The 104,797-nt window shown below is 38.6% G+C and overlaps 1 protein-coding gene, 2 non-coding genes and 2 pseudogenes across 3 annotated transcripts; all 5 read right to left on the bottom strand.

The window, feature by feature from the left end:
* Positions 1-10,664: 10,664 nt before the first annotated feature.
* IL23R (interleukin 23 receptor) lies at positions 10,665-70,947 on the bottom strand. The gene is made up of 10 exons (XM_045547792.1): positions 70,878-70,947; positions 67,446-67,742; positions 60,190-60,313; positions 45,427-45,587; positions 40,266-40,411; positions 32,008-32,164; positions 19,249-19,344; positions 16,299-16,401; positions 13,663-13,753; positions 10,665-11,318 (listed from the first exon to the last, which is right to left on the bottom strand). Exons 1-10 carry the CDS (start codon positions 70,945-70,947, stop codon positions 10,665-10,667), a joined length of 1,899 nt encoding a protein of 632 aa, XP_045403748.1.
* On the bottom strand, positions 46,306-46,398 carry LOC123636295 (annotated as a pseudogene).
* Positions 49,222-49,326, bottom strand: LOC123636214. Its single transcript, XR_006734412.1, has one exon. It is a non-coding gene; the product is annotated as a U6 spliceosomal RNA (small nuclear RNA).
* Positions 62,063-62,160, bottom strand: LOC123636321 (annotated as a pseudogene).
* LOC123636179 lies at positions 67,858-67,963 on the bottom strand. Its single transcript, XR_006734385.1, has one exon. It is a non-coding gene; the product is annotated as a U6 spliceosomal RNA (small nuclear RNA).
* Positions 70,948-104,797: the final 33,850 nt, after the last annotated feature.

The following is a 104,797-nucleotide window of genomic DNA, read 5'->3' on the forward strand; positions in this document are numbered from 1 at the left end:
TTCGAACATTCACTTTAACTTATGTAGAATATAGATTTCCGTGGCCTCACAAGAATGTAACCATTTGCCTCACTAGTCATACCCCTCCTCCTTTTCCTTCCTGTGTGCCCTCTCCCCTTTAAATACTGAGTTTCCAAATCTCTGCTGGGAAAAAACAGTTACAGATGCGTCTGCAGCTTGTGTTTTTTCCCAGGTACATCCCCAAACCTTGGATTAATAAACCTCCATTCACTGAGATCTTTGTCTCACTCACTTATTTTGGGTTGTCAGCCTCATAGGTCATTGTAGTGACTCAGATTCCTATTGTGTGTGGGATGGGGAGCCATTGGCAGGTGTGGAACAAACAAGTATTGTTTTAGCAGGATCATCTAGTTACTGTAGTGCAAATAGATCTGGGGAGGCTTTTGCAAAAGATGATGGTGGTTTGAGCTAGGGTGGCTGAGTTGAAGAGATACGAAGTTATTTAATTTCTGAATATATTTTGAAGGTAGGATTGATAGGATTTTCTGACAGAGTAGATGTGAGGAGTGAGAGAACAAGAAAAAGTCAAGGCTAGTTACAAGATTTTTGAGCACCTGGAGAAATGGCAATACTATTTACTGAGAGGCGGACATCTGTGAGAAGAGAAGGATGGGATCTTACATGTCTCAATGACGTACAGATGGAGATGTCAAGTACACAGATGAATACATGAGTCTGGAGGGTAGAGGTTGGGTTAACCTGTTTGCATAACATGTAGACAGTGTTTAAAGCCACAGGAAGGGACCAGATCACCAAGGGAGAAATTAAGACCTGCACTGTGGTGCCTCTAGCGTTTAGGTGACAAGGAGACTAGGAGAAGGAGGAACAGTAGACAGAATGAGTGGTCAGAGAAGGAGGTCACGGGCATGTGGTGTCCTTGGAGTGAAGTGAATAAAGTGTTTCAAGGAGGAGAGAGCCATCAACTTAGTCAAGGGTATCCCTGTCCCAGAAAGCAGGATAAGGAGAGGACTTAAAAAACTTTGGTGATGACCCAACATCATCACACACGTGGCATGTGGTAAAGTTGGAATTCAAAAGCTCTGATGGACCTTAATCTAAGCTCTTAAAAGGAAAAAGCGAAGTTTAGTCCACCTGTTTACAATGTTGGTTATGCTTGTAGTTCCATATGCTTTTCTGGGTTTCTTTTTTCCCTGAGCATTTCCACGTTTTGGTAGAACAAAAGAAACAAAATACAAAAGACAAGGTAAGAGTGCTTTTAAGAATTATCCTTTCGTTAAAGTGACGTGGATAGGTTGACTCTATCATTTATTGTGTTTGCAGAGTGTTTCTGGTTTTCTTTATTTGTATTTATTTTGTGTTAGAATTGCTTTTCTGCACTGCTCTGGGCTTCAGCAAGCTCCCTCCTGTCCCTCAGGGGGTTCTGCACAGGCTGCCTCTGTTCAGGCAAATAGTCTCCAAAGTAACAAACTGAATGGGATGTGTGATGAATACTAAAAAAAGAAAATGAAGCTTCAAATACTTGGCAGCTGGCAATTTCTTAAAATCCTAATCTCTTCACTGAATGAAATACAAATGATTTCCAAGTTCAACAACTAAGATAAAATAAATCTTGTACATTGAATCTCAGAGTAAAATGAATGTTGAACTTTGTATGAATCTAGATAAGAAGAGGTTTGGAATAAGTATCACATCAACCAATATTAAATGAATATCACATTTTGCATATTTACTATGAAATCCTGAACACTAAAACGTAAAATGAGGAGTATGATGGGAATTTAATGTTGGCGGTATTTCATAGATGGACAAGAGCAGCTCTGTCCTATCTGAAAGTGCATGCTTTTAGGATTTTCTAGTCCTGTTTCCTAAACTTCTCTTCACTCCACTAGTCTGCTGACAATTTCTGCCTTTGCTCTTGGGTACTTAGCATTCCTCTTCTGGCTGTATCAAAATTCCGCCAGTGCCTACTATGTGCCAAGCACTCTGCCAGTGCTTTCATATGTCATTTTATTTAATCCTCTCAACAAATAGCCAGAGGAAGGTATTAATGTGACCTTTTTTAAGAGAGAAGAGGATGATGGGAGGTTGCCTGGTAGGTACAATGTGTGTTGCTTCAGTGATGTGTGCACCAAAGGCCCTGATTTCACCACAGTGCAGTAAATTTGCACTTGTACCCCGTGAACATGTACAAACAAGAAGTAAATGAAAAAAATGTTTCTTTTGGTTTTTTTTTGGTGGGGAGGACAGAGTCTCACTCTGTTGCCCGGGCCAGAGTGCCGTGGCATCAGCCTTGCTCACAGCAACCTCAAACTCCTGGGCTCAAGCGATCTTACTGCCTCAGCCTCCCAAGTAGCTGGTACCACAGGCATGTGCCACCATGCCCGGCTAATTTTTTATATATATTTTTAGTCGTCCAGCTAATTTCTTTCTATTTTTAGTAGAGACAGGTCTCGCTCTTGCTCAGGCTGGTCTCAAACTCCTGAGCTCAAACGATCCGCCTGCCTCAGCCTCCCAGAGTGCTAGGATTACAGGCGTGAGCCATCACACCCGGTTGGAAAAAATGTTTTTTAAATAAAGGAAGAAGAAATTGAATCCTCAAGAGGTTAAGGGTTTGCTGGAAACCACATAGTCAAGATCTGAGAAAGAGGGATTCTAATTAGATCTGTGGTCTTCTTCTTCTTCTTTTTTTTTTTTTTTTTTGAGACAAAGTCTTGCTCTGTGGCCCAGGCTAGAGTGCAGTGGCATCATAGCTCACAGCAACCTCAAACTCCTTGGCCAAGTAATCCTGCCTCAGCCGCCCAAGTACCTGGGACTACAGACGCACACCACCAAGCCCAGCTAATTTTTCTATTTTTACTATAGACGAGGTCTTGCTCTTGCTCAGGCTGGTCTCGAACTCCTGAGCTCAAGCAACTCCCCCACCTCAGCCTCCCAGAGTGCTAGGATTACAGGCATCAGCCGCTGCGCCTGGCCAGATCTGCGGTCTTCTAATGCCCACTGTTGTCCCATTGCTTGATACCACCACTAAGTATTCTAGCTCAAAAATATATTTTGCTAATGTTAAATAAAATTTACAGGAGGCCATTGGGTTGGGCAGAGCTCCTGCCCTAGGCCCAAAAGATCAGACCAAAATGGAGTCTCTCATGCTGAAGTTCCACTGACACTAAGCTGAAACTAAGTTCTTTAGCTGACCTTCCAACAAATCAGGAGAGAGAGAGATAAAATAGACAAATCCCCAAACAGGCCAGGTTTAGCTGGCATGACAAGGAAGTTTAACCCTCCGCTTTAGTCTTTACAAGAAAAGTAACTTTGAAATAACCAATCTGCATTTTGTTTTCTGTTTCTACTTTGCTCAGCTCTTTTCTGTCTGTAAAACCAAAGTCCTCTGCTCAGCTCATTGGAACATTCATTCCATTTTATAGAACGAGGTGTTGCCTGATTCTAGAATTGCAAATAAAAGCCAATTAAGATCTTTCAATTTGTTGTAATTTTGTCTTTTGGCACTAAACATGATACCCAGTCCAGAAGTCATAAAGAAATAGCAACAGATTGACTACACACAACTTTAAAACTTTTGTTTAGCAAAAGAAAACATAAAGATGACAACAAACAATCTGGATGCGGTAAGTTGAGCTCCCAGTTCTAGCTACTTGGGAGGCTGAGGCAGGAGGATCACTTGAGTTCAAGAGTTCAAGCTTACAGTGAGCTATGATAGTGCTCCTGCACTCCAGCCTGGGCAACATATGAGACCCTGTCTCTAAAACTAAAAAAAAAAAAATTTAAATGAAGCCAACAAAAAACAGGCTAGGAAAAAGTATTCAAAACATATGTAATAAAACACTTTTGCAAATGTCTAAGACTATAGCCAACAACTCAATAGAAAAATGGCCAAAGAATATAATAAATGCAGGGCCGGTCGTGGTGGCTCATGCCTGTAATCCTAGCACTCTGGGTGGCTGAGGCAGGCGGATCGTTGGAGCTCAGGAGTTCAAGACCAGCCTGAGCAAGAGCAAGAACCCGTCTCTACTAAAAATAGAAAGAAATTATATGGACAACTAAAAAAATATATATAAAAAATTAGCCGGGCATGGTGGCACATGCCCGTGGTACCAGCAACTTGGGAGACTGAGGCAGGAGGATTACTTGAGCCCAGGAGTTTGAGGCTGCTGTGAGTTAGGCTGACGCCACGGCACTCACCCTAGCCCGGGCAACAGAGTGACACTCTGTTTCAAAAAAATATATATAACAAATGCAAACCAAAAAATAAGAAATACAAAAGAGCAATAAACATATAAGAAAATGTTCAATCTCATTTTCCAAAGAAATACAAACAAGACACTCACCAGATTGGCAAACATTTTAAATACTGATAATATTGGCAAAGTCTTTTTAGAGATATAATTGGTAATATTTACCAAAATGTAAATGAAGTTATCTCTTGATCCAACAATTCCATGTTTAGGCACCTGTCCTCTCCCCACCCCCAAATTCCCATACATGTGTAAAGATATATGTACAAGAGGATTTATTGCAGAAATAGGTATAATAGTGAAAAATAAGAAACAACCGAAATGTCCATGAATAAATTAGGTGAATATATTATAACACATTTATCATATGGACGATTATGCAATTGTTTAAAAAACAAGGTAAAGCTACATATAATGACATGTGAAGATTTCCAAGATATATTTTTAGGTGAAAAATTACAAGTCACAGAACAATATCATCTTTTAACCATTTAAATAAAAATACTGGAAAGAAAACACTGGCTTGAGAGTCACTACCTCTGGTGGGGGGTGGGCAGTGAGAAGCAGGGAAGTGAGCAGGAACTATTACTTTTCACTCCATTTGCGCTGGTATTACCTTGAATTTTTTAAAGTGTATTTTCATGAATTACTGTGTAGTTTAAAAATAAAATGCTTTCTCTTTATTTTACTAGGGTATTCTTTCTCTCCTGTTCCCTTCTAATGCAATTCTCAGGCAGGATGTGAACATAAAGAAGACAGTAACATTTATTGACTTCCGCATCTCACACTTGAGTTCTAGTGTTTGACTATTTATGATTTCCTTCCTGTGCTCTGACTAATTTTAGGTATACCTTGATGGTTAGAAACAGCATTTTATTTTGCTTGAATTTTTGAACCAATAGTCTCTTGGGAAAAGAACTATGCTTCTGCAACACTGATGCTTAGTTTAGTACTTTCTTTTTTTCCCTCTCATAAAACTAGCCCAGAATGCTCACTACCCCACAGAAAAATGGACCATTCAAGAATGAATAAGTTCTTAATTTGTTGCTAAATGCTAATATAAGAATTGGATAATAATGTGTATTCCTGAACATAAGCGTAATGGGAATGCATCTTCAGAAAATTAATAGAAATTCAGGATTTAAAAGATGCAGAATGTTTATCCTAAATTAAGTTTAAAAATGAAATTAGCAAAATGGCTAAGACAGCCCTAATATGACACATAAATTGGAATTTAATGGTATAATCTTAGCAGTGGGAAAGAGACATAATAACATTCTGTCAAACCTTTGTTAGAGTTCTTTGTAATTTTGCCTTAACTGTAGCATCCAAGAAAATTGTGCACAATTCAGTCTATGAATCAGAATCCAATTATCTTATATTGGTTTCATTCTTTTACCCAGGAGAGATCCATAAATTGTTTGTAATCACTTCTTTTTATTTTAAACCAATAATGTCTGCCAAGTGGGTAACATTTCCCATTAAAACATCACCTCCTTTAATTGGTATAATTACTTCATAAAGAGATAAACCACAGCACAATTCAACCATCTCTGGGTTTTTAAAATCTAATTATGTTCACAGCACAATATTTTATTCTTAGTGATCTTAAAAAGAGCATCAACTTGAACAAAGCCCAGACATTTATGATAAAGTAATTGGACAGAAGCAAGTTAGTTGGTACATATAGTACTGCCTCTGTTACCAGCCTCGGAGAGAAAGCTTCTTTATACAAAGTCACCAAGCTGCAGGAGTCCTGGCCCAGTAGCTGAGTTGGCAGCCTTGTGGCTTAGGTGGAAAGTGAAATTCAATTCTTAGCTCCAGGCTTCTCAAGCCTGGTCCAGGACCCAGGCCACCTAGGTAGAGAAGAGAGGATGCCCCAGCCTCAGATTTTCATGTTGCTTCAGAGGTAGGTGCAGAGAAGAGAGGGAGAGGCAGAGGCACAGGCAGAGGGCACAGATATAACCTCCAATATCTGTTTGAACAGGAGATTTTCTTTCATCCATTTTACAGTTTGGGATTCTGCAATGGATTGCATTTGGAAAAAAGGGAAATCAATTGCTAAAATTAGTTTTTGAAAACCTTTGCCCTATGCCACAGTCATGTGCTGTCTCTGTATCAAAGGGAGGATGACTAAGAAAGAATACAAGAGAAGCAGAAGCTGGAAACACACCGGGAGGGCCAGACAGCAACCCACATTACCTGAGAACCACATCCTCTCATGAACCTCTCTTCAATATTATTTCCAAATGTGGTTAAAAAAAGAAATACTTTAAAAAAGATAAAATACACATGCACACACACACACACACACACACACGAACATGCACCAAGAAAACACCCTCAGATTTTACTTTACTTGTGCTTCCTTCTATTGCTTCTATGTAAGAAACAGAGGTAGATAAAGCGCCAGAAAGATACTAGAACAGGAGGAAACTGGGTATTCTTTCATTTGCTTTAGTATGGTCCAGAACTGTGGCACTCCATTTTGTTTCAGCATTGCTAAGTAATAATCTGCCTTTTTCCCCTTTATATTTCTCTCCCCTGCCTCCCTGTGAATGGTACCTTGGGAGGACTTTTCTCTCTCTCTTCCTTCTTCCTCTTTACCCACACCAATAAGCAGGATGTGCCCATTTAGGAATCAGCAACTTACAAAGATTGTGAGACTCAGAGAAAGAAAGTTAATAATAGGCCCAAGAACTAGATGAAAAGATGAAAAGATACTTGTCCCCAGAATCTACAGAAAACTCTGGCTCAAGAAGGTGAAGGTGGGAGGCGGGGTGGGGTGGGGTTGGTGGTGGCTAACGGTGATTTGCACAGGAGAGAAAGAGGTAAAGGCATTAGCCACTCAAGAATTTTTCTATACGAGGGACTTGTCAGCGACCAGCTAATTTTTACATGCTGGCTCCTACCTGACATTCAGATGGCAATGTCCCTGTCACTTCCTTGGAAGAGATCTTTCCTGGCCACCCCATGTAAAATGGCCACGAGTGGCTCTCCATCTCAGGATCCCTTTTTACTTCTCTACACAGCACTTATTATTATCTGGCATTTTCCTTCTTTATTTTTTCCTGCCTCTCTCCATCCCCTACTTCTAGCCCCTTCCCCAGCACAATGTAAGTTCCTTAAGGGCATGACCTGTCCTCATTCACTGCCTGTATCTTGCCCCTAGATTCTAAGCCCCGGGGTTGCAGGGATCGACTGGTTTTGTTAACATCCACATCCCCCAAAGTGTCTTGCACATAGTAGAGGCACTCGGTAGTCCATTGAATCTTTGTTGAATAAAAGAATGGTAGAAAGAAAACGCTTGCCTCTTTATCATGGTTGCATTGCAATAAATCAGTTGAAATTTTTCCTGTGAGCTGGAGCAATGACAGGTACATTGCTCCCTCTGCAGGTATAGCCTCACTGTCTAGTCCATTGGGACCAGCAAGGGCTAATGGCAAAGACGGAAGCAGAAGCGTTTCCCATGTGCTAAATAGGGATGTGGTGTGGGGAAGACACCATAGAATGAGAAAGAAGCTCCCTGCCCACTCCAGGGAGCAAGAAGGAGGAGTTCTAAAGGAGGCACTCACTGTAGTGGAAGCATTTGCAGAAGATCAAATAATGCTATTATATAATCCTTTAAACTTGACAAAAGCTTCTTTGATGTGCGATAGATTACAATTATGGTGAAACCCACTGTGAAAATATACTTCACATGTTACCAGATGTCTTCATCAAGTTTGTAAACATCAAAGATTTATTGTAGTCTTTTGCTATTTCTATCTCAAATACTACCTGCCTCCTTGCATTATTCTCCCTTTGGAGAAGAATAAAGCAAAGGCATATGATAATTTATAAGTCAAGATATTTAAGATTAGCATTTCATTAGTGATTTAAAATATATCCCTTTCAGAATATGCAAAGTATAACACATATACATATTTTAGGATAAACAGAATAGGATTTCACACCTGGGGTAGGTTTTTTTACATCGTGAATAGTAATGTTCTATTTTGGAGTAAAATGGCCTTAGTAAATGACATACAGTAAAAGGGGGTTGTCAGTGCAAAAAAGATAAATACTGATGAATTTATGCTGGACATTAAATAGTCTTCATATAATCAATCTAGAACTTTAAAAAGTCAACAAGAAAAAATCAAACAACCCCATCGATAAGTGAGCAAAGGAAACGAAGAGAAACTTTTCAAAAGAAGACAGAATAATGGCCAGCAAACATATAAAAAAATGCTCAGCATCTCTAATCATTAGAGAAATGCAGATCAAAACCACAATGAGATATCATGTAACCCCAGTGAGATTGGTCTTTGTCAAAAAAATCCCAAACAACACATGCTGGCGAGGATGTGGAGAGACGGGAACACTCTTACACTGCTGGTGGGACTGCAAATTAATGCAACCTCTGTGGAAAAGAATTTGGAGATACCTCAAAGAGCTAAAAATAGAAATACCATTCTATCCAGTAACAGCACTATTAGGCATCTACCCAAAAGAGCAAAACACATTCTATAATAAAGACATCTGCACCCAAATGTTTATGGCAGCACAATTCACTATTGCAAGGATGTGGAAACAACCCAAGTGCCCATCAATTTATGAGTGGATTATTAAAATTTGGTATATGTATACAATGGAATATTACTCAATTATAAGAAACCACAGTGATCTAGCATGTCTTATATTTTCCTGGATAGAGCTTGAACCCATCCTTCAAAGTGAGGTATCACAAGAATGGAAGAATAGGCTTCACATGTATTCACCGTCAAATTGGCACTAACTGATCAACACTATGGTGCTCAACTGGTAGTAATATTCTCCAGGGATTAGGAGGTTGGGGTGGGTAAACTCAACTAATGGATGTGGTGAGAATGTAGAGGGGAAGGGCAAGCTTCTAATCCTTGTTTGGGTGAGGCAAAGTCATAAAATGTAACCAAAATGTTTGTACCCTCATAATATCCTGAAATAAAAATGAAAAAAAAAAAACACTCTTCATAGACAGAGTGACCCTGTGATTTATCATCCAAATGGGATGAACTCCTGGTCATAATTAACACTGGGACAGTGGACAAAAACCAGAGCAAACTAGCATGTACGGTCATCCTCATTTTGGGGACACTTAATGACAATGAAACTGCTTTTAAATTTTTTTTAATAAAAAATGCTTAAAACAAAATAGCTTGCTCATGTGTTAAATACATAGTAGACAATTGCTCACGTTTTGATTAACTGCTTAATTTGTTATAATAAAATTAAGTCTAAATTCTTATTGTTGATAATTGTTAGAGGAGGAAGAGGAATTCAATGGGTAAGCTACCCCATTTTAACCCATTCCAATCATTAGAAAAATTTTTCCTTGACCATAAATATTAATCAGAATAGAGAAGTCTGCTGGGTACCATTTCTCAGCTTAAGGTATACATTTTATGTTTTTAAGATCAACCACTTTGCAATATTGACCTTATTGGCAGATAGAGTTCATCTCCTGTCCCCGTCCTTATCGATCTAGCCATCAAGAGCACTGCTTGAGAGGATCCTGAGACCACTATAGAGTCAGCAGAACGGCACGTGGGGAGCAGCTACTGATAAGTGCAGGAGACTTGGGATTCCGGACAGTGGCAGGTGCAGCAAGTATTTGCCATCCCAGATTTGCACAAAGACCTGTTTTAACAATTTTCTGACATATATCTAATACATAGTTGATAACAAAAAAAAAGTTACATCTTGCTGATCCTGCATCTGCTGCCTCTCATGTATCCTACTATGGTGTAAATGATATGCCAACCGTGCCGCGGGGAACAAGGCCATCACTCGTAACTTCAGTGAAGACGGCAGCCTCATGATTTCCCCACATCACTGTTTCACAGCTCTCTTGTCCCAGAATCCCACTAAGGAAAGATCAAATCCCGTAATCTGCATGGAAAGTAGTGGACAAAATAATACAGCAAACATGCTAATTAATTGTCCTCTGATTCTGTCCTTTACTTACTTGTTTTGGGGGGTTATATTTTTATCTACTCAAGAGAATTTTAAGTGATAAAATGAAGAATTAAATTTGCTTCTCCCTTTGCAAGCAAATACTAGTGTTTAGACTTTAAAGAATTGTTTTCAGCATTTATTTTACTACTGCAAATTTTGTATGACTTATTCTTTTTTTATACAACAGAGAAAATTGTTCTATTTTTCAATGAGGGAAATTAAGAGGAAATAGTTGATACTTTGTAAAAGATATAGGTGATATCCCTAATAATGCTGTGTGTGTGTGTGTGTGTGCATGTGTGTGTGTGTGTGTGTGTGTGTGTAACTACAAAGCATGTTCCATCTTTGGATCTTAATTCTCTAATTTTAAAAAATGAGAAAGAATTTACTGAGGGGAAGATCCAACTTCCAATTGAAAGGTAACTTTCCCATATTAATTTTGACCACACAGCTCTACTTTTTCAAGATGGAAATCCTACTGAAGTGGCTTTCCAAAATATTTTGTGGAAAATAAGAATTAATAGATGGCAACTCCTCATTCATGAGCCCCAAACAGGAGACGAATTCATCGGGCAGCAGAGTCTGTTCTGTTACAGTTTCATCGGGTGAATCCTTTTCCAAAAGCATGGTGGTTTCTCCCTCTATTGAGTTTTGTATGTCAGGAGGACTGCATTCATCTGGATTTAAAATGAGGCTTAATCCTTCAAGAAAAAGTGTGTTGCTTAGTGAATTCATACTTGAGACAGAAAAAGCAAAATTAGGACATTTTCTTAACCTTGGATTCCTCCCCAGGTCGAAGGAATCAACTGTTGGTTTAAGAGTTGAGGAATCCATTTCATCATTACTGCAGAGATTGTTTTCCCCACGGAGAAAATTTGAAATCTGGGGTTTATATCCAGTGTTGAGATCAGGAAGATATACAACTGTAGTATTGGCGAACAGTGATTTTTCCAGGTAGTCTTTTGTGTCCAGGGATTCCGTATTCCTTTCCTTCTTGTACTCCGTGGGCTTGTTGTGTTCTGGGAGAAAGATTTCTATCTCTGTAATCACAGGATCAACATATAGGACCTGATCACTGGAATTATTATTCATAAATTCACTTTTTTCCTAAGGAAAACAAAAAGACGTTGTTTTATTTTAAAAAAGACATTTAAAGGGGCCAAACTGGGTAGCTGAATAAGGACTAGAATTTTGCTTTCTCTCAACTTCCCTTCCCCCTCCCTTGTCTCACACTGTTTGTCTTGCCCTGTGATTTCCTTCTTTTGTCTTTTATTATCCTTCCTGCTTCCAAATCTTTATGAAATTCTCCCATGAGAAACTGAAGGAAAGGAATAATAAAAATAATCCATTTCTTAAGCATATTTCTTGGCTCAAAAGATTTAAGGAGAAAGACAAACCTTGCATATTAACTTGTATATTATTTTAGGGCATTTTAAAAATTGGATTTTGGAATATGTTGGACTACTTCTTAATATTATGGAACCTAAGTACAAGAAAATATTTTGCGGTGTAAATAAGAGAAAGGAGGGGAGAACTCTATTTTGCATACATATTGAGAATGAGGTTGTGATAAATTCTTGGTGCTACATTCTAAAGGTGTACGGCTACTCACAATGTTCTTGCATCCCACTGGGACTAAAGAGTGAAGTAGCCACAGTTGTGGCTACTCACAATTCAGACATGTCAGTGATGATCGGGAGGGTGCATCAAAGTTTTAGCTTGATGACTTTTCTCGAAGAGACATGGACTCAAGGCCTTCCAGCTGACGGCTCACCACTCAGGGCAAGTAACTTCCACCCAACACAATAACAAAATTATAGCCCCCTCTTTGTGTGCATCCCCCTCCTCATATGTTGAAGCCAAGGCAGTGTTATTTGGAGGTGGGGCCTTTGGGAGGTAATTAGGTGACGAGGGTGGAGCCTTCATGAATGGGATTAGTGAAAAAGAGAAAGGAGAGAGCCGGTCTTTCTCTCTGCCGTGTGAATAGGTAGTCGTCCCTAAGAGAGCCCTCACCAGGAACTGAATTGTCTGGCTCCTTGATCTTGAACTTCCCAGCCTCCGGAACTGTGAGAAATAAATGTTTGCTGTTTCAACTACCCAGCCTATGATATTCTGTCAGAGCAGCCCAAGCCGCCTAAGCTCCCATTCCGTAGACTCCTGGGCAGAAAACAAAACCTTATTTGAAGGAAACCCTATGGTTCACCTCTAATTCCAGGAGCCCAGAATAGCAAGGGAGTTTGGCAAAGAGGAAGATCTTAAATAAAATAGCGTGAAGTGTCATTTGAATTTTCTTCAGACGCAGCTTCCCCAGGGTACTTGCCAGGTCTAGCAAGAGCAGCATGTTGGGAATTACTTTATTGAAAAGCTGGACACGAGGAGTGGCTGGAATAGTGCTGGAATGGTGAGTCGGATCAGATCACAGAAGGTCTTGTGTTATGGAACTCAGACTTCAACCAATGGTTTTCAAACTCTTCAAAACACTTTTACTTTAGCCTAAGAACCCTTTGTTCAAATGATATCAGGTTGGGGAAAGAGCTGATTCATAGGCTCGTCAGAGCTTCAAAGAGAGCCACTTTTATTTGTTTTTCAAATACTTCATCTTCCTTCCCAACATGCTGTTCTCACTCCTGAACTTTGCTCACGTTGCCCCCTTGACTTGGAATGTTCTCTTTCTCCTGAACAACTCCTTCTCATCTTTCAGTGTGTTTCCTCTCCACTCCCATCACATGTTTGGGCTCCTTTTTCTCATTGCACTTACATAACTGCTTTGCAATGCTTGGATGATGTGTTTGTTCCACTGACTGGGTTTTGAGCCCCTTGACGGCCAAGCCCCAAGGGCTAGAAAGTAGCAGGACAGCACACAGCAGACCCTTCCCCTACTTCACAACCTGCAAACTCACCCTATACCCTCAGGGTCTTTATGGTGCATGCCCTTCTCCTCTTTGCTAAAATGGAAACTTGGCCCACCCCTGGTGGCACCATCTTTCACAGTTCTCTCACATGAATTTTCTTGCATCCCACTGGGACTAAAGAGTGAAGTGATGTCCTCCTTGGGCTCCCCCTGCTTCTCCACCTCATGTAAAATTGAAGCACCTTTGAGTCTTTGAGGCTCATCCCCTTGAGCATTGCTTTCCTCCTCCCTTGGTCCCTGGAGACAGCTACCAATTGCTTGGGCACCAAGTGACTCTTGCACCTGGCCCACAATCTTCTACTTTACTTTTCTCTTTTGAATAGCACTGTTTCTTTCTTCTCTCATTTCTTCCCCTAACTCCATTCTCTCCTCTTTTTAAAATAGAGTTTGAAATGTACAGTCTTGTTTCTATATACATATATACAATTATGTTAATATATATACACATTTATTTATTTAAATGGAAATTCTACTCTAATTGTTAGACTGCACTCTTGGTCTCAACTGCTACTCAGTTTTCGTTTGATGGTGCTTGGTTACCTGTAGCATTTTTGCAACATTACTGTTTTCCATATTAGGAATATCTTCATGAAGCCATTTTGGCATTAGCAATAAGAGTCTTCTTTTAATTCTAAAAAACAAAAATGACACATTAGAAGAAGCATATGACTTTGGGATTGGTGCAGGCAATGATAGAGGAATTAGGAAGTCAACTGGAATGGGATGTGCAATAAAAATCAAATTTCCTGATGCAGGAGCTAAGGTTCCCATCTCTTACTTAAAGTTAAATGGGAAATTGATAACAACATCTTCTCAGATTTTCCTCTGGTCTCTATTGCTCTGCTTCTTTCTAATGAGCAGGAACATTTCAAAACACTCACACCAGATTCAAGATAAGTGGGAGAACCACCCGGGCAATGAAACTGCATACGTGTTAAGTAGAGCAAACCATTATAAAAGCAGAAGATGTCAGTGTGGAAAAGTTTGAAAAACTTAAGAGACATTTTGTAGAACTTTCCAAGGTGACCAAAACCACAGAATATTAAAGAACAGGATATTATATAATAAAACCTTATAACTCGAACTCTTCTGATTCTGAATTTTTAATTATTCCAAATAGGGTGGTGATGATAGTGGTGGCTCCAAACTTTCTTTCTATGGATGAAGTAGGAGGCTGGAGAACTTGTCTTGCCACTGCGTGGCACAGTGAGAACTGGTTTTTACTTAGATTGTGTGCTTATCAAGCATCACTGGAGTGGGATGATGGAAAGAAGAGGGAGAAGCTGTGAACATCCCACTTCCTCTGCCAAGCTACCCCTTAGCGCTGCCGTGTTGTTTAAAAACACTTTCTGCATTGACAGTGCAAACTGATTTGAGCAAACAGGTTGTACCAAGGATTTAAAAGAGAATAAACACATTCTTGCAGGTTAACAATGGACCTGTTAACAACAAATCAAATTTACGTGTTTAAACAGGTTCTCTAAGGACTTTTACTAAGGAACAACTGAAATGGCTGAGTGAATTTTGCTAGCTCAATTTGACCTTGGACTTGAAGGTAAAAATAATTTCTTTATGTATATTTATACAATATTTTATGATTCAGTTTTTTTCTAATTCACACTTTTTCTGTATTTAAAATTAGACCAAATTAGCAAGTTCATGCTATTGTAGTAAAGTTTTTACACAGCATGCTGATACAGTGAGAACATATTTATGGATATTTACCTACTCTTGGATTCACTGTATTTAAAATGAAATGCCCACTCTTTTCCAGTTCTGTTTCTGAAGTGAGGCTTTTATAACTAGTGTATGGTTATATTAAATAACAGTGTCTGTTCATATGTAAAATAAATATATAGAAATTACCTCTTGTTTCATCTTTTTTAAAAAGAGTAATTATTTAAATAATTATATTAGCCAAGAAGTATCTTATTTCCTTACTTGTTATTACCAACTAAAAGTTAGTTTTTAAGTTATTCTTAATTACAAACTTAATGTTATTTAACATTTCACACTGACTAGGACATCTTTGGATAATAACACAAGTATTAATATTTTTTATGGGTATTAGTTTGAACCTTAAGATATTTCAAGGGACTTTATGATCAAGTATATTTTAGAGCAACTTAAAATAAAATTTCATATTAATTTTCCCACCTCACAAGGGTATTAGAAATATGTTTATTAAGGTGTAATTTAAATTTTAAAATATTAAGTTCTAAGGAAAAAGCCTACATAGATAAGAAACCATTAGCATACTTTATTTAGAATAGCTCATTTAAAATCCTTCTACTGCATTTTGATTATAAATTTAAAAGAAAGATTATCTCATGAAGCAAGTGATGGCAAGCAAGAGAAACTCAGTGCCAATTTGGCAAAGAACATTCAAAAGTGTCCAAATTGTGAATAATTGGATAGACTGGGAGACTGCTACATCAAGCAACTCTAGTCTGATAACAGATTAGAAATATTCAATGCATCTAGTAAAATTTACAATCAAAGCCTTCGTTTTCCTCAAAATCTCATTTTCAATAAACAGGCATAAATCTTTGCTAATATCATGTTGATGGGGGGATAAAAAAAGAACTGATTGAAAGAGGCCAGGCAGAAGGGGCTTCAGGGCTGGATGCTAAAAGACCAACACAATTGGTAACAAAGTGACAAATTCAAACATTGCCACACTTCTCTTTCCATTGATTCAGCTGGTTTGTTTGGGTAGAATTCAAGGCAGATTATGATGTAATCACTTTAAAGAACCAGGCACTGTAGATAAATTGAGGCACAATGGAAAAGGCTCTGTAGTAAAGGAGAGAACGTGGGCTTGCACACCAGCTGTGTCCGGACTCCTGGCTTAGTGCTCAGTGACCGTGGGCTGGAAGACTTACTCTTTAAGCCTCATTTAAGTCATGCGTAAAATAGGCCATAGAGTTTTTCTGGCAGGGTCACTTTCAGGATTAAATGAATGATATTCGTAAAGAGTGTAGCATGGGTAGGTACTCATTAAACATTTATTCCTTTTATTTTCCTTTTTCCATATACAAAGGTTGATGGATTTTTCTAGTAAATAACTGAAATGACTACGTTTTGATGGGCTGCAAACACACACACAGGCACACATACACACACACAAATATATATGGTCTTAATCAAAAAACAGAAATTTTACAAAAACCTACCCAGTTCGGAGCGATCTATTAAATATCCCAACTAAAGAAAGAATTGACAACATAACAGCAAAGATGACCATTCCTGACAAAAGTCCAATGTCTTGCCCGTTGTCTAATAAAAGAAAAGAAAAATAATTTTAACTGAGCATTAGTGTTCATGTGATGCTACAGTGACCATTCTCTCTATTCTGCTCAAAGCAAAGGTCTCAAAGAAAATGGGAAGGGGGAAGCAAAATTAACCTCTACCCTGGGCTGTAAAGTGACTGCTCTTCCAAACTGCCTGATTAACCCATCAATTTTTTGTTTGAGAAAATTGTGCTACATGTATATGTCAATGGGTTCCTAGAAGTGCATCTCTGGCAAATGTGGTCAGCTTGTACATGCATATTTTTTAACCTTCTGTGTGAAACAGAATTTACATGTCATTTGTCATCATTCTTCAAAATTCATTATTCATGAATCCTTTTTTCTGCCAAAAAAGGACAGTCACTCTACTTAGAATAATATATGTTATAAGAAAGAAATCAAAATTGCCATATATCTTGCACTCATACTTATAACACCAATGCTTTTCTTGCATTTTGAAGTTGAATTAATCTCCTGAAATCTTCAAATAATTAACATAATTTACTGAATATGTATTACCCACCAGTCTTATCATGTTTTCTCCCTGGTACTTGAGAAACCCTATTTTCAAATATAGAAGATAATTGAGACATGACTTATCATATTGGAATTTGTTTTACAGCTGTGCTGGGTATTGGTTTCCTTCTATCCTCCTTCCTCAGTCCCTCCCTCCCTTTGGCGAGCATTTATTGGATACTCACCATGTGGCTGACACTGTCTTAGCCCCACCTTAGTTATTTCCCAGCTATGCCTAACCTACACTTGAGGGTGTCCAGGCTAAATTGGCAGACAGGGCCCTGTGTAGCTCTAGCTCACTCTGAAGTTAGATACAGAATTATGTTTTCCTAGGGCTACAGAGCTATTGCTGAAAATGTCAAGCAACTAATAGGGGGCACTGGCTGCCACACAGCCTTGGGCATTAATGCCTGGAAGAGGATAAGGAGCCCCCGAGTTATCATGGTGCCAGGCAAAGGGTTCTAAGCAGTAGAACAATGCAACCAAGAGCACAGCTTGAGATACTTGGGTCTGACTCGTACTCTGCCACATATCAGCTCTGTGATCTTGGGTCATAATTATGAACTTGGCAAGACTCAGATTTTCTCTTCTGTAAAATAGAGATAACACTACTTATCTAAGAGAGTTGTGGTGAGTTCCAGCCTCCACGCTTTTCACAGGAATATCAAGGTGCAGGTCTGTGCAGGCATCTGTAATTAGGATTTGTACTGAACCTAAGCCTTTGGCTCATAATTGATGTACAGCTACAAATTCAGAGTGCCCTTACCTTGCTTCATGTTTTTTATAATACTTAACCACTGCCTGACTTTCCTTGTTTTGTTTATTGCATTTCTCCCCTGTCTACCTAAAATGGAAGCTCCACGAAGATAGGATCTTTGCTCATTGGTTTCACTGCCGATGGCGCAGCACATAGAACAGTGCCTAGCACATCGGAGTTGCTTAATGAGTATGTGCTCAATAAATAAATGAAAGTGCAAAGAATATCAATAAAACCTGCAAAAGTTCTTTTACTATTCTTGCCAGATTTCTATGCAAGGTTTACCAGTTGTGTAAAGTTTCTCAATTTAAAATTTCTAGTTAGAGTTATAATTGCCCATTGTACAACCTGATCTAATATCTTTAGAAGGTCAGGCATGGTGGCTCACGCCTGTAATCCCAGCACTTTGGGAGGCCAAGGCAAGAGGATCACTTGAGGCCAAGAGTTTGAGATTAGCCTGGGCAATAGAGCAAGACCCCATCTCCATAAAAAAAATTACAAAATGAGCCAGACATGGCGGTGAACGACTGTAGTCTTAGCTACTCAGGAGGCTGAGGCAGGAGGATTGTTTGAGCCCAGGAGTTCAAGGTTATAGTGAGCTATGATGGTGCCACTATATTCTAGTCTAGATGACAGAGTGAGACTCTATCTCAAAAAAATTTTTTTTAATTAATATTTTTTAAGCTTAGAACATTTAGGTATGCTCATCAACAGAATAATACTCAGTCACACTAACAAATAAAATAGGTTTGTATAAGAAAAAGAACACAGCCTTCAGGATTTTGAAAGAAGAGGATTTGAATTTTACATTGTCACTTAGCAGCTGTGTGATCTCAAACAAGTTCCTCAACCTCTCTGAGCTTCAGTTTTCTCAGCTATAAAATAGATACACAACACTTATCTAACCAGGTTGTTTTGAAGATTGAGGAAGATGATGTATATAAAACTCCTAGCACGTGGTATTAGATAATAGATAATATTTTTTTAGAAGGAAGGTTTTGGGTCTTGAGCCCCAGAAACTATTAAAATGAACATGTATACAACACATGGCAAAAGCTGGCAAAGTCTACCTAACCACTTATTAAATTCAATTTTAAGCAGATCTTTGTACTATGTCAATTATTTTCCTATGGAAAGCATATGGCATATCTTTTTTTTTTTTTTTTTTTGAGACAAAGTCTTGCTCTGTCGCCCTAGCTAGAGTGCAGTGGTGCCATCATAGCTCACTGCAACCTCAGACCCCTGGGCTCAAGTGATCCTCCTACCTCAGCCTCCCAAGTAATTGGGACCTCAGGCATGTGCCACCATGCCTGGTGAATTTTTCTGTTTTTAGTAAAGATGGGACCTCGCCCTTGCTCAGGCTGGTTTCAAACTCCTGAGCTCAAGTGATCCTCCCACTTCAGCCTCCCCGAGTGCTAGGATTAAAGGCATGAGCCACCTCACCTGGCCTGGCATATCTTATTAGCCAGACTCTTTTGCCTGATGTGATTTTTCAGCCTGGAGGGTTAAAATGGGCAATTACTAAAGACTACTGCAAAAGCCTGAGTGGTATTTTCTTACCAGGAGTAAGGCGTTCTTTAAAGATGGAAGCAATTAGAAGCCCAGAATTCTGACTCTGACTATCATGTTGGAATGATTTCGGTACCACCTGGGAAACTTAAAAAGAAAAGAGTGTCAGTTTTTCACATTTTGAACTCAGGTTGCCCAATTTTCTAAGAGAGTTTCTTCCCTTGTTTAGAGATGATTAAAGTAAACCGGTAACTGTAATAGGCTTAAAAGATGGAATAAAAGCAATGGCCTTCGATTGTGTGTCTTCTTTTTATTCAGCTGGGTAAATCTCAAAGGAGGAAACACTGCAAGGACAATTAAAAACTACCTAGGGTTTGTAAAACTTCAAGGTGTGTCCACTAATTTCTGAGGCTCCTAGGCAACAAATACGAAGGAGCTTTATTTCATTGAGCCAGAAAAATGCACAGTAACTGGTCTCTACTTGATTCCTTCCAATAGATGATGCAATAATGTTTAGGTTTCTTTAAGAGCCTCCAAGATGTGTCACTGTTGCCTTTGCACAACGTTTGGGATTTTGATTAGCAGACGCTTTGAGGCTGTAACACAGGGGTGAATGTCGTGAATGACTTCTCTCTGCTCCTTTCATATTCTCAAGGGTTCTGGCCAGCGCTGTCTAGTCATAAAGGCTGTCAGGACACTGCTAATGACAGCTTCTGCCCAGGGTGGAGTGAGCAGCCTTGGCATCTAACTTCTTTCAGTCTGAATTCAAAAGAGTCCTGGTGCAGCCTTGCCCATCTCCTCCCTCCTGATAATTAAAAGATGCCAGAGATGACATTAAAAGCACAATTCTCCCAGCTGAGGGAAGACATTTCTGAAGACGGTTCTAAGCTCTGCATCCCTGAGAGTGCCTCAAGCTCTATTTATTCAGTCATTCTGATTTCAGTGCTCAAATTCTTTTTTTTTTTTTAATTACTTTTGGGGTCAGAAAGAAATCACAACTTGAAGCATCCTTAAGTGTCACCAAGATATCAAAGGCTTGTATAATGAGCAATGTGGCCCATGCAACTCTCTTTGAGAAACATATCATGTATTTCCCATGACAAGGTTCCTATGGGTCTTCGGAAATTTTTTAAAAAGGCTGATTGGGTGCAGGCACAGGTTTGATTGAAGGGTAGTTTTCTAAGAACAATAGGTAGGGGATTTTAGAAGATGAAAACATCAGAAAAGCCAAAAGTTCTCTCCTATGTTTTTATTCTGACTTCTCTACAGCAGAGGAAAATGTTTCACTGGGAATTGTGACAAATCAGAAATTCTTTTTGGCTTCTCAGTGCTTCACTAAGTTTCTTTTGTGGAAGGTGGTCTTACCAACAACCTATCTAACAGAGAAAAATAAACTATCTAACAGAAAATAAGAGAAATAAACTCACAACACCTAATTGCCCCCTTGAAAAGGAAACTCACAACACAACTACCCCCTTTGTTTTTGTTTTAATTAACACATCTGTGGCCTAACTTGTTATCTCTCAGAGTTCTTTCTCAGCCTTGAAGAGCCCTAAGCAGACAGTAGGGGGACAAACTCCCCACTTCAGCTCTGGTCAGCACCGGATTCCAAGGACTCAGATCAACTCAGCCCCATAGAGGAAAAAAATAAATAAGTAAAGAGCTCCTGCAACTTCTTTGCTGCCACTTCTGTTATCAGTCTGCTGAAGCAGAGGGGAAAAAAAGCACCAAGCAACTATCCTCAGCTGCTTGGCAGTACCCTCTACCTCTTCTTCAACGCCATGGCCTCTCTCTTTTTTTCTTTCTTTCTTGAGAAAGTAAAATAAACTTTCTTTCCTAAAATTATTCTACTCCTGGTGTGAGAATTCTTTCTCCAACCCGCTGTGAGCACCTAGCATTTTGCTCCCTGGGTATGTGGTGCCATCAAACCCTGAGACAGCAAGGTTACGCCTCCTAATGGCCAACCGTCAGGTTTATTCATCTAAATTAGTGTTTTATAGGCCAATGTTCATTCTCAGGGAGCTTAGGCAGGAGATTGCATCTACATTATTTAAAAATTTTAAGAATAAAAATATTACATTAAAATATAACACAACTTTCAATTTGGAAAAACCATGGGTTTATATAGTAGCAATTGTTGCTATATTATTTTTGTTTTACTTCTATTGTTTTTATTTTACTTTTATTATTTTTATTTTAAAATTAGCATTTTTAATTTAAAAGTAATATATGGTGCTGTTGGCTTTTAGTACGGGTTAATGTAATTCTGTTGTATAAATGACAGGTGATTATTTGGCACTGAAACTTTGTACAGTTATTAATTTATATCATATAAAAATAATTTCATATCTGACTATTAACTCTAATAGGGAATAAATACAATCTTCCTTTAGAGTCTATTTGTTATCATAGTTTCAAATCAACCAGGTGCATTAATTTAAATTAAATTAAATTAAATTAAAGTCATTTAAAAGAGGTGCTGAATTTTCACAGGGTAATTTTACAAAGGATCAGATATCTGAAGACAATTTATAAACAAAATTGTCAGAGAAGAAATCAAGCCAATGACAAAATTTATTTATTTTTTTGAGACAGAGTGTCGCTTTGTTGCCCTGGCTCGAGTGAGTGCCGTGGCGTCAGCCTAGCTCACAGCAACCTCAAACTCCTGGGCTTAAGCGATCCTCCTGCCTCAGTCTCCCCAGTAGCTGGGACTACAGGCATGCGCCACCATGCCCGGCTAATTTTTTCTATATATATTTTAGTTGGCCACATAATTTCTTTCTATTTTTAGTAGAGATGGGTCTCGCTCTTGCTCAGGCTGGTCTTGAACTCCTGACCTCGAGCGATCCACCCGCCTCTGCCTCCCAAAGTGCTAGGATTACAGGCGTGAGCCACCACGCCGGGCCCCAATGACAAAATTTTTAAGCAAAGGACTGAAATGAAGCCATAGAGATTATATCCTTCGTGGCATACTGCCACCAAGAGGCTAGGTCATTTCTTCCAAAATCATACTTAACATTTGTCATTATAAAAGCAGTAATTACAATACAGAAAAATTTTTAAGAAGAAAAAGAAAAAAACCCATCTCTAATCCTATCCCCTTAATCTACTTGCTGTTAGTATTTTATAGTACTTTCAAGTAATTTAACAGAAAAGCATTCATAAACACAGAATGATGCACACACCCAGAGCCTTTATGACTGGAAAATATTGTTTATATCAGCTCTAATCACCAATGTATTGCCTAATGTGCTAGAAAAACTGCCATAATATTTTCATTATTTATTTAATATCTGTGGTGTTATGTCCATAATGGGACAATTCTGTCCCTGCAACAGTATGTTAAATTATGCCTATTACTCTCTCAGGACATAGTTGAATATTTTCAGAAAACCCAAATCATCTCTAATTAGGGAAGCATTTTTATATAACTTATACACACTGACATCATACTTTAGAGTTAGCCTTACAGAAGACAATGTATTTGTGGGGAATTTAGAATGGTTTCAAACAAGAAATCTGGTTTTGTATACTTGGGCAAAACTTAAAGCATAACATAACCACATTCTTTGGCCCACAGACTACCAAGCTAATTGAACCAAAGCTGCTCTAAAAGGCTTGGTTTTAGTTATAATGTATTCCATCTGTTTCCTAGGCATGATTCGAAATCATCTCAGCTCTGCTCTATACATCTACCATGGGACAAAGTGTATTTTGTTATTCTTTTTAAGTCACAATTTAATGAGCGTTAATCATGTTGCAGGTAACCTACTAGACTTTGCATGTTTTCTCTCATTTAACCCTCACAATGAGCCAATCATGTAGATAATACTATTGTCTTCATTATATGGATGTGGAAACAAAGGCGTAGAAAGGATAAATAACTTGCTCAAAGTCGCCTACGTAGAGGCTGAAGAGTGGAAATTCCCATCCAGTTCTGACATGTAGTTTGTACCGGTCACTGGTCTTATTAATTAATAACCTCACTTCTACAGCAGGATGGCTCAGGGAGGGGTAGCACAATCAGCCCTGCAAGAAGCCTCTCCCAAGATGAGAGTTCATATTGCTCCTCCCCGGGCTGGCCATGGTGTTAGAGCTGCCTGGCCTTGCAGGGCTCCAGACTCCACCATGATGGGCTACGATTGGGCTAACCCATTTAGCACTGATTCTTTGAATTTTCCAGCCTAGAGTTATTTTTTTCTTAAAACCAACTATTTTCCCCGATTATACAAGCAATACATACTAATTATAGGATGCTTGGAAAGTATAGAAGAGCATGGGGAAGAGAATACAATTTTATATTTGTTCACAAACTAGAAACAATAACTTTTTATATATGTTAATAGTCCTTTTGTTGTTGTTGTTGAGACAAGGTCTTGCTTTGTCACACAGGCTGGAGTGCAGTAGCACCATCATAGCTCACTGCAGCCTCAAACTCCTGGGCTCAAGGGATCCTCCTGCCTCAGCCTCCCCTCTCAAGTAGTTGGCACTACAGGTGCATGCCACCATGCCCAGCTAATTTTTCTTATTTTTTGTAGAGATGGGTCTTACTTTGTTGTCTGTTGGCTAGTCTCAAACTCCTGGGCTCAAGCGATCCTCCTGCCTAAGCCTCCCAAAGTGTTGGGATGACAGGTGTGAGCCACCTCCCCTGGCCTAACAGTTTTTTGTGTATATCTGTATCCTAGTGGAGATCATACTCTTTAATAAATATTGTGTCCTATCTTTTTCATTCAATAGTATATAATGAACATTTCCTTATTTTATGAAAAATTGTTCAAAATATCATACCATTACTGTTTAATATTTCATCATGTTTTACTGTATTACTCAATCATTGGAGAAACTGTATAGCTTGGTTGTTTGAATCACCAACTGTGGACTCAAACGAAATTCAGTCTAAGTCCTAGCTCCACAGTTGTAGTTGCTTGGCCCTAGGCAAGTTGCTTAGATAAATTAGATAATAGCAGGGCTTTGCTCATGGGGTTTGATGAGGTAGTTCATATCAAGCACTCAGTACCATGTTTTACACAAATAAAACCTTAATAAGCGTTAGTTTTTGCTATTGTTGGACTTTTAGATGCTTCCAAATTGTTACTATTATAAATACCTTTTGGGTAAATATCATTGTACACAAATTTCCTTTTCATATCTCTGATTATTTCCTAAGGCTAGATTTCTACAAGTGAATTACTGGGCAAAGGATATTACATCTCTAAATTTTCTTTATTTACTTTTGCCCTTGCCAATCTTGGTGTCAAAGTCATTCTAACCAAGGCCTAAATCATAAAGGCTTGATCAGAGGTGACACATGGACTTTTCTGGACCCTTCTTTCAGAAGGTTCTAGATATTTAAGAAAAAGGAGTCAGTATTAAAGGAAACAAAGGGTGTGTTTTTTAAATTATTAGAATTCCTTCCCCACCTCCATTCTATTTTCTTAAAACATAAACATCTCCTTTTGTTTTCTCTCTTTCTAATCTCCTTCTTTTAATAATTCAGCTGTTTGACCACATTTAAGCGCTGTCTCCCCAGGCCAGGTCAGTTTAGCTCTGTGGTTGGAATTCAACATTATCAGGCCAAGGGCAAGGGTCTGACCCTGACCCATGTCAATTAGCAAAGCAAAGACAATGGCCACACTTATCAAATAGGCACCAGAAGCCCAGGGCAGGGATGATGATGTGTCAGAACAAACTCATCACCACACCTTGAAAAACAAGTTCAACAATGAACCAGTTAGTGGATTATAGTGTCATTGGTGCATGTTAAGGAGGTTGTGCATAGACATATTCAAGGGATTATCTTGTGAACTAAAATAAAATCCTAAGTCCCCCTGTCCCCCAGCTAAACTGATGTCCCCCCTCTCCAGCCAAGAGGACCCCAGAGAAACCTTAAAACTGAGTTCTCAGCCATGAGTGGATGGGAGGACAGACAAGCCTTATTCTACCTCCTCCATGGCTAATGGCCATCATGCTTTTTTCCCTACGAGCTGGACAGAGGCCAGTTTCCATGATCTAGACTAGCGTTCTTTCCTGATAAGAGACCACCAAGCCTGAAGTGGTTTTAACCAGTGTACAAGCACCTGCACAGAAGATTTTTATACCTTCTGCTTTAACTTTTGACATCAGAGGACTGTCATTTTCTGAACACAGAGCCTATAAAGGGACATAAAGCTTAATTGAGCATGTACATATTTCTCCTTTCATAAATGTTCATGACTCCTCCTTGTTAAATATATATATGTGCTTGTTAAATATATATATTTGGCCACTCTGCTCAGCATAAATTCCTATTCCCATTGTCCCTCCCTTGAAGCACGAGTTTCTGGCTTCTAGCTGGGGACTCTGTTTCCTGGCCTGTTGGAAAGGCCACCTACAGGCTGTAATCCTTTATGAGAAATCAAGCTCTCCTTTCCAAATTTATGAAACTGTCATTGTCTTCATTTAACAATCTTCATTCTTATATTCCTAGGATGTAGGTACTTGGTATGCAGGGAGAAGAAGGTAAGAAATGTACAAATGGCAAATATATGGTAAAAAAAAAAAAAAAAAAAGAATAAGGCCGGGCGCGGTGGCTCATGCCTATAATCCTAGTACTCTGGAAGGCTGAGGCGAGCAGATTGTTTGAGCTCAGGAGTTCGAGACCAGCCTGAGCAAGAACAAGACCCCATCTCTACTAAAAATAGAAAGAAATTATATGGACAGCTAAAAAAAATATATATATATAGAAAAATCAGCCAGGCATGGTGGTGCATGCCTGTAGTTCCAGCTACTTGGGAGGCTGAGGTAGGACGATTGCTTGAGCCCAGGAGTTTGAGGTTGTTGTGAGCTAGGCTTACATCATGGCACTCTAGCCCAGGCAACAGAGTGAGACTCGGTCTCAAAAAAAAAAAAAAAAAAAAAGAAATTAAAAAAAAAAAGAATAAGAGGAGGAAAAGGCAAAGAGCAGCAGCCACCCAAGAAATTTTCTTAAATGACACAGACCACATAGAGATGAGGGTCTGATGTCAAAATGTAGCAAAACTCCAAATGCAAGAATGGGCAGCAGCTTCCAAATTTATCCAGTGGTCAAAGATTCTTCAAAGGTACAACCCTGCTCTCAAACATAGCATGCCCATGTTCCTGAGTCTGAATAGTCTAGAGGACATTTGTCATTTTTTAGTAGTCCAGCACTAGGACATACTTGTTTTCGGGCATCCTAATGTATACTGAAAATAAAATCCTAAGCCTCTTCCTACCCCTTCCAACTGAATGGATCCCTCTTTGGCTAAGGGGACCTCAGAAAAAACTTAAAACTGAGCTCCTGGGCATGAAGAGAAGAGAGGTTGGACATGCTTCATTATACTCCCTCCTTTTTGGAGTTTAGACTAATTGCAAACAAGACCTAGGGCCATTCAAGGAAAAGGCTAAATCATGCCTGCAAGTCATCAATTTGCTTAACAGATCACTTTGAGTATATTGTGGCCTGGTCTCTGATCAACAGACACCCTATCTTAACTCAAGCATTCCTTTCTGCTGACTCCAAGTCTTTAAACAAAGCTTTATTTCTCTAACCCACTACAAATCAAAGAATCTCTGAATCCACCTATAACCTATAAGCCCCGCCCCTTTGAGACATTCCGCCTTTTCAGGCCAAAACAAAATATAACTTCTATATATTGATTTATGATTTGCCCTATTTCCCTAAAATGTATAAAACCAAACTGTAACCAAGCCACCTTGGAACCACTTACTCAAGGCTTCTTGGATCTATGGATCCCTTGGCCAGGGGTCACATATATTTGGCTCAGAATAAACCTCTTTAAATTATTTTATAGAGTTTGGGTTTTTTTCCATTAACACTAAAAAAATAAGAGACAGGTCAGGCTATAAGCAAATGGCCTAAGCCTAGCCAAGCAGATGCCCACCCCCACCCCCGACTCCTAGACTTTGAATGTGGACGGGGTGACACACAGCTCTAGGACACCATTTAGAATCCAATGAGGGCGTAGTGGTTGTATCTAGGATCTAGTGACAGCAGCACCAGTGGGCTGTCTGGCCACAGGCAGGCAGCGGCAGTGATCACAGTGCCAGCTGCAGGGTCCTCACCAGATTCTCCCTGGGTTATGATTTTGGCTGTGGCTCTGGCTCCTGCTGTCACTGCTCATGCCCATCATGCCCATTTCACCAGCCTTTCTGCCGATCTTCAGCTACCTCTCCAGTAATTCCCTTTCTGCCTGAGATCACCAGATTGGATGCCTTTTGCTTACACCTGATCACCCTGACTAGTAAAAATTGCAATTGGTGGTGGTGGTTGGGGAGGTGGGGAGAGGTGGTAGGACAAATAATGGCCTCCAGAAGAGGTCCTAATCCCTGTGAACAGGTTACCGTGATATTGTGAAATATATATTTGGTCTTCATCCTGTTTCCTGGCAACTAACTCCTAAAATCCTTGGAATCTCCAAAGTGACAAGTGTCTTTTGGTATGCTAATGAGTTGGCTGGTGGCTGGCAACCCCTAGATGGCTTTAAGATGGGGGCGTTCCCAGGAAAGACTAAGGCAAGATTAGAAGGTTAGGACTTTTCAGCCTGCCCACCCCCCAACATTCAGAAGAGGGGCTGAAGGTTAAGTCAATCACCCATGGCCAATGATGTAATCAATCATGCCTACATAATGAAGCCTCCATAAAAACCCAAAAAGACTTGGTTCAGATAGCTGAACATGTGGAGGCTTTTGGAGGGTGGCGTGCTTGGACACAGCATGGAACCTCCATACCCCTTTCCCCACATCTTGCCCTGTACATCCCTTCATCTGTGTCCTTTACAATATCCTGCCTAATAAACAAGTAAAGTTTTGTGAGCCGTCTGAGCAAATTAACTGAACCTGAGGAAAAGGTTGTGGAAACCACAATTTATAGCCAATTGGTCAGTGTGTAGGTGACAACCTCTTACTTGAGATTAACATCTGAAGTGGGGAGCAGACTTGTGAGGCTGAGCCCTCAACCTGCAGGATCTGACACTATTTCCAGGCAGACAGTGTCAGAATTGAATTGAATTAGAGGACACCCAGCTGGTGTCCACTGACAAATCCACCACAGATTTTGGTGCTGGTGGAGAGAAATCCCCACACACGTTTTGGTGACCTAAGGTCACAGAAGGGATCTGTGTTGTAAAAATACTGTGTGGTAGGAGAAACTGTGTCTGTTTTTCCTACTCAGTTACCTTACATGGCGAAAGGGACTTACGATGGATTGATTATCCTAGATTTTATGGGTGGATCCAATAAAATCACAAGGGTCTTTGTAAGAAAGAGGCAGGAGGGTGAGAATCAGAGAGATTGGAAGTTGCTACGCTTCTGATTGAAGATGGAGGATGGAGCCCTGAGCCAAGACATGCAGACAGCTGTGAGAACCTGCAAAAGGCAACAAAACTGATTCTGTCCCGGAGCCTCCAGAAGAAATAGACCGGCTGACACCTTGATTTTACCCTAGTGATACTGATTTTGGGTTTCTGTTGTTTTAAGCTACCAAGTTTGTGACATTAAATAATGACAAATAATGGAACTTTTGGAAAATATTCTGTGTGTCACCATCTGATTTGCATTATATTTAATATCACCTACATTTAGTTCCATCAACATAATACTTGTTTTTTCTCTTTTAGTCATTAAAAGTCCTGAAAAATTAATGAGAGTCTTCAGGAATCATTGGTAATGCAGTAACTGTACGGTTTTGTGAGAACAAAGTAAAATGTTGTTTAATATCTTGCTCATACTTGCCTTCCTCTGGGAAATTGTCAAAAAAAGAATACTATGATTTCTCTGGGAAACTTTTCTAGGGCAAGCAGCAATTCAAGCAAGTCAATTAGTCATCATGAAATGTTACTGCCCTTCCCTCAGGCCTCTAACTCGGCATTAAAGGTATTATAGAACCTGTGGTGGCTTTTCTTCACTACAACAGGACTTGGATTACAGTGCAGAATTGGAAAACACTCCTGCCTAGTTGTTGTTTTTTTATATCAGTAGTAGCAAATTTAGAGAATTGACTTATACAGTTTCACTGTTGGTTTTCTACACTGACAAATTCTTTTCCCCTTTGGGGCTTTTTCTGCACTGCTGAAAGACCCCCAGGATTGCAGTGGCTGTCAAGGTTGCTGGGTTAGAGGCTCCAACTTCAGGGGCTCTCATTGGTTCTCAGAATCTCAGCTGAAACCTCCCATCCAGAGCCAGGGCAGGGTCCGGGCAGAAGAGGGTCATGTGTGATGCGATAGTTAACTGAGGCAACAGCCCCCACCCTGTGCTTCTGGGGATCCTGTGCTGCCCAGATGGGCTGGTGTGGTCAGTGACTCAGGAGAAAGAGGAAAAGGAAGCAGAGAAGTGACCAGGCTGTCCTAGAGATAATGGCCTGTGATTCTCACATGTCCCCCTTTTTCTGCCCCCTAAACCACTACTACTCAGGCAGTGGCTTGGGCAAACAGATACACCCTTTCTGTTCACATTTCCTGCCCACACCCTGTGTTATCCTTGATAACCTCTTAAAGGGTGTGTCTGATCACTAGAGCAGTGGTTCTCATATTTCTCTGAAGAATTATCGCTTGACAAGAGGCTCAGCAATCTGCACTGTAAGTGAGTGCCCAGGACTGGGATCAGATGGGAAAACACATTATGAATTGCCTGTGGTGGTCCTGCTTTGGGCAAGGCCACCTTTCCACCTATATCCTCATCTCAGATCGCACCTTCCTTCCGCAGCCTATCCCAAGACTCCTAGAGTTTCCTGGTTTCATTCTCAGCCTTAACTCAAACTCGCTTTCACATCTTATATTCATGCCAAAGTAGAACTAGTTGATAGCATCTTATGGTTCTTTTCTCATGTGTTTGCATTTCCATAATAAACACTACATTAAAAATGGAGCTCTGTAGGCATAGCTGTATTATTAGCTAATGTGTAGAGGAGGGTTTGTTTAGAGTGGGGGCTGACACGGGACCCTCCCAAGTCCTTTAGGAAGGAGACTAGCAGAGCTATAAATAACATGGGTGCTGGACTCCCACAGCCTGAGTTAGGCCCTGGTTCAAGCATTCACCAGCCTGTCATGCTTGGCAAGACTGCTTGGGCCTCACTGCCTTCATCTGCACAACTGCAACAATAATCACACTCCCTTGAGAGAGCTGCAGTGATAAATTAAGGACAATTCATAAGTAAAATGCTTATCACAGTGCCCGAACACCTAGTAAGCATCCGATAAATGTTAGCTATTATTATTTATTAGCCTGAAGTCACGCTGGGATTCAGTCACTTAATTGGCTTCTTGCTGTTATACCAGGACAGAATAATATGGGTCTATAACCTGGAGAAGCTTGCCTTGTGTGTTTGCTAACACCTGATAGTCGGGGAATTGATTTTTTTCTTTTTTTTAGTACAAAGCTTTATGTGGAGATTAAAACAACTCCATCTTAGATGCTAATCTGCCGATTGACCCCTGTTTCAGGAATGCCTCTAGATTTCTAGTTTATCTACCGTTACAGTAAATCCTGCCCATAGGTCAAAACAACCTTGACCATAAATCCTGCCCTTCGCTTAGCATGCTTGCCCTTCTCCGAGGGGTCCACTTCAACTGTCCCACATATTTCTTCCCTCTGGCGTACAAGCCTGGGTTTGAGGGCTAATGGTGCCACCCGCCATCCTGTCTCACAGCAGCTCAGGACACAGCTTCTGTGTGTAAGTCCCTATCAAATGTTTCTTCTGAGAAACTGGGTATGTCAGCCACTTTCCTTGGACTTCAAGGGTAGATCTGCGTAGCCTTGCTCACCGAGGAGCACTTTGTTTTTTCTATTAAAGTCTAAATACTCTAAGGAAGGAAAAGAGAAGACGTCTAAGGCATTGAAATCTTACTATAGATGAGTTGGTTTAGTTCCTTTTTGAGACGAGGTTTTTAAGGCCAAAGACAGGCACGCTCGGAGCTGGAAAGCATTAGGGAAGAACGCTGAGGCTGCAGGACAAGCCACAACTACTTCAGGATTTGTCTTGCCGTCTTCCTTGCCGGGCAGAACTTTGAGAACACATTGTATTGAGATGAATCAATTCAGAAATATACATGCAAGAAATTCAGAGAACTACACAGCAAAGTCCTGTATGGAGGGAGCATTATTACCTGGCCTATGTTTCTTCATAAATAAACCCTTAATTATTGGGAAAGTTTGGCCAACAAATCCCATTATCAAACAAGTCGATTAATGAAAGTGTTACAGAAACTGTTACCACTTTATTTATTTTTTCAATTGTGAGGCAATTCAAAGCTCAGCTGTGACGTTTGGTTCTTACTGCTGTCACTTATATCTTTATATAATTGTTATGGTTGATTTTTATTGTCTGTCTGGTCTAGAATGAAAGTTCTCAAAGGCAGACCTTTGTCTCCTTTGCTCACTGAGGTCTGTAAGCACCTAGCAAGTGCTGGGCATGTGGTAGACGCTAAATGAGTATTTCATGAATGACGATCTATTCATGGTTACCTTTTTAAAAAGTAAATGCCCAGGATATTTGTAAGAAATCCCCACTACCCATGGAATCAGACCCTCTGGGAGCAGGGACGGTGAACATGCATCTTAAACAAGCACCCCTGGTAGGTTTTATGCTAAGGAATGTTCGAGAAAAATTACATAAATTGTAGTCAGCCTTAACAAAATAAAAGCAAATTGACAATTTAAATGTTACCATCTGCCCCATAGGGTAGTTTTGCCAATTTTGGTAGAAGTCAAGGAGAAAAAAAAAATATATATACCTAGTAAAGAGACATAGGTCAAAAAAAAAAAGCATAAGAGAATAAAACATATAAATACACTCACCTGTTTCAGGTGTTTTATGAAAAAAGGGTGAACTCCAGGGCTGCCAGTACCTTTTACCTGTTTCTTGACATCTCACTTGAAATATATACTTAGTGTTTGGCTCCAAGTAGAATTCTGACTGTTGCACATATGTAAAATTGGTGTCAAATTTTTTAACCTAAAATGGACAAATAACAACAATAAAACAATGTGCTTTAAAACAATTATTCCATTTAGCAGAAATGTATGGAACACCTATTATGCTCCAGGCACTCTTGTAGATCCTGGGAAAACAAAGCGGACTAGAGTACTTTATATAAAATACGTAATCAAAACATGTTTCCAACATTAAAAGCAAAATACACATTGCTTTATGTTGACAACTTTCTCAAATCTCAAAAAAGTAAAAGATGTAATATATTCTTAATTTTAAATTAGATGATTTTAATGGGGTGGGGAAATGGGGGATGTGATAGCAATTGTTTGAATCCCCCCTTTCTTTGCAGTTGGATATATAGATCGATAATTCTTCCTGAATGATGGAACAATTTCACTTGCTAATGATGACTTTCAGAAAAAATTACTCATAAGCCAAGCTGTCCATATTGCAGGTTTATGCAGATTCTACGAGGCCCAATAATATATACGTATGTATGTGTGAGAGAAACAGCATTTAAGGATGCTGAACCGGGAAATCCAATGGAAGATAAGAAAGAAAATAGCTGAGGAATAAAACTTACAAATCTTTTTCCTGGGGCACTACAACCTGCTAGAAAACATAATGAAAAATGACCTTCAAACAAGCTGGTTCAGTTGGCAGAAAGAAACCAAGGTATTTGCACAGCATCTTCAGTATGTTCTAGTAAGTAATTTACTGAAAAAAATGAAGCATGATTGAAAGGAAGATGTAAAATATGTCTAGAAATGCATTTATGCAACAACTGGGAAAAAACGGTTACCAGATACTCACGAAAGAGAAAGTTAGAACTATCGAGCTTACAAAAAAAAAAAAAAAAAAGAACAAGGTATCACCCTTATTCAGATATTCTTCTTTTAAACCCAATCTTAGCATCAATCTTGAAAACTTGCAATGCATTGAAAATGTAAAATTCATGGAAATATCGGTTTGGGAGAAGTCATACTCCCTGAAAGATAGCTTCCAGGGTTTCCATAAGCCATGTCTCTACTCAGGGCCCTTGGAATTTTCTGGTATGTAAATTTGACTTGGGGGCATCTAGGGCTGCCTGGGATCCAGGAAAGATTTTACTTACTGTGCCAAAGATTAGACTTTCAAATGCACGATGCTTCATGTTAGTTTCTCTTGTAAGAAAGTTATTTTCCAATATGTCTCTTACCATTAAGTTTATAGGTAAGCCTTTGAAGGAAAGAAATACCCTAAAGTACAGCCAGAATTCCAAAATGGAAAGAAGAATTTTATGAAACTATTAAAAGTTATTTCTACCATGAGGCAAACCAGGTGACTGCATAGGGCCTTGCAGGTACAAGATGGTACCTCATGGTGGTATCTTCAGAGGCTAAAATGAGTTTTGAGAGTGCCAGAACTAATTGAGTGCCTATGTAAAGGACATAATTTTAAGAGTACAAGAAATATAACTTTATTTTTTGTAACAATTAATTACTGTTTGGAGCCTCAATTCTGAAGATTGGAGGGGACTGAAACTTAATTTCCCCCAGTTTGAGGTACCTCTTTTCTTGGGGTTATAGCTAAATTCCTGGGAGCATCCTTGGGTGGAGGGAAGAATCTCCAACCTCTCCAGAGAGTTCTATAATCCCCATCTCCCCTGACTACCAATCTGGGACATGGCCCAGGGTGACAGGGTCCTCCTCAGTAACCCAGCAGTGTCCAAACTCCTTAGGTTTCTCTCTTTACCCCTCCCCTGAATCTCCCCCTCTCTCTGTCCAAGTAATTTTTATCTAGTGTTTTGATGGAGAAGGGAAGTGGAGTCATGATTGGGAAATTTAGTTGTGACTAGTCACACGTTCCTCCAAGTTTTCTGTCCTACACCAGCATTCAGACTTTTGAAATGCAAAAGCCAGGGATTTGATTCTTTGCTGTGATGTACTGTTCTATCAGCCCTTCCAGAAAAAGAATGAATACTTGGTTTTTGCTACCTAAGCTAAGAATGGTTTTTACATTTTTAATGGTGAAAGAAAATCAAAAGAAGACTATTTCACGATGCATGGAAATTATGTAACATTCAAATTTCAGTGCCTACAAATAAAATCTTACTGGAGCACGGCTATGACCATTCATTTACATATTGTCTATGATTGCTTTCACACTACAAACACAGAGCTGAGTAGCTGAGACAGAAACCTATGTCCTGTAAAACCTAAATGTTTACCATTTAACCTTTGAATTAAAAGTTTGCCTAGACCCTGGTCTAGCTTAATTAGAGAAATGAGTCACCATTTATCCATTTACTTGAACTTACAGCTAAGATTTCCCTGCCGTACAGTCACTGACATTGGGCACCAGTAAAATCAAATAATAGTAATGATAATAATAGCAGCTAAAGTTTCAAAATATCTACATGATACACATGTATCTACACATTATAAAAACAAAAATCAGTGGAGATACAAAAAATGATTTTCGTACAGACCTGCCTTCCAGGAGCTCATAGTTAAAGGACGGAGACACAGCAGAGTAAATAGGTAAGTGTATACAATGTGGCAAATGCCCCTGAAATAGGGTACACAGAAGTGGGCATGGATTCCTGCTGGCGATTGTGAACTCGATTTTTGACATGAACTTGAGGTGCCGAGAGACCATCCGTGAAGATACCGAGGAGCTGGCAATGCAGGCCTGGCTTCCACAGGAGCGGGCAGGGCTCCAAGTTCTAGCCAAAAGGTATAGCAGAGACCCAGAGAGCAGGTGAGAGGAGCAACAGAGTGAGGAGTGAGACACTGTAGTATGAAGAAAATTCCCACATTTAGGAAGTTGGCAGAAAAGAAGGTTTACAAAAGAAAGGGGAGCCAGAGATATTGTTAGAGAACTAAGACATTCCTGAAATGTGAAAACCAAGAGGAGAGATATTTTGGAGGAGGAGGTGGTCAACAGTGCCAAATGCTAGAGTAGAATGAGAACTGCCAAGTGCCAAGGTTCTTGGCCTTTGCTGTTTGGAGAGATGGTGGTGTCCTTGCAGGAACTGGTTCTAGCGGAGTGGAGAGAGCCTCGATTTCATTTTGCAGTAGACTGCAGTACTGGCCCAGGCCACTCACCTGCCCTATCCTTGCCCTTTACCCTGTAGCTCTGAGTGTCCTCCCACTGTAACTCTGGCTTGGGCCCTGTGGCCTGCTCTGGGCCAATGGACTACTGGTGAGAATGATGCAAGCAAAAGGTTGAAAGGCACAGGAGAGACTGGGCTTAGGTGCTCTTGCCCTCTGCCATTGCCATAAGAAGGACACACCCAGGCTAGCCCACGGGTCCCAAGAGGAAGACTAAGAGACATGAAGAGGAAAGCCGGTCCTCAGGCCTGGGAGTGAGCCCCACGCCCAATCCCAGCTAAGCTCTACGTAGACCTGCTGGACTCTGGTGACAGTGGGATATCAGTGTTTACTGTTGTATGTCACTTCAGTTTTAGTGACAGTTTGGTACACATTATTGTAGCAGTAGATAGCTGATATACCCTTCAAGGATATACTGAAAACCCAGCAGGGGATTTTAAGTACTAAAACTTCTGTATTTACTTAGTAGAAAGCAGATCTTCTAAAATTTTGCTGCTTAGATTAAATATTGGATTTGGAGGTGGCTTTGCTTAGCTATATTATTTATAAAACACCTTTTGGGGATGCAGTAGGGTGACCTCACTGCTACTGTACATGTATTTCTCATAACATAAGGGAGGCTCCCTCTGTTGTTTCCTGAGTCCTTTGAGGCCCCAAAGTAAAACCCGCTACCAGTGTGTGTGTGTGTGTGTGTGTGTGTGTGTGCACTTGTATAATTTCCCTTTGTGAAAGTTGTCAAAATGGAGTCACTTGTGTTAAAAACCAAGCAAACAAACAAACAAAAACCCTGACAAGTAGAGCCAGGGAAGGGTATGAAGAGAGGGTTCTCACGCTTGTGTGCTTGATAACAAAACTATCACAAAAGACGGCAAAAGCCACAACCTTGCACAAAGGCCATCCCAACCTTACACAAGAAATAACTTCTGCAAAGACATCTGCCCAGCGACTGCTTGTACAACCTCAGGCTGGTATCACCGTCACTATTGATCTTTGTAGCCAAGGATAATTACTTCAAAACAATTATGTAATCCTCCTCATTTTTCCTTTAAAAACCTTTGTGTTTCTTTACATTCCTGATTATGCAAATAGTTTATTTTGACATGCAAATTCCCATTACAATGCCCTATTCCTGAATAAACATCATTTTGTTTTAAAGAGCCTCTCTTTGTTTTGTTATTTAGGTTGACACTTCAAAGAGGGTGGACACTCCTGGTGTCAATCATCTATGTGGGATAATTATGTTATTAGACATAATTAGAATTTAGAAGACAAGATTTAAATATATATATATATTTAATTTTAGAGACAGGCTCTCACTGTTGTCCAGGCTGGAGTACAGTGGCACAATTATAGCTAACTGTAACTTCAAACTCTTAGGTGCAAGGGGTCCTCCCATCTCAGCCTCTAGAGTAACTGGGACTACAGGAGCACGCCTGACAGAAGACAGGATTTAAATAAAGAGGAGCCCTATCTCTCTATGGAAACTGCTTTCTTGGTCCTAGAGTCTAGGAGGGAGGATATGATATAGAGAGGGATTTCCTTGCTGTGATGCTATGATGATGTCTACCGCATGGAAGAAAGCTTAAACCACACAGGACAGAGCCTATCAGCTTTGGGAAGCTAGCTATATTTTGTAATCCAGATTAGGTGGTAGCTGTTTTTTCTCTGAGATGTTTATTTTCTTCTTGCTATCTCTGAGCCTTTACTATTAGTAAAACCTTTACATGTTCCAACCTGGTCTCAGCAGCACTACTGGGGAGTTCAAGAAGGGGCTGAGGCAAATGAGATGGGGACTAGAGGTTTGTAAATGTTCTTCCAAACGCAGTTCCATCTCCAGGGACAAACTCTGAAGCTTTGACTTGGAACCATTTCTCAACAGATAAATACAGTAATGTGTTGCGTAACGACGGGGATATGTTCTGAGAAATGCAGTGTTAGGTGATTTCATTGTTGTGCCAACATCATAGAGGGCACTCACCGAAACCTAGGTGGTACAGCCTACTACACACCTAGGCTATACGGCATAGGCTACCGCTTCTAGGCTACACACCTGTTCAGCATGTTACTCTATTGAATACTGTAGGCGATTTTAACACAAATCACTAGGTGATAGGAATTTTTCAGTTCCATTATAATCTTATGGGATCGTTGTCCTATATGTGGTCCGTCATTTCCTGAAACACCGTTACGCAGCACATGACTGTATTCTGCCTGCATGTCAACCTTGTAGGATCGTTGCAAGGACTGGCTGTTTCCATTAGTTACCTCAAAGTCCGTATGCACCTTAGCCACAGGGGCTGAAAAGCACCCTCAATACCCTGATTTTCAGGCGGATTCCTTTGCATTACCACTCCTGCTGCGTGGCTCCCCCGGAGGTCAGAGAGTGACAGTACTAGCTTGCACTCACTGAACATTAGCCCTGTTCCAGGCTCTGGGCTAACTCCTCACATCATTTGATTTTCCCCCCAAACCCCTCCCCCCAGTTATATGAGGTAGGTGCGTATCTTGTCCCTGTGTTACCTATGGGAATAATGAGGCACGGAGAAGATAAGAAACTTGCTCAAGATTGTACAACTAGAAAGTAGCAGAGCTGGGTTTTGAACTCTAGAGCCTGTGCTTTTAGCCACAAGACTGTCCTGCCACTCTGAAGTAAAGACCTGTCCTCCAGCAATATGATAGAGGCAATGCCACCACAGAGCGGAGGCAGAAGAAGGGATCTGTAGTCCTTGGTATCCTCCCACTGCTCTTGACTCTGACTTTCCCATTTCCCTACAAGGAGGCAAAGACAACACTTCATGCATGACCCAGATGAAATTGATAGCAGCAAATGTAAAACAGGCCAGGTGCTCATGCCTATAATCCCAGTACTTGGGAAGCTGAGGCAGGAGGCTCACTTGAGGTCAGGAGTTTGAGACTAGCCTGGGCAACATAGCAAGACCCCAATCTCTACAAAAAAGCTTTAAAAAATTAGCCTGGTGTGGTGGCATGAGCCTGTAGTCCCAGCTACTTGGGAGGCTGAGGAGAGAGCATTGCTTGAGCCCAAGAGTTCCAGGCTACAGTAAGGTATGATTGCACCACTGCACTCCAGCTTGGGGAACAGGATGAGACCTTGTCTCTAAAAAATAAAATAAAATGAAATAATAAAAATAAGACAAATCTTCATCATGGCTATTACTGACTTGACTTGGGTAATCTGGATAGAAAGGTTATGTTAGCGGTTGTATTTAGAAGAACCGTGCTAGAGGGGATGGAATAAGGGGTTTTGGATCAAAATCTATTTTTTCATTTTCTAAATATTTATTGGGCGTCTAAAGTGATGTAGGGTCTATGAGAGGCACATGGGTACTGACTGTAAATTCAGAAAAACCTGGCTTAACCTCTTTTGAGCTCTATTGCATCATTTATATAATGGAGCTAATACTGCCTATCACAAAGAATTGTTATGAAGGTTATATAACAAATAATCTTTCAGCTTCTTCATTTGCCACTTCTGATAAAGAGAAAGTTTTGGAAAGTGAGTTCAAATTTACCTCTCAGTTACCAAGTCTCACAATGGCATGTGTAGCACCATTAGGGGGAGCAGAGAACAGGCGTTTCAATCAGAACACAGCTGCTTTCTGAAAACTATTCAGAGACAATTCCAGGATAGCATAATTCCTGTCTATTTTCTAAACATCCTTATAGTCTATTGCATCCTCCTACTTACACCAAACAAGCAGGTTTAGTATTCTTAGCATAATTCTATGACTGTGCCACTGCACAAGGGCCCTACGTGTCCTATTAGAGTAAAACTCTTATTAACTCAAAATCTCAGGCTTGAGAATTTCATTTGGGTTGTTTTGAAATTTACCTAAATTCCACACATGCCAAAGGAATTCAGCAGAATCTTCACTTGGTTAGTGATCAAATGATGCAGAACATGGGTTCCCATCTAAGGATAATCCAAACAACCAGAAAGTTTACATTTATGATTTGATGAGCAGTCTTTAAGGTGTGTCATGAAATCCATATAGTTTTAGCTCTATCTTCTTGACACTTTTAAAACATATTACTATTTTAGTACCTATTAATATTTTTAGCACATATTTTACATATTCAGAATGATAAGTCTGAAGCATTGGGAGGCTTTGGAATCATGCTAATCACCAAGGAAATATTAAATTATGTTTAATGTATGTTCTAGTATAAATACATATGATTTTATTTAATTCACTGAAAACTGGTAATCCATGCCTGATATATAAATCTTAAGTAAGACAAGCCAGAAACTGTATTCCTTAATTATTTGACTAAATGGCAGTTTATTATATTTGACAATAATAAAATGGCATTTCTTTTCAAATACACCAAAATTGGAACTTTTTCCTAAGTCAGACTAGTGTTCTTCCATAGTTGAAATTAGAGAGTTTTTATTACATTGTTCACCAGTGTTGTTATATGATGTGATTTTATTAATGAACCTTGTACCTATGCCTCTCCTAAGACATATGATAATTTCCCCTTGGTATTTAAGGATGGTCAGTTTGTTTGTCTAGACATTCACTTTTTGCTTGAAATTCATTTAAGGCTACTAGCTTATGCTAGTAGTAAATCTTACACTTCAAATTGCACATTTTTCATTTAAAAAGAGACATCTGTAAATTTAAGTTCTTATTTTTGAACAATTTTTATTTCCCTGGATGCCTGTCAAATTTCAGCATAGAATACTTAAATTTTATATCCATGATGACTGATATAAATTTCACCCTAGGAGACACCAAATTACAAAGAGCTAAATAGATAAATCCCTTTTAATTGGAGATTTGTCTATTTAACAATTTACAAAAGGCAAGAGGCTATTTTTATGAAAGAACTCTCCGGAAGCATATGGTAATCATTATTAAAACTAGGGTAGCTTGAATATCACACAAATAATAAGATAAAAATATGTAAAATGGATCATTACAAGTCCACTGTGGTCAGTGATGGTTGGCTTTTCTTTTAAATCATTCACTCACGTACTAAGGAATAATGAAAGTGTAGCTTACATTCCAAGTTTGGTTGGTTGTAGCCTTGTATCTCATTTCACAGGAAACCTTTTCAATTGTTGTTTGACTGTTCCAATGAATTACAGTCTTAGACACTGTAGTATTAATATTCTCAGCCCTGGAAATGATGGATGCAGAAGGTATCACTAGAAAAACAAAAACAAAAACCAAGCAGTTGGAAACTTGCCTAGGGAGAAACTGGTATCTTTTCATCAATATATAGATACGTTAAAACTCAAGTACACAAAAAACCAATTCCATGATCTAATTAACAATTAACGAATTGTTTCTTATTTGTTAATCTATATACAGGAGAGAACTGCTGTTATTAAGGAAAATTCTATTCAGTCCATTCTCCGTCTCTTTTAAACTGAACCCTCATGGTCCTGCCTTTCCTTCACCTCCCACTTCCTTATAATCCTAACTATTGAAATTGGGAGTGTAAAAAAGAGTACAAAAACAGAGATAAAGGAAATATCTCTTCCCTGCATCTGTTTAGGGAGAGATGATGTTTTGCATCCAAATTTAGTTAAGAGAATATGATTTGATAAGATGTTAAATTGAGATCTTTCACAATAATATTCTTCTCGTGTATAACAGGGAAACTTGTATGAATATTTATATCTCTTGCTAACTTGTTTTGTTCTCCATTAAAATAAATCTGTCCAGGCCAGGCGCGGTGGCTCACGCCTGTAATCCTAGCACTCTGGGAGGCCAAGGCGGGAGGATCACTCGAGGTCAGGAGTTCCAGACCAGCCTGAGCAAGAGCGAGACCCTGTCTCTACTAAAAATATAAAGAAATTAGCCAAACAACTAAAAATAGAAAAAATTAGCTGGGCATGGTGGCACATGGCTGTAGTCCCAGCTACTTGGGAGGCTGGGGCAGAAGGATTGCTTAAGCCCAGGAGGTTGCTGTGAGCTAGGCTAACACCACGGCACTCTAGCCCGGGCACAGAGCAGGACTCTTATCTCCAAAAAAAATAAAAATAAAGCTGTCCTTAAAATCAGGATTTGAACAAAGAGAGTCTCATAAGACTCTAAGACTTTTTAAATTGTTGTCATATTCTATGATAACCTACCTTTAAAAGGAAACTGAAATTCTGATTGGTTATCTTACTAGTTTTATTGTACTAGAATGGTGTAACTGGAATCTCTATATTTCTAAACTGTATACATACTTGTAAGTTTGTTTTGTCTGAACAGAATATAATCATTGGCACTTTCTATTTTTCCCATATGCAATATGGAAGAATGAAAACCTATGACATAGTGAGATTTCATCTCTACAAAAAATTTTAAAAAATTAGCCTGGCATGGTGGTATGAACATGCAGTCCCAGGTACTTGGGAGGCTGAGACAGAAGGATCGCTTGGGTCCAGGAGTTTGAGGTTGCAGTGAGCTATGATGATGCCATGCACCCTAACCTGGGCAACAGAGTAAGACCCTGTCTCAAAAAAAGAAAAGGAAAACCTATGACTTTGCTAGATGTGTTATTTAACAAGGAACTCAAGGGCCTGTATGTATGTTTTTAGAGACCATTGTTCCAGCTTAATATTCTCTATGAATTAGTTTATTTTCACTTATTCTAAGTTTATAAGGCATTCTTCCAAAAAATTATTGTTTTATTACCAATGGCTATTTTCTAAAATTATGTGCATAGGTAGGTAATTTATAGAGAAATATAAAAATTAAGGATTTGCTCTCTAATAGCACAATCCTATAATACAATTCTTGGGCTAAACTTTTCATAGAATAGAAGTAGTAGTTGTAGAAATAATCAAAGAACTTATTGTACTATACTTTTATCATCTGAATACCATAGTTGATTTCCTCTTGCTAGTGTAAGTTTCTTGTAATAAGAATCAGTATTCAGAAATTCTAGAGTCAAGAAAATGGGTCCCCAGGGCTCTGAGACAACTTATGCACTCTCCATTCATGCACTCTCAAAGCTTAAATTACCCACCTCCTCCTGTCTCCACCTCTGAGTTTGGCTTGGCCACTGGGACAGCAGCACAAGCATTCTGAGACCCTTTTGAAGAAATAAATATTCTGAGGAGGAAGCAAAGTCTGTTTAGTCCTGTGAGAACTGCAGATAGCATAGTAAGGGTCTTAGCACAGTGCAGCACCATGCAAGCGAGATCTAAGCCTCTAGGTTTGAATAAGTTCATATTTTTGTAAATAAACACATATAATACATGTGAATTGAATATGTAGTTTGTTAGACAAGACTTGAATGTTGAATTTTTGCTCTCGTTGCTTAGGTTTCAAACATTTCCATTATATCTTTCATTTAAAAAAACTGTCAAATTCATTACAAATGTCATATTTTAAAATTCCACTTGAAATAAAACAGATTATAGTTGTTTGGTATCTTTCTAATTACACATATTTATCCATATTTATATAACGGGGAGAATAAATGTTCAAAATGGTAGGCAGAAGTCACTGCACTTTCTGTATTAAAATTTATGTCTTTACAAGAGAAGTTAAAAAGCATTCCTGTCCCATGCCACTTTGGCACAGTTTTACTGTGCTACTAACTCTGCCCTGCCTTTCAGCATAGCCTCTTTAATGTAATTAAAGTCCAACCTCGTAGCTGCTGTGTGGATATTGCTCCCAGGAGAGTCTTCTGTTCTCAGTTGCATAGAACAGTTCATTTATCTAACTTGCAATGTCTCATTCTTAAAGTGTCATCTGTGAAAACAGCTCATCTGTTAATAATCTGGTGGCGTCGTTTACCGGGGCCTCCTACATAGTTAAACTGTATTTTTCAAGCTGAGTTTTATTTAATTAATTAATTTATTTATTTTTCTTTTTGAGACAGAATCTTGCTCTGTTGCCTGGGCTAGAGTGCAGTAGTTTCATCTTAGCTCACTGCAACCTCAAACTCCTGGGTCCAAGTGATACTCCTGCCACAGCCTTCCACATAGCCAGAACTACAGGTGCACACCACACCAGCTAAGTTTTCTATTTTTTTAATAGAGACAGGGTCTTGCTCTTGCTCAGGCTGGTCCTGAACTCCTGACCTCGAGTGATCCTCCCGCCTCGGTCTCCCAGAGTGCTAGGATTACAGGCATGAGCCACCGTGCCCCAGCCTCAACCTGAGTTTCTGAGTACATTTTGGAATAATGAAAAGGTGAGGAGAGGAAGGGGGGAAGGAAGAGGAGGAGGACAAGAGGAGAAGGGGAAGGAGAAACAACTCCAAACTCCCAGTTCAGTAAGAGAAGTCAGATTTGGAGGTAGAGGCCAGATGAGATTTTCCCTTTGTGGGTGGTGGGGTGATAGCAAATTATGGCAAGTCAGCAAGTCTGGGATAAAATCTGACTTTCCTTCTTGCTAGCTAAGTAATCTTGAGAAAATTATTTTATCACTTTCCTCATCTGTAAAATGGGGACAATAGTACCGCACATGGTTGTTTCCGGAATTAAATGTAATGTGCATGTTAAGTGTCTGGAACACAGGAGGTGTTCAATAAATGGAATCAATGATAGTAAGATCATAATGACAATAATAATAGTAATACAAATGATAATATTGTAATATTATACTAATTATAATTTAGTTCCCAAAACTGGCACTGCCAAAATGATACTAGACATGATAGCCTTTAAACATCATTAATCCGTCAAAGGGAACCTGTTTTAAGAAAAGTGTATAATACTGTGTTCTATCGCAAAATGTAAATTTACGAAAATTTATAGACCATGGTCAAGAGAACTGTAACTCCAAGAATATGCAATAAAACGGAGTTATTATTCATCACCATAGTCAACAACGTGTATTTCCAAACCCAATATTCAGAGCATAAGGACAGACTTTTGGACCAATCCCATTAGTTGTGATAGTTGAGTTAATTAAATTGAGAAGTTGAGATATTAGTTGTGATACAAGACCTCAGGGATCCCAAAAGTTTCCCCATATTGTATACCTAGATGAGAAGGCTTCACATCCCTTAGATCATTAATCGGCAGAGAGGTTGTCAGACACACTGCAGTGTACTTTTACTTTTCTCATAAAGCCTGAAGATAGGAGTTAAAGATGTTGGAATTACGTGCTCCCTGTCTCTGCAATCTCAAATATTTTAATGCCATTGTGCCTCAGTTTTGTCGTATATAAATTATAATCTCTTCTACAAAATACAATTGCTGTGAGGGTTAAATAAAATAGTGTATGCAACAGCAGTTAGCACATGAGAAAGTGCTGAACGCATTTTAGCTTATGGCACTCATCCTTAACAGTAACAACAGGAGTCACTGGTACCCGGATCTCCAGAGAGACGATGATTCACACTTGGTGCTCTTTGCCTGAAGTCTTATTTTATGACTTGGATGTAGTTGTAAAAGGATCAACGGTGCTTACATTTTGGAATTTATCTTAAGGAAATAACCAAGAACTAAGAAAAAATTTAGCTAACAAGGTTGTTCATGGGAATGTAGTTTATAATGGCAAAAAATTGAAAACAGTGCAAATTTCCAACACTAAGGATTAAACTACTACACATTCAGACAAAATTTAAAATAATATAATAGAATAAATAAATAGAAATGTCCATTATATATTGTAAGTTTAAAAAGGCAGGGTCTAAAAACACTGAAGCAAAAACTGTTAACATTTGTTAAACCTGGCTGGTTAATACAGAGATGTCTGCAAAATTCCCTGCAATTTTCTATGTATTTTATAAAACTTCTCAACATAAAAACAAACATAAACCCTACATAAGTCCCCAAAGAATGTATAGAGTATAATTCTTTAGTATGCTGTATTCCTCACAACATAAGAGTTTTCACACTTTATTATAATACTTGTTTCTTTCTGCCTTCCCTGGTAGATTGCAAGTTATTTTAAGGCAGACGCCTTGTCTAACTTATTCTGCTTGGCCCTTAGAACAATGCTTGAAATATAAGAAGTTCCCAATAAATATTTGTAAAAACACATGAACCTATGTAGAAATGAGACTGGAAGGATACACAGCAAAATGGCGGCAGCACTACTCATCTCTGAGTTGTCTCAGGCAGGTAGAATTATGAATAACTTCTGTTTTCTTTATCATGATCTGCAGGAACTTTAGGGAAACCTCTTTCAGATCTAGACTTCATTTGACTAGGTCAGCACAAATTAGTTGTTTATCATTAAAGACATTATAGAATTTCCTTTTCTTTACCTATATCATCCAGGTGAATCTGCAGTTGTTTTGATTCCTCCATACCTAGTGCATTTGCAGCTTGTACCCAAACCAAATACTTCTTGCCACCTTGTAACGAATCAGTGGAGATGTTAACATAGCTTGAGGTGAGATATTGTTGCTCTTCTTCTGTTTCTAAACTTAAAAAAAAAAAAAAGATAATCATAAGTTATATTTAGTTTGAATTAATTATTTGAGAATTTTTTTGATGCTACCTCTTTTAGCCTTCTTTCTGACATGGAACCTCTTACTGAAAAATGAATCAAATTTGATTTTATTTTCAGAATTTTTAAACACAAATTCAAATCTTGCAAGGGCCATAGTATGATTTTGGAGGGCTCTGAGCACTTTTGTCTTTATGGATTCTCCCCTCCTTTTTTTTTTTGAGTAGAGACAGGGTCTCGCTCTTATCCAGTCTGGTCTTGAACTCCTGACCTCAAGCAATCCTCCCACCTCAGCCTCCCAGAGTGCTAGGAGTACATCAACATGAAATTAGAATACTAAATGAATACATCTGAGATTTCTCATGTCCTGAGATTTTTTTTTGTTTAAATTTAGAGACAGGGTCTTGCTCTGTCACCCAGGCTGGAGCGCAGTGGCTCAATCATAGCTCATTGTAACTTCAAATTCCTGGGCTCAAGGCAATTCTCCTGCCTCAGTTTCCTGAGTAGCTAGGACAAGCACACCTCACTAGTTTTTTTTATTTTTTGTGGAGACAGAGTGCATGGCTATGTTGCCCAGGTTGGTCTCTAACTCCTGGCCTCAAGTGATTCTCCCACCAAGGCCTCTCAAGAGTGCTGGGATTACAGGCATGAGCCACCGTGCCCAGCCAACCCCCATCACTTTAAACTATCTCATAATGTTCCTTCTTATATGTATCAAAACTCATACTGAACAATGAGTTCTGGGTTACAAAAGAGGATTTATTTTTTGCCCCTGTCTGTAAGTCCATGGATTCTCCTTTAAAAAAAATTGTGTGTGTATATTTATAATATAAATATATATTTATATTTACATGTATTACATATAAAATATACATATATGTACACCTATATATGTATACATTTATATGTATGCATGTTTATGTATATTGTCTTACAACTATGTTGATATAAACACAAATATATTAATATTTTATATTAAAACATTTTCTTTAACCTAACAATTTATTTTTCTCTTCTGATTTTAAATGAAATTAAGCATTTTCATGGACTCCTGTAAGTATTGTGGGCCTTAGCCCCTGTGCCTAGTGTGCATATTGGTTAAGTCAGCCCTGGGCATAGCTTGAAATCAATGAGCTGCCTCTGGGAAGGAGCAGTGCGTGTGGGTTCAGCACAAGGGCTGCAAAACCAGACATTTCTATCAGGATGTGGGGTGATGGGTGAGGATCAGGGAGGAGTCAGGATGGCATGAGAGATCGACAAGGGGTAGGGGAAGGCCAACCTTCTGAGCAGAAACTACTGGCATGTTCTAAAACAAACAACTGAAATGACATGACATTTCTGAGAAAGTTCAAGAAAGTGCAATACTTCGGAGCATGAAAATTCGAGAAGTAACTTGCAGTGCGGCAGGCCAGGTCACAAGGCCTGCTATGAGCTGCCTCAGGACTGGGATTTTATCATGTGAAGGACAGAAAGAGAGTGTATATAATTAGGTTCACACTATTTTAAGGGTCCCTGGGGCTGTCTGGCACCTTTATGGAGGGTAGATTCATGGGAAATGAAAGTAGTGGAAGGAGAAAAATTAAAAGGCTATGAAATAATCCAGAGTTGGGCTATTACTCTGAAGCAAGTGGAGGTCAGTGAGGATGGACACGAAGGATTTTCATTTAGAACTGACTAGACCTGATAACTGATTTCATGAAGGAAGGGGCAACACTTACTGCTGAGAAGGGTGGAGGAGAGAGGGGAGAACGGCATAGTTTGGGATGGGGGCAATGGAGAGAGCTATTAAATACTATTTCAAATTATATTTCTCTAATTTTTTTATAATGGAATGAGTAAAGACCTCTAACAAGCCCGTTAAACTCGGTAAAATTCCAAATGTTAGCTGTTAACGCCAAAATTTCAAATTTTACCAGTTGATATTGGCTTCGGACAGAAAGTTTGAGCCTTCTTTATTACACCACTACCCCCAAACAACCACACAATATTTTTAGGGGGGGGGGGCGTTGGGGGTAGTGGTGAGGGGAGCGCTAGAGACTGCTTGTTCTCTCCTCCAGTCTCTGTGAAGAAGGATTGTCCTTAAACCTCCCGTCGTCTGGTCCTGCCACACGCTTGCTCACTCTGGCCTCTTAAGGCTGAGGGTAATTCCACTCCTCCGAGAATTAGGGCTGCAGAACTGGGCATGTGCAGCCCCGTCTCCTCTTCTCTCCCTTCTCCTGGGAGCCAGAAGACCACAGAGGTGACCTATGCTGCTCTGCCCCTCCAATGTGCGGGAAGCTTGCGAGGAGTAAGCCCCCCGTGGGGGCCCCGCAGCTGTCCCCGCAGCTGTCCCCGCAGCTGTCCCGTGCTGGCCGTGGGGGGGGGGGGCACATCCGTCTGTTCTGGGGGGTCGGTATTACCAAGTTCACGGTTGCCACCTATGGAAGCCATGCTCACCATTATCAGCTTCATCATTTAAAATATGTTCAATATTTAAAATTATTTGAGTATTTAAAATTAATGTTTAAATATTAAATTGAAGGTTTAAACGATTAAAATATTATAAAATTTTGAATTTCACCTCCTGACTCTTTGGTTTCTCTCAGTTGGTTTAGAACTCGTGAGAGAAATCTCTAGAGATGAATATGGGGCCCGACCTCAGAGTCCAAAAGCCGCTGTACCTACTATCTGTTATCTATCCATCTGTAGCATGGGATGGTTTCCACTAGACTCCCCTAGGTTTACGTTTCTTGAACCTTTCCAGCTACCGACTCTGTGTTTCCTATTCTGAACCTTTCAATCAGATCCTCCACCTCCTTGGTAACTACATCGGGGTTACCATTTCCAGTTGGTCTTCAGCCCTTTTATTGTGATTTTCGCCTTTGCCCTTCCCATAAAGCTGCTCTTCTAAAATGGTGTCCTTTGCAAGGCACCATTTAAGCATTTGTCCTTGATTCCTCAAAATTCTCACTTCCCTTGGCTACCTGGACGCTGTCTTCTGGGCCGAGGTCCTACCTCTCTTTCTCACTCCTGCTAGTGACAACTGTCCCCCTCCAAGCCCCCGCCTGGGCTTCTCTCCTGGCCCTCTGACTCCAACCACATGGAGGGTCAGTCCTGGCACCTGCCTTTTCCCTAAATTCTTTTCCTGGGCTCGCTGGCCTTCCTTCAACCACAATCCCACACGCATATCTCCTGCATATCTGCGCTCTCCCTGGAAGCTTCATTTGGATGTCTGATGGGGACCAGAACTATGGCAAGTAAACAACTAAATTACCTTTCACAGGAATCAGCACTCTTGTCAGTTTCTCCATTGTGGTCAAAGGCCTGCTATCCTTCTTTCTAAATTTGTCATTTTTAACAACTTTCTCTTTCTTATCCTTAAGAGCCAAACAATTACCAAAGAAGGTTAAACATGTTTTAAAATACCATTTTCTTATTTTATCTTTTCTCCTTGTTTTGATAGCTGTGGCCTTATATTATCTGCTTGATGTACTATTTATAGACTCCTAAGTTAATTGCATTGCATTGCATTCTGAAACCTACCTTCATATATAGATATACTAGTTTAAAAAGAAATAACCTTGAAATTTGAACAATGGTGGAAAGCCAAGTAGCCTACATTCTTATTTTTAATGAATGGAAATAGTCCACAAATTTACATGTTATCCTTGATCAGGGGTCATGTCCATCTTCATTGTACTGTTCCAATTATAGTATTTGTGCTGCTGAGGCAAACTCCAGTCTGATTTCTTTAGCTAATATCATTAACTGTTCTCTGCCCAGGGGACTGCCTCGATAGGATTTATGGGGAAGATAGAGCTTATGGGGCTCCACCAGGTCCTGTTACTGCCATATGTCTTCCAGCAACTTCCACATTTCTCCAGCCTCACAATATCCCACCAGGATTATTACTCAGCAGCCAATTACATCTTTTGGAATCCAAGTAGCATGCTGGCTGAGACACAGAAAAGAGGAACCAGCCTTATGCTACCAAGCAATAACCACATTTGGGAATCAAAATACTACAGAAACTGTATATACATAACTTACTGCTACTACCAGAGCAAGGGAACTTCAGGAAGTGATCAAGGAATCTCCCTAAGGCTGACAGTCCCTGCTGGGGTCTGTGGGGAGGCAGACTACAAAGCATGTAGGTGCAGCAACTATTCTCATTCAGTTCAGGTTTTAAAGTTCCAATGCACTTTCCTGTGTTGCCTCTTCCCTCACACCAGCAGTGAGATCACTACGAACACCATGAGAGGACAAGAAGGACATGTCATGGTAACTAAAAGCACAGGGTGTGGGTTTTAGAGACACACCCAGGTTCAAATCCCAGCTCCACCCCTTCATAAATTGTAGGACTTGGAGCAAGTTACTTAATCTCTATGTATTTCAGTTTACTACTCTGTAAAATAGGAATAACATTGTTTTGTGATTATGAGTAAATGAGATCAGAAAGCAAGGAGCAGATGGCTTCACACATAATAAAGGACTCATTAAACAAACAATATTCATAAATTAAAAGGTATTTATGATATGTACCTTTGACACATTCTAAAGAATACAAATGAAACTTTTAAAATTGCTATATTTCAACAAATGAAATTTCTTTTATATTGTTTATATCTAAAGTCAAATTATGTCATTAAATTTAGATGCTTATGTAGTTACCTTATATTCTTTCTGAAATAAGATGGAACATAAATACACTAACAGAAAACTTGTTATACAGTATGTTAACCTCACGCTAAATAAGAATTCAACTGTGGACTGGGCACGGTGGCTCACACCTGTAATCCTAGCACTCTGGGAGGCCAAGGAGGGAGGATTGTTTGAGTTCAGGAGTTCGAGACCAGCCTGAGCAAGAGCGAGACCCCCATCTCTACTAAAAATAGAAAGAAATTTTATGGACAGCTAAAAATACATATATAGAAAAATTATCCAGGCATGCTGGTGCATGCCTATAGTCCCAGCTACTCAAGAGGCTGAGGTAGGAGGATTGCTTGAGCCCAGGAGTTTGAGGTTGCTGTGAGCTAGGCTGACACCATGGCACTCTAGCCTGGGCAACAGAGTGAGACTCTGTCACAAAAAAAAAAAAAAAGAATTCAAATGTGAAAACAAGAAAATGGCAACCATGTGTAAATGGTAAGTAGGACATCTTTGAATATTTTCCAGTTACAGAAAACCACATTACATGTTCGTAATTGGTTTGTGGTTATTCTTTTATCATACATGTTGAGACCACAAGTCAAAAATGAAAATGTCTTCTCAAACTGACATTAACCAGGTAATTTAATTCTGATTTTGAACTCTACCCTGTATTAGCACCTAGACCACAAAGCACTATTTTAGTTGAAGAATCCAATAATAATGACTGACTACACTTTAGGACTATTTTACATAAAACTTGTGATATTGTGATATAATAAGAAAAACATATTTGGTATCTGCCTGATTCCTGGCACACAGCTCCTAATACTTTTGGAATTTCCAAAGTGCTAATGAGATGACTGATGGCTGGGGGCTCCTGGAGAGCCTCAGAATGGGGGCTGGTTGCCAGGAGAACCAACCATGTGAAGAGAAGGGTTGGAACTTTCAGTTACCACAACTCCCCTCAACTCCCACCTACCCTGCCTTCTCCAAGGAAGTAAGAGGGGATGAAGGTTGAGTAGATCACCAATGGCCAATGATGTAATCAACCATGCTTATTAATGGAGCCTCCATAAGAACCCAAAAGGACTGGGTACAAGGAGCTCCCAGATAGCTGAAGACATGGAGATGCCTATGGGGTGACACACCACATGCCTTGCCCCAAGCATCTTCTCCATCAGGCTGTTCATCTGTGTCCTTTGTAATGTATCATAATATCCTTTATAATAAATGGGTAAACATAAGTAAAGTGTTTCCTTGAGTTCTGTGAACCCCTCTAGCAAATTAATTGAAACTGAGGAGCCCATTGGGGGAACCCTGATTTTTAACCAGTTGGTCAGGAGCACAGATCATGACCTGGGGCTTGCGACTGGCATCTGAATTAGGGGGAAGACTTGCAGGAATGAGCCCTCAACCTGTGGGGTCTGATGCTAACTCCAGGGAGATAGTGTCAGAGATGAATTAAATCAGAGGACACCCAGCTGGTGTCTGCTGGAGAATTGGTTGATGTGTAGGGGAGAAACTCTCCACATCCGACATCAGAAGTGGTGTGTTTAGAGTAGAGAGGAGGAAAAACTCTTTAGTTTTTCCTCTATCTCTTACAGAACTGCATGGTGCAAAGTCTTTGAATTTCTTATTTCTATTTCTTTTTTTCATGGGCTAATACATAACAGATTATTTGTTGAAGGGAGTCAGCATAATTTATATTTTTCTGATGTTCCCTGAGCACCTAGCCCTAGTTGTAACTAATAGATTTTCAATAAACACTGCTGATTTATGATGATAATGGTAAATAGTGTCTTTCATTTATTTAATCATTCATTCAACAAATATTTATTTAACATTAACTATGTTCCAAGCACATCTTTAGACATTGGGGTTACAATGAACAAAACAGATAAAGTCCCAACTCTTGTGGAGCCACATTCTGGTAGAAACAAATTTTATATATATATATAAATACCACAGGACATATATATATGTCCTGTGTTAATAAATGTTCAGAAGAAAAATAAAGCATAGCAAACAGGTTAGGAAGTCCTGGGAATAGGGGAAGGGGATTTTTTTTCTTTAAGGAGATGGAGGAAGGCCTGTCTGCGAAGGGGACATTAGAGCAGTAAAGGAACAAGGCCTGTGGCTCTCTGGAAGAGCTCATTCTAGGTAATCTACAAAGGCCCTGAGGCAGGACCTTGCTTGGCCTGATGAAAGAACAGCAAGGAGGTCAGGGGGGTTTCAGTAGGAGGGAGACAGAAAGGGATTCGAGATGAGATCAGAGAGTGTTGGAGGAGGAAGAGATTTAGAAGACTTGTTGGGTCATGTGGAGTCATTGAAAGACTCTGGCTTTGATCTCTGAGAGAAGTGGGAGGTTCTGACAGAGGCGTGACATGACCTGAGGTGCATGTGAATAGGGCCGCTAGGGGGGCAAAGGTGGAGGCTAGGAGACCAGTTAGGAAGTTCTTGTACCAACCCAGGTGAAAGATGATGTGGCTTAGACCAGAATTGTGGTGTAGGTAAGGTCAAATTTTTAAAGACAGATCCAAAAGGCTTTGCTAACAATTGGATGAAGGACACGATAGGAATCCAGACCTGAATAATGTGAAGGATGGAGCTGCCATTTACTGAAATGGCAATTGTAAGTCTGGGAGAAGAAACTGAGTATTTGGTTTTGTAAATGTTAACTTTGAGATAGCGTTAGGAAATGTGGAATGAGGTGTCAGACATAAGGCAGCTGCAGCTCAGAGGAGATGTTTGGACTGTGGATTCATATAAATTGGGGAGTGTTACGCCATAAATTTGGATGAGATCCTTTACGTAATGAGTGTAGATAGAGATAATAAGCTGTCCTGGGTGTGAAAGTTGCAGATACCAGGATGAAATCACTTTTGTTGGACCCAGAAAATATAGAGCAGAGAAGGCTCAAAGGAGAGAAGGCTCATGTTTATATGATAAGACCTGTTTCTGAGGCCTTTCTAAAAACCTTTCACACATCTCCTGCTTTGATAAGTCTTCTCACTAAGTCAAATTAGCCTTGTCCACAGACATGATCTTATACCTAGAAAAACCTAAAGACTCACCAAAAACCTGTTAGAACTGATAAATGAATTCAGTAAAGTTGTAGGATACAAAATCAACATAGAAAAATCAGTAGCATTTATAAATGCCAACAGAGAACAATCTGAAAAAGAAATCAAGAAAGCAATCCCATTTATGCTAGCTACAAAAAGTATAAAATACCTAGGAATTAATCTAACCAAAGAAGGGAAAGATCTATACAAGGAGAGCTATGAAACTCTGATGAAAGAAATAAAAGAGGACACAAAAAAATGGGAAGATACTCCATGTTCATGAATTGGTAGAATTAATATGGTTAAAATGTCTATTCCAAATAATTTACAGATTCAGTGTAATCCCTATAAAAACACCAATGGCATTCATTGCAGAAATAGAAAAAAAATCCTCAAATTTATACAGAACCACAAAAGACCCCAAATAGCCAAAGCAATCCTGAACAAAAAGAACAAAGCTGGAGGCATCATACTATCTGACGTTAAAATTTACTACAGAGCTATAATAACCAAAACAGCATGGTACTGGCATTAAGAATAGACACATAGACCAATGGAACAGAATAGAGAACCCAGATATAAATTCCCACATTTACAACAAACTCATCTTCAACAAAGGCACCAAAAACATACAATGAGGAAAGGACAGTCTTTTTAATAAATAGAAAGAAAACTAGATAACTACATGCAAAAGAATGACCCCTATCTCTCAATATAAGCAAAAATCAAATAAAATGGATTGAAGACCCAAAACTGCTAGAAAAAAAACATTGGGGAAATGCTCTAGGACATAGGTCTGGGCAAAGATTTTTTGTGTAAGACCTAAAAGCACAGGCAACCAAAGCAAATATAGGCAATTGGGATTACAGTCAGCTAAAAAGCTTCTGCACAGCATAGGAAACAATCAAAAAGTAAAGAGAGAACCCACTAGACATTCTTTAGGAGCAGTAACGCAGATATGAAAGCTGATGGAGATGATCCAGGAAAGATAGAGAGGGCCCTGGGTGCAGTGCCTCACGGATGGAGGCTGAGGCTGCAGGATCGCTTGAGGCTAGGAGTTTGAGACCTGCCTGGGCAATATAGTGAGACCCTCTCTCTATAAAGAATAGAAAAAAATTAGTCAGGCATGGTGCATGGTGGCGCATGCGTGTAGTCCCAGCTACTCGGGAGGCTGAGGTAGGAGGATGGCTTGAGCCCAGGAGTTCAAGGTTATAGTGAGCTATGATCATACCATTGCACTGTAGCCTGGCAAGCCTGGGCAATAGAGCAAGACCCTGCCTCTAAAAATAAATAAATAAATAAGAAAGAAAGAAGGTGATGATGCAGAAGAAAGAGAGGAAAAATTGTTGGAGCAATGTTCTGTAGCAGGCAGGAGGATAAGATCTAGTACCCACATGGAGAGTTGACCTTAGAGCAATGGTAATTCATCTGTAGCAATAGAAGGGAAGATCAAGTATGTGGGTCCAGATGTCAGTGAGTTAGTAGCTGGGGGAGGTTGTGGTCTTTTTCAGAGCTTCTGTTTTCTCAGTAGAGTAGGAAGTAGCTCATCAGTGGAGAGTGGGGAGGGGAAGATATTGGAGACCAGAAATGAAAGAAAAAGTAATGAAATAATTTCCCGGCTTAGTGGGAAAGTGACTTGGCTAGTGAAATGTGTAAGACTACTGGGTGGCTCTCTGCACCCAGTTGAGGTTAGTGGTCATGAATGTAAAGTAATAACATTCAGCAAGGTTATGTTTGTCCCCAGCCACAGTGAGCTCTCTTGAGCTCATGATTGGTGAGGAAATGGATTTTAAAATACAAACTGCTTATTGAGTCCTAAAGGAATTACTGAAACCTAACATCACAGCCTTAAAAATAGCATTTGGAATCATATCTAAGAACTCTTTCTGGTTATTAGAAATATGCATGGAGAAGAAGATGCGGCAAAAGTAGGCAGGCCTTATAAATTGGCAGAGTAGACCACTGACTTTAAGGGGTCTAAAATGATATCTAAACGAGAAACACTTGCCCTGTTGGTCTTCCACGGTACCGGAGAAGTCCAACATTGGAGTTATTCTAAAAAGTTTATGAGTTTGTCATGCACAGGGATGGTGTCTATTTTTTAAAAGTCTCCAAAGTTTAACATGGTGCCAGGAAGATGTGAAATGCTAAATAAATATTTGCTAAGTTGACTTGAATGGAACAGAATACAGGGCCGTCATGCAATCATTTTTATTCAACAAGTATTTATGGACTAAAAGGCACTGTACCAGAAATTATTAGTACCTGAGTTTTCAAGATAAAGAAAAAATGATATTTACATGAAGCTGCTAAGCATAGTAAGACAACAGTAGGAAGATGTTTATTAGCAGAGATTAATCTTTTTTTTTTTTCCTATCACCACCTATTGATACATAGCAAAATACAGGAGTTCGAAGGGAGTATGTGAATAATGCAGGTCTGTCTGGAAGGAGCTAGGGAGAAAGAAAGCTCTTGAAGCAACATAGATATAATTCCTTCACTTTCCGACTTCAGCCCACAGCTAGGAGGCGCTGGATGGCCCTACTATACCATTAGAGGGAACAGCGCCTACTGTCACTGGGGAAATGAGTAGGTGGGCTGAGCAAAAGGCTTCTCTCTGTGTGTGATTTTACTGGAAAACAGAGTTGGGAGTGAAACTTTGTAAATGCTGATCTCGACCTATCTGCCAAAATGAAAAATCCCTAACAATCCAAGATTTAGAAGAGCTTCTTTAAACTTGATACTACTTCACCACAACATTCATTATAAGTCAACTTTTTCCTTAAGGGAAAGATCTTTTTGGTAGTTAGAGAAATTGACTTTCTCTTTTCTATATTTTTTCTACTTATTAGTTTGTTTTTAATTAATTATAAGATGAACAGATGTTTGTTTCCTTTTCTGATTTGTATGTGCTTATAGGAGAAAGTGCTTTGAATTTGCTGGAGGAGAACATTCATTTTTATGTTAATCTTTTGCATCCTTTATGTCCTCTTTAAAATATGATGAAATCTCATGAATCTGGCCTCCTTCAATTTGCAACTTGGTTAGGTTTGTTACAGTTTGGCCACAGTTTTCTGTTAGATTTTAGGAAAGACAATGGGAAAATAATTTTTTAAATATATATGACCTTGTATTATTTTTTAACTAGATTGTGAAAGGGGAGCACAGGAAATGTCTATTTCTAGTTATCAACTAAAATAATTAATAAATATTTATTGGGCACTTACTATGTATCAGGCCCCATTCTAGGCACAATTGATTCAGCAATGAACAAAACAAAAACTCTTGCCCACACTTAGCTTACTTTCTAGTTTGAATGAATGAATGACTTTATTATTGGCATATACACAACAGCTAGAAAATTAGTCTTTCTTCTTACACTATATTCAACATCTCTTTCTAGATTTGTCCAAAATTACCATATTACCTAAAAATAATGTAAATAAAATTATTTATAATATACTATAAATGATCATTTTTATGGCTTTACATTAATCTTTCCTTCTCCTCAATCAGTCAGGTTTGATGTAAGAACAAATCAAACTAGCCTAGAGAGTTCGCCTTGAGCCATCGTATTCAAATACCCGTTGCTATAGTCTGAATGCTGATGTCCCCCACAAAACTCACATGTTGAAACCTAAACCCCAATGCAATAGTACTAAGAGGTGGAGCCCTTAGAAGGTGATTCAGTCCTGAGGACACCACCCTCATGCGTAAGTTTAATGCCTGTATAAGAAAGGTTGAAGAGAGCTGTCTTGCCCCTTCTGCCACGTGAGGATACATAGAAGTCACTATCTATGAGGAATGGGACCTCAGCAGACATCAGAACTGCTGGCACCTTGATCATGGACTTCCCAGTCTCCAGAACTGTGAGCAATAAATTCTGGGATTTTGTTTGTTTGTTTGTTTTGTTTTGAGATAGAGTCTCACTCTGTCGCCCAGGCTAGAGTGCAGTGGCATCAGTATAGCTCATTGAGACCTCAAACTCCTGGGCTCAACTGATCCTCCTGCCTCAGCCTCCCGAGTAGCTGGGAATACAGATGTGCAACACCACACCTGGCTAATTTTTTTCTATTTTTAGTAGAGACGGGGGTCTCGCTCTTGCTCAGGCTGGTCTCGAACTCCTGACTCCCAGCCATCCTCCCACCTTGGCCTCCCAGAGTGCTAGGATTACAGGCATGAGCCACTATGCCCAGCCTAAATTTTGTTTTTTGTAAATTACCCAGTCTAAGGTATTTTGTTATAGCAACTCAAATTAACTAAGACGTACCTTTTTGTTGTTCTTTGTTTTCTCTGTGGGCAATGAAAGATAATTAAAAAAAAATTTCTTTTTTGTAGTGGCAGGGTCTCACTATGTTGCCCAGTCTGGCCTTGAACTCCTCACCTCAAGCAATCCTCCCACCTTGGCCTCCCAAAGTGCTGGGATTACAGGTGTGAGCCGCCGTGCCCAGCCTGTTCTTATTTCTAAGCACTTCCTATATGCAAGTCATTTCCTATAATTTGCTTTTTTTTTTTAATCAGTTTTATGGTGTTAATCATCCACATTTCACAGGATGCTGTGGCTCAGCAAGGCTAAATAACTTTTACAGGATCACACATCCAGCAGCTACGGCAGATGTTGGATGCTGGTACTAAATTCCATTTACATGCCCTTCTTCTGGGTTCCCATTCGGATAGAGTAGACCTGTGACAATGTTCTGGCCAATGCAATGTAGATGGAAGTCCACGGGAGGATGTCCCTTGCCCTTTACCACTTTTTCTGCTTGGAATTTGGATGAGAAGCCTGGAGATACAGCATCTGAATATTAAGGCTGACACATTAAAGATTTCAGAGTAGAAAAAAGGAAAGAGCTTAGGTCCATTCGGTATTACTGAATTATCATGCCAGCCCTGTACTACATACCACTGGGATCTGATATAAATAAGGCCCTGTCCATTATTAAGTCATTGAACTTGGGTGCTTTGATATTTGCATCATAAAAGATACCTGACTGATACATTTCAGAACTGGAAATTAAATGTAAACCTCTAAAGCCCATGCTCTTTCCAATGGATATTTCTGAAAGCATTCTTTTTAGTAAATCTATTCCTAAGGTGTTAGGAGTGACTTTTTGAGTAGTAAAAACAATCTCAGAACTTATAACTACTATAGGTATTCCTTACTTGATAAAAAGATATGTCCCTCAAAAGCCTCATATATAAATAATTTAAACATGTGTAATTTTGAATGCATTAAAGGATTTTTAAAGAAATATGTAATAGTCATAAAATATTTGAAAAATGTTTTTATGATACTAAATAGGGAATTAAGTGGTAGTTGGCAAGTTTAAAATTTTGTCTAAGAAATATATTTTCTGGGCTGGGCAGGGCGGCTCACATCTGTAATCCCAGCACCTTGGAAAGCTGAGGCAGGAGGATTGCTTGAGGCCAGGAGTACAAGACCAGCCTGGGCAACACAGTGAGACTCTGTAACTACAAAATATAAGAAAATTAGCTGGGTGTGGTGGCACACGCCTATAGTCCTAGCTGCTTGGGAGGCTGAGCCAGGAAGATTGCTCGAGGCCAGGAGTTTGAGGTTGCAGTGAGCTAGGATCTTGCCACTGAACTCCAGCCTGGGCAACAGAATGAGACCAGACCCTGTCTCCAAAAAATAAAAATGGGAAAAATAACCATATGTATCTGTCTTTGTTCGAACTGCTATAACAAAATACCTTGGCTAGGTGATTTACAAACAACAGAAATTTATTGGTCACAGTTCTGGAGGCTAGGAAGTCCAAGATCAAGGCACTAGCAGATTTGGTATCTGGTGAGGCCTCGGGCTCTTCTTCACAGATGGCATCTTCTTGTGTACTCACATGGCAGATGGGCAAACAAGCTCCCTCAAACCTCTTTTATAAGGGCAGTAATTCAACTCATGAGAACTCCATCCTCATGACCTAATCACCCCAAAGCCCCACTTCTTAATACCATTGCATCAGGGGTTAGGTTTCAACATATGAATTTCAGGGGGACACAAGCATTCAGACGATGGCAGCTCTCACGAGGTCATATGGAGGATTCAAGGAGGTAACAGTTATAAGACTTAGCTCAGTGCTTGGCAAACAGTAAGGGTTCAATAAGTGCTTTAAAAAACTAAAGTAGTTTGTGAAATTTTAAAGAATTTCTAACAGAAAAAAGTGTACTTCAAATACACTACAGAAGGAATTACTTTTTACAAGACTAAACACAACTAGAAACATGAATAGGGTGACCAACTAGTCCCAGTTTGCCCACAACTTTCCAGGTTTTAAAACCGAAAAGTCCTGTGTCCCAGGAATCCCTTAGTATTAGGCAAACCAGGAAAATTAATTAACCTACATAGACACTAAAGTTAAGATTTGAGTGTCATTATTAACAATTAATAGCTTCCATGAATTTAGTGCTAACTATGGACCTGACACAGTGATACACACTTTAAAAGTCAAATTCCAGTTAATGAATTAGAACAAGCCTGTGCATTAGGGTCTATTTCCATTTTAAAGTTACAGAAACAACAATGTGGAGAGATTGAGGAAGTTATCTAAACCCTGGAAGGGAATAGAGCTGGGATTTAAGCAACGGTTTAAAACTGTGCTGTGCTACATACCACATTAGCCCCCTGCTACCAGTTACCCACCAATGAATAAAAAAGACAGAAAGATCATAGAACACATCGTCCCATAGAGTGAAAATATTAATGGCCCAAAAAGGCCATTGGTATTTCACTGATCCAAATTAGGAAGCTGGGGATGATCAGGGTCCATGTTTAATGTTCAAGGCTGATTTCTTGGATCTGTGCTGGAGGAAGAACTCTGGCCGAACTGGAGTGGAACTACTTATGTGAAACCACTAAGGAAGGAACCTACCTCTTCACATGCACCACATACTTTGTGTCTATGTAGGTGAGCTTCCCAGTATTCCAGGTGCAAGTCATGTTGCCTGAATATTCATAGATGACACAGGTCACTTCATCAGGAACGTCTGGTGGATCTGCAACAAAACATATCACTTAGGAGCTGCCATGAGAAACACGAAGTTCTTCATAAAGCAGTTAGTTGATAAGCTGTCAATTTTATTTGGGAAATCAGGCCAATCAGCATTCAGCACCTCATTCTCTCTCTACTACCTCACCTTGCAAGCCACTTTGCTATCAATCACTGCTCTGCTCCTTCATATACTTCACTATATTCTCCACTTCCTTGGGTATATTGACATGGTCAAGTTCTTCCCATTCGAAAAAAAAAACTCAACACAAATTCTGTCTCTCCTCGGCTACCACTGTATCTTTCCCTTTTTCTTAGTAGCTAACATTTTAAAAGAGGCCATTGTTCTTTGTCTCCTATTTCCTCTTGAACCTCAATCAGGATTCGGCCTCCACAACTCCACCAAAACCATGTTGCTAATGCCATTAAGAACTTTGCATTCAACAAACCCCGTGATCTCTTGTCAGTTGTCATTGAGCTTGACTGGTGCAGGATTTGATACTGTGCTCACTCCCTCCTTGAAACCTCTCTGTTTTTGGCTCTTGTGAAAGGGTTCTTCACAGTCTTCTTCTACTACTCTGGGAGACTATCTTCTCCTCTGGCATGGATTCCACTGCTCATTTTAAAAGTTTGGTGTTTGTACATCAATGGAATATTATTCAGCCTTAAAAAGGAAGGAAATTTTGACATACACTACAACATGCATGAAACTTAAAGACATCATACTAAGTGAAGTAAGCCATACACAAAAGGACAAATACTGTATGATTCCACTTGAACAGTGTATCTAGAATAGTCGAACTCATAGAAACAGAAAGTAGAATGGGAGTTTCCAGGGGCTGGGAGGAGGGCAGATGGGGCGTTATTGTTTAATGGGTACAGAGTTTCAGTTGGCAATGGGAGGATTCTGGAGCTGCATGGTGGTGATGTGAAAGTACTTAATGCCACTGAACTGCACACTTAAGCCTGGTAAAAATGGTACATTTTATGTTATGTATATTTTACCAAAACAACAACAACAAGACTTTTTTAAGAGTTTGGTATTTGCAGAATTCTGTTTCAAGGCTCTCTCCCACTGCCCCACCCCAGCTCTTTCTCTGGGTGGCCATATTATGGAGAACATTCTTACTTTTCTTCTGCCAGCATCTTTCCACTTTGAGAACCGACATCCTCCCAGTCCCTCACCCCAACCTGATCCGCACCCTACTCCTGCCACAAGGGCTGTGAACTACTAGGCTCTCCACAGAAGTATGCCCTTGACCTAAGCTGACTAATCAGAGAATTTCCCTTTGGCAATGAGCACATGACTCAAGATGAACCAATCAGAATTCTCCAAGGGACCCTTTCTGGAGCCATTGCAAAGGAGGTGCATTCTTCCCCCTGACACTGCTATCTCTGAGTAGCATGTGAACTGTGAATTGTTGGTGACCATCTTGCTGTCATAATGAAACTATTTTTTAAGAATGAAGCCAGCACAGGGGAAAACAAAACCCAAGAGACGGGAAAAGATGAAAGAGTTCTGATGACACTGAGTCGTTGGGGCCTCTGAAGCCTGTGAAACCCCACCAACCAGGGCATGGCATTTGAAATTTTCACTTATATCATCCAGTAATGAATAACCAAGATCAAGATTTTAGAAAAGAAGTATGGAAATTTTGAGTGTTTAACATATATTCACTTTCAGATGTTGCTCTCTCAGCTTATACCTATATGTGAAATACCACCTGAGATTTTTTTTTAATTTTTATTTTTTGCATGTCAGGTAATGTGCTGATGTCATAAAAAAGTTTGAGGGAGGAACATATCATATGTGTGTGAACACACAGTCATCACTCTTGTGAACTACAAAAGGATCTGTCTGGGATACTTGACTGCCCAGAGAATGAAAAGGCAAATGGAAAAATATGGGCTTATAGAGAATAAAAATACAGACATTTATTATGCACCTGAAGCTACACCCAAAGATTTATCTTAAACACAAATATGTTCTTTAACTTGACCTGCAAATCATCTACAAGAATATTGCTTGTAAAAGAAGAAACAATATATTAAACAAATAACAATTTAAAATTTTTTTATCATTTTATCATTGCAAATCAAAATAATAATAGGTATTTAAGCCTATCAAATTAGCAAGGATTTGGAAAGATGGTAATATGCAATTTGGGAATGGACTCCTGAAAATCCTCTAACATACTTCTGGTGGAAGTACAAATTGGTACAACCTTTATGGAGAGCACTTTACATAGCACAGTCTTTAAAAGAAGTAATATCTTGCAACCCAGCAATTTTACATCTAGGAATGTACCCTCAATGAAATGTTCATAGATAAATATAAAAATATTTGGCTAAAAGGATACACCCTTAAAATATTGTTCCTAATAATGAAAAAAATTGTAAGCAACTTCAATACCCCAAAATAAGATTAAACAAACTATAATACACTTCTAAAATACATCCAAAAGCAATGTTATAGAAGATAATTGAAGCACCTGACTTTTGAAAGGCATTAAAAGTCTATTTAATTAATTTAATTAATTAGGTAATGATCATATAATAAAGTGAAAAAAGCAAAATAGTTTGGTGTAGTGGTTTCATGAGAGAGAGATTGACAGAGAATGAAACTTGAAAAACATATTCCAAATTATTAAAGAGGGATTATGTTAGTGGTAAAATTATGGGATTATGGGGATGATGGGTATTTCTTTTTTAGTTGGTCTAAATTTTGAAAATTTTCGATATTGAATGCAGTTTGATTTCATAATTAAAAAATTATTTTCAAACGGTGAGAACACACTAAAGTATTTTAAAACATTTTGGTAACGTGCAACATTGAGCTACTATGGGGAGAAACTTGGCTCCAAATAGTGTAAAAGAAATCTTTGTTTTAATTGACCCTTAAAGAAGGTAGGTGTGGAAACATAAATTTAAATCACTTTGGAGATTGAGTTGGGTTCTCATTGGTTACAATGAGATAGATCTCAATGAGTAAGAGTTCATTGCCAGGTTATTCAATGTCTAGCAATAAAATCCTGCAATAGAACTAAATACTAGAGAATACCCTGAAATATACAAGGAGGAGGCTTAAATTTTTGTTCTTTCCTACCATTCCCACTCTCCACCCCCATTATTGGGACACTCATTAATCACAGGCCAGGAGTCTTGTTAATTCAGAATCTAGCCAAGGGTCATTATCTAGTGAGAGCTTCTTCAGGGAGTCTGTGCTTCCCTCTTCTTTGCATCGCTAGCATTTAACACATTTTTGGCGCATAGTAACTACCCAATGAAGGTTATTCCATTGGCTTGGAATTGATTGGCCTGATTGATAAGATGATTATGAGAAGGAACAAAATGAAGAGAGGCACAAAGCTTCCGGCAAAGATCTCTGTAATTTCTTACCCAAGCAGGGCCCAGGCCAACTTAATGTGTGGTAATGACACTTAATAGCAATGTTAAAGACAATATTCAGGGTCTTTTATTGAATAACAAATCTGCTTTCACCACTATAAGTAGAAGTCAAAGAAGATTAAAGTTTAAGTCCAAGATGCTTAAAATTTTAAACAAATGATTAAGTTGAAGCACGACTGTGTACAGTTTATTTTAATATCTTAATAAAGATATCTTGTAGTGTTTTATCCCATGATTGCTGTGGCCCTGTTAGAACAAATTTTTCATGTGTGCATTTAGTCACAGATTAGAATCTCAGAAGTGTCTAGGATTGTGGCTAAAATGGAAATTGTGATAATACACTTTATATTTCAGAAATTACACATTAAAGCACAGAACCTTGTAAGTGTATTTGGATATCTTTTCAGGGAAAGCAAAGATTCGTTTATCTTCTGTCTTTTATGATTTGTCTCCAATCTAAAAAAATACACATAATCATTTTGTTCGAAACAGTGATGATAAGTTGACATAGTAAAGCTCACCGTACACATATCCTGTGATCAAAGTGGTCCAGTGAAAGCAATGTGATTTCTAGAATGCCACAATAACCTCAAAAGCCTTTTTTTGACCTACTTAAGTAGGAAGTTTTGTTTGCTAAGAATGCAGAGCCAAGAAGATATTCAGCTTGAATTCAGGGGTTTGAGTAAACTCTTACCTGGCAGTTACATTTTCATACTCATAACCAGAGGGCTATGTAAGCAGTTACAAGTCACAAGTTAAATAAATGGAAAGACTGATGTTCTTGTTAAGCAGCCATGAGCAGAGAATGTAAGTGTTTCTATTAGGTTGTCCTAGAAGGGGAGCCAAGTCCACTCTCTTACCTTAAACTTTGCCTGGTGTTGGTTTTGGGGGCAGAGGCCCCTCAGCCAACACTGGGAGGACGCTTGGCAGTAATCAGTTACACATACTGCAACACAGGGAAGGAAATATTAAATTAAATTTGTAGGAGGCCATAGTTTTGGACTGAGCTCCTGTAGTAGGCCCCAACAGACCAAGCCAAAATGAAGTCACTCCTGCTAAGTGATATAATTGAACTGAAATGTTAAGGAAGCAGGTAAAACTCCAAACAGACAAGTGTTTTCTGAAAAGAGAAGTGAAAGGGGCGGCCTTGCAAAAATCACGGGAAAATACCTAATCCTACAGTTTCCCCGGTAGCAGTTAAAGATCCATCCTGTGAGTTCTCTCACAAACAGTCACCCTGCAGGAGTTGCGTTTTGCACAACTTCTGAAAAGAGCTGAATGAATGGAAAAGAGACATAAATCTCTCTCTCTTTCAAAGTTGTTTTTTGAGACTCTGATTTTTACAGCCTAAGGAGTCCTGAGCAAACAGCAGGGTGTGAGCTCCAAGCCTCAGCCATATCCTGAGGACAGAGTCGCATCTCCTGTGACAATCCCTTCTCCAAGGAAAAGCAGGAAACCAAGTCTTGGACTTTGACATCCTGCTGCCGCTTTTGTTATCAATTGACAACAATCACTATTTTTCTCTTTCTCTTCATTTCCCTTAAAATCAGCAAGCTGCTTGGCCTCAATGCTGGCACCTCCTTCTCTTTCTTTGGGATGCCACACTGTCCCCCTGCTCTTCCACCCCACCTTCACTCTCTCGTTCTCTCTATCCTTCTAAGAAGATAAAATAAACTTTTTTACTTTGATATATCTTAATTTCTGCATGAGAAATCTTTCTACACCTGCACTGTGAGCACCTTCTAGGCTTTCCGCCCTAACAAGAAGATTCACAGCAACTAATCAGAAAGGGCCCAGCTAACCTGAGCTGCCATGATAAGGAAATCCCCCCTGCTTTCATTCCTACATGAAAAATAATCTGAAGTAACCTGAGGTTAACCAATCTTATTATTATTATTGCTATTATTATTATTCTGTTTCTTTGTTCCCACCTTACAAAAACCAATTCTTCTGACATGTCCAGTGGAGCACCTGTCTATTTTACAGAAAGAGATGCTATCCAATTCATGAATCACAAATAAAAGCCAATTAGATCTGAAAACAAACTTTGTTGAAATTTGATCATTCAACAGAGGCAATACTTATTTTACTCCCTTTTTTCCTCTGGCTTACATTAGTAACTGACCTTTTCCTATAATCGTGGAAGTTGCTTATTTGCCCTGTGAAGAAACTGTATATTGTCTCTACAGCCACTCCCAGCCCCAAAGGATAAATAGTAAAGTATTTAAGCATCGAGTGTTGGTTATGTTTCCTGAGGATGTGGACAAACTACGGAGATTAAGTACATCAGATAAGATGTCTGCCTGGGGTTTAACTTTCACAATTTAGGGCAAGTTTAGCATGTTTAAGGCATTAGTTTAAGGCAACTTTATACTTTGACACCAAAACTTACCTAATTTCTTTGCTCAGCTCACCTCTACCGTTTCCTATAGTTCTTCTGTCTTTTACAAAATATTCAAGATCAGCTGCCCAGAGTTAAGTAGGGCAATGGCCTCATTGCTAGAGCAAGGAAACTTCTAGCTTTTCAGGCAGCCACTATAGGGTCAGGTGGTAGTGCTGACATTGGCCTGGCTCCAGCTAAGGTCTGGAGGTGAGAAAGAGGCCAGAACTCAGATTTGATTCTCAAAAGTATGGAGGAAGGGGAGCATGGCGAAGACCCAGATCCCTTTAATTTTCACTGAAAATGGGCCTAGGTGCCATAGACAATGAGTCTGTAGGTTAAAACAGTGCTGAACTTATTGGTCACCCCTGCATACCAGTAGAACGAAGAATTAAGTATATCATTATACAAGTCAGCCCATATTACTGTAGTAATTTAAACACCTTCAGAATACTTTGAATAGAAATGGAATTTAGCATATATTTTTAAGATTACTGTAACTATTTTCCTTATTAATTATAGTAACAAACATAGTGACTCACAGTTGGAATTGTGGGATTAGGAACAGGGGAATGTATCAGAATCTCCCCATGTTTTATCAAAAGGTTCCATTTTTAAGGATTTAGGCATTGATGTTGTACTTTAAACTTCATCATATGCTTTCAAATAAGTTATTGAGATTCAGGGCTTCATGCAGCCTGTATAATTAGCCTTGTCTTACAGGCAAAGCATTGAGGCTTAGATTGGCCAGGCAACTTGCCCAAAGTTCCTAAAGCTAGAAGCACAGTGGGAACACAAAGCTAGTTTTGCAACTCTCCCTAAATCTTAACCTCAAAATTTCTCAATGGGATCATCATCAAGGTTGATGATATTAGTTTGGAAAACTAACAAATAAAAGGTGTAAGTGAAAAAATGATGAAAAGAGCAAGATTTAAAGTCTGAGGATGCTGGCCCTCACATACTCAGTGTTTGGCCAAGTCAGTAGAGAAAATTTGTTTTTTTAAATGCATTGGCAACATTTTAAAATTTGGAGAGTTCACATTAACAATTCATTTCTCTGTCTTCCTTTGAAGAGGCAAAAGATCTAGGAATACTGGGCTCCCAGGGATGCTGGATTTGGGACTAGAAGATCATCTCTGAGCTTTCTTCTCTACACACGCACCACCAGCCTCCTTAATTCATAAAGTTCACCAACCTGGCCCTGGAGATGCTTGAGTTTGCATCCACCTTATCAAACCAACCTAAGGAGTGAACTATATTGATTTGCCTCTATTTTTAGACAAGACTGGTAATCACCAGTTAATTGTTAGACTAGCTTTTGTTTGCATTTTGAATGTGCCCCAACACTTACATCCAGAAGAAATGTCTTTTCCACATATCAGTGTCTCCTGAAAACGTCCAGGACAGTCAGCAGTGCAGTATATAGAGGCCTGCGGTTCCAGAAAGTTTTCATACCAGAGTTGAGCTGTTGTTTTATTAGTCTTGATGATTTGAAATGTTTCCTTGATGCCATTTTTATAAAAATAAATTTTCCGTGGTTGGCAGTTCTTAATTGTTGCTTGGCAATATATAGAGATATTCATACCCATCTTAAAAATTGTTGCTGGTTCTACCCAGATGTGGCCAGAGCAGTTTATATTTGTAATTCCTGGAAATAAGTAGACAAAAATAATAAATTCTATGCAAAACATTAAAACAAGAGATCCAGAAAAATATTCTATTGCATTTTAAATGTATTCTTTTATATTTTTTTTTTTATTTCTAAGAATATGGAATGCTTCACAAATTTGCGTGCCATCCTTGCACAGGGGCCATGCTAATTTCTTCATATCATTCCAATTTTAGTGCATGTGCTGCTGAAGTGAGCACTATTCTTTTCTATTAATTAAATGATTTCCATTGTAAAAAAGTTTAAGGACTAAGTATATGTTTTCATTGATTAGTTTATTATAGTGTTTATATCATGCTTCTAGTGACATTCAACGGCATGACACAAGACTAGAGTCAGCCTTGACGCTTCTCTAATTGTCTAAAGAACAAATATAATTAGCTCTCCTACTTCAAAGTGGAGAACTGAGGAATTATGAAGCTACAGCATTTTTCAAAGGTAAGATTAAAAATAACACTGGACACTGCAAAATCTGAACCCCCTTCTCTAGCCACTCAACCAATTTTTTGTTCTTTTTTAGATAAAGGCTACTTTTATCAGCAAATTATGAATATAATGAATAAAACCATACTCTTGTCAATGACAAAAATCTAGTGCTTGATAACCACATAAAATTCATCATTAATGTAATAATGTGGGAAATGTTTAGAAGATATTGTTTAAAAAAAGCAAGTTGCAAAACATTTAATGCAGGCTCAGTGTTAGAAAGAAGTAAATAGATGAATGAATAAAGAGAAATACACTAAGATATTAACAATGATAATCTTTGCATTAAAGTAATTTTTCATTTTTCAATTGTATATTTCTGTGTTTTAAAAATTATATAATGAATGTATTTTACAATCAAAAAACAATAATTTAAAATCATTTTTGTAAACTCAAAGGACAATACCATGTAATACTAATGAAATGAAATTCACATCAAAGAAAACATATTAAAGGTTCTGTCAAATTTATTATAGGCTTTTTCTGAGAACACCTTGTCTTAAAATACCTTTAAAGCTTATCAAAACAGTGATAATTAAAGATCAGTATTTGATTTTAAAAAGCCCTTATTTCTGGAACACAAAGCTTAAAGAACTAATTGGCTGTATAATGTAAATGTAATCAAATATTACCATTCCTGTAATGAACATTTACATATAAATTGTAAATATTAAACGTTGAAGTAACAATAAAAATAATTCCATCATCATCAATAGGAGATTGAAGCCAAAGATAGGAAAAGGAAGTTTTAAGAAAGTATCTGGCTACTTTAAATAAATTCAACAATTCAAGTTTAGACAAACTGCATCTCCAGTACCTTAAAGAAATATGTGAATACTGCAGTATCATGAAACCATTGTGATTAGTCTTTGAGAATACATAGAAAATGTCAGCTGGGTGAGGTGGCTCACCCCTATAATCCTAGCACTCTGGGAGATCAAGGCGGGAGGATCGCTTGAGGTCAGGAGTTGGAGACCAGCCTGAGCAAGAGTGAGACCCTGTCTCTACTAAAAATAGAAAAAAAATGAGTTGAGCATGGTGGCTGCACCTGTGGTCCCAGCTACATGGGAGACTGAGGCAGGAAGATCTCTTGAGCCCTGGAGTTTGAGGTTGCAGTGAGCTATGATGATGATGCCACAGCACTCTAGCCCGGGCAACAGAGCAGAACTCTATCTCAAAAAAACAAACAAACAAAGAAAAATGCCAGAAGACTTCAGGTTTGGACAAATGTTCTGGTTTTCAAAAATGGAAGGAAGAACCACAGAAATTCTGGACTACTGAGCTTCACAACATTCAGGAGTGAATTGGTAGGTCAATGGTTTTTCAGTACATAGGACAAAAAAATCAGTGATCAATAGGAGTCAACATGGATTATATAAGAATAGGTCATACAAAAATGTTAATTTCCCTTTTTAATAGGGCTATAGGTTGGTTAGTACAATGCTAAACATAGCCTATTTTTTATTTTTGCAAAGCTATTGAAAGGGAGTAACAACATTCTAGTAGAAAACTTGGAAAAATGTAGTCTAGGTGATACTAAAAATATTTATTGCAGATTGAACAATAATATGTAAAATAATTTCTAATGGATAGCTGGAAGGTCTCTAATACCGTGTCACAAGGGCTTGTCTTATTTCCATATACTTATTGCCTGAATGTATAAACAGAAGTCCATGCATTTTGCATGTTTCAAGAAGCTGGGAAAGACAGCTGGTGTCATATTTCCCCTAACCCTTCTTGGATAGCTGTTGACCTCAGTCAGGAGGTGTCTAATGTCATCTAGCTGAAGGAGTCCTGGTTCTAACGATGGGACTACATCTGTATCTCCAGTATAATTGTGTCCTAATCTATAGATGATGATTTTGCTTTTCTCAGTATTCTAAGTAACCTGGTCTGCAACACTTCATTCTGGAACCCTGCCTTGGTGCTGTTTGCCTCCCAGTAATTGAAGCCCAGCCACCTGCCCAGGACACTATTGTCTCCACCAGAAACTCCCAAATTCCAATTGCTAACCTGCCTGAACTTCTGACGATCCCCTTCCTGGATTCCTCCAAGCTGCCTACGCCTGTCTCCCACCAGGACTCTGTTCTACTGCATAGGGCCAGATGTTTGTGTGAATTATAAGATAGGAATAATAATGGCACATGATATTTTTTTTTCTTTTCCTTTTTTTTTTAGGTTACTGATCAGCTAAATGGCACATGATAGTACTGCACAAAGTTGTTGTGAGGAATAAAAGGCTAGCCCAGAGCCTGGCACATAGCAACCATCAATAAATGGTTGGTGAAATTAAGTTAAATTCAAATGTTAGATGGATTATCACATAACAGTTATAATCGTTTAAAGATAGACCACGGCAACTCAAAGTAATGAGTTTGTTTGTTAAAGTAATAAGTTTGTTAGTTAAAGAGCTGTCCATTGGGGATATTTGAGAAAGGAAACCTGTATTTGGAGAGAGGTGGGACCATTTTTATTTCATTCCATATAATTAATATGCATATATAATCTTTCCCAATATAATAATTCTTGTATTCTTCAAAAGTCTTAGCATAATGCCTTGAAAATAATAATCACTCAATACTCTATTTGTTGAATAAAAGATAGAGATAGATTTGCAAAATATCATACCTCCATGACACCAGTTGAAGAGTATGTAAAGAGCTATTACCGCATCCCATTGAATAATGACCTGATTCATGCCTGGAAGCAGGAAAATGTCTTTTCTTCCCTCTGGAAAAAAATATGAAGAATATTTAAATTGTAATAGTTTTGATAAAATAATAAAAAGTATTACCTTTTTTTCCTTAACAGTTACTGTCTTTGATGGGAACCTTTGATTAGGAAGGAAGGAAGGAAACAGGGCAAAGAAATGTCACTGTTGTATTGAGAAGGTACAATAAGAGGTGGAGGAATACAGCAAATGAATGGAATGTTATGCCCTTCAAAAATCACTATGAATTATTAGGACATTTGACCCTATTAAAATACAATTCCTCCTACTCACTCTTATCAGAAACCTCCTCTTTCTGAGCTAATTTCTGATAACGAATTCTTCTCCTGACCAGAGTTATATACCTATCACTCTCTAGGAATACCAGTCTTTGATGAGCAAGACTTGGGAAAACCCAAAAATTTCAGAACTCCCAGAGAAAACAGATTCAAAATGAAGAAAAGTGAAGTGAGACCAACGTATGTGTGCTATTACCAGTTAAACTTACAGAAAGCTCTTTCATCTGTAGAGAATGCAAAAGAAACATGTTATAGAAATTCCAAACAATACTGTCATTAGTTTACAACTAGAGTTAATCATTCAATGAATCAATTAATTACATTATCGAGTAATTCAGTTACTCAATAATCAACATTAATCAGTTATTTTTATCTGTTTAATAAAACCTGAGTTTTTCATATAAAACAACAACAACAAAACACAAGTCATGGCTTATCAAATAGCATAAAATATCTGATAACATTTAAAAAAACTGGGGTCCCTATGGCTTGGGAATATAGGGATCCCTTTCATAATTTGTTAGCAATAGTAGGTCTTCTCTTTATCAGAGGCAACACAAGCCCTAAAATGTTCCTAGTTTGAAGTTAATTACTCGCCTAATAGAATATATGCAATAATTATTATTTAAAGTAATGTGATGCCAAGCAGTAATATAGGTTCAAATGGCATCAGTAACCACTGTAGGAAATATCATGAGAACCTGCAAGAAAAAACAACTTGGCCCATGTATTTCCAAAAGGAAATGTAGCTGTCTTTACGTATGCGGACTATCTTTGTCTCTTTACCTTTCTCCCTGGTTGAAGCACATAATTCCACCTAGAGCCAGGCTGGCAGGCGTGTGGGCCGTGTCATGTCTTCTTTCCCCACTGCCTGCATGGCAGGGATCACTTCACATTTTCAGCTCTGAGGCAAGTGGAAACGTCAGCAGAGCCCTGACCTACATTTCAGATTCTTGAAGAGAAACTCAGACTGTCCAATTCGAAATGACTGGCTCTTATGTCACTATTTGGGAAAACCCAGATTACTGAAAGTGAACTGCTTTGTCAGTACTTTTTTTTCTCAGCTTAATTTAAAATTATTTGTCTCATCCAAGAAGTAGAACACCTATACATTTTTTCATCAAAATTTTTGACACCAAAAATATGATGCTTAGTTTAATTTACAACCAACATTGATGTTCATCATATATCTTTAAAAATTTTTTCCAGCTTTATTGAGGCATAATTGACAAATAAAGTTATATGATTTGATGGTGTACAATGTGCTGAGATTTGATACTCGTATATTTTGTGAAATCATTACCACAATCAAGTTAGTTAACACATTTCTCACCTCACTTAGTTACCCTTTGTTTTGTTTTAGGGTAAGAACATTTAAGCAAATTTCAAGTGTATTATAACTACAAGTTTGTACCCTTTGACCAACATCTCCCTTTTTTCCTCTCTCTCCTACCCCTGGTAACCACTGTTCTATTTTCCGTTTCTCTGAGTACAACCATTTTGGATTTCACATATAAGTGAGATTATGCAGTATTTGGCTTTCTTCTTCTGATTTATTTCACTTAGCATAATGCCCCCAAGTTTTATCTGTGTTGTCACAAATGGCAGAATTTCCTTTTGTTTTATGGCTGAATAATAAATGTCTGCCTGTTGACAGACACTTTGGTTGTTTCCATGTTTTGGCCATTGTGACTAATACTGCAAAGAACATGCCGGCACAGATATATCTGCATGATGTGGATCTCATTTTGGTGGGGTATATATCCAGAAGAGGGAATGCTGGGTCATGTGGTAGTTCTATTTTAAATATTTTAAAGAACCTCCATACTGTTTTCCATAATAACAGTATTAATTTATATTCGCACCAATAGTGTACAAAGGTTCCCTCCCTTTCTCTGCACCTTGTGAATGATTACATCTTGTCTTTTTGATAATAGTTATCCTAAAAGGTGGGAGGTGATATCCCATTATAGTTTTGATTTGTATTTCTCTGATGATTAGTAATGTTGAGCACCTTTTCATATACTTGTCAGCCATTTGCGTGTCTTCTCTGTAAAAATATCTATTCGGTCCTTTGTCTATTTTTTAATCAGGTTATTTAGAGTTTTGTTTGTTTGTTTTTGCTATTGAGATGTTTGAGTTCCTTATATATTTTGGATATTAACCCCTTATCACATAAATGATCTGCAAATATTTTCTCCCTTTCCATAGGTTGCCTTTTCATTTTATTGACTGTTTCCTTTGCTGAGATTTTTATTTTTTATGATCCATATGTTTGTGGTATGCTGAGCTTTTTAGTTTGATGTAGTCCCACTTATTTATTTTTGCTTTTGTTACTTGTGCCTTTAGTGTCATATCCAAAACATCTTTGCCCAGACCATTGTCAAGGAAGTTTTTCTCTATGTTTTCTTTTAAGAGTTTTATGGTTCCTGGTCTTACATTTGAGTCTGATCCATTTTGAGTTTATTTTTGTTTTTGTCTTTTGTTCTTTTTTGTTTTATTTTTCTTTTGAGTTTATTTTTGTGAGTGGAGTATAAATCTGTTTCTTAAGAAAAAAGGTTTAAATGCTACAGTTGACCATTAATTTTTTTCAACAAGCATTTTTGCGTACCAGGCATTGTGCCAGGCATTGTTCTGGCATTAAAGACACAATGGTGATTAATTATAAAGTAGCTCCATTATTGTATTGTTTATAGCGATTAAATTACAGATCAGCTCTTTTGAACTATGGTTCATCACTTAGCAGGATACCACTAGCAAATTAAAGAATTATCAGATACTGGTTTGGTAGGTGATATGGTTTGGATGTTTGGCTCCTCCAAATCTCATGTTGAAATTTGATCCCCAGTGTTGGATGTGGGGCCAAGTGGGAGATATGTGGATCATGGGGGCAGATCCATTATGAATGGCTGGGTGCCTTCCCCAAAATAACGAGAGTTCTCACTTTATTAGATCATGAGAGAGTTGGTTGTTTAAAGAGCCTGGCACCACCTCCTCCCTCTTTTGTTCCTTCTCTCATCATGGGTCACACCTGCTTCCCCTTTACCTTCCACCTTGATTGGAAGCTCCCTGAAGCCCTCACCAAAAGCAGAAGCAGGTGTGATGCTTCTTGTACAGCCTGTAGAACTATGAGCCAAATAAACCTCTTTTCTTTATAAATTTCCCAGCCTCAGGTATTCCTTTACAGCAGCACAAAACAGACTAATACAATAGGTATCTCCAAGGGCTTTCCTGACTCCTCTATTTGTTCTACATGTGTATGTTTTCACTCTATGTACTCCCTTCTGTTGTAAATAACAATTCGTTTACTTGTTTTCTTTACAACAAACTTCTTGAAGTTAGAAACTACATACTGTCTTTTCAATTTTTATATCTTCAATACCAGCATATTAGAATATTCTGGGGGAATATTTACAACAGTCTTATGCCCAGACTCATTCTAAAAACAATGAAATCAGAATTTCTGTAGGTGGAGGCTGGGCATTGATATTTTTTAAAAGCTCCCCAGATGATTACAATGGTCCCAGCCAGGGTTTGAGAACCATTGGAATATGTGAATAAAGGTCTCTGAAGGCCGGGTGCGGTGGCTCACACCTGTAATCCTAGCACTCTGGGAGGCCGAGGCAGGTGGATCGCTTGAGGTCAGGAGTTCGAGACCAGCCAGAGCAAGAGTGAGACCCTGTCTCTACTAAAAATAGAAAGAAATTATCTGGCCACCTAAAAATATATATACAAAAAATTAGCCGGGCATGGTGGTGCATGCCTGTAGTCCCAGCTACTCAGGAGGCTGAGGCAGTAGGATCGTTTAAGCCCAGGAGTTTGAGGTTGCTGTGAGCTAGGTGACGCCATGGCACTCACTCTAGCCTGGGCAACAGAGTGAGACTCTGTCTCAAAAAAAAAAAAAAAAAAAAAAAGTCTCTGAAGAGCACTTAGAAGAAATGACTGTTGGTTGGGTTTTAATGATTAGCAATAATTTTTCAAGCTGTGGAGGAGAAGGTGTGGGAAAACATTTCCTATACCAAGAACAGAATGTATTAGTAATGTAGATATTTGGGGTGGGCAAGTTGTTTCCCCAGGTTGAGGGGAATAGAATTTGAGTTGGAATATTAGCGTTGTATTCCTGCTAAGTAGTTCAGCCTTTCTCATGAAGGCAATGAGAATATAGCAAAGATTGTTAAACAGAGAAATAATGATCAGATGAGTTTTTGAAAGACAATTCTAATTACAGTCATGCACTGCGTAACAATGTTTCAGTCAATGTTAGACTGTATATACAACAGTTGTCCCATAAGATTATAATAGAGCTACCCTATATAGATGTGCCATTTTTTATTTTTTATGCTATATTTTTACTGTACCTTTTCTATGTTTAAATATGTTTAGATACACAAATGCTTACCATTGTGTTACAGTTGCCTACAGTATTCAGTACAGTAACATGCAGTACAGGTTTGGAGTCTAGGAGCAATAGGCCATACCATATAGCCTAGGTGTGTAGTAGGCTGTACCATCTAGGTTTGTGTAAGTGCACTCTATGAAGTTCACATGGCAATGAAATCTAACAGTGCATTTCTCAGAATATATCCCAGTCGTTACTAAGCAAGGCATGACTGTACTGCGTGGAGAATTGATTGAAGATGAAGAGCTCAGTTAGGAGGCTATTGAAAATCAAAAGCTGATTGGAGCCCAAAGCAGAGAGTAAATACATTAAGAACTGAGAAGAGGAAACAGAATGGAGAGCTGTGTGGAAGCAGATCAATAAAGAAAAGGTGACCCCAGGATTCATGCTGTGAACAACCTGTGTGAGAGGATCAGGATCTAGGAGCACAAAGAATGACTCTGGTGACTATTACTGCTGATTGGATAGGGCAGATAACGGACATTAATTGAGCACACAAAAGGAGGAGAACGACTGTGTCTTTAGGCAGGCTGATCTGGAGGAGCTTGCAGCCTGTTCCAATCAGGAGGGCTCAGCCCTCATGACCTGGTCAGTTCCTCAAGGTCCCACCTCTTAACATCAACACATTAGGGGTTAGATTTCAACATGAATTTTGGAGGGACACATTCAAACCATCACAGGGCTCCTTGAAGTGGATTGGTTAGCATATCCCAGTTTAAGAGGAACAACTGGAGACCAAGACCTTGGATGTTAAACTGTGTTCTAGCAACACTAGTCTACCACTAGGGGGCAGGCCTGGAATCATGTGTCTAGCCTCAGAATCCAGATGCCACAACTGGGTAAGCAATGGAAAATGAGCAGAACAGAGAGCAGACTGCTGAATTCCTGAAATAAGAGCTTAGTGAATCCCTGACTCTGAATAGAGGTGAGAAGCCTACACCTGTATATGGGGAAGTGATATGGCAGCTCCAGCATTTCTTAATAGGCCTGCTTTGGGGCTGGTAATCTGGTTAGAAAAGGGGACTAGGGAACTTGTCTTGAATTTGTGCTTGCATAGCAGGAACACTATTTTTACTTAGATTACTGTGTTTCTTTGATGTGACATTAGTGGAGAAGAGGGTCTGCATATTACAGTGTATAAAGCTCCTAAGCCATCCCCTTGAAGATGCCACTGAATATGCAAATCCCATTAGGAAGACCCGACTGGGGAGACTTACAATTCTGTGCCTTAGGGATCTAGCAATTCTGTATGGAATGGGGAAATCAATATTATGAAAGGGTGGAGAGGATGATGGGTGATTGGATGAGTTGGCTTTTGAAGCAGAGAAGATAGCAACAGCTACCTATAGAAGTCAAAGGAAAGTCTCCTAATACATGAGTATGCTCAGGAAAGACATTTTCCGTATATCTGCACAATTGTAATAGGTAGGATGCCATGATGCAGCCCAGTCTCTGTCTACAGCTGAGTAGAAAACAGATGCCCCCATGTGAGAGGGTTTACCGTACTACAATGGGTAAAGTTTTGGCTAGAATCCATGCCTAGGACAAAACACATATGGACCTTCCTTCTTGGGCAGTCACACATTGAACCAAGATGACAGAATTGTCACTAGAATGATAGTTCTAAGAGAAGACAGGAAGGAGGGCTTTGTTTTGCTTTTCTGTTTTTCCTAAATCAAATAACAAGAGCTATGCTTTGAAACAATTCCCAATTCTTGGCAGAATAAAAGTCTAATTGTTTGAAAGATGTTTGACCAGGAAATTGACTCCTCCCAATTTCTTCTTTAAAGAACGGAGAGAGGCAACAACATGGCTGGGCCCCCACAAGCTGAGGGTGAGAGAAGAAAAGTGCTCTGTGACCGTGGGTGCATGTGCAGTGAGCCACTCTTCTCGGCCTTTTCAAGGTAGTTTCTATATATACTGCGGTAAGGGCTTGATCCTGAAGTACATAATTTTTTTTGTTCTCTCCAACAGACTGTAGACTGTGCAATAGAAACAAAAACTTATTTTAATAATCGACTGGACCATCCTGCCATTTCGTTGTTACAGCCTAAAAAAGGGGCAGCACATTCACTGAGGGCCTCCTATGGGCCAGCACACACTGTGCTCCAGACTGTGACTAGAGGGTTAACAGCTCCCAAGGATCCTGCAGTGGCCAAGAAGATTCTATTTAGAAATTATAATGTAAAAGAATAAAATGCTCATGGAAAGATATGAAAAGTTAAGGGAGCAGAAAGGAATATGCAGCAGCCTCAAGTCCATACTTTTGCAATCTTCATCCCTGAATGGCAACTCCTGTAGGGCAGAGCTCATCTATTTGGGTTACTGATGAAGGTGCAGTTTCTTGCCTGTTCCTCTGGTCTGATCTGACACTTATGACTCTGAACTAGATTTCATGGTACTAGCCTCTCTCTTTCAACCGTCTCTCCCTCCTGCTACTTCATCATCCTCTGCCAGGTGCAGGTACCCCCACCATACCCACTTTGCTTCGCCAGTGGTACCCGGCTCACTGTCTGGGGCTGCCTTGCCTTTCAACACTCACAACGTGAGTAATTAAGAAAAGTATAATACAATGTAAGTTCCGTAGTCTTTATTTAAGAAGGTAACAGAAAGTATTACTCATTTCAGAAAACTTTTTATCAAAAATAATGAACTTATTTTTCTAACTTCATGGCCTTGAAGCTATTAAGCTTTAATTATATTGAAGATACTTTTACTCCTTCTTCAAATATGCCAAATACATGAAGTGTCACTGTATTTTATTAGTTATCTCAACCACTGAATTGAGAACCTTATTATTCATAAAGAATTATGTAGACTCTTTGAAGAGAAGTAAAATACCATAAATCTTTCCCCCCATCCAGAGGATGGCACCTACATGGAGCTGCTCAATTCTTCTCACATCAAGCACCTTATGTCTCATTCAGCTCCGCTGGAGGAAAGCATGCCACAGACTGAATCATCACCACTTCCTGTGAGGTGTGCACTAAAGGTCAACTTTACTTTATTTCTAAAAGCTTCTTAGAGACTTAAGAATGCTAAGAAGTAAAGGTCAATTCAGAACCTTCAATGTACAGCTCTAGCCCTCAGAGACTGTGCATACCTTTAAAGATGTCAGTTTCCAGATTCTCAACTTCCATAAGTGCCCTTTTCTAAATTTTCTAAATTTGATTTCTCTGAGAATCAACCTGGGTTCACAGTCGTCATTCTCTAGATTTGTAAAGAGTAGTAAGTATCCTTCCATATCAAATCTCATGTAGTGCATTACCCTGGGTATAAATAGCTCAGAGTACCAAATAAATGGATAAATGGAAATACTGGTTTCAGGGAGGCCTCCTTGGATAATGAACCAAAGCACTTTAAACACACAAGGCTTCAAGTCTTTCCCAGCTCTCTCTCTCTAGGTATATATATATATATATATATATATATATACATACATACATATACATATATATAAATATTTAGTATATATGTGTATATATTTAGAATATATATATTTAGAACATATATATTTAGAATATATATATGTATGTGTGTATATATATATATATAATACAAAAATAATTGTATTTCAGCCCATGTTGGGATACTCTGAATTTCAGTCAATTCAGGAATATTTGGGCCCATTTTGGAATAGTCTGAATCTAGGACATCAGAAGCAATATGGGAGACTTATTGCTCTCCTTTAAATGTAGGTGGGATTTTTGATGGGCTATCACATTTTTTCTAGACACACTGGATAAAATTCACGTGTAAAATTTTACAAGACTTCTTTCAGTTTTGCTTTATTAAATAAGGTGTAAAAGGCTATTTTATCAAATTATATTATGGCATATCTGTTCCTCTTACAGCCTAGGCTCATTTATTTTTCATCGTTGAAATGTTCAATCATCTCTATTGTATTTGAAAGAAAGTAAATTTATTTAGAGTTATGTTTAATATTTTAGATGTTAAGCTAAACATATGCAAGGGAGTAAGTAGTTTTAAAAGCTCTTGTTAAGAATACTCAAGGCCGGGCGAGGTGGCTCACGCCTGTAATCCTAGCACTCTGGGAGGCCGAGGCAGGTGGATCGCTTGAGGTCAGGAGTTCGAGACCAGCCTGAGCAAGAGCGAGACCCCCGTCTCTACTAAAAATAGAAAGAAATTATATGGACAGCTAAAAAAAGATATATAGAAAAAATTAGCCGGGCATAGTGGCACATGCCTGTAGTCCCAGCTACTAGGGAGGCTGAGGTAGGAGGATCGCTTGAGCCCAGGAGTTTGAGGTTGCTGTGAGCTAGGCTGACGCCGTGGCACTCTAGCCTGGGCAACAGAGTGAGACTCTGTTTCAAAAAAAAAAAAGAAAAGAAAAGAAAAGAATACTCAAGATAGACATTTAGAAAACCACTGCACTAGTGAGACTCTGTTTCAAAAAAAAGAAAAGAAAAGAATACTCAAGACAGACATTTAGAAAACCACTGCACTAAAGCTCAACTATGGAAACTAAACAAAAACTGTCTAGAAAAAAATACACCAAAATATCAACAGTGGTTTTCTTTGGATTATGAAATTATTATTTTTTTCTTCCTTTTGCTTCTCGATAACTATTTTTAGGATGAGTATATTATATGTGATAGCTTTAAAATATGTAAAAAATACTGAATACATTAAAGACAAGGAAAACTTGAAGGAAAGGGAATAAATGGGAGGCTCCTTCCTAGTCAATTCTAGAATATGAGACAGCTGAAGGAAACTATGGGTAGGCATACTGATGTACACATTTCATTTATGCAGATTCAACTCTAAGTGGAAGGGGAGAGAGTTTTTATCCCATTAACCTCCCCTTCCCTCTTCCTCTATTCCCTTCAAAGTAGACCTGGAGCCTTCAGTTACTCAAAGAAAAGAAGGCCGTATCAGAAATGCAATAATGATAGCTATTAATAATGACACTTCTTATTATCATTTATATTATTATTATTGGCTTTGATGAAAAATTTGTGTCAATTGTTATAAACAATAGAAGGTAATGGAAGAAATAGGTTTTATTCATTCACCCACTGCTGCCAATCAGTGGGGGAAAATACTTATGAGTCTTTCATAATGTTCAAAATATTTTTAGAGAATTTTTCAGATAAAGAATAGAACTTAGGCCGGGCGCGGTGGCTCACGCCTGTAATCCTAGCACTCTGGGAGGCCGAGGCAGGTGGATCGCTCGAGGTCAGGAGTTCCAGACCAGCCTGAGCAAGAGTGAGACCCCGTCTCTACTAAAAATAGAAAGAAATTAGCTGGCCAACTAAAATATATATAGAAAAAATTAGCTGGGCATGGTGGCGCATGCCTGTAGTCCCAGCTACTCGGGAGGCTGAGGCAGGAGGATCACTTAAGCACAGGAGTTTGAGGTTGCTGTGAGCTAGGCTGACACCGCGGCACTCACTCTAGCCAGGGCAACAAAGTGACACTTTGTCTCAAAAAAATAAAAAATAAAAACAAGAATAGAACTTAGCATGATCAAGACACACATCCATCACTTTGTTTTGCACAACCCTTATTTACTTGGCACCCACATATCATGTAAGCTTGCCTTGTAAGAGAGACTTTAGGTTGTTCAAGTTAACAAAGATATCAATAAGATAGTCTGATTTGAAAATCCATTCATGCAAACAATTCAGAAGATTACAAATTTCCTCGAGAAAGATTTACAGTTTCATCTACTCAGATGAAACTGAAGATGAACTAGATGAACTAGATGAGGGAGGACCCATCTCTGTGGAATTCAATGATTTTCAGTGGCTTTTACCACCTCTGCTCATCTCACAAAGCTAAGTAAAAATCTGAGTGAGAATTTAAAGGGCTTCGGTTGATGCAATTGACAATTTAAAAGGCATTCCTTAAACACTTCAACCTTCAAGTACATGTTTTTGTTTTGGGGGGGTTGTTTGTTTTGGGGGGGTTTTGACTGGTACATGCAACAGTGACTAGATTATGCTTTCAGGGCAACCATTTTAATACTTCAGTACTTAACAATCATCAGCTTCTCAAAGTCACATTTCAATTTAATGCTGAAAAGAATGCAGAAATAAGCTTGCAAATTCTGTGTGTAAGAACATACTAGTGAACAGCATCATCCAAGTAATAACACTGTTATGAACAGTTACAGGAGAAGATTCAGTCCCTGGAGGTTGACAGCAATCATGGGCAGGCCTGAGTCCTGCTTCTGGGATCCATGTGGTGGACAGATTCTTGCAGCTCTCAATCTGCTTTCTAGGGGAAAAGAAAAAAAAAAGAAAGATTCTTGCAGCTCTGCCTGCTGTAGCCTCAGCCTAAAAATTCACATGCAGAAAATCACAGTTGTGATATACTAGTTTTATTTTTCCTAATACACATTGAAATAAGCACATGGCTATTAAATGAAAATGTTTATCTACATGCATCTAAAATTACTCATTTACCACCAGAATTACACACACTGCACTAAGGAAACTGGTTTAGAGTATCCCTTCTAGCAAACTAAGCTTTTAGTTCTTTCTAAATCACTGGCGCAGGACTCAGGCCCATGCATGATTGTCGTAAACTTCCACAGACTGAGTCTTCTTTTGTAACTGTTCCTAAAGAATGTGTAACTTGGATGATGCTGTTCATCAATGGACACCAAAAATATTTTTTTGCTTTACTTTGGCATATTTTCTCTGCCATCTTATCCATGTATATATTTAATAACTAAATAAGAGTGTTTTTTAATTATGTAAACTATATTTTACCTTTTTATAAACATGTACTTAGAGGTATAATTCATGTAAAAGGATAATTATTCTTTTTTATTTTATTGTTTATTTATTTATTTTTAGAGACAGGGTCTTGCTATGTTGCCCAGGCTGGAGTACAGTGGGCTATTCATAGGCACGATCATAGTGCATCGTAGTCTCAACATCCTGGCTTCAAGAGGTCTTCCTGCCTCAGTCTCCTGAGTAGCTGGGACTACAGGTGTGTGCCACCATACCCAGCAAGAGAATTATTCTTCATCATTTTAGTTTGTCCATATTTGTTCCAACCTTATATACTTAGAACATTCATTCATTCAAGAAATATTTATTGAGTGTGTACTATGTTCCAGTAATTATTCTAGCCCTGAGGATAAAGGGGTAAACAAAATAGACAAAAGTTTAGTCCTCATGGAGCTTTCACTCTAGTTTGAGGAGACAGACAGTAAGAAAAATACATAAGTAAAATGTAATGTGATAATCATATGATATAAAATATCAGATGATGATAAGTGTTTGGAGAAAAATTAAGTGGGAACAGCAGACACTGAGTCTGGTATGCTCAGAGAAGGTCACTCTGGAATATGACATTTGAGCAGAGACCTAACAGAAGTGAGGGAGCAGGCAATGGAGTTATTCTGACTAGAGTATTTCAGGCAGACGGACAGTAGGGGGTGGCAAAGGGGAAGAAAACGAGGCTCTGGGATGTGTTTCATCACCAGCAAGGAGGCCAGGTGGCCCGAGCAACTTTAGCAAGAGGAGAGCAGTAAGAGATGAGATCAGAAGGCAATGGGGGGTGGTGGGCAATAGTGCAGGGTTCCATATGCCTTTGGCCCTTTTGATAATTATGAGAGAAAGCCATTGGAGGGTTTTAAGCTGAGGAGTGACAATGATTTTATTCTATTCTATTTTATTTTATTTTATTTTATGTTTTTGAGACAGAGTCTCACTCTGTTGCCCGGGCGAGTGCCATGGTGTCAGCCTAGCTCACAGCAACCTCAAACTCCTGGGCTCAAGTGATCCCCCTGCCTCAGTCTCCTGAGTAGCTGGGACTACAGGTGTGCACCCCCACACCTGGCTAAGTTTTCTTCTTCTTTTTGTAGAGATGGGGGTCTCACTCTTGCCCAGGCTGGTCTCGAACTCCTGATCTCAACTGATCCTCCCTCCTTAGCCTCCCAGAGTGCTATGATTTTATTCTACAGATTCTAGCCAAAGTAACTAAAATGATTGGGTAAGGTGGCCATTAATAGAGGTGAATAAAACTTTAAGAGGAACATATTTTTCAGAGGAATGGAGAAAGGAATGAAGAATTCATTTGGGCCATGTTAAATTTGAAACACCTGTCATCTAGATAGAGCTGTTGACAGGCAGTTGCTCATGTGAATCTAGAATTCAGAGAAGAGACACAAGCTGGATATAGAAATTTGAGTGTCATCTACATATAGATGGAATTTAAAGCCACAAACATGGATAAGATCACCAAGAAAGTAGATATAGACTAGAGATAGAAAAGGAAAGAAATTCTAGGATCAAGCCCAGAAGATTCCTATGTAAAGGTATCAGGAAAAATAAACCAAGGCAATTTTTCTACTGACTCTCCTAAAGAAGGCTACCTGGAAATCCATTTATTTATGATTGGCAAAGTAGTTAAATGTATATATCACAAAACTATAGAATCTTGAGTGTAAAATAAACCTTAATCTAAAGGATGACCAAATTCAACCTGTAGCTCTTTAGCAATAAATAATTTGACCTTTAAAAAAAACTAGCTTATTGAATCATTCATCCAATTTCAATTTGGGGATTTAATTTCAGTCAAATGTTGGGCAATGATTGAAAAATGAATCTCCAGTATAAAGTAGGTAGCTCAGAGTAAATATGGGCTTTCTCAGACAAAAGAGGAGGATCTAGTTCTAACTCAGGGGTTTGGGCAGGGGCCCACTTCAATTCCACAGGTATTTATTGAATGTCTGTTACTTGTAAGATACTTGATAGGGCACTTGGATAAATACAAATGTGAGTAAGACACTGTCTTGTTCTTCAGAAACAGTACAACACAAAAAAGGGGTTAGAGATTAGTAAAATGTGATAAGAGTCATAGACTAGAGAGATACATCATGGAGGTTCAAGCTAAAGAAAGTGATTCTCCACTGGGGACATGGCACTTAAGACAGCGCTTAAACCATAGGCAGGATGGAATTTGATGGAGAGAGGTATGGTAAGGGCAAAGGCCCTGGGGTGGGAAGGCTCAGGGGAGTGTTTCACCAGTGGGTGTCTGTGCCAAACCACTGTTACTGCCATTCATACGTCTTTCGGTGTTTTCTCCCAAACTGGAGAAGCAGAAATCATATAAGCAATTGTTAGTTTGAAGCCATCGAGAAAATGTGTAGATTTGCACACCCATATTCATTGCAGCATTATTCACAATAGCCAACAGGTGGACATGACCTAAATATCCATCAGCAAATAAATATTAATAGATAAAGAAAATGTGGGGTGTGTGTATACACATATACACACACACACATATGTACATATATATAACAAAATATTATCCAGTAGTATAAAAAGGAAGTCCTGTCATATACTACAACATAACTACTCCTTGAGGACATTATGCTAACTAAGTGAAATAAACCAGTCTCAAAAAGACAAATACTGCTGGATTCCACTTATTTGAGGCATTTAGAGTAGTCAAACTCTTAGAAACAGAAAGTAGAATGCTGATTGCTAGGGTCAGGGGAGAATGGGATATGGGGCATCATTCAATTGGTATGATGTTTGAATTTTGCAAGATGAAAAAGTTCTAGAGATGTATAGCACAACAATGTGCATATGGTTAATACTACTGTGCTGTATACTTAATGGTTAAGATGAAAACATATAACATTTTATGTTATATAAAATGTGTAGATTTTATGCTATATGTTTTCATCTCAGTAAGAAAAAGAAAAGAAAAATATGCGTATACATCAATACTCACTCAGGTTAAGAAACCAAACCCAACCAAAATAGCTTAGCCAAAAAAAAAGAATTTATTACTTCAAGGAACATAAGGAAGGGTAAGGATGCAGGGGCCTTACGAATAACTGCAACCAGGGACTCTAAAAAGCCCCTATGTGTCGCCCTCTGCCTCCTGACTTGTCTTCTTTCTCCACAAATCTACTTCTCCCCACAGAGTGGTCAATAAGGCTGGTAACAGCAACTCCCAGGTCTCACACTTTAGACTTTCTTCCACAAGGAAGGGTGTCCAGTGCTCTCCCTTCAAGTGCAAAGTATTGAAAAGAGCTCGCACTGGCCCAGTCAGCCTCTGGACTAACTGGTGGCCTGAAGAGGGATCTGATAGTCCAAGAATAACCTGGTAAGTCCTGTGGGAACACCATGATTAGGGGTGGGCTGGGGTGGGAGGTATGTCAGTTAGCTGTTACCACTATGATGTTCTATAACAATGTGCCCCAAACACAACTATCATTTATTTTCATGGATCTGCCAGTTGGCTGGGGCAGCTCTGCTCAGGCAGTGGTGACTAGAGTGGCTGTATTTCACACAGTGGTCACTCTCCTCCTGGGTCTGGTAAGCCGGCCAGGGAACATGGGAGGCCCCTGGAGGGTAGGCTCAGAACCGTCCTAACAGTGTCACTCCTGCCCACGAGCTGTTGGTCAAAGCATGTCCATGGCTGGACACTAAGAGACAGAGAAGTACTTTCTGCCCACAGTGAAGCTATGGTTAGAGTGGGAGGCAGGGAAGGGGGGGATGGCACCAATCATTTAATCTACCACAGGGGCTGACCATGAGAAACACTTCAGAAGAAGATGAGATGTAAGGCAAACAAGACAATAGGTGTCCGCTGTAGTACTATTACACAGATCAGGGATGGGGAACCTTTTCTTGTTGGAAGGCCACATTAATTTAGCTGTAATCAAATAAGGCCGGGCGCGGTGGCTCAAGTCTATAATCCTAGCACTCTGGGTAGGCCAAGACGCGTGGATCATTTGAGCTCGGGAGTTCAAAACCAGCCTGAGCAAGAGCAAGACCCCTGTCTCTACTAAAAAATAAAAAGAAATTAGCTGGACAACTAAAAATATATAGAAAAAATTAGCTGGGCATGGTGGCGCATGGCTGTAGTCCCAGCTACTTGGGAGGCTGAGGCAGGAGGATTGCTTAAGCCCAGGAGTTTGAGGTTGCTGTGAGCTAGGCTGACGCCATGGCACTCTAACCAGGGTGACAGAGCAGGACTCTGCCTCAAAAAAAATAAATAAATAAATAAAAAAGAAACTTCAATTAGATATATTTAAAAATTTACATTATTTTGTAGAAATCTAACTACTATGTACTTAATTTCAAAAAATGAAAGCTATTTGTTAATTTTAAAGTTAACTCACCTTTTAATGACATAGTTGTGCCTGCTTTTTGTTCCAAAGCATTTGAATATTTGGTTGCAACATGGAGGTCTGCAGTTTCAGTTGATCTTCTAAATGGTATCAGTCATTTGTGACCTTAAGGGTGTCTTAATTTGAGTTAGGTAGGAGAATGTAGATTTGTAGCAATAAGTGGTTGAAAAGCAAGAAAGCATTTTACAGGCATGTTGCTGATGGCGTGGGTATTCTACTGCATTTTTCCCTATTTCAATTGCATCTTTCTCTCATCTAAGTACTAACCAGGCCCAACCCTAATTAGCTTCTGAGGTCAAACAAGATTAGGCACGTTCAGAGTGGTATGGCCATAGGCACAATTGGATCTTTCTTATCAATAAACAATGACTTTAAAATGTCATCTGTTGAGAGCTCAATCAATTCCATCTGTAGTTCTTTAGGTGCCTTGGTGATAGCAACTAATTAGGTGAGGCTGAAACACTAATTTGAGTGTGATGTCATGATTCTCCAAGTCAGTGAACCTTTCAGTGTATTCTCCAATTAATAGGTTGATAGCAGCTGATTAGTATTTAAATGATTCACATTTATCATCCTGCTCATCAATTATCTTTGTTAACTGGGGAAAATGTTCATCCGAAATTTCCTTTTGAAGAAGTGTTTTGAAAAAAGATAGCTTTTCTTGAAATGCTTGGATTTTTTTTTTTTTTTTTTTGCCACATATCCTATATAGACTTAGTTTTACCTGGGGAAGAAATATTCAAGTTGTTTTGATTTGAGATGGTATCACACAGAAATGCTACATTCTTTTAGAAATCTTCTTTCAATAATTCACATTGCTGATTCTGTTCCTCATAAAATTTAACTGTTTGTTCTCACAGGGATAAAATTTCGGCCAACACCTGTCCCTGTGATATCCAATGCATGCGAGAATGATATGGCAAATCCACACTGGATACTTCATGGTTCAACTTTAGCATGTTACAAAACTGACAATGCCATGTTGCATTTGCACAAATATAGTTAACAATATTTATAACTTGTTGCAAAATATCACTTAAAATAGTACTTCAACACAAAGATGTTGCTGATGCAAGATACAATGAAAAGAAATGACAGCATCTGGATCTGTTAACACTTTTTCTGTCTGTGCAATAAACCCTTCATGTTTTCCTGTCATGGAAAGTGCACCGTCTGTACATACACTCACTAAATTTACCAAATTCAGTCCAATTTAATGACATTTGTCTTGAAAGTTGTTGAAGATTCCCTGTGTTCTGTTTGCAAGAGTGCACAAAATGGGTAACTCTTCGTAGCAAAGAAAATCTTGTGTTATGACCTGAATCAGGTATAAAACCTGTCTCGAGTCAGTAGTATCAGTTGATTCATCCAAAGCAATTGAATAATATTTATTTTCCTTTTGAAGCATTGCATGAAGTGGTTCTGCTAAGCTGAAAGCTAATTCATGCTGCCGATCAATTATGGTTCTCCTTGAAAGAGGCAGCTGCTTCGACAATGCATTCTTTCACAATTTCTATATTACTGAATGGCTTTGCCTTTTTCCTAAGTACTTAAGCTACTTTATAAGTTGCTTCAGTGGCATTATTTCCAGGTCTTATTGCTGCTTGAAAGAATTGTCTTTGCTTTTGCTTTTCATTTTTTAATTTCTTCAATACAACCTTTTGGACCTCTCCCTCTAATTTCAAATATTTGTGGTCCTTATGAGTGTTATAATGCTGATGAGCATTGAATTGCTTTAATGTTGATATTGCAGAATCACAAAGCACACAGATCATCTTATCTTTAGCAGAAACAAGATAATATTGCAATTCCAATCCTCATTTAAAAATCTGTTTTCTTCCTTCAGCATTCTCTTGGTCTTCTTTGATAATGATGGGCTGTTAAACAGAATTTAAAAATACTGTCGAGCTGCATTAAGTATTCACAAATTCCACTTAAAACAGAAATACAGTGCACCATTTTCAAAACTTGGTAACAGGCTGGCATACTTGACCCCCATAGACTCTTGCTGACCAGGCTTGTGAGGTAGTGGCTCCAGTCAGGTGGGGGAAACAAGAACTAAATCATGAACGTTGCAGCCGTCAATTTAGCCCTTATGGCTTACTAGTGCCAGTCAATCTGGGAGGATTATTTCGTTGAAATTTATTTTACTCTTTGGTATTTTAAATATGTTCATTTAAAAAATAAAATAAAAATATAAAAGACAAACAAAACTGTGTTAATATTATAAAAATAAAAGGATTTGTTCTGTAAAATTTGGATTCAGTCAAAAGGTCACACTTAAGGGCCTAGAAAGTCACATGTGGCCTTAAGGCCGAAGGTTCCCCACCCCTGACATAGATAGAAACACAATAAAATGAAGCAGTAGATTTTATCAATCCCTAAATGCTAGATAGCCATTGGAAGAGAACTAGTTTGCCCTTACAATGTGACAAGCACTACACTGAGAATTTTACAGATATCATCTCAAAGAAGCAATACAAGGTATTATTAACCTGAAACAATACCATTTTGCCCATTAACTCTCTTAGTTAGGTTTCAGAGAAAGTGTCCTTGAGGATTCCAGTTAGTATGACTTTTTCTAATTGCCGCTTCTTTTAAAGGAAGGTCATAGGCCAGGAGCAGTGCCTTACGCCTGTCATCCTAGCACTTTGGGAGGCTGGGGCAGGAGAATCGCCTGAGGCCAGAAGTTTGAGACCAACCTGGGCAACATAGCAAGACACCCCCCTCAAAAAACAAACAAAAACAAAAACAAACAAAAAAAAACCTTAAAAACAAATAAACAAGAGTAGGTTATGCCTTAAATTTTCTAACCTCTTTATCTGTGAAACAAAGTTATCAGCATGGAGCAATGGGAAAGGAACATTTTGGAGTCAGGGAGACCTGAGTTTAAATCCTAGGCTGGCCATTCACTAGCCGAATGATCTTAGACAAGTCACCAACTTCTTTCACCATCAATTTTTCTCTCTGTAAAATGTGGGTAATAGTGTATACCAGATAGGCTTTGGGGGAGGGTTAAATGAGAGTATGTCTATAAATGTACATCATAGTGTCGGGCACATAAGTAGTAAATAAATGTTAGTTTCTTGGTTATGGAGATAACAAGTGAAATATGGCAAAATTCCTACATGGAGTTCAATGCTTTGCTCTCTTTTCCTCCCTAAAAATCTAAAACCATTACAGAATGGAAAAATCCTCAAAGGAAACGGAGCACAAGTTTACATAGGAAAAAAAATAAAACATTGAATAAAGTCTTTAGCACTATAATTGAGACCAGACAACAATTCTGTTTAAAAAAAAAAAGTTGTTTGTTTTGTCAGACATTTCTCTCAGGAGAATCTTCTGGCAATCTAACTGCAAGAATTTACATTGCATGTTTCAATCAGTAGTGGAGCCCATGTAGTTAACTGTTAAATTCTGTTAGAGTATAGTCGCTTCAACACTGTGCAATTTAACACATCTTTCACCATTCACAATTTGCAGGTCTGACTCGATTATTTTAACTGAGGAGAGCTATTAACTTTATAGTCAGTAGCTGATTGACTTTCTCTGTCAGAATATTTCTTCTACATGCCTTATTTTCATCACATTATTGGGAAATCAAAGTGTTTATACTAACTTTGAAAACATGTAAAAGGGCAATTTATAGTACAAATTAGGTGGTCCATTACTACTTTCTCATTTGACATAGTAAATCTTGGATGATGTATTTAACTAATTTGTCTTCTTTAGACATCTTTGTATTTTACACATTTTCTGTGTGGTCCTTGCTAAAGCCTTGCTTGCAACAACTTTTATATTTTGCTGAGATTTCCTTCTTAATGGAATACTAACCAGTTGTTTAATAAAAGGATATTTCAATATGTTAAACTTCTGTTCATGTTTCATTCTAAAAACCATAGAAAGCCTCATTAAATCCAGAGGACAAGAGTATTATGTTATTATTCAGTAATAAAGAATTGTGAAAGAGTTTCATTACTTCATATCGTATCATGTCTCTTTTGTGGATGGCAAAATTATATTCATTTTTTAAAAATCCAAAATTTCAAATTAGATTTGCAAGAGAAAACAGTAAAGCTGAGACAACTTTTAAAATTGTCCTTTTACATCTACAAAGCATATATTTTTCATAAATTTGTCCCCATAAATATCTAATTTTCTTTTCTGGAACAATTTGTTAACCTCATTAGATCACAGTAACTAATGTTATATATAGCACAGTGATTTCTTATTAAGCGACTCTATAAATATACTGCAACTTCAGCTCTTTTTATTTTGTCATTTTCCCATTGCGAATATAAGTAACTTACGGATTTAAAAATAAGAACAAATATTTTTGTCATTTTAGTGTGCTTGTGTTTATAATAGTCAGAAGTTTTTTTTTATTTTTACTGATAGAAATACAACTCAGACTAGTTAAGTAAAAAATAAGAATTAACGGAAGAAGAATGGGGCCTGTTATGGAATTGAGGGAAATTCTGTGGTGAGCAGGTAACTTCATGTATCTCAGGGAGAGGAACTTTAGTCTTGATATGACCAGGACTCCACTCTCTTTCACACTATCCATCTCTCATCTGCTTAACTCTTCTGGGTTTCATTGTCTCCTCCAAGTGTTTTCCCCATGGGAGCCCAGGATTACAACCTTGTCACTGTATGCCTCAAGAAAGAAGGAGTCCCTTCCTAAAACAATCTCAGAGAAGGACTCTGAGTCCCCTGTCTTGGGCCTGTACTCACCCTTTGCAACAATCCTTTTCCCTAGAGAGATGAGATACTATGATTGACCAGAACAAGATCACATTCGCATCCCTATGGACCAGAGTGGAGGAATGGACTATAACCAACAGTCCAACCAAAACTACTTGGAAAGGGGGGAAGACAGTTTCCCCAAGGAGAGAGGTAGCTGTTAGCCAATGCAGGTGGGGAGGAAGGAAGTATTCTGCACTGATAAACATATCTAGTCTTTGATTCACTAGAGTCTGGGCATGTTGAACATTTGGTTTCAGTCTTCTCTGGATATATCTGAAGGTCTGGTGGAGTTCATATCCTAGGATCTATTTACATGAAGGACCTTGCAGTCTCTTTGCACAGACTTCAAACCAAGGGAAGGGAATGCCATGGCATAGAAGTATGCCCTAAAGATAACGGGCCAGGATAAAATAAGAGTAATGATTATGGATGTAGCACCATTTCTGTTTGTCTATCACTCAGATTACTTATTGGCCCTATGTCCATGGATTCATGCCTAAGTCCTAGAGTGAAAGGAGTGTGATAAAAATGTGAGTAAATATGAAAAGCTGTTTCACAAAGATCTTTGTGAGACACTAAAGTGAAAGAGGTCAGCAGCATTCATGACAACAGCCTCTGTAGGAACCTGAGACCACACCTCAGAGTAGATACCTGCACCCTCGATGTCAGGTACCAGCAGCATTGGCATAGACATTGGCAGGCACTGGTGGTGGTGGCAGAGACTTTGCAAGGCAGCAAAATTCTCACTTTGACATTGCATGCGCAGGAGACGTGATCACAGGAAGCCAGAATAAGAGACAAGGAGTTGACTGGGCGCAGCTGAGAGGTTCTTTTGTCCCACATGATGTTGACTGGGGCTGCAGTCATCTGCAACCCAACCAGTCTGGAATATCCAAAATGACTCATTCACATGGCAGGCAGTCTACACTGACTGGCACCTGGGAGGTCAGCTGGGGCTATTGACCAGACCAGAGTGCCTCAGTTTTCCTCCCCATAGCTTCTCTGTGTCTTGGGCTACTCACAGCATATTGGGTGGTTTCCAAAAAGGAGTATCAGAAGCAGAGAAATTGGAAGCTGCAGATATCTTAAGCCCAACATTAAAAGTTAGACAGTGTCACTGCTGTTACATCTTGATTGAAACCGATCACAAGGCTGTCCGGATTCAGTGTAGGCATGGTTTATACAAGGGTGTGAATACTGGGAGGTGTGGTTCATTGGGGACCATCTTTGTACACCAACTACCACAGCCAGAGAATGCAATTTTGTGACTATTTTAATGATCCCGTTTTCCCCACAGGTTACCTAGGAAACACATTATATTATTCACTCATTTATGTGTTCATTAATTTATTCAACCGATATTTAATTATCTAATATGTGCCAGACACTGTGCATGGTAGTGAAGATATTAAAATGAATATGACATGGTAACTGAAATTAACACAGACGGGAACAAACAGCTACAATGCAATGGTATAAGGGCCAGAAAAGAGGTGAGGGGGGGATGGGAGCACAGGAAAGAGGAGATGGAATTGGGTGCCAGGGAAAATTTTCTCCTAAAAGGCAACAACTAAGTTGATTTTCAAAAGATGAATAATTTATTAATATTTACCTAGCATATAAAGTAAGGGGAGGCTTGCTCAGAAGAAGCAGGATGTTAGAATGAAGAATAAGGTGCATTTAGGGACCCAAATGGGATGAATATGGGGTTGGAGAGAGCGGCCAATGAGGTAGGTATTATAAAGCTTGTCAAGGATCTCGTAACCCATGCTGAGGAGTTTGGACATTATCTGGTAGGGAATGAGAAGCCATTTAAACATTTTTAAGTAAGAATAGGACATTAATATATTACAATTTTAGAAGGATCACTGTAGCTCACCTTGGAGTACAGATTGGAGGCAATTGAGACTGGAGGTTAAGTTTGGTTATTTAGAAGGTTTTGATAGTGGTCCCAATTAGAGAAATAATGAGGGCTTAGGCCAAGGCATTGTGGAAAGGACAGAGGGGAAGAATAATTAAGGAGGAATGAGAAGATCTGGTGATTGATTGGCTATAGAGCAGTGAAGGAGAGGGAGGAATTTTGGGATATGGTGAGTGTATTAGTCAGGATAGGCTAAGCTACACTGTGATACAGCAAACCATGAACACTCCAGAGCTTAAGGCTTTGTTCCCTACTAGTGGAAAGTCTCCTCCACTTTGTAGCTGTGCCATCTGGAATTCTCTAAGGTTGCCATAGCTGAGGGGAAACAAAGAGATTGAGAGGCAAACCATTTCTTAAGTGCCTCGACTTGGAAGGGACATACATCACTTCCATTCCCATTCCACTGGCCAGAACTAGGTAGATGGTCCCATCCTAACTGCAAGAAGGGTGAAAAAATGTTTAGAAACACTTGGATATTTGGTGCTGTTACCATTAACAGTATGGATTAATAGCATGGGCTCTGAAAACATATTGCTTGAGTTTAAATCTTAGTTCCTCTAATTATTAGTCATGTAGCTGTGGGCAAGTCTCTGTTTCTTCATTTGTAAAATGGTATTAACAATAGTCTTTATCTCATAGGCTTCTTTTGAGAATTAAATTAGCTAATGTACACAAAATATTTAGTGCCTAGGACATGGTAGGCACTCAATTAATATTTTATAGTATTCATAGTAAAATGATTCAATATTTGATTTTCGATGAGTAGGTGAAAAGTGAAAATAGAGGTGGGATGAAGCAAGTTTGGGAAGGAATATAAATTAACTTGTTGAATTTGCAGTGCCTGTGAGACATCCAATGGAGATGTTTATTATCAATCACAAAACTGAAGCTTCAGAGAGAGATCGGGGCTGGAAATATAAATTCAGGATCATCAGGTGATGACTTTGGGTGTGGGTGAGATCACCTAGGGGAAGTGAATAGGTTGAGGAAAAATAGAAATTTGAAGACAGAATCTAGGAGAATGCCAACATATAAGAAGTGAGAGGAGAAAGAAGAGTCCACATAAGTACAACCAAATCAGTAGGAGGAAACCAAAAGGAAGTAGAGGGGGAGTTTGGGAGGATATCAGTCATTTTAGAATTCATGATAATTTATCCATATTTAATTTTGCATTTAGTTCAAAGATAATAATGGTATTTGTTATCAACTTTTAATTAAACTTAGTTCATAGGATTTTTTAGTAATCATCATAAATAGCTTAAGAAATGTTAGTATAACGTAAGAAGTGAACACAGAAGAACAGCTATAATTATTAGCATTTATAACTCCTTTTTTGTCAGCATTTGAGTTAGGAAAACAACTCTTCTCTTACTAAAAAAAAAGATCTTCCTCTTTCTATAAGGAATGCCAATGTAAAAGAGACAAATCAGGCCTCAGTAGCCACAAAAAGTAAGATGATATACAAGGTAAGAAACTGGCTTAAGAATTAACTGAATAGTTTCACTGCCCTGTAATAGTAATTTCATGACTCTGTAAAAGGTGTCAAGATGGCAGGAGTTGGGGGAAAAGCCAAGTGTCAGAGAAAGAATCTGAAAACCTACAGTGTAGTAACAGTAGCTTAACCTCCAACTTGAAAAGGGCACATTTTGGGGAAGTTGGTTTACAGCTATTATCATGAGATATTTGGTGTCATTTCAAGTTATTATTAGTTTAGTTTAATTTAGTTTTACTTTCAACCACCTTAAACTTTGGTATACTGCCACCAAGTGGTAGGAGGGTCTATAAAAGTAAGAGAACATCATATTTTCCAGGCATTTTACTCTTCTTAAAACTACTTGTCTTCTGAAACTGCCTTGTAGTCTACTTAAGCTACATGCGCGCGCGCACACACACACACACACACACACACACACACACACACACACACACACACACTTATTTATTATTGGTCCCTGTTGCAAATTCTGTTGGTTCCCTGCCTATATATTTATCCCCTCTGTCCATTCTTAAGGTCACCTCCAGCTTCACAGAAAATTCTTTTTCATGCCGTGGCATCTTACCTCAAGCACCTGTGTCTCTCTGCCTTGGGACTCTTTCTGGAGTCAGCAGTGTGCTCAGCGTATTGGTAGGGCAGGCTGGAAGCACCAGGCACATAAGGCCCCAGAAATAACTATCAATTCATGAGCAACGGGAGTTGATAGTTAAATACCTCAGCCTCTTCACCCATCGAAGGGACAATTCTGCACTGTGTTTGATCTACGTCAATTCCATCAACTCTCAGGTATTACCCAGAGAAACTGAGCCCCAGTTTCCCACAGCAGTAACCCACTCATTTGTGAGTTGACTTTTTCATCTCTCCTTGTTTCACTTCATCACACTTCCTGGGATCACTTCCCAAATATACTCCTCTACCAAAAATCCTTGTTTTTGCTTGGTCTGCTTTTGGGAGAACCCAAATAAGACGATAGTACCCTTTGTAATGATCTTTATACTTTCATTATCAATTTACCTTTAATTTTACTTTTAAAGCAAAAATCATTCCCAGTACTATATTCTTTTTTAATTAAACATTTTTATTTTTAATTATTATGGGTACATAATAGTTGTGTATGTTTATGGAGTACATGTGATGTTTTGATACAGACATACAATGTGTGATAATCAAACAAGGGTAATTACAGTATACATCATCTCAAGCATTTGTCATTTCTTTGTGTTAGGACCATTCCAATTCTACTCGTTTAGTTATTTTAAAGTATACCATAACTTATTGTTGATGGCTATTCATTTTCAAACAATCTAGTGATTGTTTATCTCTTAGCTGCCTATAAATTTGTCCTGATCACAGACAGAATATATTCACTCTGTTTACATTTTCCCTGTAACGTACATGCATAGCCTTTAATTTTGCTATGCTGTGAAAGGGAGTGGAAAGATCCTAGTCTTTGAAAGAAAAAAGAATTAAACTCTTACTACCTCAGAAATTTGTCAAGTTATTTCACCTCTCTGATCATCAGTTATCTTCTCTATGAAATCGGCTTAGTTATACCTACCTGTTATGCTAGTTTGGACAACTAAATGAGGTTATTCCCTGAACACAAGGTCCAATTAAAAGTGGTTCATTCTTTAATGAAATCATGTAGATAAAACATCTATTATAATACCTCACACATGTTTTAGTTCCTTTCTCCCAACTTGTTTCTCTTAAAGATTTTATTTTCTATCTCTAACTAGGATTAAAAAGAAGAAAATAGCAAAAGAATTATCTAGGACATATTCTTATTGGTGCTATAAAATGCTCCAAGATAACTTTTTCTTACTTTTAAATAATTTGTTCTTAATACTGTCTCCCTTCTATTCAATTTATTCTTATTTTTCTTTCTCCTTTTCTTTCTCTTCCCTTCCCTACCAAGATACTCCCCCCATCTCCAACTTTGCTTAGTTTGTCACTGGTCTACTCTGACTATAATAATAATATTTTTCTATTTTAGTTCTAGAGAATTTTTGAACAGCTTAAAGTAATAGGACAGATTTCTTAAAACTTTTCTTCAAAGTAACAGAAACCTTTGCCAATTATTTTGAGTGTATGTTTAAGACTCAAGTTAAATTGTTTTCCATCTCAGTTCTAGAAAAGTTTTTAAAAATGAATTTTGAATTATAATAAGATTCCCAACACTAAATGAATTTATGCAAGAATTCTACTTTCGACTCAGTGTTTGTTAGAAATTCAATTTTATTTCAGTTGGATATGTCCTCACTAGTTTTGAACAATAAAAATATTTACATCTGATTTTATAAGTCATAGGAGCAACTATTATTTCCACCCTAGGATACAATATATATTTAGGAATCTTAAAGGCAAAGTTAAAATATCTTCCCCATTTTGGAGCTTCCCTGCCTTTAGGATCAAAATAGATGACTGTGTTGCTGTAGTTGTAAAATACCTGGCAGAGCAGGCCAATGGCAGTGGCTCCAGCTCTGATTCCCATACAAGTGTCTCTGTCCCTGCCTTAGGTAAAAGTGCCCCAAAACCAGAATAAAGAATAGTAGCATTTGTGGGAGGCTGAGGCAGGAGGATTGTTTGAGCTCAGGAGTTCTGAGCAAGAGTGAGACCCCATCTCTACTAAAAATAGAAAGAAATTAGCTGGCCAACTAAAAATATATAGAAAAAATTAGCCGGACATGGTGGTGCACACCTGTAATCCCAGCTACTCAGGAGGCTGAGGCAGAAAGATGGCTTGAGCCCAGGAGTTTGCGGTTGCTGTGAGCTAGGATGATGCCGCAGTACTCCAGCCCGGGCAACAGAGTAATACTCTGTCTAAAAAAAAAAGAAGAAGAAGAAAGAAAAAAAAGGAATAGTAGCATTTAAAATGGGATTGCTATCAAATTAATCAACAACTTTTTCCTTTGTCCACTCTCAGTTTTTCTATTTTTCATTGATTTATTTCTTACTTTTAAACTCACCAATTTTTCTTTTAGTCTTTAGCTTTCTGTACCTTTGTAAAAACTTTTTTGGGTGCCAAATGGAAAGAAATTTCATATCTTTTTTTTTTAAAAGAGGCTTTTCACTTTTCAAATCTCACAAGAAGAAAAATATCTTTTGTCCATATTGAACTTTAATAACTTCTTGGCTGCAAAAAATAATACATGTTAATAGTTTCTACTATGAATTAGTTTTCATGCATTTAGAAAACACAAAAAACTATAAAGTAGAAACATATTTCTAAGGTATAAATTGACCACCCTAAGATAACCAGCTTTTGAGGGTGCTTTATTACAGATCTTTTTCTGTGAACAGAGTTCCATACTTTATTTAGTCTAAAACAAAATCATTCTATATAAACTCTTATAATTTTTTCAATTAACACAATATCACATTTTCCAATGTTATTATTTCTTTATACCACTTATAATAGCTGTATCATATATATCATCCTATGGCTAGACAAAATTTTGACAAGAAAATCTAAAAATAGTTAAAATCGTAGGCTTTGGAAACAAACATAACTGGGTTTAATTTCTGAATCTGCCATTTACTAGGTCATTAAATATGAAATGTCCGATTTTGAATCAAAAGTGTAGTTTATTATATCTCAAACAAGTAGCAGTACAATTAATGAAAGTATGCACGTAAACTATTAGACACAGTTTTGCCATCTTAACGGTAGCTGGTTTATGCCAGCAGAGAAGAAGCCTGGAGAACAAGTGGCGATGAAATTGCTAAAGACCTTTCTTTTCCACAGCTGGTTGAGAATTGAATATTTTTCCTTGCAAGAAGTGGTCCAAAGCCTGGAAGAAGTGGTAGTCAGTTGGTGCAAGGTCTGGTGAATACGGTGGATGACAGTATTTCCAAGTCCAGCTTCTGTAGTTTGAGCAGCGTTGTTTGTGCCACATGTGGTTGAGCATTGTGTTCCAAGAGGATTGGCCTGTCTCTATTGACCAATCTCGCTGCTTAATCACAGGCATCCTCATCATTTCATCCAGTGGATTGCAGTAGACATCTGCTGTAATCAATTGACCAGGTTTCATGAAGCTGTAGTGGATTATACCAGCGCTGGACCACCAAACAGACACCCTTAGCTTTTTTGATGAATATTCAGTTTTGGACCGTGTTTTGGCACTTCATCTTTATCCAACTGTCATGGATAAAGATGTGTGACAAACACTTGCGATTGTCAAAAAGAATCCATTTTTCATCATACATGACAATACATACAGTGTAGATATGGTTCACCATTATGTCGTGACGGCAAAGAAAAGTAAGCTTCGAGATGATTTCTCTTCTGATGCTCGTTTAATTCATGCAGTTGCCATCTACTATCCAGCTTCTTTATCTTGCCCATTTGTTTCAAGTGGTCCAATATTGTTGGAATAGTAACATCAAACTTCGCTGCTAATTCATGTGTAGGTTGAGATGGATTCACTTCCACTACAGCTTTCAGCTCATCATTATCCGCTTTGGTCTCAGATTGCCCACAAGGCTCATTTTCAAGATTAAAATCACCAGAATGGAACTTCTCAAACTATCAACGTACTATGCGTTCATTAGCCATATCCTTCCCAAACACTTTGCTGATATTTTGAGCTGTCTGCACTGTATTGGTTCCATGACAGATTTCATATTTGAAAATAACATGAATTTTTACCTATGGTTTCACAAAAATTGCTCTAAAAAAATTGAAAGATAATCACAAGCCAAACCATGCATTTGAAAGACTGAAGATATACCTTCACACACACACAAATAAAATAAAACAAGAATTGTCAAAATGAAATGTCAGAGATATCAACTGTCAAACTTGGTACTTAAGGAAATTGGACATTTCATACTTAATAATCTCAATGTGAGCTTTATAATCTTGATCAGGATATTTAACACCTCTGAATCCATGTTTTCAAGCTATGAAATGAATAAGTGAGACAATGTACCTGAACCTCAGTATTAGTTGACACATAAATTCAAATAGTGAGAATTCACTAAATAGATGACAGATAGATGCCATTATCCTACTTTTAATTTTTTATCACTGTGAAAAATGCTAAATTAGCATCATCTTTCCTAATTTTGTGCATTTCTATGATTAATTTCTAAATATAAATTCTTAAAGTGAAATTGCTGGGCCAAAGATTAATATATATATTTTAAAGGTTTTATATAAATTGTAAATTAGCATCCTAACAATTTACATTTCCACCAACAGAGCACAGATGTACATGTTTCTCCATTCTTTTTCCAACTTGCCAATATAAGGAAAAAATTCTATTTTGTTGGTTTAATGCATATGGCTTTGCTTATTTTGTTGAATATCAAAAATATAATTAATGATCATTTGTAGGTGTTCTTTTGTAAGTTGAGCGCTTATAATCAACATACATTTTTTTCCCATTATGGTGTTTACTCTTTTCTTAATGATTTGTAAGATTTTCAGATACTCTTTGTTTACACATGTTGGGCAGTTTTCCAAGCTTAACATACTCTAAAATTTTATTATGATTTTTTTGACATGCAGAAATTTTAAATATTTATGAAGTTAGATGTGACAATCTTTTACTTTAAATATTGTGCTTTTGCACGAAACATTTTAAGATGCTTAGTCTATTTTTTGTTGCTTATAATAATGCCTGAAATTGGGTGATTTATAAAGAAAAGGAATTTATTTCTTACAGTTATGGAGGCTGAGAACTCCAAAGTTGAGGGGCCGCATCTGGTGAGAGCCTTGTTGCTGGTGGGGAGACTTTGAGAAGTCCTGAGGTGGCTCAGGGCGTCACGGGGCAGGGGGCTGAGCATGCTGGCTCAGGTCTCTCAGTCCTTTTATAAAGCCACCAGCCTCACTCTCATGATAACTCATTAACCTATTAACCTAAATGGATTAATCCATTCATGAGGGCTCTGCACCTTTCAAAGACCCCACCAATTTGGGTGCCATGGCACGTGCCCGTAATCCCAGCTACTCAGAAGGCTGAGGCAGGAGGATCACTTGAGCCCAGGAGTTTGAGACCAGCCTGGGCAACATAGTGAGACCTCATCTCCATTTAAAAAAAAAAAAAAGACCTTGCCTCTCAGTGCTGCCACATTGGGTATTAAATTTCAACATGAGATTTCGAGGGGACAAATATTTAAACCATAACAAATACTGTACAAAGAAATATGTTTAAAATTGTTGTCTTTAATAGGAGAAAAAGATTTATGGGGGAAAGTTTAGGATTTAACAACTCCAATTTTCAAGAATATGTATTTTCTTAGTACTATAAAATCAAGTTCAGATATCAGTTTTGAATTCTTGTGTGGACTGTGTGGTGATAGGGAGAGGGCTGGGAGCACAGAAACACAATGAATGTTTCGTGTACCTGCTGTTTGCCAGGCCCTGTGCTTGGCATTTCACATTGGTAAGTCATTTAATTCTCAGGCCAGCCATCTGAGATAATTCATCTATCCATTTTATGGTTTCCATTCACTTGACAAATATTTGTTGAGCACAGTATCAGTTTATAGGCTTAGTTTTGTGAAAAGTAAACTGGTCTATTCACAGAGAATTTATTTGATCGAGTTGACTAAAAGGTCTAGAGGTAGCTCTAGATTTAGTGGTAGCTTGACCTGGGCTCCAATGATACCACCAAGGTCAATCTCTCAATTTGCTGCCTCTGTATTGACTCCCCTCTTAGGATCTTCATGGCAGCGCCCATAGCCTAAGGCTCCACTTGTCATAACATGCAGCATAGGAGAAGAGAATGTCTTCTTCTCCAAGGGCTCAAAGTCCCAGGATTAAATTTCCTGGGTCCTAACTGGTCCCATGTGAGTCAGCTCAGCCAATCACCATGGACAGGGTATTGTGGTCCGTGGTCTCTTTGACCTGACATAGATGATGCGCTCCACCCTTGGAGCCAGGAGGTTGAAGAAGTTCTTCTGAAGTCCCTGTGCTGAGGAAACAGCATGGAAAGACACAAAGATATAAAAAACCTGGAACATTGGAAAAATTCCCATCAACTGATAAGGTTGTCACTTTGTGTACTGTGGGTTGGCTGAGATTAAGCTAGAAAGACAATCAGAACTCAGCTCAATGTAGACTGGGCTCAGGTGATAGAAGGTTCTATATTCCAGGCTGCATAATTTTGACTGAATTCTGAGGGAAATGTCAAACCTAGGAAGGAAACAAAGTGAGAAAAATACAAGAAAGAATCTCAGGGTGCAATAACATTTGAGGAGTGAGCAGAGGAATAGGAGACCACGAAGAAGGGTAATCAGGAAATTATCAGTAAGGCAGGAAGAGAAGGAAGAGAGAGTAGAATCACTGAAGCCAAGGGAAGGGAACATGTCAAAGAGCCAAAAGTGAAAGTGTCCAATTCAGAACAGATGTCAGAGAACACAGGGCCTGAAAGATGTCCATCCAGATTGGCAAATAAGAGAGGTGAAAGGTCATTAAGTGGGCCAAAGAGCCTATTATCTAGAATAAGAAGGGCAATGGGCTAAAGGGATAAGAGGTTGTGATCAAAGATGACCTGTTAGAGTTTAATATTTCAGAGTTATAGTTTTAGAGGATAATGAAGTAAAGATAGCTTTAATGTGGAAGGTTAATGAGTTCTGAGGCAAAACTGTTGACTTCATGGATTTAATATGGAATGGAACACTGAGAAAGTTCCCAAATCTATAAAAAGCAGGAAATGGCTGGGAATTTGTTAGTAAGTGTGAGAAGGTAGTTGGCTACCTCATAAGAGATGGCTTTTCCTAAGGAAGAGGAAACATAAAGGTGTGGAAGGAATATCAGGAAGGTTGAAGAACATTGACACTTCTCCCAGGTCTCGTGGTTTCTGTGGGGTGAGGGGAAAAAATCCTGCCTTCTCCAGAGAGGACAGAGGTGGGTGGAGAAACATAGGCTTTTCATCACATTTGGATGACTAAATAAATATCTGGATACTTTCTAAACCAAGTAGAGTAGTTTTATAGTAAAGAATTTATAGAAGAGCATCTCTTGGCCCCAAAAGAAAGTCTGGCCTTTGCCCTTGGCTCCTGGGACAGAATCTCAGGGCACTAGGAATGTTATGCCTAGTAGAAAGGTTTTTGTTTGCCTGAGGATCTTGAGTCATACTGGATGGTCTAACAATGTGATTTAGAATGGGGATGTGGCCACATCCACTTAGTTGCAGGGTTGGGGCTGGCCTCTCCAGAAAGACCAACAGAGTGAGTTAAAGTAAAGGCTTTGAGTCATGTGGTATCAGTCAACGTGGAGACTGAGATTAATTAACCATGTGGGCAATCAATTAATCATGCCTGTGTGATGGAACCCTAAAAACTCTGCACCCAAAGCTCAGGTGAGATTCCCTGGTTGGCAGTACTCCGTGCATATTAGCACACAGCAATACTGGGAGAGTAACTTGTCCCAACTCCACGGGAAGAGGACAATAAAAGCTCTGCAGTTGATATTTTTGGGCTCTAGACTCTATGAACTTCTTCCCCTGGCTGATTTTAATCTCTATCCTTTCCCTGTCGTAAATCAGAATGGTAAGTATAATAGCTTTCTTTGAGTTCTGTGAGTCTTCCTAGCAAATTATGGGATCTGAGGGTTCTACTCAAGGTTTTGAGAACCCTCTGAACTTAGTGTTAGAAGTAAGGACAGTCTTGGGGAATGTGCCCTCTAGCTTTGTAGCTGGCCTACAAACACTCTTTTTTCTTTTTCTTTTTTTTTTTTTTGAGACAGAGTCTCACTTTGTCACCAGGGCTAGAGTACCATGGAGTCAGCCTAGCTCACAGCAACCTCAAACTCCTGGGCTCAAGCAATCCTCCTGCCTTAGCCTCCCAAGTAGCTGGGATTACAGGTGTGCACCACCAGGCCTAGGTAATTTTTCTATTTTTAGTAGAAACCTACTTTTAGGGGTCTCGCTCTTGCCCAGGCTGGTCTGGAACTCCTGAGCTCAAGTGATCCTCCCGCCTCCGCCTCCCAGGATGCTAGTGGCCTAAACTCCTTGAAGTAGGAAAAAGTCCTACTTCAGATTTTATTTTCTTTGCTTTCTTATAGAATGTAGTTTATATTTTAAATAATCTGTGTACTTTTTAAATAAAACATTCATTAGGCTCTTTTACCTAGTATTTAGCTGTAATAGGTTCATGAACTCATTCAGTAAATATCTATTGAATTTAACTGAAAGCAATTAAAGTAGATAGGAAAGAATCCATTTAAGTTGTTTCTTGTGTACGTTTTACCAAATGTTTTTTATTGAAGAGAAAATACTTTGTGTTACATTAATACTGTACTTACTAATACGATGTTGGGCACATCATATTATTTCTGTGAGTTCGATTCTGATCATTTCTAAAATTAAAGATAATACCTTTTTCATAGATACTAATTAAATATTACAGATTAATGAAAGATGAAGGACAAAAGAAGAAATATTATTAAAAATTTTTAGCCTTGTATATGGCAGGTAGCATATACTTCATAAATATTAACAGAGATGATAATACTCTAAGAATTTCATATAAGATCTGTGCTTTATAAATTCTATTGACTAAAGATTTATGAGTAGGTAACATTTCTCAACTCAATTCTCCTTTATTTAAGAAGCTAATTTTGCTACTATACAAACTTATGAGCTGAAGGCAATGTAACAATCAGGCAAATCACCACTACCATCTAGGTTCTAATTATTCATTCCATGCAAATTGTTCTTGAATGTATATGGTTTTAAAAATATGATAGAATCAACTACCTTGTTATTTTGATTTGCATTTCTTATATTTAAAATATATGAAATAAATTGATTCCAATGTTTTCATGCATTGGCTATGAACAGCAATTTCTAGGCAAATTTTGATTCTACATAGCTAAAAACACAATTTTTTTGCA

Source organism: Lemur catta, chromosome 3 (assembly GCF_020740605.2).
Source record: "Lemur catta isolate mLemCat1 chromosome 3, mLemCat1.pri, whole genome shotgun sequence".
Lineage (NCBI taxonomy): Eukaryota > Metazoa > Chordata > Mammalia > Primates > Lemuridae > Lemur > Lemur catta.

What these genes read in the sequence shown, in the direction of transcription:
- IL23R (XM_045547792.1), bottom strand. Translation starts at nt 70,947, where the DNA reads ATGAATCAGGTCATTATTCAATGGGATGCGGTAATAGCTCTTTACATA. An exon ending in TCATAAAACACCTGAAACAG is followed by an intron (nt 19,345 to 32,007) that starts GTGAGTGTATTT and finishes TTTCTTTTTAAG; the next exon opens with TTTCCCAGGTGGTACCGAAA. An exon ending in TAAAGAACGCCTTACTCCTG is followed by an intron (nt 16,402 to 19,248) that starts GTAAGAAAATAC and finishes TTCTTTTATTAG; the next exon opens with ACAACGGGCAAGACATTGGA.